The following is a 144,179-nucleotide window of genomic DNA, read 5'->3' on the forward strand; positions in this document are numbered from 1 at the left end:
GCCAGGTTTCAGAAGCTGTAACCCCCACCAAGGCTAAGGCTGAGGGAGCAACCTTGGACTATAAGCCACTAAGGAGACAAAAGCTTATCTCCCTGGCAGGAGTGCTACTTCTGCTCCTTTTACTTCATCCATAACTGGCCCCCAGTGCTTGGTCGGTTAGCCAATGACGTGTAAGATTCCCCAAGGCAGGAACAATCTAAGACAGGCACGATCATGTGGGAGGCCCCCAAGAAAGGACTTTTGGGGGTACAGCGAAAGAGGGTGATGGACTCTCGCCCCTCGGCTTTGACAAAGCCTGAGTCCTCATTCCGTCTGCGATAAGTCTTCTAAGCTCTTGGCTGCCTTACTTCCCTTGCTCCACCTAAGCCTGAAACAATGACAGAGGGTGGTGCAGCCCTGTACTGGAAAGGGCGGGTTCCCCAGGGATCAGGTCTAAGAAAGAATACGTAAAATCCTGAGACCTGCTTTGTTTAGAATACTCTCAATTAAATGATAAGGGTCCAAGCAAGAAGTGAGTTTGTTCCTCAAAGTTTTATAGTTCTTTAGCTATCTGACCCTGGTTCAAAATAGGCCCTCAGAGTTCTTTGTTATCTATTGTTTGATCCTTACTGCCTGACAATGACTAATGAGCTTTATCTGTATTCCTGTGCAAGTGAACCCAATAAAAGCCTACTGAGGAACAGGCTCCTGGTCCTTCTTCTTTGAGAGATCGCTACCTTTCCTCTCCAAGCAGATCATGCCCTGGTAGACTTATTCTCATCTGTGGCAGCCAGGGGCGAGGGGGGGGGCCCTGTGGACAGAGCCCTCCCACATCGTGGACTTTTTGTGGTGATCACTTTGTAACATATATGACATGAAATCACACTATGTTATATACCCGGAACTAATATAATATTGTACATCAACTATATTTTAATTAAGAAGAGGTTTACTCTCCAGAATGAAAATTAGACATGAGGCCAATGTGTTTTTTTTCTCTCTTTAAAAAGTGTCGTAAGATATCCAAGGTTGTTTATACTTAACTTCAGAGAAACGCATCACATGCTATAAAAATTTACAATCTGTATTTGAAACAAAATGACTGGGAACTGGGACTGGAACACTACCCAGGTCTTGTCCATGAACTTGTTCATTCCCTTGTATGAAAAGAAGAGAAAACCCACTACAGAGCGGCTCCGTTCCTTCTGGACAGGAAGGAATTGCTGTGGTCTGACTACGCCTGTTAAAAACAAAGCTCCCGGACTTCCGGCAAGATGGAGGAATAGGTGGATGCACCGTACTTCCTCGCACAACCAAGAAGAGAACAACAATAATTTACAACAATGATTTGCAGTCATAATATCAGAACTGTCAGAGGATTTATCTAAATGGAAGTCGGATAGCCAAGAAGTTGAAGTAGACCCGTACATCCAGACTGGTAGGGGACGACTAGCCGAGCGGGCGCGGGGCTGGCGCGGGTTGCAGGCTCGCGTAGGTCGGGGGAAATTTGGCGCAAAATCGGCGTGACAGCCATCCGGGCGCGGGAGCGCAGCGGTGCAGCGGTGATCCCTGAGTACGCAAGCAGCGGCTGGGGGAATCAGTGGGGCAGCAATTGTGGACCAGGGCAGAGCTCAAGGCCCAGAAGCCCAGGGAAGTGTCTGGCTCCAGGAGTACGGAACGGTCGCCATTGATCCCTCCTGCCCCCGCCCCCACATATAACGTCACAATCTAGCGACTGGGGCGCCCAACCCCGGTAAACACCTAAGGCTCCGCCCCCTACCATAACAAGAGTGACCAGACCGGAGAAAAAATAAATAAATAAATAAATAAATAAATAAATAAAATAATAGGAGAGACAAGGAAAGACAGAAGACATGTTTCCAGTAGCACAGATCAGTCCCCCAGGACTCATCCTTTTGAGTGACCAAGAAATAGCCAATCTATCAGATGCACAGTTCAAAACACTGGTGATCAGGAAGCTCACGGAACTGGTTGACTTTGGATGCAAATTACATGAAAAAATGCAGATTACCATAAAAGGAATGCAGGAAGATTCACAGAGGAGAGCCAATAGTGAAAGGAAGGAATCTGAGTCTCAAAACAACACAGTGGGCCAGAAGGAAGATAGAATCAACCAAGCAGGAAAGCATGATGAAATAAGAATTCAAAAAATCGAAGAAAAGCTTAAGACCATCGAGGACACCTTTAAACGTTCCAACATCCGAATTATAGGGGTACCAGAAGGGGAAGACCAACAAGTGGAAAAGTTATTTGAACAAATAATAAAGGAGAACTTCCCCAAACTGGCAAAGGGAACAGTCTTCCATGAAATCCAAGGAGCGCAGAGAGCCCCAAAGAAGTTGGACCCAAAAAGAAACACACCAAGGCACATCATAATTACTTTAGCCAAGGTAAAAACGAAGGAGAGAATCCTAGAAGCATCAAGAGATAAAGGGACAGTCACCTACAAAGAAGTTCCCATCAGGCTGTCAGCTGATTTTTCAAAAGAGACCTTACAGGCAAGAAGGGGTTGGAAAGAAATATTCCAAGTCATGAAAGGCAAGGACCTACATCCCAGATTGCTCTATCCAGCAAAGCTCTCATTTAGAATGGAAGAGAAGATAAAGTGCTTTTCAGATAAGGTCAAATTAAAGGAGTTCATCATCATCAAGCCCTTACTTTATGAAATGCTAAAGGGACTTATCTAAGAAAAGAAGATAAAGAAAAGACATGCATAGTAAAAGGACAGCAAACTCACAATTATTAACAACCACACCTAAAGCAAAACCAAAAGAAACTAAGCAAACAACTAGAATAGGAACAGAACCACAGAAATGGAGGGCACATGGGGGGCTAGCAGTAGGGGTGGGAGGAGGAGAGAGGGGGAAAAGGTATAGAGAATAAGTAGCATAGAATGTAGGTTGAAAATAGATAGGGGGAGGGCAAGAATAGTACGGGAAAAGTAGAAGCTAAAGAACTCATAAGTATGACACATGGACATGGACTAAAGGGGGGGAACGTGGGTGGGAGAGGGGGTACAGGGTGGCGGGGAGTGAAGGGGGAAATGGGACAACTGTAATAGCATAATCAATAAAATATATTAAAAAACAAAACAAAACAAAACAAAAAAACAAAGCTCCCATCATTAAAAAAAAAAAATTCTAAGCCCTGGCTAGCGTAGCTCAGTGGATTGAGCGTGGGCTGCGAACCAAAGCATCACAGGTTCGATTCCCAGTCAGGGCACATGCCTGGGTTGCAGGCCACATCCCCAGTGGGGGCCACGTGACAGGCAACCACACATTGATGTTTCTCTCTTTCTCCCTCCCTTCCCCTCTCTAAAAATAAATAAATAATTTAAAAAAAATTTCTATCCGTGTTTGTCACTGCTATGTCCCAGTGCCTGGCATGTGGTAGGCACACTATAAATATTTACTGACTGGATGACTGAATCCTATATGCCTCCTTACTTCTTGCCTCCTATAACAATTAACCACCAAGCATGGTTGGGTCTCTCTACTACGTATCTCCCAAATGTACCCCATTTTCTTCAACCCAAATAGCATTGCTCTACTTAAAGTCCTCAACATTATCACCTCAGCTAATGGCACAGCCTGGTAACAAGTTAACAGTGATTTCCTCTGGTGGTGGGACTGCCAGTTTCTATCTCCTTCGTTTTCCTTATCTATAGTTTTCTACAATGAGCAGTAGCACTTGCACAACAATAATTTTTATCACTTTTAATAGTTTATTTTTATTGTATTTTTTCCATTACCATTTATCTCCCTATACACTCTTCCACTTTCACCCACCCCCTTCTCCCTCGCAATCACCACACTGTTGTCCAGCGAAACAGAGACAGACTCATAAATAGAGAGCAGGCTGACAGCTCTGGGGCGGGGGTTGGGGGTGGGGATTGAGCAAAAAAGAGACAGAGAAAGAATGCATGGATAATAATTTTTTAAAAGATTTTATTTACTCGTTTTAGAGAGAGAGGGTAGGGGAGAAAGAGAGGGAGGGAAATGTCAGTGTGTGTGTGGTTGCCTCTCACACGTTCTCCACTGGGGACCTGGCCTGCAACCCAGGCATGTGCCCTGACTGGGAATTGAACCAGCGACCCTTTGGTTTCCAAGCCCATGCTCAATCCACTGAGCTACGCCAGCCAGAGCGGATAATAATAATTTTTTAAAGTTTGAAAAAACCATATATTTTGCCATGACTGGGATCAGCTGACATTATGCAACTGTGAGAAAGAAGACTAGGAATATGCAAAAATGAAAACAGTTACGGTGTTAGAGTAGTGGGATTATAGCTGACTTTTTTCTTTTACCAAAACTTATTTTCAATATTTTTATGATGAAAGTATATTTGTTATAGAAAATTCTCTATAGAAAGCTTTAAAAAATAAAATGAAAACCACTCTTCATCCCACTGTGCAGATATAAACCACTGATACAACTTTCCTGTATTTTCTCCTAGACTTCTTTTTTTTTTTTTTAATTTTTAGAGAGGAGAAGGGAGGGAGAAAGAGAGGGAGAGAAACCAATGTGTGCTTGCCTCTCACGTTCCCCCTTACTGGGGACCCGGCCCGCAACCCAGGCATGTGCCCTGACTGGGAATCAAACCTGCGACCCTTTGGTTCACAGGCCGGCACTCAATCCACTGAGCCACACCAGCATGGACCCTTTCCACATTTTCACTTGTACCAGTACCCACCCACCGCCCCTCCCCCTCTATCTCTGGCATTGGCTTTCAGCAAAGGGGATAATATAACTCTGGGTGGTAGTGGAAGCAAATCTGAATGTGAGTAAGATTAATGGAGGCAATGAGAGTTTGAAGTGTCTCTCACATAACTCTGACAAACACTCCTCTCTTGAGGATTTCTACTTGGTGGAGAATGCAAGAAGACTAACTAGTGTATGGAATTTAACATTAAGGTTCCACTTTCAGGAGTTAGAATAACTTAAATTGGTTTGAATTATGAGCTATTGTTTATTCAGAATCCCTAACACTTACGGGGTGTGTACTATGGGTCTGGCACTGTGCTAGGCACTTCACATGCTAAATTTCCTTTAACTCTCACTCCACGACACCCCAGTCAGGTAGCTGAGTTAACTGTTTGAGATCATATAGCCAGTAAGTTGTGGAAGCCACAGTACGACACTCACACCTGTATCTGAAACCACCACACTACACTTTTCTAAGACAGCTGCATCTGAAATGTGCGTTCTCATAGAAATGGTTTTTCCTCCACAAAGAGATTCTACTGGAATCTGGAGTTTACAGCTGTCATTTAAAAGGTTGGAGGAAGTGGAATGACTTGGAAATCTACCTCAAGAGAATGAACATGTGCTGCTCCAACTTTTCCATCGCAAATTGACAGTCCTGCCTTTAACTTGCTTACGGTTTTTTTCTTAAGATTTAGGAATATTTAAATTATGCTCTATTATTTGAGACTTAGACACCTTTGGAGAGAAAATTATTTTAAACCTCAGACTATATCTCTTTTTAAATGTGCTTCTTAATCAAGAGTCCAAGGAGCACTCACTACTATATACAAAACCTTGCATGCATTTATATTTTTTCCTAGAGAGAGATTTCACAGCTTTTACCATATTTTCAAAATTGTCTATACCCCCTAACCAAGTTAAGAGCCAAACTTTTTTTTTACGTTTCTTTAAAAATACTTTATTTATTTTTTAGAGAGGGAAGGGGGATAGAGAGACAGAGAGAGAGAGAGAGAGAGAGAGAGAGAAACATCAATGTGAGGTTGCTGGGGGTTATGGCCTGCAACCCAAGAATGTACCCTGGTTGGGAATCGAACCTGGGACACTTTGGTTCCCAGCCCGCGCTCAATCCACTGAGCTACGCCAGCCAGGGCTTTTTTTTACGTTCTTTAAAAAAGATTTTATTAGCCCTGGCTGGCGTAGCTCAGTGGATTGAGCGCGGTCTGGGAACCAAAGTGTCGCAGGTTTGATTCCCAGTCAGGGTACATGCCTGGGTTGAAGGCCATGACCCCAGCAACCACACACTGATGTTTCTCTCTCTTTCTCCCTCCCTTCCATCTCTAAAAAATAAATAAATAAAATCTTAAAAAACAACAACCAGTCTTTCTTAAAAAAAAAAAAAGATCTTATTTATTTATTTTTAGAGAAAGGGGAAGGAAGGGAAAAAGAGAGGAGAAAAACATCAATGTGTGGTTGCCTCTTGCGCACCCCCTACTAGGAACCTGACCTGCACCCCAGGCATGCGCCCTGACTGGGATTCAAACTGGTAACCCTTTGGTTTGCAGTCTGGCACTCAATCCACTGAGCCACACCAGCCAGGGCAAGAGCCATAATTCTAACCACTGCTCAGTAGACTGAAAGCTGTTTGATAGAGCAAAACAAAGGTAGAAGGTTGAAAATTCCTTAGTGATAAGGAATCAATTTGGTTTTGAATTTAAATATTGGGACTTAAGAATTTTTGCAATATTGGAAAATTTCTTAATCAGGGATCGGGGAAGAGGGGAGCAGGCCTACCTATCACTTGAGAAGTTTTTTCAAAATTCCTCCTCCCAGATTCTGATGAGTTTCTTGGCCACATCTACAAGGTACCCCCCCAAAGCCTTGAGAATCTAGAACCTTTGATTGGGAGAAAGAAACAAAGAAAACAAAGTCTGGTTTAAACTCTTGCCTTCATAGTCATAATACATGTACTATGCTGACATTATTTTAAAGATAGGCAGGATGTCAAAATTTAGAATAAAGACATTTAGGAAGTGAGTTGCCTAAAATAAACAGCCTCTAATACACTTCCTACTGACATACTTCCTTCTGATATAATAGTTACAGTTGGTAAGTGAAGCAAAATATATCTGGTACCCTAGCAATCTTCATTTCTCATTTATGAATTCATTTTCTTTCTAAGTATTTCACCATCTCTCTAGTTCGCAGCATTTATTTGCTCCCAGTTTTCCAATATAGCTTTCTCCTCCCCTTAAACTATTCCTCACTTCATAAAAAGAAAAAAAACAGAGCGAATAATTTTGTGATCACTGATATGACATACCTTCCACCTACTAACATGTAAATTAATTTTGCTTACTCTGTTATTTGGCCACTCTTGACATATACAGAATGAGGCAAAGGTAGGTTTACACTCGTGAGTATGCAAAACACAGCTTATTCTCGTGTTATCATTGATTAATTACTGGATTGTTTTCCATATGAACAACTGCAAACCTGTTTGTCCCACCCTGTATTGTAGATAGCTGAGTTAAGTTTTTGGTTGATAAAAAGTCTTCCTTGGACAATATAAGTGAGAGAGAAACACAGATACAAAAATACATTTTTATTTACAATAAATTACAACAAACAAATATTTAATAAGTTGAAGAGCTGAAACTTGGAGTTGACTGAAAATACTGGATGCCAAGTCCCCAAAATGTAGAAAATCCAAACCTACATAGGTAAAATTTAAGAGAAGTTATTTTGAAAGTCTTATATCTATTTAAACCAATTTGTAGAATTTATAATTTGCATGTAATTGAAAGTGTCACAGTTTATGCATGTTATTCATCAATAGGTGAGATATATAATATTAAAGGTAATATTTTTAAAATCCTTGACTATTAAGTTATTGTCAACCAAAAAGCCAAGGATAAGTTTGTAATATTCTATACCTGGTAGTAAAATATTGTAATTCTACATTTCTTCTAAATAACTTATGTTTACCAAAGGATTATTAATATTGTTGCTATTATTACTTTAATGACTATTTGCATCAGAATTACAGGTGTCCATATTAAAACTGCACATTCCAAGCCGAGGAATTTAAATTTTTAATAGGCAACCTCTACTCCCATGCTGATGGATACTAATTTAAGAACAGCTGAGGATAACATGGAAACGTTGGTCGTTTCCCAAGCTTCTCAGGTAAGAATCACTCGGGCCATGTGCAAAATAGACCCCCAGTCTTCCTCCCTGGAATTGGAGCCTGTGAAGCAGTATTTTTTAACAATTACCCCAGTCGTTTGTCTTCAAAGTCAGGGGGAAAAAATTAGATGATTATATTTAGGCAAGTAAGTGTGCTGTAATACCTAAGCCTCTGGAACTGCAAAAAAAGCTTAAACTAACAATAAGGGAAAAAAGGACTGTTTTTACACTGATGTGGAAAAAAGCCAACATTGGAAACACAAACCTGAAGTTACTCTCTCAAGCTCCACCTCACCCCCAGTGAAGTTTCCCACTATTTTGAAGATAAAGACAAAACTCCTTATTAGGTTCTACGGTGCCCAGATGCACGATTTGCCCCCTTCCTACTGCCTGGTCCGTCTCTCTGGTCTTAACTGAAAAGTGGTCCTTCTCTAGTCCAAGGCTAATCCCTCTATCCTTTGGCCCCCAAACCAGTTTTCTCATCTGTAAAATGGGAATAATAATACCTTTCTCAGATGGCGCAGGATTACATGAAGTCAGAGGCTGGCACAGTGAATGACAGCTATTATTTAGTCAAGTCAAGTGGTTTCGACTTCCTCACATTCAAGTCTTCAACCCACTGGGCATCTGGTTCCTGCACCCACCAATCCGAAGAAACCGTTTTCTCCAGGCTCAGCGACTGCCGCGTCCAAATGACAAATTTCAGTCCTTATCTGACAGCCTTTCTGCAAGTGTTGGCCCTTGCTGACCATTCTTTCCTTTAGAATTGCCCTTTGCCTGAACACGGCATAACCCGGCTTCCTCTTATTTCTCCGCCTAGTCCTTTAAAGGTAACTTTTGTGGTTCTTTCATGGCTTACCTTTTCAAATTTCTAAAAAAAGGTTTGAATTTTATCCAAGTAACACATGTGTATTTCTATGTCAGTGACAGCCACTCAACAAGGTCTTCCTGGAGCATTACATTAGCATCCTCACACATCTGTTCTTTCTTCCCAGTATTTGTCACTCTTATTCACCATCTACCTCCCCCACTAAAATTCTAAGCTCTTTGGGGGGAAGGGTTATGTTTTATTCACTGCTGTAATCAGAGCACCCAGAATAATGCCTGGTACCCACTAGACCAGGGGTGTCAAACTCATTTTCACCAGGGGCCACATCGTCCTTGCAGTTGCCTTCAAAGGGCTGAATACAATTTAAGGAGTAGTTACATTGATGCAGTCCTAAAATTATTTCAGCCCTTTGAAGGCAACCGTGAGGCCGATGTGGCCCCTGGTGAAAATAAGTTTGACCCCCCTGCACTAGACTCAATCAATATCTATTGACTAATTGACTGAACTATCCCCCACATTTTTAAAAAGATTTTATTTATTTTTAGAGAGAGGGAAAGGGGGGGGAGAGAGAGAAATAAAGAGAAATATCTATGTGTGGTTGCTCCTCATACACCCACTACTGGGGACCTGGCGCACAACCCAGGCATGTGCCTGGACCAGGAATCAAACTGGTGACCCTTTGCTTTGCAAAATATCCCCCACATTTAACGCATCACTTGGACAGTCTACCTCCTAAATTCTCTCACATCTCCACCTACTGTTCTTGCCTTACAACCGACTCACATCTTGCCTAAATGACTGCCACACCATCCCCAGTCCTATTCTCCCACAGTCCATACTCTAAACTGCTGTTCAAGTCACCCAAGTCCCTCAACAGAGCTCCATCACCTTTAGGATGAAGTTCAAATTTTTTTTACCAAAGGCTGCATAGCTCTCCATGATCTGGACCCTGGCTAATTCTAGTTTCTGTTCTCGCCAGCCCCTTCCATGTGCGCCATCCTGAACTATGCAGTCACAAAGGCTCTTTTCTCTGCCTGGAATAATGCCCATTCCCGACCCCCAGTGCCTTCCTACCCTGGCTAACTCATCCTAGTCATTTCTGAGAAGGTCCGCCTCCCATAGTTCCAGACTCGGCGCTACTTGCCCCGCTCTGCACCCTTTATAGGACATTGCATCTACCATTTCACTTATCGCACTCTTGTGGACTTGTCCAGCTCCAACACTGTATTCAAGCCCCCAGCACAGTGCTTGGTACACAGTAGTCAAGAAATGGTTATTAACCCTGGCTGGCATAGCTCAGTGGATTGAGCACGGGCTGGGAACCAAAGTGTCCCAGGTTCGATTCCCAGCCAGGGTACATTCCTGGGTTGCAGGCCAGAACCCCCAGCAACCGCACATTGATCTCTCTCTCTCTCTCTCTCCCTCCCTCTCTCTCTCTCTCTCTCTCTCTCCCCCTTCCCTCTCTAAAAATAAATAAATAAAATCTTTAAAAAAAAAAAAAAGAAAAAGAAATGGTTATTGAAAGCAAATTCATTCATCCTTCTGTCTCTCTTATCCAGGTCTTCACCTCAAACCACTTTCCCTTTTCCTGCTTCTACATCCTGCCAACTGTGTTTATAAGTACCTTTGGAGAAAAATCACAGAATAAAGTAGATTAGTACCATTTGAAATTAATGCTCCCTAACCTCATTGGTGCATTCAATACCCAGCAATCCTTTTCTGGATCCTTAGCTCCAGTTCCCATTTCCCTCAACGATCATGAAAAAAAAATACTTAAACAGTAACAGAAGGGTTTACAGTGAAAAGAACAAGAGTTTGAACTGTATCTTGCAAATCTTTTCTGTGAATATGCAAACGTGGATTTACATCTTCTTTGTCCCCCAAACAAACAAAATTAAAAGCTTCCTAAAATATATCACTTATTTTGTCAAGAATATCTTTGAGAGTACCATGCTAAATGAAGTAAGGCAGAAGAAGAACTACCGTATGATTTCGCTTATATGAAGAATCTGAAAGAAAAATGAAACTGCAAAACTCACTCATATGTCCAGAGAACAGGTCGGTGGTTGCCAGAGGGACAGGAGGTTAGGGGGCATAGGTGAAAGGGGTAAAGGGGGTCAACTGCATGAAGACAGATAGAACTACTTTTGGGGGGGATCATGTAGCATATATGGATGTTGAATTAGGTTGTACATCTGCAACTATAATAAAAAGACTATCTTTTCATATGAGCACATACAGATTTTCCTCATTGTATTTTAACAGCTGCATAATTTTTTTTTTACTGAATGGATTTTTTTACTGTAATTCAACACCTTTGCTCTACTGATGGGTATTTAGCTGGTTTCCAAGCTTCCATCGCACTTTTACTTTTCTCACACGAACTGAAGCTATAAAGCATGACCTCTTTCCACCTCCTCTCCCTTATCTACACCCTTATCTGTAACTACCTCCATCCCTTCCTCTATCTCAGGGGGAAGATCTCTTCTACAGGAAGGAATGCTAATCATGGCAATCCACATTCCCTCCCGCTCTCAGAGGTCTTACCCACAGTTGTCTTCTGTTGCTTTTTTCTAAACTCTCCTCCATTGCTTTCTACCTTAAGCCTAAGTAAGCAGATTATCTTCCATCTTAAGATTCTCTCTCTTTTTTTTTATTCCTCTCAGCCTAGCTTCTTGAAAGAATAGTTTATGATCTCTATCATCATTTCCTTCTCTTCCACCTGCTCCTCACCCTACCGCTGGCTGATTCCAATCTCACTACTCTTAACACTGCTTTTGCCAGCTACCACCACTGGGGACCTCCTCCTTACCCAAATCCAAAGCCTTTCTCTCAGGATTCATTTTACTTTACCTTTCTGTGGTATACATGTTGTCCTTTTTTTTGCCTTAAAACTCCTCCCTTGGAAGCCCTGGCTGGCGTAGCTCAGTGGATTGAGCGCAGACTGTGAACCAAAGTGTCACAGGTTTGATCCCCAGTCAGGGCACATGCCTGGGTTGCAGGCCACAGCCCCTAGCAACCGCACATTGATGTTTCTCTCTCTGTTTCTCCCTCCCTTCCCTCTCTAAAAATAAATAAATAAAATCTAAAAAAAAAAAAAAAACCTTCTTCCTTGGTTTGAAAAAATGGCGCTCTTCAGGCTTTCCTTCTATTTCTCACCCCTCTCTCCCAAAATATTGGTCTTCACTGCAATTCTGTGCTCCATACTCTTCTGAGCCTACACACACATTCTGGGTGATCTCATCTACTCCCAAGGTTGCACAGATCCTAAGCTGTATACCCATCAAACTTGAAACTTGCATGCTTTCTATCGAGCTTAGCTATTCCTTCTCCTTCCACCCTTGACCTGTCTATTCAGAGAATGCCACCACCATTTACCCTGTCACCCAAGTCAGAACTGTCAGTTCCACTTACTTTCCATTATCTAATCAGTCACCAAGACGCCCTTCTCTTTCCCTCTACTGCCAACGCCTCAGCCAGTTTTAAGTATCCCTTACCTGTCCTCTGGCCTCACTCCTCCCCAGGCCATCCATTGCCACACTGCAGCCAGAGTGATCTCTCCAAAATGAACATTTGCCCTGGCTGGTGTAGCTCAGTGGATTGAGCACGGGCTGCGAACCAAACCATCGCAGGTTCGATTCCCAGTCAGGGCACATGTCTGGGTTGCAGGCCATGGACCCCAGCAACTGCACACTGATGTCTCTCTCCTTCTCCCTCCCTTCCCTCTCTAAAAATAAATAAATAAAATCTTTAAAAAAATGAACATTTAATCCTGAACCTTGTAATCCCTCTATACTGCATGATCTCTCTACTCCACCCATTCAAAACTACTCGGTCCATGAACAACAGACCATGTAGTTCCATGCCCTTCAGCATTATTCCCTCTGCCCAGAATGCCCCCCTCCCATGCCCTCCCCTAAGACTGTCTGGCAAACTCCTTCCTACTCTTCACGATCTATCTCAAGGGTCTCCTCTGGGAGCCTCTGCATTCTTACTCCAGAAAGCAGAGTCAGTAACTCCTTCCTATCACCAACAGAACCTTGTAAATATATACTGCAATGATCACTTTTTGTTAAACTTAAGTTAGTCAAGTCCTGGCTGGTGTGGCTCAGTGGTTGAGTGCCAGCCTGTGAAACAAAGGGTCACCAGTTCAAATTCCCGATCTAGGGCACATGCCTGGGTTGCGGGTCAGGTCCCCAGTAGGGGGTGCATAAAAGGCAAACACACATTGATGTTTTTCTCCCTTTCTCCCCCTGTCTAAAAAATAAATAAAATAGTTTTAAAAATAAATAAACTTAAGTCATTCACGTATCTACCTCGATCTAACCATTCTCGATCTAAGTTCTCTGCAATCGGAAACTGTATCTTACTTCTGTGTCAGCATCTAGCAGGCTGCTTGCTAAAAACAGGTGGCTTGATAAATGTTGAATGAATGTGTGAGTACCCCGTACCCACTCACTCACCCAAACCGAAACCCTAAAAGCCATCTTCCACTCCTCATCCTCTTCCACCCCCAAATACCAATCAGTTATCAAGTCATGTTGATCAACATCCTAAAGATCTCTCAGATTCATCCCACTCCTCCCGTCTTAATGCCACAGCCCTACTTTGGGCTCCATTACCCCTTATAGTGGAACCTCAGTTCTTGAATTTAATTGGTTTCAGAAGGCTGTTCAAGAACCAGAGCGTTCGAGATGGGAGACGTTCGAGAACTGAGGTTTGACTGTACTTGAACTAGAAGTGTTCCCCTCCAAACCAGTCTCCACAGTACTGCTTGTTTTTTTTTTTTAGAAAAAAAAAGTTTTATTACAAAAATAATACATACTTGTAAAAAATTCAAACAATACAGAAATAAAAGCACAATATCACACCCAGTAAACACACAACCATATAGCCCCCCACCTCCAATCCCATTCCTCAGACATTATCACTGAATGGCTCAGCATGTGCCCTTTTAGACGTTTTCCTTTGGACACACAAGTACACACAGTATAAATACGTACACATACACGATTGTGTCTTTTATAAAAATGGCATCATTACTTCTCACGATTCTTTGATTTCCTTCTTGACTCAATGTACAGAAAATGTCTAAAACACAAACCTGATACATCACTCCCCCAGAGTTCCTCATTTCCTAAAATATACAATTCACACTCATTAGCATCAAAGTCAAAGTTCCTGATATGCTTCCTGCCCATCTTTCAGTCTCGTCTCTAGCCATTCCAGCACGAAAGGACTGGAACTAAACCACCTTAAATCCTTTTGGGAACAAGGCAGGTACAAACAAACAAACAAACAAACAAACATAGTAACACACTCGGCCATTTCTACACTTCTGCTTTTTCCCCTTCATGTTACGCCCTGCCTGGAGTTTCCCATCTGGCAAGCTCCTACTAATTCTTCAACAATCAGCTTCAGAATTACGTCCAGGAAGATTCCCTGACTCCTTCAGACATGATCACTCCTCTGTTTCCCCTATACTTTATATCTAGCTCTTTCATTGCACTCATCTCACAGAACTGTAATGCTTTATTAGTATGTTTTGAAGTGTACTCCCCCTCCCCCAGCTTGCTGGTGAGCTCTTTGGGTGAAAGGAGTGTGTCTTATTTAGCTTTGCAGCCCAAGGATCTGATAGAGTGCTTATGACGAAGCAGCTGTTCAACAACAAATCTGTTGAGAATCTGGTAATTCTCGGGACATGTATTGAGTAACTGGTATGCACAGAACCATATCCTAAGCATGAAAAGAAACAGAAGACACAGCCTTTGCCCTAAGGAACTTACCATTTTCTTATCATTTCCCCTGGGGGTGGGGGACAGAACACATTTACGTGGCAACATTATCAGTTCTGACACACAGGCTGTTTCAAAGATTTATAATCATTTGCCTCAAACCCATTTGGGAACGAGGCACTGCAAAATCAAATAAGTAATAAAAGAATGGGCAATGTGTCCAATGGGTTTACGTGTTCAGTGTGGCACAGAGCCCACCGGAATGAACCCAAGTCCCTGTCGCAGCGGGGGGGCTGTCACCTGTTCCGGCCTGCCAGCAAACTGAGATGATACCACGCTTGGAAAACTTCTGATACAACAAGAGGACATAAAGTTATTAGTCTGTTCATAATTTCTCCACCTTCCCCAGGGGAAACATGATACCAAGAGCAGGCAGTGAAGTTAAAGGTGGGCACTGGAGAAGGAGATTGCACTATTTTTATCAGAGGTGGGAGGAAAGGGATTGCTTGATTTGAATATACAGGGTGACACTGACTCAGGGAGATCGGGATAGGCGATTCATTCGTCATCATTTACTCACTATTTTTTAAAGGCTAAGGTGTTAGTGAATCTGGTGATTTCAGGATCAGACACTGCACAGATATTAATATAAAAAAATCGAATCACCTAGGCTGGAGAACAAGGAAGGCTGACCAAGGAGGCCCAAAGGAAGCCTCATTCATCAGAGTCCAAGTCACTGTCCCCAGCAATGGAGTGGAAATCCTCACTGTCCTCCTCGGCCTCTGACAGGTGGACCTGGCTTAGTACACTCGGCCCAGAGCGCTGCTCTTCCTCCTCTTCTTCCTCCTCTGATACCTCATACCCACCGATGCTGCTGAAGCTCGTGTCTTGGGTGTTCGACTTGGGATCAGGCTCCTCATAGCTCCCACAACTAAGAAGAGAAACATGTCATCTCTCATGCTCGGGCACCATCCTCTAGCTGACCAGTCCCATTCTTGGTGCCACCAAGGGATCAGCCCATCTCGCCTCCCCTGCACACTAAACTGGCTGGTTCTGAACTGTTCTACGGGTCCCTGAGAGAGAAACGATCCTGGTTCCAAAACGTCAACTTGCCAACTGGGTATGCACGGGAATCGGAAAGAAACTCCCCTGTATCTGAACAACACACTGCCAGCTTATGCGACCACCAGCACTCTGATAGCCTCCGAGTTTCGCCTGCCGCTTCCAGCTTCAGTCATCTACTTGCCCAATTAGTCTACAGTCCTAGAGAGTCTACCTCTTCCACACATCCTGTCTCTGTCCCCTCCTCTCCAGCCCTGCTCTGCACGCCTTGAGTTAGTCCTCTGCTGCGTCTGGCCTGCGCCCCTGAACTCAGTCCTCATGCCTCCAGTCCTGCCTGCTCTCCTCCAAGGAATTCTCCACACTTCTGCCAGAGTGTGCTTTATCTTTTGTTTGTTTGTTTATTCTGGATTTTACTTAAAAACATCACACCAAGCAATGCACATTCACTGGTTTAAAAAAGTAGAATATACAATCAGAAAAACAGAAAAATCACCAATAACTCCACTACCCAGAGATAATCGTTTGGTATATGACCTTCCAATTTTTTTCCTATGCACTTCACTTAGACGCTTAAACATTTTTTATTTACAAAATTAGAATACTCTACATAACTCTTTAGGAATCTGCTTTTTTCATGAATGATTTATAATGAACATCTTTATGCACATACACCAATAGCATCATTTTCATAGCTGCACGGTATTCCATTGAATGGCTGCGACATGATTTATTTAACAGTCTCACTAAGACATTTAAGCTGCCTCCAATTTTCCCACTATCGGAAACAGCGTTGTGACAAACATCCTTGTACAAACATCCTAATACAAGTATTATTATTCCCATAGAATTCCCTAGACATGACATTTGGGAGCCAGAGGAGATGCACATTTTCAAAATTTCTGATTTCTCATTTAGCTCAGTTTCCTTCTGTAACCAGGTCCCCTACCCCACTCCCACCCAAGTCCCAGAAAAATCCCATGATTGCCTATTACAGCACTTTTCATGTTACACAGTGACCAGTCGTCTGTTGACCTGTTTTAGGTTTCCTATCAGATTGAACTTCTTGGAGGAAGGGACTACATTGTAGTATCTTTTGTACCCATGATAAATATCTGCTGAATGAATAACAGACTATACCTGCTTCCTGGTTACCTCTGGCTGGATATGTATGCACCTTAAATCCAACATGTCCAAACACAGATTTACTTTTTTCCTCCTTTCCTCCTATTCCATGTAATACCTGTTCTTCATCTTTCCTATCTCAGTGGCATTCCTTTTCATTATATACTTGATCTCCTTACCCCCTAAATCCTATCGATCTACCTGCTAACTAGGTCTTGAACACGTCCCTTCCCCCCCGCTCTAGCAGATACTAGTTGAGATCCTTATTGTTGCCCTAGAGTTATTTAACACACAAATTTGAGGTTAACTTCCTTTTCCTTAGATACTGATTCCTATTACCCCAAAGTTAAATGTCTTAGCGCGTCATTTAAGGTCTTCTGCAACATAAAACGTTGCTATTTTTGGAGCCACAGCTCCCAATACTCTCCCTTCCCTCTGAAACATACATGTAACATTTCTGTGCGCCTGAACATATTGTTTCATCCCTAAGAATCTCCTCACCTGTTGCCACTTATTTATTTAGTAGACTCTTATTCATCTTGAAAAACCCAGTTCCAATGTTCCCTCGTCTGGGAAACTCCTCAATTACTGCCAAGCAGGGCGAGACACTCTCTCCTCGGTGATGACTTGGCACTTTGTACTTAACTTAGGCTACACCACTTATCACACTGTATTTGTAATCATTTTGTTTGTATCAGTCTCTTCCACTAGACTGTGAACTCCTCAAAGGCAGGATGTCTTGCTCCTCTGTGTATCCCCAAGGGCCTAGCACAGGGCCCGGCCCTTGTAGGCACTCAGGAAATGTTTGATGGATGAACGTAATCTGACGCTGGGCCCTCTGACATCATAGCTGGGCACCGATGCCGCAGCCCTGCAGCGTGCTGCTGTCGATTACCTGATGTTGCTATCCTCCAAACCATGAGAAGCCTCCCCACCGTCTCCCTCATAGGACATCATGCTTTCTTCATTCTCTATGCCCATCCTCGTGTTTTCCTGAAGCATGCGGGGCTGTTTGGGCCTTATCCCACCAGGTTCCACATCAGAGTCACTTCCACTTTCACTCAGCTGGATAGCTGTGAAGAGAGACAGATTCTGAGATAAGCTTGACAGAATTAGCATATTTGGCTTGGTCTACAAAACTAGTTACACTATGCACCTATACAAGCTCTTGCTTGGACTCCTCACCTCAGAGGAGTGCCTAGGGTAAACACTGGCAAGATCTATAGCTTAGAAACTGAACCCAAATAATCACTTCTCTTTCCACCTCAGTCCAACCCATCTGTTTTTCTCCTATCATCTCCTCCTATACTTTTCTCCTGTCATTGTCATTGACCCACAAAACATCACAAGGCGGGATCTTTTTCCTTCATTTTCCTTCCCTATTGCCACATACAACACTTCTGTTTTTATGAGGTATTCACATCCAAGGTGCTACTTAGGCAGTGCCTTTTCCCACTGTCATCTTTTGTATCTCTTGTATTGTTATTTCTTCACTTCCTCTAACGCTAATGAATTTGACCAGCCTATGAGTAAGTCCTCAGCACTCTGAGGTCTATTAGTAGGACTTCATTAAAAGAGCATGTGTGACCCTGGCTGGTGTGGCTCAGCTGATCGGAGCACCGCCCTGTAAACTGAAAGACAGATTCTCAGTCAGGGCACACGCCTGGGTTGCGGGTTTGGTCCCCGGTCGGGGCGTATGTACAACACAGCCGGTCAATGTTTCTCTCTCACATCAATGTCTGTCTGTCTCTCTCTCCTTACTTTCGTTTCTTTCTAAGGTCAATGAGCATGTCTTCAGATGAGGGTGAAAAAAGAAAGAATATGTGGCCAAGAGCTTCCTACCCAATCCTGAGGGTGCTATGGTGAGCTATACAGGAACAGAAGCAAAGAGCATGACTTGCCAGAGAAAGGATTATCTCCTTCTTCATCACTCCCAGCATCTTCCTCATCATCTTCTCCTTCAGACATAAGCAAATCTTCATACAGAACACTGGCTTGAGGCTGTTGTACAGTTCCTTCCTCTTCATCTGCAAGATCGCCATCTGCATCTTCACCTTCCTGGACAAGACCAGTTGGGGGTCAAGGTCCCATCAATCGCCCAAGTAAGAGACCAGAAGCCACCACCAGCCCCCCTTGCTGCCTCACAAGAAGTCAAGTAATTTTGGTGGACAGTCTTGTTTGGCTGGTTCCAAGGGTTAAAGTCAGACTGGGACTCACTATAGAGACCCTCTGATATCACCTTGGGGTTTGGCCTTCCCTGTACTGGTTAGGCTCCTAGCATATACAGGTATAACATAACCACAGGCTTTCTGTAATCATACTCACTGGGGCTGGAGTCTTAGGTTTCCCATCTTTCTCCTCATCATTCTCATACCCTTCAATATCTACATCAGAGTCTTCCTCGCCCAGCCTACCTCGGCCCTGGCGCATCTGAGTAAGGAACACAAATAGCACATCATTGAGAGACGTGCCTGTAGGAGGAGTTAACAAGGGCTCTCGCCCAGGACGGATGCTCCTCGCTGATATCCCAGTCAACCCCACAGCTAGTGGGGGCTGTTTACGCAGCTCAAACCATGTGCGTTTTCCCCCATTTATTCTTTGGAAATCACCGACAGGGTAAAAATTCCAAAGAACAGGAAGGTCCTTGGTCTACTCCTACTGTATCATCACAAGGAGACTCTTCCTTTCTAACCCAAGCTTTTCTTAGCTTGGATTAAGACCCTTTGGGATAGAAAAACCCTTTTGGGTTTTGTACTTTCCAGTGGAATCCTGATTGAGTAACTGACAGGATTTCTGACTTCAGACCAGAAGTATCTTCTGAGTCCTGGCTGGTATAGCTCTGGGGATTGAGCACCAGCCTGCAAATCAAAGGGTCACCAGTTCCTTTCCCAGTCAGGGCCCATGCCTGGGTCGCAGGCCAGGTCCCCAGTAGGGGGCGTGCGAGAGACAACCACACATTGATGTTTCTCTCCCCCTCTTTCTCTCTCCCTTCCCCCCTCTCTAAAAATCAATAAACAAAATATTTTTTTAAAAAGAAGTATCTTCTGATACTGCTAGAAAAGTCCAATGAAAGATTTTTAGTCTACTTTTATAAAGAACTTGAATTTAGATTATAGCATACATACAGTAGAGTAGCAGGGCAATTACTCTGAACTCTGTCTCTGAATACAGTTGGTCTTTCTGGTCACCTGTCAGGCTGCTCTGACGCCTCATATACTTTCACAGCTATGCCTTCCCCAAACTTCTGCTGCACGTGACTGTGCCCATGGGGCCAGACAGTAAACAGCAACTTTGGTGGACAGACTTATTTAACTGGTTCCAAGTCAGACTGGGACTCGCTATAGAGACCCTCGGATATTAGGTCTTGGCCTGGGATTTGGCCTGCCCTCTACTGGTGGGGCTCCTATATCATAAAGGTGTCATGTAACCATAAGCTTCCTATAAGCATACACACTGGGGCTGGAGTCTTAGGTTTCCCATCTTCCTCCTCCTCCTCCTCATCATACCCTTCAACATCTACATCAGTCCAGGTCCTTGCCCAGCCTACCGTGGCACTGGTGTATCGTGCAGTGTGCCACCATCCCACTTTGAAATTACATTCTGAACCTGCATTCCCAGGGCCCAGGAGTTCAGTTATCCTTGACAGATGTCAGGTATCACCCCACTCCCCGCTCCAAAGCACACTACCAATCTCACAAACAGAAAAAGCATATCCTACCTGTGTCTCCTGCTTTTCTGGAGTGGTGGTGGGAATATCCAGGACAGACATATTGCTCTCATCTTGAAATACAGAGGCATCTCGAGACATACTGAGGGATGTGGTGGTGTCATACAAATCAGGAGGCTGTGACACAAATCGTACAACTTAGCTTCTACTTAGGAAAAGGAGTAAGGACTACAGAGAATTCCCCTTTAGCGTACTCACTGCACAGAAAGATCATGCAGACCAATCCACTTAAAGAGAAAACATAGCTTGAAATAACTTTATGGAGAGGTTTTGGGAAATCTTACAGATGTTGTTCACTCTAGCAGAGAGGCATCTAACGTATATGATCATTAGATACCTGAAGCAGAAAAGCAGCAAAGTTATAGGACAATTCTATGTACTAACAGCTTTTCTGGTCAATACCCTAGTTTCTTCTAAGCCTCGCCTTATTGTTTTCAGGCCCAGGGCTTCGTACCAGTGCTCTTTTGATTAGCTTAGACTTGCCTTCTAATAGGAAATGGGATCAAGCAATTTGAATCCCAATGACAGTGCATCGGAGGATGCTATGAGGCAAAATGGTGCGGTGAAAAACCACGGGCTTTAGAGTAAACTGTCCTGGGTTTGACTCCTGGCTCCACCATTTGCTGACTGAGTAACTTTAAGAAATTACTTAATCTCCCCAAGTCTGGCTTTCCTCAACTGTAAAACACGGTTGATAATGTCTATCTCACAAGGTTGTTGGGACATTTAAGAGATATGTGTAAGTTCATAAGTAATACCCAATGCCTGCTATTCAAAAAATTGTAGACACATTCTTCCCTCTTCCTTCTGCTGAAGAGAATAAGGATTTAGCAAATGGACTTGTTCAGTGACAGCAAGGAAGGAGGGACCAATAAAGAACAAGCTGAAGAAATAGGAAAGAGTTCTCTGAGGGCAGAAATATTACGCAGCTGTTTAGAAAAAATCGTGTTTTCAAAGACTAGTTAGTGAAATAACGTGGCCCTAATATCATGTGAAGTGAAAACAAGATCCAAAAGCACCCTGACCAATTTCACTTCAAGTTTGTCTAGAAACACACGTGCGAGTGCATGCGTGTACAAACATACACATCGCAGATTTGAAAGAAACACTCCAAAATGTTCACAGTGGCTGATTCTGAGTCACGAACTTCATTTTAGGTAACTTATTTCTTCTTTATGAAACTGCAAAGTAAGCAGTTTTAAATAAGGTGTTAAACTGAATGTATGATGCAATATAAGCTAGGTGAAAAATGGTTTCATGAAAATTACTGACTGCCACCAATTAGAGCTGGAAGTAAAGTATGATTAGTGTTATGCTTCTATACAACTGGAATTGTATTAGGTGAAACTTATGTAACCCTCTTTGGTAACGTTTGGGTTTGAAACTAGTAATGAGTAAGAACAATCATTCACGCTCATCTTCCTCAGGTTAAGACGTAATGAATTGGGCTTACTATTTTAAAATATGTATATAAGGCCCTGGCTGGCGTAGCTCAGTGGATTGAGCGCGGGCTGCGAACCAAAGCATCGCAGGTTTGATTCCCAGTCAAGGCACATGCCTGGGTTGCAGGCCATGGCCCCCAGCAACAGCACATTGATGTTTCTCTCTCTCTCTCTCTCTCTCCCTCCTTTCCCTCTCTAAAAATAAATAAATAAAATCTTTAAAAAAATATGTATATAGGAGAGAAGGCAATGAGGAGAGAGTGAACTGGAGTAATGAAGAGGCACCATCTACATCCTGTTCTCCATAGGAGACCCTCTAACTGCACCAAACTACAGCTACTGCTGAGAAGGGAGAACAGTTGTCAGATTGTCTTCAGCCATTTGAGATAGCGTGGAAGAGGCAGAGAAGAATGGAAGAAGACTTTCAGGTCCAAGGCTCTGACTCACCAAAGAACGAGGCCTATGCTGTCACAGACTAGCACAAGCCACGTGCCACTTCATGACTAGAATCTCCTGGGGAATGATGGCTGAAACCCAGGCTTTAACCTACCAGAAGGCACCTGGTGGAAGCTGCAGACCTATTAGCAAATAAAGCCTTCCTGGCAACATCACTCCCCTAAGGCCCCTTGTCCCAATCTACCCACACACTCCGAAAACCTTTCCTTGTTCTGGGCCTGGAAGAAGTATCTTAGGGTTCTTTATACACAACCTCTCAATAACCTATGTTTTGGGATGAAAGAGAGAGTGAAAGATAGATAGGGCAAGTGCATGGATGAGAAACAACAATAATCCAACAGAAATCATATAGGCTGCATTATTGGTTCAGAGCGAAACCTGAGTAAAATGAAGAAAAGTTTTCTAGTGGGAATTGGGAGAATTTTGCATTAAAATATTTGTTAAATTTGAAAGGGCCTTTGAAAACTTTGTAGACAACTTTTGTACAGATAAGAAAACATTTACCAAAATGTCTGCGGTGTGCCAGGCAAATTAATTCATTTCATGTTTCTAACCATCGTGAAAAGTACATTTTAGAGAAGAGGAAAACTGAGTTAGAGAGGTGAACTTCCCAAGTTCACAAAGCTAGATAGGAGTAGAGCTAAGATCCAAACCCAGGCCTACTGTATGCCAAATTTCATGTACTTTCCACTTTACCATAATGCCTCCAATATGGACCAAGCACCAGCTATATTCTGCTAAGTCCTATTCTTCGACTATGCCATCCCTCTCAAAGTATAATATAGATGAAATACACTCATTATATTCAAGGCTCAGAACAGAAGCACTAAAAATGTCTTATCACTCCTGCTCTGTAGTCTTGGGGCACGTAAATTTAAAATTACATGTATTACCTGTTATCCTTTACAAAGAGAGGGAGTCAGTCCAGGAAAATGGGCACCATCTGAGCTACACTAGGTACCTCTGAGGGAATGAGTGACTGGGCATTCATTCATAAGGCACAGGAACAGTGTGGCCCGTGTCTATCACTGAGAAGTCTATACTCTAAGAACGTGCCAGAGCCCTAATTCATAGGCAAGGGAGCTCCAGAGACTCAAGAGGAAGGCCTGTGGCCATAGTAGCCAGGAATCTGGTATGCCTAAACACTGCTTAAACAACTAAGACCCCACCCCACTCACTCATCCCACACCTGCCTCTTCTAATGCAACAAGGCCACCAAGACCCATGGCCCTCACTCACCTTAGCCTTTGAGAAGACAAGAAAGCACACGAAAGGCATATGAAGAGGAAGGACAGAGAAGAAGGGTATCTCAGTAAATACATCTGTTAATATACTCCAAATTTCCCAAACCAATAAGAAAACTGTAAGAGGAGGTTTCTAGCCCTCAGACTCACCTGAGGCGTGTAAGGCCCTGGGGTCATCGGGTCCAAGCTTTCTAATTCTGCTTCCTCCAAAGCCGCTTCCTTCGCTGTACAAATATCCTTCTCAAGCTGAGTCAAATGCTCATCATACTGAGAAAGAAAATTAGTGCACTCATTCAACATGCGTTTCAGGCACTGGGAATACAAACGTCAACGAAGCAGATAAAAATTCCTGTCCCTCACGGAGCTTCTATTCTAGAGGCAGGGCACATGGTAATTAAAGCAAATAATTACACAGTTTGTTAAAAACATTCAGTTCTATTAGGAAAATAAAGCAGGGAAGGAAATAAGGGGAGTCGGGTGCAGGTGGTGGGGTAGGATGTTACATTTTTAAAATAGGATAGGCAAGGAAGGCCTCCTCACCCAAGGGAACAAAGGGATTCCATAAAGCTAGGTACCAAAGGGACCTCCTCTTTGCCACCTACCTCAGTCAGTGTCTGGTAACAGACGTTCACGATCTCCTGCGCAGTCTTAGTATACTGACTTTCAGGCCCTATTAAAGAAAAACAGAAAATGCTATGACCCTTGCAGACTTCAGTTTCACAGATTTATAATGTCACAGCATTGGTATTCCATTATCCTAGACCCCAAAAGTCATGCTTCAGGTTTAACTGGGATTCTTGCTTTACTTTGGAAGCAGAAAATTTCAAACGTATTAAAAAACAGAGGCACTAATATAATGAACGCCCATGTACCCACTACTCAGCTTCAGTGACTATCAACACTTAAACCTGAACTTTCACACGCTTCCCAAATTATTCCGAAGCCAACTCCAGTATCATTTCATTTCACCCACAAATTATTCAGTATGAATCTTTAAGGACTCTTTTAAAAAATAACTATGAATAATACTATAACACTGTCAAAACCCACAGAATGTACAACAGCAAGAGCAAACCCTAATGTAAACATGGGCTTGGTGTGGTAATGACGTGTCAATGTAGGTTCATCGAGGGGAACCCATGTCCCACTCCAGTGCAGGACTCCGGAGATGCGGGAGGCTGTGCATGTGTACGGGGCACACATACACTGGAAATGTCTATACCTTTAGCTCAATTTTACTCTAAACTCAAAAAAATAGAGTCTATTAAAAAACCAACTATATTAGATCTAAAATAATAATAACATTATTAGACAGCCAGTCAATACTCATATTTCCAATCATTTCATAAATGTTCTTTTCCATTTGGTTTCTTTGAATCAGAATCCAAGTTAGTCCCACACATTGCATTTGGTTTATGCGTCTCTTTAAGGCACTCTTACCTAGTAGATGATTCTTAATGATATATAGTTCCCCATATGGCACAGGTGGCAAACACAAGGCCCGCAGGCTGAATCCAGCCCTCCACCTTGTTTCTACCCGGTAGCAGCACCAAGCTCTCACTTAACTGTTAAGGAGTAGTTACATGTATACAATCCTAAAAGTACACTCAGCCCTTTGAAGGCAACTGTGAGGCTGTTGTGGCCCCTGCCATATGGCCTTTGTCACAAGTTGCAAACTGGTGGCTTGCAGGTCAATTCAGTTTTATTTGGCCCACAAAAATAGTATCAGCCCTGGCCAGTGTGGCTCAGCTGGTGGGAGCATCATTCCAAACACCGGAAGGTCACGGGTTTGATACCCAGTCAGGGCATATGCCTAGGCTGCAGGTTTGGTCCCCAGTCGGGACGTGTGTAAGAGGCAACTGACTGATGTTTCTCTCTCACATCAATGTTTCTCTCCCTTTCTTTCTCCCTCCCTTCCCCTCTCTCTAAAATCAACAGGCATGTCCTTAGATGAAAATTCTTTTAAAAATCAGTCCAGTTTGTCAAAATGGATTGAGCTACATACACCCATAATATATATATACCTTTTGTTATGTAAATTATGCCTCAATTAAGTTTTCTAAAATCTTAGTTGACAACATTTTAACAATGAAGAGATTTTATATAAAAATCCAAATGTCTAACTTCTCTTGAAAGATTAAAAGATCTGTGCACTGGCCAGACAGCTCACTTAGAGCGTTGTCACGATGCACCAAGGTAGTGGATTCAATCCTAGGTCAGGGAACATGTAAGAAGCAACCAGGGAACGCACAAATAAGTGGAATGACAAAGTGATGTTTCTTTCTCTCAAATCGACTTAAAAATTTTTTTTAAAAAAAGAATCAACTAATGAATGCATAAATAAGCGGAACAAATCGATGTTTCTATCTCTCAAACCAATAAAAACAAAATGAAAAGATCTGGCAACACAGGGCCCGCATTCCCACAAGGCACCAACTGGCTGAAGATAAGCAACAGCTGCTCCTTTTAGATAAGGCATGTTACCATCATCCCTAACCAGGTCTGCTGAACTTGTTTATGCCTGGACCCTGAAGGCATCTGAGTTTTTAATTCCTGTCTTAAGCGCTTTATCATACTCTTTATACTATTTATTCACCGGTTCATTCATAAAACGTATTTTGGTACCTTCTATGTGCCAGGCATTATACACAGAAATGAGTGAGATACAGACCACATCCTCAAGAAGCTTATAGTCTAGCAGTGAGATAGACTGTAAACAAATAGGAAAGACTACTTGTGGAAAAATACATAAAGGGTTCAGTAGAGACACAGGGGAGGAAGTGGCCAATTCTGGGAGGTAAAAGGGAAAGAGGAACCAGAAAAGGCTTCACAGAGGAGGTGATCCCCGAGTTAAACCTGTTTATCAAGATGTAAAGAATAAAAAAATATACCACATGCGCATGTAAAGCTTTCATGCCATACCTACTCTATTACAAGCTATTATATGAACAAATAAGTCTCTTTCAGTTACAACCTCTCACAAGTATACGCCACCTATTCTTTAAAAGATGTAAAATAAAGCTGAGTCCTCACACAAATTGACTGGGCCAAATACAAATAAACCAGACAGAAAACGAAGTCAACCGTGAGGATGCTTAGGACACATAAACACAGCCAGAGCTGGCCCACAATCAAGAATAGTTTGAGCGATAAGAAGGCAGCTCAAGTTTCTAGAGCTCTAATCTCCGAGGACCACGGGGAGGTTGGTTCTCAAAATACGAATGGAGAAAAACTGCAAAATTATCAGACAAGCTTTCGTGTTGATAGCAATGCAGGATGCTACAGAAAAAGGCTGTAAACAGGTTACAGGCCCCCTTCACCAAGCCAATACAACATCAGTTTCTTAGAGTATACTGGCTCTCCTATCTACAAGGATCTGCCTCAGGGCTAAAAACCCAGACTACAGATAAAGAATTCAGCAGTTATTCTAGTTTGGCTCTTTTTTTGAAGATTTTATTTATTTTCAGAGATAGGGGAAGGGAGGGAGAAAAAGGGGGGAGAGAAACATCCATTGGCTGTCTCTCGCACACCCCCAACCAGGAACCTGGCCCACAACCCAGGTGTGTGCCCTGACTGGGAATCCAACTGGAGACCTTTTGGCTCTCAGGCCAGAGCTCAATGCACACTAAGTAATACACTCCAGCCAGGGCTCTACTTTAGTTTTAAAACCTAAACTTAAACCAACCCTTCAGCATCTCAATGATCTCACTTATGACACAGGGAAAGTTTAGTTTTATACAAGTGCAAAGATTTCTCTCTTATTTTTTTTTTTGAAGGTGGGACCTCTTCCCTCCCCATTTTCTTTTTTTATTTTATTTATTGACTTTTTTTGAGAGAGAGAGAAGGGAATGGGGAGAGAGAAGACAGAAAGAGGAGAAAGAGGAGGAAGAGGGGGAAGAGGGGAAAGACGGGGAAGAAAGGGAGGGAGAGGAGGAAGGGGAGGGAGGGAGAAGAGAGAGAGAGAGAGAGAGAGACAGACAGACAGACAGAGAGAGACAGAGAGACAGAGACAGGCAGGCAGACAAAGACATCAATTTGTTTTTCTACTTATTTATGCATTCACTGGTTGCTTCTTGTCTGTGCCCTGACTGGAAATCAAACCCACAACACCTTGGCGTATTGGGACACTATTCTAACCAAGTGAGCTCCCTGGCCAGGGCTTCCCTCCCCACTTTCTTTGCAACATACAACTCTAAAGAAATACTCACTAATACCCCCAGAATATGAAAAAAATATACCTACTACACAGCTGTTGCACTTGTCTATGTGTTTTGATTACTAGCTCTGTTTGCTCTCAGTTTCTGACAGTCCATGCTCTCAAGAGTTACAAGAGTTTCAGCTATTTAACTTTATTACTTGAGTATATGCAAAGTAGCATTGAAATATGTTGGGTGAAAGATGGTAATGGAGTTGGCAAACCACTGCTAACATCACCAAAAAGGGACAAAAATACCCAGATGTTTTCTTATCTCTACCTACGCCAGGTATATTTGAACAGGATGGTAATGAGAGAGATCCATGAGCTTCCTACAAATGCAAACAAAATTTTGTGCGTAATATAAACTGTTCTGGGTACAAAGTCCGTTTCATCATCAGACTCTCAAAAGGATCCATAACTACCTCCACAAAGCTAAAACCCTTGCTCTATATTCTGAAGCAACCAGGAGCTTACTAAAAGTAAGATGATCAATTTTAGGTTTCACAGCTTAGAAATAAAAGAAGAGTTCAGTGTGGAGACATACAAAGATAACAGGGCTACTGTGGGGGTAATAAAAGTGCTGAGGCTATTTTCGGTGGGGGGAGGGTAGAAACTGACTTCCAATTTCCCAGTCCCTAAGTGGTTACTATGCAGAAAATCAGAATTATTTAGTAAAGCATAAATTTCAGAATGACATGAAAATGAGTATGCAATAGGCCATCTATGAATGACCACTGCGCCCCCTACAGGAGAATAAGCTACTCTTTTACAGAAAGAAATGCTTTTCTCAATATTTTGCCGTCTCTCTCCCTCTCTTCATTAAATCATGGCAAAGCTGCCCCAGCTGGGTGGCTCAGTTAGTTGGAGTGTTATCTCATGCACCAAAAAGGTTACAGGTTCAATCCCTGGTCAGGGCGTATATGGGAGGCAACTGATCAATGTTTGTTTTTGTTTCTCTCTCTCTCTCTCTCTCAAATCAGTAAACATGTCCTCAGGTGAAGATTAAAATAAAATAAAATAAATCCTGGCAAAGCAATCATAAATGTCTTGAAAAATATTTATTTATATTTTGCCTCTTTCCAAATAAGGACTGACAGTAACCTACAGTATTGCATGTAATTCATATCCAAATGTCCTTAAATAGTGGTAATTCCAATGACAGCTTTCAGGAAGTTGATATTCCCCTAAAATCAGGAAGATTCCTTTTTTTGTCATTTCTAAGTTAATTCACCCCTTTAGTGATGCAAGGACAAAGAAAAGTTACAAGCTTTGTGTTCCTAGTTTCTAGTTAGAGAGGGAAAGCAAGTATCACTGCTATCTTGAAAGGTTTCAGAGAAAGATGCCAGTCAAGCTGGTGAGCAGTCATGTACAACCAAGGAGAGAAGGAGGTTTGTGATCACTTCTAAGCTCACATTTCCTTTGAGAACCTTTCCACAAATACTAAAAATAACCTTCCTCCTAAGAAAATGAGTACTCTGCCAAGACAAGCAGAAGTTATTATCTTGACAGTGAACAGTGTGGGTGACATGCATGTATCCCAATGTGAATCATTAAAATTAAAAAATAAGCCCTGGCTGGCGTAGCTCAGTGGATTGAGCTCGGGCTGCGAACCAAAGCATCGCAGGTTCGATTCCCAGTCGGGGTACATGCCTGGGTTGCAGGCCATGACCCCCAGCAACCGCACATTGATGTTTCTCTCTCTCTTTCTCCCTCCCTTCCCTCTCTAAAAATAAATAAAATCTTAAAAAAAATTAAAGAAATAAAATAAAATCTGAGTAGCAAGACAGCTTTGAAAAATCAGTGCCAGATTTTAAAACAAACAAAAAAAAGACCCCCAAAAATGCACAGCTAATTTCTAAAGAAACTAGAATTACTAAATTCAACTATGCATAATCCATAGATCCCAAAGAGATAAGCTTGGGCTCTCCCAATTCTTAGACAGTTAGCTGAAACTAGGTCCAGGAAAGGTGAAAAGAGAAGTGAATACAACCAACCTTTCAGACTGTGGCTAGGCTCTTTACATTATATAGAATGTGGATCAAATGCAAATTAAGACATTTAGTTTCCAAGATGAGGTTTGATCTCTCAAGTCACAGTAACAGAACGCCACCCAGAATCTGGACTACAAACCCAAGAAGCCTGGAACTACGCAGAGGGGAACTGGGGTAATGAATCTCATTGGGCAAGGGTATGGTTTATATTCAGGACCTGTTGAAAAGCTCCCCCAAACCTAAAAATGCTTCCTCTTTAGTTCCAAATGCACCACCATTCCACTTAGCAATTTAAAAAACATATAGAGAGATACAGATATAATCTCCTCGGCTAAACACACTCATGTCATATCTCTAGAACAATTAGAAAACTAACAATATACTTTATAACACCTTTTTCTATAGAGTAAAATTTATAATAGGGCTTGACTTTTCATTTCCAAGCCCTTAATATAAGCCATGTATAGTGCCACATTCTGGTGATACAAAAATAAATTAAAAACAAAACAGAACAGAACAAGCAAATAAAGAAATGGGAGAGGTCCTTGTGTTTAATGTCCTTTCTGGTCTCATGGAAGATGCATATGCACACACTCATAATTTCAATAATGTACAAAGTACTAAGGGACTGTAGAGAAAGTTGCGACCGTGTCACAGAATGAAGCAGCGTTAAAGAACACTTCATCAAAATTGTTCTCATCAAGTCCACAGTGATATACTAACCGCCAAATCCAGTGAACATTTTTCAGACTCGATTCTAGGAGCCTTGTGTTGAATTTACAACTGCCACTCACTTCTTCCTTGAAACTCTGGTCCTGTGGCTTCCATGGACCACTCTCCACTCTTTCCTGGTACTGCACCTCTTTATCTTTGGTCATTAGTTCACTCAACAGATACTTACTGAGCATCTACTATGTGCCAAGTGTTATCCTAAGCACTAGGGAAATGAGACAAACACAGTTCCGGCTTTTATGGGGCTTACAGCAATCACTTACTAGATTTGGGCCATTTTTCTTTCTATACTCTTCACCCAACTTTACATGATACCAACTACAACAGCTTATAGAGAACAAACAAGGGGGAAATTAACACTGATTTATATTCCTCATGGTAAGGTTTTCTGTTGTTTTTCCTGGCACCACAGAGTTACCTTGAAAATACATTTAGAGAACTCCACAGCTAAAAGAAAGCAGTTTTTTTTCCTGTGCTTCTTTTTGCCTTTAATCAATAATCTTTTTTCCCCCAAAAGGTATTTTAAAAAATGTGAACTTTGTTGTATTTAGCCTTAATATTTTCTGGTGCATACTTGCTTACTGGCTTACTAAACTATCTTACTCACCACAAGTACAGACTTTCAGTGACATGCTCACCGCCTTATACCAGATTGCCCTATCATTATCTACTAGGTCAATACAGTATATAAGAGAAGAGGACTAGTTAAGTTACGGACATAAAATGACTATTCCTCAACAAAGTTAAGAAAACACTGAATTCTCAAACAACAAAGCAGTATTCTCAAGAAATGAAATGTCAAATGACAGTAACCACTGGGAAACCTACTTCTATTTCAGCCACAGTATTTTTTTAAAAAAACAAAGTGGAAATTCAATTTAGACACTTTTATAGCAACATTCATAATGACATTCATTTCATTCCTTTACCTTTTTTAAATCACAAAAGAACAGATTTTAAACAAGATAACCTACTTGTATGAATGAAAACATGTCCGTAACATACATATTTGTCAACAGAATATAAATATATTTCCCTTGTCAGAAAAGAAAAAGTATATATGTATAGAGAAACATCCAGAATGCTTCACACAAAACCTGACCTTGACTACTTTAGAGAATGGGATGGAAGAAGGAAAAGGACAGAGAGATTTTTCTTTTTTTCACTTTGTATAATTCTATATGGTTTGATGTTTTCAAATGAGCATGTAATTTTTTATGATGGGAAGTTCTGGTTTAAGTTATTATACACTTGAACTTCACAGAAATAATTTGACTGGCAAAGATTTTTAAACATCGATAATTCCCAGTGTTTGGAGAGATTGTAAGAAAAAAGGCCTTCTCTATCACTGTTATTTTTACTTTAAACAGGTATAACTTTTTTGGAAACCTTTCAGAACATTTATCAAAATTTCCTACAGAAATATTCCTACAGGCACACAATGGTATCAATAAAATATAAAACTAGTAAAAAGCTGCTTACAAACCAGCGTTATAGAAATACATTATAATGCCGACTTCTGGCCAAGATGGAGGCATAGGTGGATGCATCGTACCTCCACGCACAACCAAGATTAGAACAACAACAATTTAGAGGCAGAATAACATCCAGAACTGACAGAAAATTTATCTGAATGGAAGTCAGACAGCCAAGAAGTTGAAATAGACCCGTTCATCCAGACCAGCAGGAGGGGTGGAGACGAGCAGCCGGGTGTGGGTAGCAGCGTGGAGAGCAGAGAGAGTTGGGTGCATAAGGAATCCGGGGCACGCAAGAGCGCAGCGGGTGGACCCTGAGTACTCAAGCGGCAGCTGGCAGACCCAGTGAGGCAGTGATTGTGGAGCAGGGAAGAGGGCACAACCCAGGATCCCAGAGAAGGGACTGAGGTCCCACAGAGAACAGAGCTACCACCATTGTTCCCTCTTGACCCCGCCCCCACATACAATGTCACAATCTAGCGACTGGGGTGCCCAGCCCTGGTGAACACCTAAGGCTCCACCCCTCACTGTAATAGGAGCAACCAGACAAAAAAGAAAAAAAAGAGAGAGAGAGAGAGAGAGAGAGAGAGAGAGAGCGCTCAAACAGAAGAAGAAATCAATGCCCCAGAACTCATCCTTTTAGGCGACCAAGAGATAGCCAATCTATCAGATGCACAGTTCAAAACACTGGTGATCAGGAAGCTCACAGAATTGGTTGATTTTGGTTGCAAATTAGATGAACAAATGCAGGTTATGATAAAAGAAATGAAGAAAAATGCACAGGGAACCAATAGTGATGGGAAGGAAACTGGGACTCAAAACAATAGAGTGGACCAGAAGGAAGAAAGAAACAACCAAACAGGAAAGGATGGAGAAATAAGATTTCAAAAAAACGAGGAGAAGCTTAGGAACCTCCAGGACATCTTTAAACATTCCAACATCCAAATTATAGGGGTATCAGAGGGGGGAGAGGAAGAGCAACAGATTGAAAACATATTTGAACAAATAATAAAGGAGAACTTCCCCATTCTGGCAAAGGAAATAGACTTCCAGGAAATCCAGGAAGCTCAGAGAGTCCCAAAGAAGTTGGACCCAAGAAGAAACACACCAAGGCACATCATAATTACATTAGCCAAGGTAAAAATGAAGGAGAGAATCCTAGAAGCAGCAAGAGATAAAGGGACAGTCACCTACAAAGGAGTTCCCATCAGACTGTCAGCTGATTTCTCAAAAGACACCTTACAGGCACGAAGGGGCTGGAAAGAAGTATTCCAAGTCATGAAAGACAAGGACCTACATCCCAGATTGCTCTATCCAGCAGAGCTTTCATTTAGAATGGAAGGGCAGATAAAGTGCTTCTCAGATAAAGTCAAGTTAAAGGAGTTCGTCATCACCAAGCCCTTATTTTATGAAATGTTAAAGGGATTTATCTAAGAAAAGAAGATTAAAAAAAAACATGTATAGTAAAATGACAGCAAACTCACAATTATGAACAACCACACCTAAAGCAAAACCAAAAGAAACTAAGCAAACAACTAGAACGGGAACAGAACCATAGAAATGAAGATCACATGGAGGGTTAGCAACAGGGGAGTGGGAGGAGGAGAGGGGGAAAAGGTACAGAGAATAAGTAGCATAGATTGTAGGTTGAAAATAGATAGGAGGAGGGTAAGAATAGTATGAGAAATGTAGAAGCTAAACAACTTATAAGTATGACACATGGACATGAACTAAAGGGGGGGAATGTGGGTGGGAGAGGGTGTACAGGGTGGAGGGGAATGAAGGGGGGAAATGGTACAACTGTAATAGCATAGTCAATAAAATATATTAAAAAAAGAAATACATTATAATGCCCAACAGAGGAATGATTATATAAATTATGATAAATATATGGAATACATTAAACAAAATGATAGACATTTATATGCACTAACACAAGACAGAATCAGTAAAGTTGTCAATTCTCCCCAAAATGATCTATAGGACTAACTCAATTCCTTTCAAAATCCCAGCAAAACTTTTTTATAGATACAGACAAGATTCTTCTAAAATTTATGTGGAGAGGCAAATGAATAAGAAAACAATTTAGAAAAAGAATAAAGTAAGTCAACTGTAATTGAAAAATGATTAAAAATGAATAAAGTGAGGAGAAATCACTCTGCCTAAGAAGACTTACTCTATGGTCGTGTGTAAAGGGATAGATATAGAAGATCAATGGAACAAAATAAACCCAGAAATAGATCCACACACTCAACTGATTTTTGACAAAGTTACTAGAAGCAATTCAAAAGAGTAAGGATAGTCTTCTCAACAAATACTATAGACCAACTGGACATTCACAGGCAAAAAAAAAAAGAGAACCTGAACCTAAACCTCATACTGTATACAAAAATTATTTCAAAGTGGATCATGGATTTAAATGTAAAACACTACAACTCCAAACTTTTCAAAGACAATATGCAAAAATCTTTGTGACCCTGGGTTAAGCAGAGAATTCTTAGGTATATACCAGAAACACTATACAAAAAGAAAAAATCTGGTAAATTGGGCTTCATCAAAATTAAACATTTCTGCTCTTCCAAAGATACTGCCAAGAGACTGAAAAGATAAGACACAGACTGGGAGAAAATCTTTGTACATCATTTACCTAATAAGTAACATGTACCTAAAATATATAAAGAATCCTCAAAGCTCATTATTAGTAAGAAAACAACACAGTTAAAACTGGGGCCAAGAAATGAACAGACACTTCGCCAAAGAAAACACACAGATGACAAATAAACATACCAAAAAATGTTTTACATCAATAGACATTTGGGAAATGCAAAGTAAAACCACAGTGAGATAAAAGAACAGGTAAAACTTTTTTAAAGAGCAGTAATACTAAATAATACTGCAGAGATACTGGATCCTCCATACCTTGCTAATGGGAATGTAAAATGGCATAGGCACTCTGGAAAAGAGTATGGCAATTTCTCATAAAAATTAAACATACGTTTTCCATCATATTCTTGGGCATTTATCCCGGACAAACAAAAATTTATATTCACACAAAAACCTGTATATAAATGTTTACAGCAGCCTTGTTCATAATAGGAAAATACTGGAAATCTAAATGTCCTTCAATGAGCTGAACAAACTCTGGTACAATGAAAAACGCTACTCAACAATTTTTTAAGAAATGATTAGCCCTGGCTGGCGTCGCTCAGTGGATTGAGCGTGGGCTGGGAACCAAAGCATCCCAGGTTCAATTCCCAGCCAGGGCACATTCCTGGGTTGCAGGCCACAACCCCCAGCAACCGCACATTGATGTTTCTCTCTCTCTCTCTCTCTCTCTTTCTCCCTCCCTTCCCTCCCTAAAAATAAGTAAAATCTTTAACAAAATGATTAATACATACAATGATTTGGATGGATCTCAAGAGACGCTTATTAAAAAGAGTCAATCTCAAAAAATGTATTATTCTTTATCTAATGGGCTCAAATGTAAAAATTATTGAGAGATCAGATAAGAGGTTGCCAGGAGACAAAGACAGTGGTGGGTGCATGCGGGGCTGCTGCAGATGCAAAGAAGTTACATCAGGGAATTGTTTTGTCGTAAAAAAAAAAAACAAACAAACAGTTCTAAACCTTGGCTGTGGTGGTAGTTACACGATGGCATAAAACTATACACAAACATGCACAAATGCAGATTTCTTTAAAGGTACAAAGTGAGTAAGGTCTGTAATCCAGTTCATGGTAATATAGTAACATCAATTTCCTGGTTTTGATTTTGAACTACAGCTATGCAGGATGTCACCACTGGAGGTAACTAGGCAAAGGGTACATCAGACTCTTTGTATTATTTTTATAATTTCTTGAGTCTATTTTAAAATATAAGTTTGAAAAAGGATATATTCATGAGCAAAGAGCAAATTACAGAATAATTACAAAAATGGCACTTTTATAAAAATAAATTTAAAAACACTGTAATTATTAAACATGTTTTATATATAAGTACAGAAAAAATCACAGGATGAAACTATGGGAGATAGGAATGGAAGAGTAGGCAAAAGCTTTAATTTTTAATTTTATATACTTATTCCTTGACTTTTTTATAAGAAATATAAACTTTTTAATTTTTTTAAAAAAATAGGTCTAGCTTACAGGAATGTGAATGATAGGTTAGGAAGAGTTAAGTCTACAGGTTGAGACATTAGCCAGGTGATAATTTATTATAATAATCTAGGCAAAATATAATGAGGGCTTTAGTGACATATTGAAAATTGGGGATTTATTCAAGGGAAAGAATAAAGGATAAATGAGTTTTCTAGATGTAGCTACTGGGTGATGCCAGTGCCCCAGTGAACCCAGACTGGAAACAGTAAGGGAGTAAGTCAAGTAAAAGACAGAGAAAGTTGGAATAGAGAAGGAAATATGAACGTTGAGTTTGAGGCACGTCTGAAGTTCCATGGGAACACCCAAGAGGAAATGTTCAGCAAGTGCTTGGAAGTATTAGGTCTTTGCCCAGAACTGAGTTGAGAGTCATCAGGAAAGAGGTGGTGTGGTGGCTGAAGTTACAGGAATAGGCAGAACATCATTCAGCAAAGGAAACTGAAAAGGAATGGGCTAAGAGGTAGGAGAAAAGTAAGAGTTGAAAGTCACGGAAGAAGGGTCAAGGATGTCAAATACTGGGGTGAGGTCAAGGTAAGCACTAAAAAGCTCCCACTAAATCTGGCAATTATGTTATCCTGTTCACTTGGTATGTTGGGCATAGTAGAAGCCAGATTAAGGCTAAGTGAGGCGTGAATGGTAGGTAAAGAACAGGAGAGAGATGTTACACACTCCTAGAAAAAACTCTGATCCATGCTACAACATAGATGAACCTTGAAAACATTATGTTAAGTGAAATAAGACAGACATAAAAGGACAAATATGGCTCCAGCTGGCATAGCTCAGTGGACTGAGCTCGGACTGCGAACCAAAGTGTCGCAGGTTCGATTCCCAGTCAGGGTACATGCCTGGGTTGCAGGCCATGGCCCCCAGCAACCGCACATTAATGTTTCTCTCTCTCTCTCTCTTTCTCCCTCCCTTCCCTCTCTAAAAATAAATAAATAAAATCTTTTTTTTAAAAAAGGACAAATATTCCATGTATTTTATGATTCCACTTACGTGAAGTACCTAGAAGAGGCAAATTCACAGAAAATGAAATAAGAGGTTACCAAGGGCTGAGGGCATGGTAGAATGGGGCTATTGTTTAATGGGTATGGAGTTTCTGTTTGGGATAATGAAAAAGTTCTGGAAATAGACAGTGGGGATGATTACACAACACTGTGAATGCACTTAGTACCACCGAATTGTACACTTAAAATGGTTTAAAAGGCAAATATTTTTGTGAATACTTTACCACAATAAAAACAAACAAAAAAATCTGGCTGTGAAGAGAAAGAGAAAGGACAACAGCAAGAGGCTGAAGCAGGATTGAGAGAGAGTTTACTCTCTTCAATGATATGACAGACTTAACACATTGTATGCGGGAAACGTATTTATACGTTTTACGTTGACTGGTAGTAGAGCGCGCGATAAAAACTACCCGCAAACAATGTGTTAACCTTTATGTAGGAATATTTTTATCCTGGCCCCAATCTCATAAGTGTCATTGACGGAAAAAAAGAATCTTTATTATTTACCAATGGCTAAACTTACAGAGTAGTCTCATATGATATAGACTTGGAGAGAAGTACAGTCATCTGCTGCAATATGATAATTTGGTCAATGATGGACTGAATCTATGCTGGTGGTTCCATAAGATTATAATGGAGCTAAAAAATTCCTATCACCTAGTAACGTTGTAGCACATGCATTACTCATGTGTTTGTGGTGATGCTAACATAAACAGACCTGCTGCGCTGCTAGCGCTATAAAAATATAGCACACTGACAGTAGTAGGCTCTACCATCCAAGTCTAAGTACATTCCAGGATGTTCACACAATGATGAAATGGCCTAATGACGCATTTCTCAGAACATATCCCCTCTGTTAAGCAATGCGTGACTGTATACAAGTATGCAAACACTTTAAGCATATTAACCTATGATCAATAATGAAACACCTATTCATACTCTTCAAACTGATTGAAACCTTTACATTTAATAACCACACAGGGAAGAAAACAGCCCAGGTACAATAGTAGCAAAACTTTTAAATTACCTAGGAATAAGCTCAACAACAAAAGCATAGATTCTCAATAGCCACAAATTAATAAATTTGTGTAGGAATAAAGTAAACAAAAGATGCCTAGAAATTACATAAAGACAACTAGAAACCTTTATTGAGCCCTGGCTAGTGTGGCTCAATGGACTGAGTGCCAGCCTGCTAACCAGAAGGTCGCTGGTTCGATTCCTGCTCAGAGCACATGCCTGGGTTGCAGGCCAGGTCCCCACTTAGTGGTATGTGAGAGGCAACTGATTTGATGTTTCTCTCCCTCTCCCCCTCTTTCTAGAAGTAAGTAAATCTTTTAAAAAAGAAACCTTTATTGAGGGATATAAAGGAAAATGTGAATAAATTAAGAAACATAAGGTCCCGGATAGAGAAATGCAATATTATAAAGATATACACTCTCTCTAAATTAATTCATAAATTAAATAAGATTTCAACACTGTTTATTTACTTGGGAACAAGTTAGAATCTAACAAAAACTATTCTAGAGTTTATTTAGAATAACTGGGTGAAGATAGCCACGAAATTTATAAAGTCTGAGTGATGATCATGGTAATACTCTCTGGTGATAAGAGCACAAATTAAACAGATAAATTAAAAATAGAAAGCACTGAAATAGGCTAAAATATATATATATATATATATATATATATATATATATATATATAAGGATTTAGTATATAATAAAGGTAATATTTCAAGTAGTAGAAAAAGATAGGACTTCCAGCCAAGATGGACATAGGTAGACACACTGTACCTCCTCACACAACCAAGAAATTAAAACAGACACGTTCATCCAGACCGTTAGGAGGGGCGGAATCGGGCAGCCAGACACGGGTCGGGGCGCAAAGAGCAGAGAGGGTTGGGACCGGGTGCATAAGGCATCCAGGGCATGCAAGACCGCAGTGGGTGGAACCTGAGCACGCAGGGGGCAGCTGACAGACCCCGGCCGAGGGGTGGCAACTGGCAGACCCAGCAAGGTGGCGATTGTTAAGCAGGGCACTGTGTGCAACCCAGGATCCCAGCACTGGGAAATAGAGCCTCAGGGCACTGACTGGAAACACCTGTGGGGGTTGAGGCGCAGGGAGAGACTCCCAGCCTCACAGGAGAGGTCGCTGGAAAGTCCCACCAGGTGCACAAGCCCACCCACATGGGAAATGGCACCAGAGGGGCCCAGTTTGCTCAGGGGAAGCGGCAGAAGGGACTGAGGTCTGACGGAGAGCTGAGCGGGGGGCCATTGTTCCCCCTTGGACCCCACCCCCACATACAACGTCACAACCCAGCAACAGGGGTGCCCATCCAGGTGAACACCTAAGGCTCTGCCCCTCATATGTAACAGGCGCAACCAGACCAAAGAAAAATAAAAAGGTGGCTCAAATAAAATTGAAAGCCCCACAACCAATACTTTTAAGCGACTGAGAGACAGCCTATCAGATGCACAGTTCAAAGCACTGGTGATCAGGATGCTCACAGAATTGGTTGATTCCGGTCACTAATTAGATGAAAAAATGAAGGCTACAGTAAGTGAAATGAAGAAAAATGCACAGGGAACCAATAGCGATGGAATGAAGCTGGGTCTCATATCAACTGAGTGGACCAGAAGGAAGAAAAAAGCATACAATCAGAAAAGAATGAAGATATAAGAATTCAAAAAAATGAGGAGAGGCTTAGGAACCTCCAGGATATCTTTAAACAACCCAACATTCAAATTATAGGGGTACCAGAAGGGGAAGAGGAAGAGCAACAAGTGGAAAACTTATTTGAACAAATAATAAAGGAGAACTTCCCCCATTCTGGCAAAGGAAATAGACTTCCAGGAAGTCCAGGAAGCTCAGAGAATCCCAAAGAAGTTAGACCCAAGGGAGAACATACCAAGGCACATCATAATTACATTACCTAAGGTAAAAATAAAGGAGAATCCTAGAAGCAGCAAGAGAGAAGGGGACAGTCACCTACAAAGGAGTTCCCATCAGACTGTCAGCTGATTTCTCAAAAGAGACCTTACAGGCAAGAAAAGGCTAGAAAGAAGTATTCCAAGTCATGAAGGGCAAGGACCTACATCCAAGATTGCTCTGTCCAGCAAAGCTTTCATTTAGAATGGAAGGGCAGATAAAGTGCTTCTCAGATAAGGTCAAGTTAAAGGAGTTCATCATCGCCAAGCCCTTATTTTATGAACTGTTAAAGGGGCTTATCTAAGGAAAAGAAGATAAAAAAACATGTATAGTAAAATGACAGCAAACTCACAGTTATTAACAACCACACCTAAAACAAAAACAAAAACAAACTAAGCAAACAACTCGAACAGGGGACAGAACCACCGAAATGGAGATCACATGGAGGGTTAGCAACAGGGGAGTGGGAGGAGGAGAGAGGGGGAAAAGGTACAGAGAATAAGTAGCATAGATTGTAGGTAGAAAACAGACAGGGGGAGGGTAAGAATAGTATGGGAAATGTAGAAGCTAAAGAACTTATGAGACATGCACATGAACTAAAGTGGGGGAATGTGTGTGGGAGAGGGTGTGCAGGGTGGAGGGGAGTGAAGGCGGGGTAATGGGACAACTGTAATAGCATAATCTATAAAATATATTTAAAAAAATAAAATTAAAAAAGGAAAAAGAAAAAGATAGACTATTCCACAATTAGAACTTGGACATTTCAGCTAATCATTTGGAAGAAAAAAATAAGTTAGATATTTATTTACCTGTTATGTTATTTTCTATTGTTAAAAACTGATAAACATGCTAGTATTTAAAATATTATATGTACTGGAAGAACATATAGTTGGGTTACCTTAGGGGTAGGAAAGGTCTTTTAAACAATTATACCAAAAACAGAAACCATAAAGGAAAAGACTGAAAAATATTTAAAAAGGGTGTGGGGAAAAGTAGCCTTACAGTTGTGAGTATGCAAAACAGGCTCATTCTTGTATTTTTATTAATTATTGTATTATTTTCCATTAAAACTGTAAACCTACTTTTGCCCTATCTGTACATAAAAATGAAGCTTCTCTGTGTCAGAAAACACAATAAACAAAATTGAAAGACCCTCTGGGCCTGATGAAGGAACTACTATTGGACTAGTCTTCCCAGGGCAACTAGAAAACTAGAAAAAAAAAACACATGAAACAACTATTTTCAAACACTGACCAATGGGAATGGAAATAAAGTGAGCCCTACAACTGTCCAAGGTTTCCCACGAAACCCAAGCAAGGCACAGCAGTCTTGATAAGCTACAGATAAGCAAGGCACAGCAGACTCGATAAGCTCCGAGTCTGAGGATGCTAAGCAGCTGGAAACTGCAGGTCAGGACTGGAGAGGAGGGAGCTCCCTGGGAAAGTAACTTAAGATCTGCAGAGAGGCTCCCTTGAGCCTTCGGCTGAATACTAAGCTGCACATGTATAGGACAAAACTCCACAAAGGGACCTGTAAATACAACAGCTATCAGAGCTAACTAACGCAGGGTTGGGACTTAAACAAAAGTGGAAAAAACTGTTCTCCCCAATTTTTTTTTGGTAAATTTATTTTATATCTAATTTAGACTGAAGGGTCCCACTGAGCATCCCAGAACTTCGAGCTCTGTTTTTGACACATGATCTACCTATCCTAGATCCACACTGAAGGTGGCTTCTTACTATTGTTGGTTTTTGGGTTTGAAGAGCACGTGCGGAGGAACTTCCAAGGCAATTCTTTGGGAAAAAAGATCTCATCATGAATAGCTTGGCACCACCTAGTGGTACAGACTGTGCAGTTCATTTCAAATTTAATCAAACATTTAGGTAGTAATGCCTCCCTCTGCCTGCTTAAGACCTTATGGCTTTGTTAAGACTGGCAAACGTTTGGGTTGTGTTTTTCAGGAGGGATTTCTTTACCTGCATGACCCTCCTTTCATGGACATGGAATGTTGTATGCCTTTTGAGACCACTGCAAGTAGCTCCAATCCCAAGTTTTGAGTTTCCCTGATTAATCTTCTTTTCAAATGTTATCTGAATGTAAACAGAGGCTCTGAGATTGACTCAGCACCTATGTGGCAGCTGGCAGGCACAATGGCTTGAACTTTATTATAGTGTGCAGTCCCATTGCCACCACTTAGGTACAAGACTGAGTCCTCTGGTGTGTACCGCAGACTTGCAGGTGCCGTTTCATATGCGGTGTTCTTCTCTTCCACTTGTTGCCTAATGACTCTAGTTTTGGTGCTAGGCATTCTGGCTATATACAATATACCTCATGGACTACATATGTGATAATAAAAGATAAGTCAACGAAGGTATATAAAAGGCTATGGAAATACACTTACATGCAGTGTTATATATGAAGGACTTGAAAGGAAAGAGTCAAAGTAATATTAACTGGAGTATCCATTCTACTAATTTTGGTCAGTAAAAACATTTTAAATTAAAAAAATTTTAAATAGGAAATAGATTCAACATGAACTTTGTTACTATTAATTAAAAACAAGAGGCAGGTTCATATTTGGGCAAATCAAACAAGTTTGAAGCAAAAGTATTAGTTTGTGTATAATACCTAATAGTAGAAAACATCTCATATACACCTTCAACTCCACAATGGATGTCCTCTCAGTACAAAAGATGTCCCGTTTCATATCATATGACACCACCTAACACCTACAGACCTAATCAGAAGTTCCTTACACTGCCATCCACTGGTTAAGGAAGGGTGATGTCGGCCTTATAGGCTCTCCACGGCTGCTACCGAATCATTATGTACTTTCCCTTGGGGAAATAAAACCCCTACTTTGAGGCATGTTTCCTACTCTGCCAGAGGCTGCTAACCCGCTGTCTTGGAGCCAGATTTGGCATGCAGATAGCTGTTTTTATTTGGCCCCCAGAATGAAAATAATTTTAAACTATTTGCAAATATATGAAAATTGGGATGTCAAAATGTCACACCAAAAAATCCAAAATAAATCCATACACACACACACACACACAATCCTCACCTAAGGATATGTTTATTGATTTTTAGAGAGAGGGGAAGAGAGAGAGAAACCCCGACGGGAGAGAGAAACATCAATCAGTTGCCTCCTATTTGCACCATGACCAGGGACTGAACCAGCAACCTAGGTATGGGCCCTGCAACGTTCTGATGTACAGGATGACATTCCAACCAACTGAGTCACCTGGCCAGGAATATATATATATATATATATATATATATATATATACTTTAAAAAAAGTATAACTGAGATGAAATAAACAGCTCTGTGTTCAGTTTTTCTCACTTAACATTGCAAGCATTTTTGCCATTAGATTTTTTTAAGAAAAAGAGCTTTCAATCTTTACATCATAATCCATCACACAGATGGCACAATAACTAAACATTCCCTTTACATTAACCATTCAGGCTATTTTTCATTAACGTAAGTAACATTGTCATAAACATCCTTGCTGGCATCTCTGATTAGGATAGACTATTATCCTATTAACATATGCTAGGCACTCACATGCATCATTATTTAATCCTCACAACAGCACTCTGAGGAGGGTTCTATTAATTATTCCCATCTGTAAGATGGGAAAGCAAAGGTTAAGTTACTTATCCAAAACCACACTGCTATTAAGCGGCGGCGCCAATATCCAAATTCAAGCCTACTGGATTATAAAGTCTGTTCGCTTAACTATTTTTAAGTCTTTCTCAATGCTGCCAAAGGGCTTTCCAGAAATGTCTTACAATTTTGTACTGCCAACAGCAATAAGCCTCCCTAGCACTCAACGTGTCCATTAAATAAATGAGCTCATGTAATGGGTGAAAAAAATTGTACCTCTTTGTTTCAATGTGCATTTGATTACTAAGTACAACTGAATTTTTACTCATATTCATTAGCTATTAAATTTTGGTCTTCTGTGATTTGTCCATCTGCCCCTGTTCATTTTTCAATTAGCATCTTCTAGATTTTTCTTATTGCTTTACATATAAGCTCCTCATATCTTAAGCCAGCCATCACCAGGCCAAGCAGCCTTTCTTAACATTCCTGCTTGTATATCATCTGTCATAATCATTACTGGACATCAATGAGCCTACCGACACTTCTATTTTACCAGAATTCTGGCTGATTAGCTCTAGGTGTTTTCAGGAGATAATAATGCATAGGAAACTGACCCAACAAACTGACCCAACAAAGAGCATTTCCATCCTCTATTTCCGATGAGCAATAAGAAAAGCACAAAAAGTACATTCCTATAACCAAACCCAGATGAACAAAAATGGAAGGCTCATTTCCCACCACTTCCCTTAGTGAACTACATAGGTTCTATTCAAGTAGAGTTCCCCAAATTTGCCCTGTTCCTTCATTCCTCTGTGATACGGAACATTCTGTTCTCTCTGCTGAGAATACTCATTTCCTCATCTGTCTTTCTGGTTGTCTAGAAATCCCCTCCTCAATCTCCTCCCTCCAATTCTCTGTCCCCTCTCTCTGGCAAACTTACAGCCATACTACTTGGGCTGCTGATTATTGCTGAAGAAAAGCCCTAGAATCATGTGCACTTTCAATTGAGACCTCAGTATGCTGGTCGATTCTCTCACAGGCCCTTAGCTCCCTCTTCTATTTTGCTTAATGAGTTATATGGGATGTCATTTCGCTGCTTAATTCCCTCAATGTCCTCCCACTTAGGATAAAGTAAAAACCCTTAAGTTTGGCATATGGCATGCAGGCCCTCTATGATTTGACTCCTATGTATCTCTCCACATACAACCAGTCATTCACCAACATGTACACTTAACTGCAACCCCAACAACTCATTTCACAAGCCTATAATGTGACTTCAATCCTCTGTGCCTTTACATATTACTGTTCTCTCTGCCTAGCAAAATCCATTGATCCTTTAGAACTCAGCTTAAGAAAAACTCTTTTCTAGAAAGCTGCTTCTAATCCCACTCTGATTTAGACACCCTGTTTCTGTGTTTCTTTGGCACTCTGCATGCATCTAGCAATAATATTTAAGTTCTATATTTTTTCTTTTGTTTCCCTAACTGGACTATAACCAAATGGGGGCAGAAACCATATCTAATTTGATTTTGTATTTGCAGCATCAGTGCCAGCACATATTAGGTGCTCAATCAGTTATTCAATCAGTTCATATACTGAGCAAAAACTCCATGCTCTGAGGAAGCTCACCATGGTCTATAAGTCACACATTTCTCTAAGTTCCATCTAAGGGCCTATGACATGAGTGACTTTGCATATCTCATGGAAAGCAGTGATAACTCAAAATCCAAAGTAATATCCACTTGATTTTTATTCTCATTTCATTTTTCTGTACTTTCCAAAGTTAAAAAATAAATGTGTATTCCTTTTTCATCATTAAAAGTTACTAATAAACTTCATAGAACACATACACTAAAATATGTCCCTGCTTTTAAAAAGGCAGAGTGAGACATCTGACTGATTCTGCTGTCACTGCTCACAGCTTCCTTATACGCTTAAATTTTAATAATGCTAACTAATGTCAGATGGAAAGATTAATGGAAAGAGAAAAAAACAAGAAGATATACCCACCATTGTACTTAACGCTGTTGGCCAAGATAAGGTTGACGTCGTCTAGAAAGCTCTCTCGACTCTGATACTTGTGCTTGGAGATATTCTGGGATTAAAAGAATTAGGTACTCAGATACACATAAAAAGTTACTTGATTCCAAAAAGACATCTTAGATCAAATCACTCACCTTACGTATAGTCTCTAAATCCATTGGATTGACAATCACTTTGTAATAATCTGGAACAAACTTCTTATTAACTGGGTGATGAAATGGCCAAGACTAATAAAAAGAAAGCATGAGACATTAAATAAAAACCATTCTTCATACTGGAGATTCTCAAACTTCATTGGGTCATAGATATTCCTAAGACTCCGACAGAACTATAGACCCTTTTCCCACAAAGACACACAATCACACAAAACTATGCAATTTAAGGGGTTCATGTATCCCTTTAAGGGTTCCTATACCCTGATAGAGTAAGAACCCCTCCTCCATACTCATAATTAAAACGTCTTATTCCTTAGTCCCATCCAGAAGCTTTATAGCATTAAGCATACAGAACATATGCCTACAACACAAAAAGAAATTTAGTTCCGAATTCCTAGGTAGGATCCTTGCAACAAAAATGGTACAAAGGCCCTGGCTGGCGTAGCTCAGTGGATTGAGCATGGGCTGCAAACCAAAGTGTTGCAGGTTTGATTCCCAGTCAGGGCACATGCCTGGGTTGCAGGCCATGACCCCCAGCAACCACACATTGATGTTTCTCTCTCTCTTTCTCCCTCCCTTCCCTCTCTAAAAATAAATAAATAAGTTTTTTTAAAAAAATGGTACAAAGAATCAAATAGCAGCCCTGTTACAAAGTTGCAAAAGATAAAAAAACGAAACAAAAGACAACAAATGCTGGCTAATTATCAAACTGTCATTTTTCAAAAAGCAACTCTAAACTCAAAGCTTCCCAGTAGCTGGCATACTAAGTTCTCTCCTGGGCTATTCAGGAGCATTCAAAGATTGAATGTAAACAGTTAAGAAGAAACAACCTCTCTATATCCAGATTCCCAGTCTCTTTGATTTCAATGATAATGCACACATAGAGCAAAAAAAATCAGTTTTTAAATTTGTATGCCAGTTTGAATTGACAAACACCACCTTGCAGGATCCCTGACATACACAAACATGCACACCCTATTGCTCTTCCGTGTCCCCTGCACTATCTTCACAATATTTAGTACAGAAACCACTTACATCTGGAACTGCCATCATTTTCTGTGTGACAATATTGTCCAGGATGAAAGAAAATGCTACTTGGTCATCATCATCCAACAAAGGATTGATAGCTTTCTCCAAACGAGCCAATTTGTCTTCTTTCTGATGTGAAACAAAACAAAAGACAGGTAGCGATTTCCCTGAGGTGTAATCATCACCCAAAATTAAGGATGATTTTAAGGTTTAATTGTCTACTGCCCTTGCCTCAAAAAGTCTAACTATGAATTGTCGAGTATTCAGTTTCAGGCAGAAAGTCCAGGTAAATGACATTCTAGTAAAAGGACCAAAAATGATGTGCCAACAACTCCTTTAGGTATTTTCTGTTCTGTTCTTACAGATCACCAAAAATATACATTCCTGGGCATCAAAACCTTAGCTTCCATAACAAAAACACCTTAACCAAGCTAGGTTTTAATAGCATGCCGTTTTTGCTATAAAACTATTGCTGAAAACCCTGAAAACATTACTGCTGATTAGTTGACTTTTGTGTAAGGGAATCTAACCCAATAAATTCATTTCACAGTATATTAGGAAAAAGTTTATGTACCAGCTGGTCCACCTACTCACCAGCACTTAGTACTGTCAACTTTTTAAATTTTAAATTTTTAAATTTTAGCCTTTCTGGTAGGTATGTAGTGGTATCTAATCATGGTTTCAATTTGCACTTCCCCAGCGATCAATCAAGTAGAGAATTTCTTCATGTTTATTGGTTATTTGATTATCTTCTTTTATGAAGCGTCTACTTCAATACTAACATCATCATCATTATTGTCATTGCATTTCTGTGAGCTTGCTTATAAGTACCGTATTTGTATTTTTGGTAAGAAGATAGAACATAGATCAATAATCTTTCAAAAATTAAAATTCCTCCCCGCCAAATCAGTCTCTCGGCTCCAGTGACTTCCAGGAAAATCACTTTCCTTGGCTCTTTCTAAAGAAGTGTGTGGGCTTGAGATTTTAATCCTAGCTCTACTACTTATTAGTCACGATGCCCAGGACAAGTCCTTTTCTTCTAAGGGCCTCCGTTTTTCCATCTACAAAAGGACTGGACTACATAATTTCTCGGGTCCTTTCCAGAGTCTAACACGCTAAAAATCTGCTACTCCCACATTTCTGCACTCTTCCTTCTGTCACACCCCCTACTTCCTCAACCCTGCTACCCACCACCTTCTAAGTCACTGCCTTCCTGTCATTTTAAAGTCTTACCTCTTTGAGTTTTTCATCACAGAGATCCAGCATGGACTGAGAGATCTGGGTCAGTGAGTGCTTTGGCCCTAAATCATGGAGAAACAAGAAGAGATGGAACCGTTAAAAACAGGAGGCAAGAGCTGCCAACACTTCTCCAGATTTTTACCACATTTACTTAAGCACTGAGTATGTGCCAGGCACCAGCCTAGCCTCTGGGTTACACAGATATACCAGTCTTATCTCCATTTTGAGTGCCTAACAAATAGTAAATACACACAAATGAATAAATTCATTTTAACTCTTCCTTATTTGTGTATATCCACACATAGTAGTACTACAGTTGATACTGCTGCCTTTAATACCTTGAAAATGATACTATGGATGGGGGAATGACAATTTGTTTAAGGATGGCTGAGGAGATCAATACATGATTTAAAAAATCTTTCCATACTTAGTATACAGAATATGTGACTGCAATTTTTGTTTGCAAAACTCATAGTGTATAATGTCCTCTCAACAAATGGCTAATCAAAAGCCTTTCTCACAAAAGAATCTCCATCCCATCTCAGACTTTAATTTCCCTGAAATCCATTATAAGAGTTTCAGAAAATCCTTGAAACGATTTCCTATACACTCCCTGCGTATGACTGCCCTAATTTAAGCTCACCAGGATACTTAACACATTTTTATCTAGACAGTAATTCTAACTACTTTCTTAAAGAACTTCTTTGCTTATCTTTCTGTCTATTCTTCCATGGAAGTGCTCCCCAGAGTCTAACCCTCAGCTCTTTTTTCAATCCCTAATTAATTTAGCATTCAATTGTTTATTCATTCAACAAATATTTAATGACATGTTCAATAATGAGGAAATTAACACACAGTTCCTACCTTAGACAGTTCTTGATTTAGTCAAAGAGAATGACAAGAAAAAAAAATCACCGTAAGACAGATTTTAAGTGCTTAAAGTTTCCATGGATGACACAATAAAATGTCTGTTAATTAAGTACAGAGTAAACAATAAACAAGATCAGCCCCATGCTAGCAGTTGTTGAACTGGGTGAATAGGTCCACTGAGATTTATTACTGTCCTCTCCACTTCTGTATATGCCTAACAATTTCCATAAGAAAGTTTTTAAAAACCGAGTATAAGTGTGAATAGAGTGATATACTAATTGCTATAAAATATGGAGGGGCTGCATATCAAGTACATTGTAAACTGTTTTACAACAGCTAAATCTGTGCACTGAGGAGAAGTAGGGAAGGCTTGCTGTGACTGACATTTGAGCAGTGTCAGCAATGAAGAGAAGTCCATCAGGTAGGAAATAATGTAGAAAAATATTCCAGACAGAGGAAAAAGTGTGCAAAGACACAGAAGTAAGCAAAATTCTTAGAAAAATAGGACTTCCGGCAAGATGGAGGAATAGGTGGACGCACCGTACCTCCTCGTACAACCAAGATTAGAAAACCAATAATTTACAACAATAATTGACTATCAGAATAACACCCAGAGCTGGCAGAGGATTTATCTGAATGGAAGTCGGGCAGCCAAGAAGTTGAAGGAGACGCGTTCATCCGGACTGGTAGGAGAAGACGAGCCGGCGGGCGCGGGGCTGGCTCGGGTCGGCGGTGCGCGGAGGTCGGGGGAAGGTTTGGCGCGAAATCGGCGCAAAAGCCATCGGGCGCGCAAGAACGCAGCGGTGATCCCTGAGTACGCAAGCTGTGGCCGGCAGACCCAGAGGGGCAGCGATTGTGGACCAGGGCAGAACTCACGGCCCGGAAGCCCAGACAAGGGTCTGAGTCCAGGGGAATGGAACTACCGCCATTGTTTTCTCCCGCCCCTCTGCCGCTCCCGCCCCGCCCCCACATATAACGTCACAATCTAGCAACTGGGGTGCCCAGCCCCGGTGAGCACCTAAGGCTCCGCCCCCCACCATAACAAGAGCAACCAGACCAGAAAAAAAAAAAAAAAAGGAGAGACAGGGGAAAAAAAAAAACAAAACCATGTTTTCAACAGAGCAGATCAGTCCCCCAGGACTCATCCTTTTGAGCGACCAAGAATTAGCCAATCTATCAGATGCGCAGTTCAAAACACTGGTGATCAGAAAGCTCACGGAACTGGTGGATTTTGGACAAAATCTAGATGAAAGAATGCAGATTACCATAAAACAGATGCAGGAAGACACACGGAGGAGAGCCAATAGTGAAAGGAAGGAATATGAGTCTCAAAACAATACAGTGGACCAGAAGGAAGATAGAATCAACCAAGCAGGAAAGCATGATGAAATAAGAATTCAAAAAATTGAGGAAAAGATTAAGAGCATCCAAGACACCTTTAAACGTTCCAACATCCGAATTATAGGGGTACCAGAAGGGAAAAGGGAAAAGCAACAAATTGAGCACGTATTTGAACAAATAATAAAGGAGAACTTCCCCAATCTGGCAAAGGGAACAGTCTTCCAAGAAATCCAAGAAGCTCAGAGAGCCCCAAAGAAGTTGGACCCAAGAAGAAACACACCAAGGCACATCATAATTACATTAGCCAAGGTAAAAACGAAGGAGAGAATCCTAGAAGCAGCAAGAGGTAAGGGGACAGTCACCTACAAAGGAGTTCCCATCAGACTGTCAGCTGATTTCTCCAAAGAGACCTCACAGGCAAGAAGGGGCTGGAAAGAAATATTCCAAGTCATGAAAGACAAGGACCTACATCCCAGATTGCTCTATCCAGCAAAGCTCTCATTTAGAATGGAAGGGCAGATAAAGTGCTTCTCAGATAAGGTCAAGTTAAAGGAGTTCATCATCACCAAGCCCTTATTTTATGAAATGCTAAAGGGACTTATCTAAGAAAAGAAGATAAAGAAAAGACATGTATAGTAAAAGGACAGCAAACTCACAAATATCAACAACCACACCTAAAGCAAAACCAAAAGAAACTAAGTAAACAATTAGAACAGGAACAGAACCACAGAAATGGAGGGCACATGGAGGGTTAGCAGCAGGGGGGTGGGAGGAGGAGAGAGGGGGAAAAGGTATAGAGAGTAAGTAGCATAGAATGTAGGTTGAAAATAGGGGGAGGACAAGAATAGTACGGGAAATGTAGAAACTAAAGAACTCATAAGTATGACACATGGACATGAACTAAAGGGGGAAATGTGGGTGGGAGGGGGGTACAGGGGGGAGGGGAGAGAAGGGGGGAAATGGGACAACTGTAATAGCATAATCAATAAAATATATTTAAAAATAAATAAATAAATAAATAAATAAAAGATGAAAAAAAAAAGAAAAATAACGTGGCACATTTCACCACAGGTATCAGAAGTAGTTTGATACAACTGGAATGGAGGTACGTGTGGAGGAAAAACAGCAAACATGACTTGGAATGGCAGGAGGTTACATATTACAAAGGTCTCACAGGTGATAGAAAGTCACTGAAGATTTAAGCTGGAGGATGTTTTTTCAAATCTGTGTTTTAGAAAAAAAAATACCCTGTCAACAGGTGAAGAATTAAGGTAACAGCGCAGGAAAAGTTTAGAAGCTCTTACAAGAGGTCAAAAAAGAGATGACAAGGGCTTCAACTAAGATAGTAGCAATGAAACCTGAAAGGCAGGGATATGTTCCAGCAAAACTTAGAAGGTACAATTTATGGGACTTAGTGAACTATGAGTGTGAAATAGAGGGGATGGAACCAAAGATGACTTAACATTTCTAGGTTGTACAACTAGATGAACGGTAATATTATCAATCTAAATAAGGCAACCAGATAGCTTCCAGTAGGGCACCGAAAGATGGATATGTTTGGCAGGCAATTGGAAACATGAGTATGGAGTTCAGAAGAGAGGTATGGCATGGAGATAGTGATATCAGTGGATATATGGTAGCTTCTTTTTAAAAAATTTTTAAAAGATTTTATTTATTTATTTTTAGAGAGGGAAGGGAGAGAGAAAGAGAGAGAGAAACATCAATGTGTGGTTGCTGGGGGCCATGGCCTGCAACCCAGGCATGTGCCCTGACTGGGAATCGAACCTGCGATGCTTTGGCTTGCAGCCTGCACTCAATCCACTGAGCTACGCTGGTAGCTTCTTAAGTCATGAGAATGAAGAGGGTAGGAAGGAATTAGATAAAGTACTCCTGCAATAAGGGAGAAAAAGATTATCAAAGAAGGGCCCTAGCTGGTATGGCTCAGTGGATTGAGTGATGGCCTGCAAGCCAAAGGGTCATTGGTTTGATTCCCAGTCAGGGCACATGTCTGTGTTGTGGGCCAGGTCCCCACTAGGGGGTGTGTGAGAGGCAACCGCACATTGATGTTTCTCTCCCTCTCTATCTCCCTCCCTTCCTCTCTAAAAATAAAGTAAATAGAATCTTTTTTTAAAAAAAGAGTTTGATCAAAGAAGGAAAAAGTACTCAATACTGCTAAATAAAACGAAGTTCAAGAAGGAAATTTCCAAGCACATGCAGAGACATATAACAACAAAGACAAACACTATATCATCTCACTTATATTTGTGGAACCTAAAAAAAAAAAACAATTCCAACTCATGAAAAAAGAAATCAGATTTGTGGTTATCAGAGGTGGAGGGTGGGGGGAGGGAGAATTGGAGGAAGGTAGTCAAAAGGTACAAACTTCCATTTATAAGACAAATAAGCACTGGGAATGTAATGTAAAACATGGTAACTACAGTTAACACTGCTGTATGATATGCATGTAAGACTGTCAAAAAGTCATAACTTTTAAATTTCTAATTTTCTACTAACAGCTCTACCTAAAGGAACCACAGATATCTCCAACTCTGTATTTTCCAAATCAACTCTTTCCTTCTCATTTCCCTTCCAATCTGGTTTTCAAGTATTTATCCTTGCGACTTGAATGACAGTTGGGCCTAACCAATTTATTCTTTGCTTGTATATACCTGGCATTCTGCTAGGACATGGAAATACAAAGACGAGTAAGACAGTCTCTAGTAAGTCACAAAGTGGTCGGGCAATCAGACATATAAACGCTTACATATAGCAATCAGAGCTGTACCAGTTGATTTAATTTAATTGCACTAGAGGTGCACAGAATATGAAAAATGTTTATTTTGAGCAATCTGAATAAGTCTTCATGAAGAGATAATACGAATTAGTCTGGAAATATGAATGGAAATTAGCCACCAACAGGGAAGAAAGAGCACTCCAGATAGAGGGCAAAGACTGTGCAAATGTATGAAAAAATAGCACAGGATGTTTAGTGAGATGTACTATTGAGTGTAGCAGGAGTCTACAGTAGGAAAAGGAGCCAGTCATTGGAGATGACACTAGAATAAATGGGTCAGGCCTGCCTGTGAAAGGTCTTACAATCTAGGTACTACTATTGCCCCAAGTTTACAGATGAGAAAACTGAGGAGGCTATGAGTGGTTAAATAATTTGTCTAAAGTAACACAAGTAGTAAGAAGAAGAGCCATGACTCATAGTGTATCTGTACTCTTAATACCTACATTTATGGATGAATCTGTGCTCAAGGATACAATGGAAACCACAAAACTTTATCCTTTACATGCAGAAGCTATATTGTTCTCCTCCCCCTTTAAAAAACTCAGAAAGATTTCTTCCTCCTTGCTTTTCCAGTTTCTAAGCAAAGTGGACATATGACATCCCCTATAATAGGTTTGTAGACCAAATCAAAGATTCACACACAGCAAATATGGTCAAAAGCACATACTCTGCACAGGTTCCATACGCATTGAATGTTTCTCCTTTCTTTTCATCTAGGTCCACTTGTTCCTCCCAATTACTCCCCCATGCAACCATTTCATTCCAACTGATAGACTCCAAATTCTCCAGAGGATACATTAAAAAGTGTTAACAAAAAGAAGCAATACATACTTCCAGCCAAGATAAAGGCATAGGTGGATGCACCGTACCTCCACACACAACCAAGATTGGAACAACAACAATTTAGAGGCAGAATACCATCCAGAACTGACAGAAAATTGATCTGAATGGAAGTCAGACAGCCAAGAAGTTGAATTAGACCCGTTCATCCAGACCGGTAGGAGGGGCAGAGACGAGCAGCCAGGCGCGGGTTGCAGTGTGAAGAGCAGAGTTGGGTGCATAAGGCATCCGGGGCGCGCAAGATTGCAGCAGGTGGACCCTGAGTATTCAAGCAGCAGCTGGCAGACCCAGTGAGGCAGCAATTGTGGAGCAGGGCAGAGTGCAGAACCCAGGATCCCAGGGAAGGGACTGAGGTCCCACGGAGAACAGAGCTACCACCATTGTTCCCTCTTGACCCCACCCCCACATACAATGTCTCAATCTAGCGACTGGGGTGCCCAGCCCTGGTGAACACCTAAGGCTCCGCCCCTCACCGTAACAGGAGCAACCAGACCAAAAAAAAAAAAAAGAGAGAGAGAGAGAGAGACAGAGAGATGGCTCAAACAGAAGAACAAATCAATGCCCCAGAACTCATCCTTTTAAGCGGCCAGGAGATAGCCAACCTATCAGATGCACAGTTTAAAACACTGGTGATCAGGAAGCTCACAGAATTGGTTGATTTTGGTCGCAAATGCAGGTTACAATAAAAGAAATGAAGAAAAATGCACAGGGAACCAATAGTGATGGGAAGGAAACCGGGACTCAAAACAATAGAGTGGACCAGAAGGAAGAAACAACCAAACAGGAAAGGATGGAGAAATATTTCAAAAAAAAAAAAAAAAAAAACAAGGAGAAGCTTAGGAATCTCCAGGACATCTTTAAATGTTCCAACATCCAAATTATAGGGGTACCAGAAGGGGAAGAGGAAGAGCAACAGATTGAAAACATATTTGAACAAATAATAAAGGAGAACTTCCCCATTCTGGCAAAGGAAATAGACTTCCAGGAAGTCCAAGAAGCTCAGAGAGTCCCAAAGAAGTTGGACCCAAGGAGGAACACACCAAGGCACATCATAATTACATTAGCCAAGGTAAAAATGAAGGAGAGAATCCCAGAAGCAGCAAGAGATAAGGGGACAGTCACCTACAAAGGAGTTCCCATCAGACTGTCAGCTGATTTCTCAAAAGAGACTTTACAGGCAAGAAGGGGCTGGAAAGAAGTATTCCAAGTCATGAAAGACAAGGACCTACATCCCAGATTGCTCTATCCAGCAAAGCTTTCATTTAGAATGGAAGGGCAGATAAAGTGCTTCTCAGATAAGGTCAAGTTAAAGCAGTTCGTCACCACCAAGCCCTTATTTTATGAAATGTTAAAGGGACTTATCTAAGAAAAGAAGATAAAAAAAACATGTATAGTAAAAGGACAGCAAACTCACAATTATGAACAACCACACCTAAAGCAAAACAAAACCAAACTAAGCAAACAACTAGAACAGGAACAGATTCACAGAAATGGAGATCACATGGAGGGTTAGCAACAGGGGAGTGGGAGGAGGAGAGAGGGGGAAAAGGTACAGAGAATAAGTAGCATAGATTGTAGGTTGAAAATAGACAGGGGGAGGGTAAGAATAGCATGAGAAATGTAGAAGCTGAAGAACTTATAAGTAGGACACATGGACATGAACTAAAGGGGGGGATGTGGGTGGGAGAGGGTGTACAGGGTGGAGGCGAGTGAAGGGGGGAAATAGGACAACTGTAGTAGCATAATCAATAAAATATATTTAATAAAAAAAAAGCAATACACAGTTGACCCCTGAACAACATGAAGGTTAGGAGCACTGACTGCCCACACAGTTGAAGATCCATGTATAACTTAAGTTGCCCTCACGTATTTGGATTCCCACTGCCAGTTGACTCTCGAACAACACTGATTTGAACTGCAAGGGTTGACTGAAAAATCGCATATAAGTAAACTCATGCCACCAAGCCCGTGTTGTTCAAGGGTCAATTGTATATTAAATAACTAAAATGTATACTACCAGATTTCCATAACCCCAAAATTCACTTATACACTTTAAAACCTTTTGGTCAGTTCAATCCAGTCTGAATTTACTAGACCAGTAAGGGATAAACAAGCATCTGAAAGGTGACCTCCTCAGTCAAAGAACAGATGATTCTTACCATTGTAGGTTGCACTGTTTTTCACAATGAGTTCCAAATGCTCTCTGAACTCTTCCCGAGATGGGTAGAGGCGTTTACGCACATTTTCACGGAGTGTCTGTAAGTCCATTGGCCGAGTAATGATTTTGTAGTAGTCCTTTACGACCTTTCCGTTGACTGGAGTGTGGAAAGGGTATGTCTGTGCAAACAACAGCCAGGACCATCCATAAGCAAAGAATACTGACCAGAGCCAATTCCTGAAGATTCTCTCTCATCTGACCTGTGTACCTGGCCACCAACTCTCAAAGGACTCTTTCTCATGGAACAAGTCTATTTCCTCTAATAAACTATCTTTTTTAAAAAAAACCAAAACCACATCCCAAAGTATTAGGAGTTCCATGTACCTACAACTATACTCTACTGTGCTCTATCTGAAGCCACAGGCAGAACAAAGAGCCTTGCCATCGATACTGTACATATGAATGCAACGAACTCACATTTGGAAGATCTCTCATGTCATTGATGATAGACTCTAAGATGGATGACAATGTCACCATGGGGTCTGTCCGGCGCCGGTGGATGGATTTATGAGGTCTCTGAGGAGAAACAAGGAATCAGAATGCTTCTACAGATTAAAAAAATAAAACAATACTTTCTTCTAGCTAGACAAATACAGTTTAGAAGTCTTGTAATGAAGTCTACATAATTTTCGGAGCAAGGACAAAGGGAGAATCTAAGGCTGGGCCAGAACCATGGCTTAGAGGGCTAGGGGGAGCCATGAGAATCTCATTTGGTCAGAACGAAGCAATGCAAATACTCACATTCAAATAGTCACAGTGAACAGTGGTTCCAACTCGCCGTTTCTTCTTGGGAGGGAGTTGCTGTTTCGGGAACTTGAGAACCAGAGATTTTCTGCGAACCTCATCTGCACTGCAATCAATAACACTGTCATAGCATGCAGTCCCTTATTTTTAGTCCCCAGAAGAAAAGCAACTAGAGTGAAAAGGTCCAAAACACCTGACCGCGACCCTGAGGAGGAAAAAGCCAAACCAAAGGCCAGACACCCACAATCTAAGGCTCAGATCAGGCAAGGCCTCACGGGATCTCCAAATTATTAAAGAACTAGGCAAGTCACAGCTTCACCTCAGTCTCCTATTTAGAAGATAAGGAAACTAGTCTAAATGAATTTCAAGAATTCTTCTAGCTGCAACATCCTATCTTAGGCTAAAGAGCTAGGAAACTTAGAATGGAAACAGGGAAAAAATTGAAAACTGGTTTTGCAAATTAACAAATTAGTTTGACTTTCCTTCAATCATTAGAAGTCCATCCACCTTCTTCCCGTCCACTGTATGGGATGAAGAGGACTGGGAAATTAGAAAAAAATCCTTTTCGAATGACTATTACAGTAGTCATTCCCTTTTGAATGACAAAACATAACTATTACAACCTAGCTGGTGTAGCTCAGTGGATTGAGCCCAGGCTGCGAACCAAAGCATCGCAGGTTCGATCCCCAGTCAAGGCACATGCCTGGGTTGCAGGCCACAGCCCCCAGCAACCGCACATTGATGTTTCTCTCTCTCCCTCTTTCTCCCTCTCTTCCCCCTCTAAAAATAAATAAAATCTTAAAAAAAAACATGACTATTACAGTATTGATAAATTAAATCAACAAGGAAACAAGAAAGCCCAACACTTAAAAGAATCAGAAACAATGAATATAACTGAATATCAAATTTTAAAATACACACAAAAAGGAATTCAAATATATTTTTAATATAATATCCTGACTTCAGTGGAATATACGTGTTTTTCGGACTATAAGACGCACGTTCCCCCCAAATTTGGGGGGAAAGCAGGGGTGCGTCTTATAGGCCAAATACAGCTTGCCTGGCTCACTATGGGGGGGAGGCAGTGGAGCAGGGTCACAGGTTATTAAATATTTTACCACAATTTTTGCTTCAATTTTTTTTTCCTATTTTCCTCCTCTAAAACCTAGGTGCGTCTTATGGTCCTAAAAATACGATAGTCCAAGGACAATGAGCTACAGAAAACACCTGACTCTAATTTATAGGTTTGTTGTTGGTAGTGATATTGGTATAATTCTCAAACTATTTTGTATGTGTCATGAGATAAAGCAAATGAATAAAACACATTGGTGTTGGGAACCAGAGAAAATATGAAATAGAGGGAGCTGAGGAAGAATCTCTAGATTCTGTCTGAAATGGAGGTATCTCTGTGAAGCTGTGATTTACAATACATGTATATTCCCTAGTTCTGTCCACCAAGAGCCTAGAAGCAATGACCTCAAGAGCCTGGTTTCTAATCAGCATTCCCTAATAAATGGAACCAGGGCTCCATTAGAGAAATGGCTGATTCTAGGTCTGGGACAGGGAAATTTCAAGGAGAGCCTAGAACACCTTATGCTAGAAAGCAAATAAGTTCTCAAAGTTTTATAGGGTCATTTCAAAAGTAGACAGGATCTAGGTTGAAGGGGTTAAATTTGGGATAATATATGGGCATCAAAATCAACGATGGGGTTAAGTTTACAAAGGAAAAATTTCAGGATCCATAGTAGTATTCAAAAAGGAAGGGAAGGGGGGAGGGGTAGATAGATGGAGGTGGAAGAGGGTATATGGGGAACAAATGGTGAGGGGAAAAAATAAAAATAAAAAGGGAGGGGAAGCTTTTCTTCATAGAATGCCATTAAATGTAGAAATAATTCTACAATTAGAAATAAACCATTGTTTTGCAACCCCCAATGTAATAACTGAGTTAGGCAAGATTGACTGTCAGGGAACAGGACATTCACTCACATACTAATTACAAAAGGAAAAACATACCTCTATTACAGGAGAATCTGGGATCATCACTTTAACAAACAAGATGATTAAAATATTAAGAAAACCTGACATTATGAGCTTCCTGATGCGGTGTATTAAATACATCAATGCCATCCATGTAGTAATCTTGCCAAAGACATTTAATCTGAATATAATCAATGAGAAAACAGCCAGACAAGTCCAGAATATGGGACATTTTATGAGACACTGGCCTGGACTCTTCAAAAAAAAATTCAATGTCATAAAAAATAAAATAGGTGTGAAGGACAGTTCTAGATTAGAAGAAACTCGAAATGCTTAATGTTTGAACTGGGACTGGATCCTGAATTTGGGGACAGGCAGTAAAGGACATTGAGACAACTAAGGACATTTGCATAAGAATGGGATATGAGATACTACTGAATGGATGTTAATTTTCTTAGGTGTAATAAGAAGTATCAAATTGTTATATCCTTACACTAAAGAATTTATAAGTGAAATGTCATGATGCCTGCAACTTACTTCTAAACAGTTCAGCAAAAATAGTTTAAATATATAAAGATGAACAAATGTGACAAATGCTAACAGCTGGTAATTTAGAGGAACGGTATGCTGTATTATCCTCTTCAGTTTTTCTGTAGGCTTGCAGTTTTCAAACTAAAAATTACAGGAAAAATTTAAATTTAAAAACTTTTCCACTTCTCTATTAAATTCTCTGAGGGTAAGAGACAGGTATGTGTAAGCACAGTTTATGTCTCAATCTTTTTGGATCGTCCATAGTTATAACATTCTGAGATTACGGACCTTACAAATAATTATTTATGAGTGCCTAGAAGTAGAATAGAAAGAGCATCTACTATATATTGCCAGGCACTGTGCCTGATACAGACTCCCTTATTTTTATCTTCATAATTACCCCAGGAAGGGTGGTTTTATTTTATAAATAAGAAAACTGAGGGTAAATGGTAAAACTTAGTAAGTGCCTTACAACAAAATATTGTAATTTTCATTACTGGCAACAATGTGGAGGCAACTTCATCAAAGTTCCTATGCCCTCAGTTCCACATCAGAAAATATGTAACATCCACCCCCGCCACCCATCAATATCACCAACAGCCAACAGATCTCTTCCAGGGCACTTCCTGCCTGCTTGCTATCCCTTACCTCTCAATTAGCTGTTTCCCCAAGACAATCTTGGTCCCTTCAACCTTGATGAGTTCTTCATTATCGTTATGAATGACTGTCTTTTCCAACTCCTCCTCCTGCTCCTCTGTCATGGCAACGGGGTTAGAAGGCGGTGCATTTGTTTGATAGTAGAGGGGGCAGAATTTGTTTGTCCTCATGTGCCCAATGGCACCACAAGCCCCACACTTCAGCTGCAGGAGGAAAAGTATCAATGTCAGAAGAAATATATACCACATAAGTAGTTCAGCCTATGATCTTTCCAGAAAAGAACTTTCAACGAATTTTTTTTGCATAGAAAAATGAGGTTAGCCCTGCTTAGTGTGGCTCAGTGAATTGAGCATCAGCCTGCAAATCAAAAGGTCGCTCGCTGGTTCGATTCCCAGTCAGGGCACAAGCCTGGGTTGTGGCCCAGGTTCCCCAGCTGGGGGCATGGGAGAGGCAACCAATCTATGCATCTCTCACACATTGATGCTTCTCTCCCTCTCTCTCAAAAAGTAAATAAATAAAAATCTTTAAAAAAAGTTAAAAGTCTGCTAAAAAAGAAATACCATATTTGCCGTGGATAATGCATACCCACAATTTTGGCCCAAACTTTCAGGAAAAAAAAAACTTTTAATTTTTTAATTCAATGTTTGTTTATTTATATTTAGATAATATTTTTGTATTATAAAGGAATTTTAGCATTTATTTTTGAACATATTATAGTACAAGAAATATGTAACAAATAATTACAAAACACAATAACAAGGTATTTCAGGTACTACCCACGTATAATGTGCATCCTTATTTTTCCCTCAAAAATTGGGGCAAAAAAGTATGCATTATACATGACAGCATATGGTACATACAAGACAGGAGAGAAACAAAGGCAGGCCCAAAACTTTTGTTCAAAAGAACTGTTAAACCTTTCAACCAGAAGGCACTGGACAAAAGTGCATGTATGGAAAAGACACATTAAAAAATATAGAGAACAAACTTTTTAAAAAAAGACTTTATTTATTTTTAGACAGAGTGGAAGAATGGGAGAGAGAGAGAAACATCAGTGTGTGGTTGCCTCTCACGTGCCCCCAACCAGGGACCTGGCCCACAACCCAGGCATGTGCCCTGGCTGGGAATCAAACCAGCGACCCTTTGGTTTGCAGGCCAATGCTCAACCCACTGAGCCACACCAGCCAAAGTGAGAACAAACATTTCTTTAAAAATCAAGTAAGAGCCCTGGCTGGCGTAGCTCAGTGGATTGAGCGCGGGCTGGGAACCAAAGTGTCCCAGGTTCGATTCCCAGTCAGGGCACATGCCTGGGTTGCAGGCCAGAACCCCCAGCAACCACACATTGATGTTTCTCTCTCTCTCTCTCTCTCTCTCTCTCTCTCCCTCCCTTCTGTCTCTAAAAATAAATAAATAAAAATCTTAAAAAAAATCAAGTAAGAAGGAAAAGGGAGAAGATTTCTACTCCCAATTTAAGTTGTAAACTATGAAAATAGTAAATATAAAGAAAAGCTGTTGGAGGCCCAAGGCTGCATTCCACAGCACAGGCAGCCAGCATGGACATATTCCCAGCCCCAAGGAAAAGGCTAAATAATAAATACCAAGTCCCCATCCTAGTTTTGCAACTGACTCCATTTTCATCTGTAAAATGAGGTCAATGCTTTATCATGTTCATGATACAAGAAAGGATTTGTGCTACAAGAAAGGAACATTAAAGTATTTCAATGGCCTCATGTTAACAGCAGTTTAAGTTTGTTGAGAATTTTATAGTTTATAAAGTGCCTCCCATGTCTTATTTCACAACGACCCAGTAAGGCAGGTATCGTTTTATAGAAGAGAAACAGGTTTGGAGAGGTTAAGGGCACAGAGCTATTAAGTGGCAACCGGGCCTGAATCCAGGTCTTCTGTGTGCAAGTCCACAGCTCTTTCCATTGTACCACAGTTGTCTCATTTTATGGTGCACATTACAATCACACTTTGCATAGTAACATCGGGAATCCTACCTAAGTTACGCAAAGCAACATGTATTTTATATGTTTCTGTTGCTTCAATAAATACAATTTAAAAACAAGATGTGTGTATATGCACGTATGTACATAAACGTCCATGTAAAAAGTCCACCGAACCTATCTCAACTCCTAGAAAATATTTCCAATGGATGAAATATGAAATGACACCCAATGGGCACCAGATTAGGTGGTGTTGGTACCAGTCATTCTAGTACTGAAAAGGCTCAAGTAGCTACATCAATTCAGACTAGCTTTCGACGATACTGCCCTCATTCCCAGCAAGGAAGGATCCCAAAACCTAAAGGAAAAGGTATGCCTTCTTCCTTTACTTTGGTAGTTATAATCACACCGCACTATACTTACTTTTAGGTCAGGACGCTCCTTCAGTTTTTTTGGCTTTTTCTCAGGAGGACCCTTAAGTTTTTCCTTTTCCTGGTTCCGCTTAAGCCGCCTCAGCTGCTCTTGAATCCGCCGCCGTTCCTTTCGCATCTCTTCTCGATGCTGTTCATCAAAAAGCGCAAATTTTCGACTGCAGAATAGTGGGGGTGGGAAGGGGGAAATCACAGGACCATAAGCAAATCTAAGCCAAGAAAACCGTCCTAACAGCTAAACACCTCCACACCAAAGTAACTCATCCATACTGAAATAAAAGGGGCTGCCTGGCATTCTCATCTCCCCCACCCCTCAGCCTTCCTTCTGCAGAGGGGCACCTCTCTGAGAATGAGAGTAATCCCTAAGATTTTTGCCAGCCAACCAACTAACCAAAATGCAAAGGACCCAGGTAGAACTGAAAACATGTCTTTATTTGGTGGCAAGTTTGGAACTCTCCCTCTGATTCGGCTCTATTCAAACCCAAAGAGCTGAAAGGCAAGATGGTTCCCAATGAACAGACTCCCACGGACAACTATGCAGAATGCTGTCACTGAACCTAAAGCACCACCCTCACTCCTACTCCCTACCATTACCGTTCTTATCACAGTGGAGGGCGGTGAGTCAGACTCACATGAACTCTTCATCTTTTGTGGTCCGTATGCGCACATAGGCATCTATGACAGATGGCTTTCGGACTGTTTCACAGCGAACATACTCTTTCCCCTCTTCGTCTCGAAAAGTACGATAAATCTTGAGACAACGGCCAGTGGCAGAAGAGTTAAGGCTAGTCACAGAAGCTGTGTCATCATCTCTGTGATTGTTTCCTGCTGCTGCTGAGCCTGCTGCTGCAAGGCAGGAAAAGATTTCCACACATTCTTCCCCCTAGCACCCAAATGGCCATTTTCTTGGGGTTGAGTGAAAACCTTGAAGCTGAACATGCCACAATGCTATGCTTCTAACAGAAAGGATGAGTCCCCACCCCCACCCCCAAATACACTGCTTTGTACTTTCCTGACTTCATTTTACCACTGCCAATGTTCCCAGTTTTATAAGCATAAAGTTCGGGAAGGATCTCAAAGAATTGCATGTTTATTATAGGGGACAGAAGAGCAGTAGCTGCATTGACTCCTCTGAGCAACAGCGCAAGCAAAGTCCAAGCAGGAAGTGGATGATCAGCACATTAAAGAAAGACACCCAAGCACCCAGAGGGAAAAACAGGACCACAGAAACAAATTGAGTCTTAAGGCCAGCGTATGCTTCTCAAACTTTAATATGAATGAATAAGAATCACTTGGGATGTCGTTAAACTACAGATTCTAATTCAGTAGATTTGGGAAGCCTGAGCTCCTGCATTTATAACAAGCTCTCATGGGATGTAGACACTGCTGGTCCAGGACCGCACTGGTAAAAAAGCTTTATCACATCTTTACAAAGTAATCAGAATAATAAAATTACACAAAGTTTTTACAGAGAGAAGGAAACAAATGGAAGACTCTATGAGTGAGAATAGTCATTTAAACCATCTTCAGACTTTATCCTCTCAGCATCTACATCCATGTTTTCAATTGCACGTTTGACACACATACTGGGAAGGCTTATGGGAACTTCAAATTCCATACATTGCACCTTCCCTTCTTAATACTGTTTCTTTCTTTAAAACTTACTACTTTAATCAATGGTATCACCATCTTTCTAGCAAGCCCAGAATGAACTTTAAGGTCACCTTGGTTTTTTGTTTTTTTTTTCATTCCCAATATCCATATCCCAAACCAATCCAGAAATTCATCACCCCCCCCACCCCTTTACCCTTCTACAATTTTTGATTCGTTATTTTAAACCCTTTTTAGGGTCTAAGACTCCTTTGAAAATCTTCTGAAAGTCATGGATCTTCTCCTCAGTTATTAGTGTGGAGTGTATACTTTTTAAATCCTCCTCTTTTTTGCCTGTCTGTCTATGAAGCCACTAGTCTCACCCAGTAGCATCCGCTGTAGTTCCTTCCGCTCCTGCTCCTCCCGTTCGCGTGACAGCTGAGAGCTGGTTTTCTTATTCTGCAACATATTCTCAATGTTCTTTCCCATTTCTTCAAAGTCACTGTCTTCAGCTGAGCTGCTATCCGTGTCAGTTGATAAGACTTCAGTTGATGACAAAACCCTAAAAAGAGGAAAAAAAGGTTAAACTAAGACAAGGGGAAATATGAAAAAGCTCAACAAATACGGTTTTAGGCAAGAGTAGGAAATTGGAAAATCAACTTTAAGAAGGAATACTCAAAATCCGTAAGACATGGGACCCTAACAGAAAAGCTTTACAAAGTTTTCCTAGACATTTAGTTAACAAGGCAAGTTTGAAACATGTAGTACAGCGCTTCATATTCAGAATCCCTGGGAAAGCCTGAGAAACAAACCAACACATTGCTCATTATTAGCAGGGCATCACCATTCTCTCACCAGTAAGCCTTCAGAAAAAAACACACCTGTCCCTTAGCACCGTTGTGGTGGTTTCCAGGTCCAAGCAGACCACAACAGTTGCCATGGAACCGAAGTGCAAACCTAGCACCTCCTGCCATTCAAAACCTCTGCCAAGTTGCTTTGAAGGGAGTAGGTACTCTAGCAGTATTATGAACAGATACCAGCCTGAAATCTAGATACCCGACTACCTAAATCAAATTATTGGGTGACCTCCTGTTCATTATAAAATAGTGTCTGGGACCCTACCCCTCCTTCCGGCTTGGACTTTCTGCAGCACTAAAAGAACGTACTTGTTCTGTAGGTCAAAGATGCGCTGACATTCCTCTTTGTACCGTTCCTGATGCTCAGCCACAGAGAACCTTGATCCACGGGCAAATTTACTCATGGGCCCTTCCCCAGAGCGGGCCTGTTCTGTTGACATCGTGCGTACCACATCGATCACTTCCCAGCGGGACAACTTTTTAATCTACGAGAGAGAGACACGTACATACACACACATACACAAATCATCCAGGGATCTCAAAGAAGACACCGAAGGGCACAGAGAGGTAGACAAAAAAAAAAAAATTCACCCAAAGCAGGTTAAACAGAAAACTCTGGGAAAGCTAACTCCTTTTGAAAAAGTAAGTATTCAAGATCCAGTGTGCTATAATTTACACCATGAAATTCTTCAGATAGTTCCTTACATCTGCCTCCCAGCTGTTCCCTCTTTATACAAAGCCCCTAGGAGCCTTTAAGTTTTCCTCTTCCACACCCACCTCTTCCTCAGGCACACCAAATTTACGTAGAAGTTGCTTGGCATTTTTCAGAGAGAGGCGACGAAGGTCTGCATCTGTTCCTGTCACTGTCTTCTTGACTGGCTGAGGCTCCTTATCATCCTACCCCCAAAACAAAATAAAACAGGTAAGAATCCCAGGAAGTTTAGCTTGTTATAATAGATGTCTATCCTAAATTCATCCTGTCACCTCAACTGCTTTCCAGATTCTCTATCCCATTCATTTCCACTATTTAACCTCCGTTTCTTCCTCCCTTGATTTTCACCTTCTAGAAATTCAGACAGTCTCACCTTCTGCTGTGTTGGTTTGTTCGGAATCTTCACATAGGAAAATCCTTCACCGCACCCTGTGGGATCTGCCACCCCAGTCACCTCCAAGAGACACTTGCCCTTCATGGCAGCGATGAAGGCCCTTGTGGTATTCCAAGGAGCAGTGCGAACCTGAGGTATAAAAAAAGATCCTAAAGGTTATGGGAAACTTCGCTATATGTCTAGCCATACTTAGACGGCTGGAATAATTACAACAACGTACAACTGGATTCTTTCTTAAACTGTCCACAAAGTTCAATAGTTACATAAAGCTACCCAGTACTCAGCTTGCTGTTCTTCTTCCCTACGGTACTTAAATCATGTTATTAAATTAGAGATCAAATTCTCAGACAGCGTGAGGAGGAATATGTGGAATAGTGATGCCCTCTTCCCCCATATCCCTTGGTCTTAACAGAGTTTTCAGACAGTGTTGTCTGCAACCTCAGGATGTGCAAAGAGGTGAGGTAGATTGATGACTACGTCTGATTGTCCAATTGCTCAAATGGCTTTAGAATGGCCTGTATAGTCTCATAATTAGATGATAAGCGTGCTTTACAAAGCACTGACCCCAACCCCAGCAGCACTAAACCAAAGTCAATTCTACCTCTGCCACTGATGTGGTAACAAAGACCTGTCCTCTCTTGAGACCCTAAATAGTGTTTACCAACCCCATAAAATAATCAGGGAATTAAGACAAGGTCAGTCAAGAGTACACATAATTAGCCAGAAAGCGGCCAATTCTCTAGATTCAAGATTCAATCTTGAAGGCCATTCAAACAGACTCCCTAATTTCCAAAATTCTTAGACATCCAATCACTTCTCACTCCAACCTCAAAACAAGGGTACACCAGTGATTCTTTACTTACTCTGTCTGACCTCATTTACAATCATTCACTCATTGAGTGACTGACTGAATATCTACCACATGCCAGCACTCCTTTTTCATGGACCTCTTATTAGTGAGGAAAAGAGACAACCAACCAACCAAATTCAACACTGCATGATCAGGGCGCCATGACAGGAGAGAACAAAGTCCTATACGTACATAAAGACAAGAAGGATGATGACCCAATCTGAATGAAGGGTGAGAGTGAGGGCAAGAGTCAGGGAAAAGCTAAGAGAACATAACTTGTAGAGGAAGGTCAGATGGTAGAAGAGTGGAGAGAAAATATTCTAGGCAGACGGAATGGCAGTTACAAAATCCTGAAAGGCAACAGAAAGAAACTTAAGGAATTAATTGAGTGTTAGTATGTTTGCAGCTTAGAGTACAAGGTGGGCAACGACAGCAGATGAGAAGAGGTTAGGGTTATATACAAGACTGAAATCATGTAGATCCTTGTAAATGTTAAGGACTTCCTCCTCAAAGAAATAAGGACCCAAAGGGTGTCTTTGGGCCAAAACAGTGGTATGATCAAATTTTTCTTTTAAAAAAATCATTCAAATTCTTAACAAATGGTTCTAGAATAATTGGACATTCATTCATATAGAAAAAAGAACCTTAATCTATACCATGCACCCTATACAAAAATTAATTCAAAATGGATCTAAACATAAGATCTAAAACAATAAAACTATTTATACACACAACTTGCATGAATTTCAGCATAACTGCAGATTTAAAGAACACAGACAAGAAAGAATACATACTTTCAACAACTGGTGCTGGGGAAATAGAATATCCATATGCAAAATAATGAAATTGAACCTTCACCTTACAACATATAAAAAAATTAACTCAAAATGGATCAAAGACCTAAACATAAGACCTAAAAATACAAAACTCTTAAAAGAAAACATAGAGGGAAATCTTCATAACACTGGATTTGGCAATGACTTCTTGGATGTGGAGCCAAAAGCACAAGCAACAAAAGTGAAATGAGATAAACTGGGCTACATCCAAATGAAAAACATCTCTGCATCAATGGACACAAGAGAGTGAAAAGGCAACCTACAGAATGGAAGGAAATATTTGTGTAACAACTGAGAGGTTAATATTCAAAACATATAGAGAACTTCTACAACTCAACAACAGAAAACAAACGACCCAATCTGAAAATGGGCCAAGGACTTCAATAGACACTTCTTACAAGAAGACATACAAATGGCCAACAAGCACATGAAAAGATGCTCATTATCACTAATCATTAGGGAAATGCAAATCAAAACCACAATGAGATACCACTTCGTATCTATTAGGATGACTACTATCAAAAAACCAATAAATAGCCCTGGCTGGTGTAGTTCAGTGGAATGAGCTCAGGCCTGCGAACCAAAGCGTTGCCAGTTCGATTCACAGTCAGGGCACATGCCTGGGTTGCGGGCCAGGTCCCCAGTAGGGGACACGTGAGGGGCAACCACACATGGATGTTTCTTTCCCTCTCTTTTTCCTTCCCTTCCCCTCTAAATAAATAAATAAAATCTTTTAAAAAAACAGTAACAAGCGCTGGCAAAAGTATGAAATAACTGAAACTCTCAAATACTATTGATAGGAATGTACAATGATGCAGCTGCTTTGGAAAACACTATTGATGTTCCTCAAAAAAACTAAAAATAGAACTACAACATGATCCAGTAATCCCACTTTGGGGAATGTATGCTAAAGAACTGAAAGCAGGTCTTAAACAGGTATCTGCACACCCATGTTCGTAACAGCACTATTCACAACATCTAAGAGATGAAAATGCCCATCATCCATCAATGGACGAATAAACAAACAATGGAATATTACTGAGCCTTAAAAAAGGAAGGAAACTCTGACACATTGCAATATGGGCAAATCTTAAGAATGCTAACGTTACAGGAAATAAAACAGTCACACAAAAACAAATAGGATATGATTCCACTTTGGTGAAGCACCTAGAGTAGTAACATTCATTGAGACAGAAAGTAGAATGGTGGTTGCCGGGGGCTGGAGAAGGCAGGACTGGGGAGATATCATTTAATGGATACTAGAGTGCCAGCTTTACAAGGTGAAGAGTTTTAGAGACTGGATGTACAACAATGTGAATGTACTAACACCACTGAACCATACGCTTAAAAACTAAGATGGTAAATTTTATATTATGTATATTTTACCACAATTAAAACGAAGAAAGAGTGCATACTATATGATTCCATTTATCTAAAATTCTAGAAAACGAAAACTAACCTATAGTGACAGAAAGCAGATCAGCAGTTGTCAGGAGACAGGGAGGGTAGAGAAAAGAATTTCAAAGGGGCACTAAGAAACTTTTGAGAGTGACAGATACGCTTATTATCTTGTCAAGAGGATTTCACAGGTACAAACATGTATCAAAATATACCAAATAGTACCTTTTAAATATGTGCTGCTTATTCTATGTCAATCACATTGCAATAAAGATGTTTTTTAAAAAGATAAATGGGGTATACTAACAAAAATGACTGTACAGCATTACCTCATCATCAATCTTCATCTGGAAATCTTCCTCATTTTCTTCTTCTGGAGCAAAAAAGGACTTCTCGCCATAGCCAGCATCCTGGCAGAAGACAAGTCCATCCATAAATCAATAAATTAGAAAACACAAAGCACAAGTTTCACTGAATACCAAGTACAAAATATCAAAACACATTTTGCACACAGAATGAACTTTGTAAAAACTTTGCTGTATCTATCACCATTCTACATCCTTAGGTTATCAGAAGATACAGCAAGCTAAATAGAAATGCTCATTAACTCAGTGGTACAGAGTTGTACTATCTCACCCTAGCTAGATCTTCCATATTCTGGCCTTGTAAAGATATTGTCCTTCTTTCAACCACATGTGCAGCATCATCATCATCTCTGCCCACCTGGAAAGCTGTGGAAAACAACCAAGAAATACTTTCCCTGTTTACATACCTGTCTTGTAAAGAACAGAATGTAAAGTCACCACCCAATGGATGAGCAACCATTTTCAAAGCAAAATAATATCTCCTAAGTCCCTCATTAAGCCTTTCCACTGATATTTAGCTACACCGTAGTTTTCCCCAGAACCGATGTACTTCATACAGCTAGAATTTTCAAACAACTGGCAATAATCTAGTAACCATCTTTTCTAAACCAGTGAGAACAGGCTTTGTCCTGTCTCTCTGAAAAAAACTCACGGGCACAGGCAGTGCCCAAATGGAAGTGGCTCACCTTCAGTCGCTGCTCTGCAGCTATCATGCTATAATAAGCACAGCACTGCTCTGGAGATACCATAGCTCTGATCTCCTCTTCGGTTGGCAAACGGAAATCAGACTTCAGCACCCACCAATTTGAATCCATTCCTAGAAGAGACAGAGAGAGAGAATGAGACTGTTCTTAACTCCAAGGGCCCTTTTACTGACAGCAACAGGGATAGCAAGCCAAGACCGAACCAGGCAGTGTCCTAGGAGGTACCAAGCCTAGCCACAGCTAGCCTGACTAGCCAGGAAAACCCTGCTGCTAGGTTTCCTACATCTCACATAAGACATCCACCAACCACACTGAATTTCTTGGCAGGTAAAATCAAAAAGCAATCAGAGCTTCCCTAAGTGAACCATTTTCTACCCCCTCCTTTTGATTGTTATCAATTTCCATTTCTACTTTATTAGCTGTATGCTTATCCTTTAACTGTAAGCCATAATTCCTTTCTTGGAAAGAGGCAGAAAGGACAAATAACTAGTCACGACTGATGACCTGTGCGTTTGAAGTCAGCGCAGAGCTTTAGCCTCTTCCGGATGCTGCTTTCTGAATGAGAAGGAAAGGCTTTTTTTATATCTTCCATCCGGATCCGGCGTGGCCGATCTGCACTCTTCCAGAAGAGGCGGTAAATAAAAACCTGCCCAACAAGCCAAAAAAAATTTTTTTATGTGGCAAAGTAAAGGATAGAAATCACCAGGGCCCCTTCCCCTGCTAACCCCTTGTGTTTTGATCTTTCTTGATGTGCCCCCAAATACATACACCCTTTTACGTGTATCCTGATCCCCTCCTTCTTACCTGGAGAAAGTCTCGAATATGCGTATTGGCCCTTTTGGAGTTGGGCCCAGGAACTTCAAACAAGGGGCACTGCTGGCCAACCACAAAGATATCCACTAATTCTCGAATATAGTAACCTTGCCTTGTCCGGATAATAAGGAAATCAGTTTCTGGCATCTTATGAAGATAAATTGGGGCACGAAAAAGATTGTTCTCAAATGCCTAAAGAAAGTAAAAACACAAAAGTAGTATACAGAGACATCCTAGGAAATTTAGTCAACTAATGATACAGGTAAATCACGCTAACTTGCTGTCCAGCGCCATTATGCCATCTATCAAGCATTATTACAAACAAATTATAAGATAGAATATCAAATGGGACTAGACAGGTAATTTTTCCCCACTGGCTATTTTTAAGAGTCAGTAGTGAGGAAACTAAAGGATTTGGATTCAAATGACACTGACTGCTCTGCTGCTACTCACTATATGACATCAGATTAGTTAAATTCTCTGAGCTTAAATTTCCTTCTACACAAAACTGAGATACTTAAAATGCCTAACATCTCACAGGATTGCTATAAAAATTATATACGAAAATCACTTTAAAGACAAACAAGCACTATACTAGCTACCCTGGATGCCAGAACAGGTCCTGACGTAATACAGGAGAGAGCAAAGCATTGGTTAAATAAATTAATTAAAAAAAAACAACTAATGAAGTAGACAGTGTGCTAGAGAAGACATTAAACACACAAGACAAAAACATTCGAGCTTAAGTAGCAGCCAGATGGGGATCTCCTGTCACAAGAAGCCTGTGATTCCAAGGAGAGACTTAACAGAAAATCAGAAAAGTGGACAGAAAGATGAAAGATCTTCAAAAAATGGGTGTGAAAAGAAAATTCTAAATGTGAAAAGTGGAGAAAGCAAAAAGTTACAGAAGATTTAAAAAAGGATCTTTAAGGGACTACAAACGAAGGGGATAGATTGGTGGAAAACCTCAAAAGGAAGTCAAGGGCAAGAATACCAGGAACAATACAAAAATAATACGCAAAATATGGTGGGGAAGTGGACTGTAGATGTAAAGGATAAAGAAAAAAAAGGCTTTGCAGATGCTTTAGGAGAATGAGTGATAGTAATAATGAATCAAACTCAGTGTAAGAGTGGGGAAGTGGTTAAGAAAAATGGAGTGGAGGAAAAAAGGTAGGAAAGTACTAATGATTTCCTCACATCATTTGTGGACCTCTACACTTCCCCTTCACAAAATATGTGAAAGCCAGGTTACCAGAGGGCCTCTCTACGTCAACGAGCACAAAGAGGGGGTTAAAAAAACAACTCTTAGCCCTGGCTGGTGTAGCTTAGTGGATTGAGCGCAGGCTGCCAACCAAAGTGTCGCAGGTTCGATTCCCAACCAGGGCACATGCCTGGGTTGCAGGCTATAACCCCCAGCAACCGCACATGGATGTTTCTCTCTATCTCCCTCCCTTCCCTCTCTAAAAATAAATAAATAAAATCTTAAAAAAAAAAAACAAAACAACTCTTCACTGTTGCTGGGGACTATCAGGTCCAGGTGTGGTTCAATATTCAAAATGACAACTAATACAATCAAAACATACCAATTTTACACCTAGAAATCAAAATTAACTATAGTAAATTATCATCCAAAGTTGACTCCCCTATGCCACCCAGATACTTCTGGACTTCTTACCCAGTGTGTATTTTCAAAAAACTATTTTTAACTAAGCTTATGAATAACATAAATAACAGCTACTATTTTAAAAAGATCAAGAAAATTGGATTATATTGATCTTCCCTGTACTTCATGTATGCATAGTTTCTCAATCAACTAGAATTGGTCCTTTCTGAGCTAACTGGCTATTCAATGTCAATTCCCTTAAGAAAGCATTATTATAACAGGGAAGAATTCCTCACCTGCAGCAACTGGCCAGGATGGAGAGAGCCCAGGAAAGGAGATGTATGGCAGTAAACAGTTTCTCCATATTTACAATCTGGGGCTCCGGGATCTTTTCCAGGTTTCTATAAGGAACACAGCAGACCCAGTTACTACCACAGAATATAATCAATATGCCTGCACAAAATATTCCATGACCACAGTATTTTACTAATATTACAAACTACAAGAAAGATACCATTTCTTTCTCCCAAGAAATTTATAGTATAAAAAAGACAAAATACAAGGTCACAGATTATCACTGTTTGTCTAACTACAGCTATATTAATAGAGATTTTCTGAGAAGAGATTTTCTGAGCAGAGACTTACCCGCTTATAATAGTTTTTTATCTTGGTTGCCATGCCAACCTGCATCATTAATGGCCCATTTTCCTCACTGTATTCTGCTAGAATAAGATCTCCATCTTTGCCCGTGAGGTCCTGAGGTGTGCGCATGAAAAACATCTCTCCGCCACCTGAAGCTTGCCTCTCTTGTTCTCTCATCTGCCAGAACAAAGAGAATACCGTCTAGCTCCTGATAAAACAATAACTATACATATTAATGATGTTCATGCTGAGACAATGACACTGAAAACAATTTCATCTTGCCTTTTTTCAATTTCATTGCAAAATTCTTCAAACATATGAACATTTGTTATCCCACATCCTAGATACAAATGTGTACAATCTTTCCTATGTTTTCCCTATGACTACGTCTCTGTAGATGTTGCTGAACCATTTTTGAAAGCTGCAGTCATCATGATATTTCCATTACACACTTAAGTATTTTCACATGCATCTCTCCTAAGAATAGGGACACTCTCCTAAATACCCACAATGACATTCTATCATATGTGCAAAAATAAACAGTAATTCCCTAGCATCATCTAATGTCCAGTCCATTTCCCCCATTTATCCTTTAATGTGAACTTTCATAGCTGTTTATTTTCTAACCAGGATTCAGTCATACCTTAGCCTTCTTTTTTATGTGCTTTAGCAAAGGCTGGACTGAGTGAGGACCTGGCTGAGACAATGCGCCAAAGGAGTACTTCTTCAGAGGCGGGCGGTGGAACTGCCGGAGTTTGATGGGCCCCATGTGGGTGGGGAAGAAGGGCTGCCGCAATTCCACAGCAGGAATGGAGTGCTAAGACAGAAAAGGATTCCAATTAAATATAATACTAACTCCAGCCTAGGCAAGATTCACCCATACCCTCCATCAGAACAAAGCAGTGGTTGCCATCTATCACAGAAAAAAAATGTTTGTTTTTTTTTTAAGATTTTATTTATTTATTTTTAGAGAGGGAAGGGAGGGAGGGGAGAGAGAGACAGAAACATCAATGTGCGGTTGCTGGGGGTTATGGCCTGCAACCCAGGAATGTACCCTGGCTGGGAATTGAACCTGGGACACTTTGGTTCCCAGCCCGCACTCAATCCACTGAGCTACGCCAGCCAGGGCAAAAAAAAAAATGTTTTTACCTGGATAATATTTCCTCCAAAGGTGCCTCGAAGACCCTGTTGCTTGGGGTAGTAATATTCATCGTTGGAGAGATTCCATGGATCTTTTACTTCTGGCTGAGACATGTTCTAATGACAGGTCATCAAAGAAACCTTAGTCAGACTTCCCTGCCCTATTACCTTTCTTTGTTCTTCTAAACACTAAGACCCCTTTCCCTTCACAGACCTGCTGTGGTTCCTCCTTGATCACCCCCGTTTTCCCTAAGAGAATTCGACTCTTCTTCAGAGATGATTCCTTTTTACTCTCCTTAGAGGGGGAGTTAGAGGTGGCCTCTTCCTTTTCATCAGGAATTTCTGAGGATGAAACGAAACTCACTCTGGAGTTCACCTTAAGAGTCACCTTTCCTACTGATAACTTTGGCGTTCTGAACAAGACTTCTCATGCTACCCCAGACCAATTCTACTCCATGATTCACCCTTCCCAAACAAACTATACTCCTGACATCTCAAAGGTACCACTTTCCAACATTCCTACGCTGTGCATTTTCCCTAAACAATACACAAATACTGGAAACTGATCACAACTTTGCTCTCTCAAACTGCTACCTAGAAGCTTCTAGTCTTGACCTTCTCAACCCTTCTGATTTCTTCCAGCTCCCTGACATTAGCTACAAGATGTTGATCATGGAGGAGTAACACTTGCCCCTGCCAGTACCATACCCAAAATGAGGTTCTCATCATTGGGATCAAGTGTCAAGACAGGAGGCTCCAAGAGCCGGGGCATGGCCTGAGCATCCCAGATGATATTGTCCTCCCAGCGTCCATACACCAGATCCTCGTTGTCAATGGGAAAAATGGAGTACCAAGGCTTGTCATCATCCAGCGTGGCCGTAAAACCTAGTCAAAACAGAAAGAAGAAACACTTGACAACAGACAAAACATTTATGCTCATTCCAATCATGATTCTAGCAGAGGGAAAAGGAGCAAATGTTAGTAGAGTTAATCACGTGACTGAAAAGTTACTCACTCACTGAAAAGAAACCTAATGCATATAGCATATGTGTCCTTTTAATAAAATGTTGCAGACAAAATGTTCACTGCAGTATTTTTTTGTAATAGTCAAAATATGAATGGCCAAATGCTTAATAAGGGACTGGTTAAATTATGGCAATAAATGATATGGTAAACTATGCTAATGATGGTAGTAAATATATCAGAAATATAACTGATAAATTACAAACATATCCATGTAAGAATATTATACAACTAATAAAGCATTTAGATAAAATGGGAAGAAGAAAACAACCATTTCTTAGATTTAAAAATAAGACATTTTGTTTTTTTCTCCAAATTGTAAAAGTAATCCAGGTTAACTGAGAAAAATTTGGAAAACAGAGAAAAGTATAAAGAAGAAAACCGAGGGGAAGGGCCTAATTAAAGAACAAGTATAAATGACCCATGGGCATGGACAACAGGGTGGAGACTGACTGTGGGAGTGGGTGGTAGGCAGGGCAGGGGAGAGCAACGGGGGAAAATTGGGACAACTGCAATAGAATAAAAAAAAAAAGAAGAAAACTGAAGTTTGTGATTTACAAACCAGAAATAACCACTTTAAACCCTATAGTATATTTTCTTTTAGTCAGTTTTCTATGTTTATATAGTGTTTTTCTCACTTGCACAAACAGGATATTAAATATGCTACTTCATATCTTTATTTCCATTTAGAATAAGCTTCCCATGTCATTAAACACTTTTATGGAGAACTTTGAATGACACAGAATATTTATATTGAGAAAAATACACTATACAAACTGTACCTATAGAGAAGAGCTCATCTACACATATACACAGGAGACAGAAAAGTGAAAACAAAAATACGCCAAAAAGTAAAAGGTGATGATCATCTCTGGATAGGATTACCAGTGATTTTTGATACTGTATTGTATTTTCAAAGTTTTCTACATAGCATGCCTTTTTTGTATGCACATTTCAAGAGCGAAAACGCAAATTCTAGAATGATAATGACAAAGAAGATTTGAAAACAAAGACTACAAAGATAAAGCACTGTTATAGTTCAGAAAGATCTTTAACCTCAAAGTGGCTTTCACCTTTTTCTAATGAGAAATCAGAGTCCAATCCTGGCTTGTTAACAGTGTAAAAAAACTACTACGGACTAGAATCAGGGCTCACATCCCAAATATTTTGGTGTCTCTCAGCAGCAGAAAAGATCACAGCTAAGCCCACTTAGGGTTCCTGAGATGAAGGGCAGTGCTGGACACAGCCGGCACAGAAGCATACCTTGCTGAACATTATAAGCCATGGCATTCCTAGTCATGCTGGAAGGAAGCCAGCCTGCCAGGCTTGCACGCTGAGGTTTTGTCCCTTTGTGTTTGACGTCCTCCCCATCCCAGATGATATCGTCCTCCCAGTGCAACTGTGTCACCATCAGGAAGTTTTCATCAGCCAGAAGATCGATGCCACCATTTTCCCCAGGTTTCTTCAAGTCCTTGTAGAAGTAGGGAAGGAACAACAAATCCCTGAATGGTCGCTGGTCAAAGTTCCCACTCCAAATCCCACACCAGATACATCAAATGCGGTCCCTGACTCGAGAGAAAAACCTGATAATGGAGTTCCCACTCCTAGTCTAGCACAGCACTCATTTCAAAAACAGAATCCTTGCAATGGGACCTAGTCGCCAGGGTAATATGCCATACCAAGCAAAAGGCTTAGACACCTACATCTCCCACCAAAGAAATCCTACCCAGCATGTGCCTAATTGAAAACTAAAGTAAAACAGATAGGGTCCTGGGCACACTGATTCTTTTCTCTTACACACCAGGGCTGCTTACCTCCATCGTTCTACAATTTATCACAGGTTCAGGTTCCACCTTTTTCAGTTTGAAGCCATAGTCAAACCCACTGCCATCTTCAGGGACACCCAGCATATCATACCACAGTCGGGCAGGCCCATACCGCCACTCAGCCACTCTTGGTTTGGTATCTGTCACTTTATCTATATCTCCAGTTGACTGGGAAAACTTGGACTCCACAGGAGCCATCATTGTAATCTGCAACAGAGCAAAGAAGTAGAAGTGGAGAAGAACCTCCTGGTCCCAGATGTAGGCTACTAATAGGCAGGAGGAGAACCTAGAGGGGCTAGAAGGATAATCCCTGAACTGCACTGGAGTTAGAATACAAACAATGAAGGTACATCATGGCACGCTGCCTATCATTTAAACTTTCTTATTCACTAGTGTGTATATTACCATCTGCCTGCCCCCAATGCTTTCCTATTATTGCACAAAAGAGAAGGGAAGGCCACTGGGATTGAACTCATGGTTACTCACTGATAATCAACACAGGACTCTGCCTGCTATTTCCAATTTAGACATAAGCTAGGAAGGCCTCATCTGCCCCCCGTCCCGCCCAGGTCTTCCTCCCAGGTCTCTATTTTGCCTACTTCATCGTCAGAGAGACACTGCTCTGGAGGTGGTGGTGGAGCATAGTCGTAGTTCCACAAAGACTTGTGGTTGACTTCTGATTCTACTGAACACTCCACCTCCTGGAGCTGCTCTTCCTGTATCAGCTCACGGTGTTTCTTTTTCCTTTTTCTTCGAGCACTGCGCCAAACAGATGGAACATTCTTCCCTGGTCCAAAAAGACGTAGGAAGCGTAACACCTAGAACACAGAACACGTTACTGTGTCAGAAACTCAATGTCTGCTAGAAAAACAGCAGCATCTGGGTCTGAAAATTCCCTTGAGGGGTCTACTCAACTGGCAGGGAGGGATCAAAGGGTGCTGATTTCAGATTTATCAACATCTATCCAAAAGGTCAAAAAAATCTCTCAATAGTTTGTAGTAGTTCTTTTAAGACAACAAAGACAGTTTATAATGAGAACTATGAGAACTATATAAATTACATGACCTACAACGTATACAACTTAAAAAAAAAGACTTGACACAGCCCTGGCTGGTGTGGCTCAGTGGATTAAGTGCCAGCCCGAGAACCAAAGGGTCGCTGGTTCGATTCCAGTCTAGGGCACATGCCTGGGTTGCAGGCAAGACCTCCCAGTTGGGGGCATGCAAGAGGCAACCTATCAATGTATCTCTCTCCCTCTCTCTCTTGTAATACTTTATTTATTTATTCTTAGAGACAGGAAGGGAGGGAGAAAGATAGAGAGAGAGAAACACCAATGTGTGGTTGCTTCTCATGTGGCCCCCACTGGGGACCTGGCCCGCAACCCAGGCATGTGCCCTGACTGGGAATTGAACCTGCGATGCTTTGGTTCGCAGCCCATACTCAACCCACTGAGCTACACCAGCCAGGGCTTCTCTCTCTTTTTTATAATCAATACATCTCTCCCACATCGATGTTTCTCTCCCTCTCTTTCTCCCTTCCTTTTCTAAAAACAAAAATAAGTAAGCTCTTTTAAAAAGACCTGATACAAAGTAATTGAATAAGGAAAGCTTTAAATCTTAATTCAGCATTTTAACAACAGAACTCAGTATTTAGAACAGGTCAGTGGTTTTCAATAGAGGTATTCTCCATAGAACGTTACCTTCCCAGGCCGAAATTCTGGGAAAAGTTCTGTGACACTCGGCAACAGCTTGGTGGCATCATGCTGCATAATCCCAGCCAGTGGTAGGGTCAGCTTTCCATCCTCAGTTTCTGCCTGTGTTGCTTCCTGAGGTCCCATCTCAGATTCTGAGTCAGAGGAACTACTGAAGTCCACTTTGTCTGAGGCCAAAGAGGAAGGGGCAATGATGGAGGGCAAGATGATGCCTTCTCCATCTTCAGACACTGCAACAAGGAAGAAAAACCCCCTTGGCATGTAACTGTGAGCATATTCCTCAAATTCAGCCAACACCCAGTCCAGGCAATATGCATGGCTCAATGGCAGGGGATATAGTTCCAAGCACCCAGGTTACTATATTATGCAACCCAGAAAATTCATTCCAACTCAGTATCTCCCATCATCCCCAACTCACCTTGTACCTGGTACCCTAGGGTAGTGATGAGAGAAAACAAACACTATTACTACATTTACTACTTTCCGTAAATACCGAAAGGTTACAGGAATATGACAAATGGCAAAATTATATAACACTTTTACACTAGTCAGGCCTCACCATGTCTGGTTTTGGAACCCATAGGCTGGAGAATTTTAAGCTCACAAAATAATGAAATTATTTAGCATAAGATAAGATCTATGACATAAAGTTAACTGATACTATTTAGACTGCAGACTAAAAAGGAAATGACTTAAAGCTCTAACAGGAGGAATTTAGGTTAACACAAGCCTCAAAATACAGGAGGGTCAAACCTGTACTTTGGGATCAAAGGAAGATCACATCTCTTCCCAATGTACTGTTAGAGACATAGAAATAAATTAAGATGATCCCTGAAGACCCTGCCTTTGAAATCTCTGAATCTGGTAGTTGACTCGACATGACTTACACACATTCTACAAGTGCCTTCCCTATGTAACCATTTCTTTTCAAGACAATCCTCTAAACAGGTAGCTTCCAAATACCAGTATGCAGATGAGCTGCTTCAGAAATTACCTGGGGAATGCTCTGAAACTCCGGGTGTCTACTCACTATCTTCTGAATCACACTTTCCAGGGGTAAGAGTCAGAAATCTGTATTTTTTTAAAGACTTGAGGTAATTCTGATGAGTAGCCAGATTTAAGCACCACTGACCCAAACGTTTTCTTGAGTACAAGCTAAAATACTGCTGTGAAATGTTTCAAAAGCAAAACTTCCCTTTAATACAGAAATTTGAAAATCGTAAGAATCACTTCTGGAAATAGCCTTTTCCAACAGCTTAATTTTAATACCTCTTATGTATTGCATGCCAAAAGCCTAGACTTAAGAATGGAACTTCCTCCTCAGACAAAAGTAGACAGTCGCTGCTTACCACCAGTAATAGCATCCTGGTCCATATCCTTCTTTAATGGTCCTGGGGGTGGGGGTGGAGGAGGCATCAACTTGCAATCAATGTCTTCACAATCAGCATCATAGTCATCATCATCATAATCTACTAAAACCAAGAAGACGATCTCCTCAATATCCAGAATGTCAAACAGCCTTGAACTGCCTTGTCACTCAAGAATTTCAAGTACCACAGGAAGCACTAGGCAAATCCTTTAAGGACACACAAGAGATGCAGCTTCTACCTTCAGAAAGAGATGATGTCACGGTGCTGCCAAATGCTGCAACACCATGTATACCTCACACAGGAACTGAGGGAGCACACCAGAACTGCTTAAAACCTTTGCTCCTGCTCCCGATCAAATCCTAGTTTATTTTTTGTTTTCACCCTGCTCAATCTCATAGTTGCATTTAACATTCTGTCAGTTTCCTTCTAGATAGGACTTTCTCCCTTCTCACCTCCCAAGTCTTTGACACATTTTCTTCAGCCTATCCTGTGCAACTTGTTATATTTTTCAATAGCACCACCCGATACTTGTTCCTGAACACTTTGCTTTTATTCTTCTACACACTCTCCATTCCCTTTTCTCAAGAATCACCTTTCCCAGATTTAACCCAAAACTATGTCTCGCCCTGCCTTACCTGCTCTACAAGTGCAATGCATGTTCTGCTGTCTAAACGATCTTCCCACTCAGATATTCAACAACTGCATCTCTCATCACATCAAAATATCCCTCACCTCTTTTAAAATCCCTTTTGTTACTATCAGTACCACCTCCAACCTTATTTTCCCAGCTTATAACCTTAGTCTCTTGTCCCTTTCATCAATCTCTTACCCCCAACACACCTTTTCCAATCAATTATCAATAGTGCTTATAGCAACTTCCACTTATTGAGCTCCAATTATGTGCCAGGTATTTGTAGCTATTTTATCTATAATCCTCCCAATAATGCAGCAATGTAGAATTATTCTGACATAGAAGTTAAGCGACTTAGGATCATACTGTTTTAAGTGACAATCAGAATTCAAGCCTGGTTTAACAAGGACCATACTCTTTCCAACACTCTTCCTCACTCACCAAGTCCTACTGATCCTTTATCAGCAACTCCCAAGTTTGACATTGCCTATCATTTTCCACTACTGTCACTCTATTCTAGGCCTTGATAACTTTACATCAAGCTTGCAAGAACAGTCTCCAAGGTTACCCTTTTTATAATCAAAACCCCAAAGTATCAACTATCACTTTTCACTTTCATTTAAGAGAGCAAGTAACATTACCAGAGATCTACTGTGACACTGTATTATGTAGGCGCTTTCATACAATGTGATAATGAACTTAAGTTCTCAAAAAAGCCCTATTAAGGGGATAGGTATTATTACGTTTATTGCAGACAAGAAAATTGAGGGATTATTACAAATGAAAAGTCCAAACCTCAGAGAAGTGAGCAAAAGTCCAAACCTCACAGAAATGAGCAAGTTTCCCAGGGCCAAACTAAATAAGGAATTGGAATCTGAATCTATGACATGTTGACTCCAAAGTCCATTTTCTTTTTTTTTTTAATTGTATTCTTTCCATTCCCATTTATTCCCCTTATATCCTCTTCTGCCTCTACTCACCCCCCACCAAAGTCCATTTCCTTCTCATTATACCATCGTCTCTTACTTAACAATGTATGTTGGTTCCCAATCCTTTTATGGCATCACATCCTAAGTAATATATACATAAAGGTGCTTTCAAATTGCTCTAGCCTTAGTTCTTGCCATTTGGCAGTACGTTTTCCACCCCTTTCAAGAAAGTCTGCTGGTCAATTCCATCCCCCGCCCCACACACACACACACACACACACACACACACTACTTGCTGATTACTATTTTCAAACATTTAGACAAGCCATTTTTCCAAACCAAATTATCCTGCTGCTTCCTCTCCATTAAACCATGTCTTTCAAAAGTTTACTTAAATCCACCTTCGTGAAGCTTTTTCTAAGGACCTCCACCCACCTCAAATTACTCCAAAGAAACATCCTTGTAAATCAAGCTGTGTGAAAGGGTCAATACCAGGGAGGGAGGAAACTAAAGGCATATATAAAGACATCCTCAGAAGACAAGGAAACTTAGAAAAGAGCATCCCAGCCCTGGCTCGTTTGACTCAGTGGATTAAATGCCAGCCTGAGAACTGAGTGGTCACCAGTTCAATTCCTAATGGGTTGTAGGCCAGGTCCCCACTTAGGGACGTGTGAGAGACAACCAACTGATGTATCTGTCACACACTGATGTTTCTCTCCCTCTCTTCCCCTCTAATATTAAATAAATCAAATCTTTAAAACAGTATATAAATAAAAATAAAACCTTTAAAAAAAGAACATCCTGGAGTACTGAGACTCTCTACCTAATACAATATCATCCTTTCCAGGTCAGCTCATAAAATCCAACTGGGAAACCCCCACCCACCCTCTTCCTTACCATTCCTAGCTAAGACAATAAACCCAAACCTGAAAAATCCCAACATCCTCTGAAAATCAGAGCTGCTACCACCTGCCCCCTAGCCTAAGTCATGGTGCTGAAAAACAACAATTATGCTATTTGACTTAGCTATTCTGGCAGCCCCTAAAAAACTAAGTATAACACTCTATAAAGAAACATCGGTTTGTAGCTGGTTTGTCTTCTTACAATGAATAATTTTGCTTTGCATTCATTTATCCCACCTTCCCCAAATAGTAACAATATCCCTGAAGGTAAGGCCTGTGTCTTCTATTTTTCTGGGTTACTCTTTGTGTAAGTGATGTACTTAATTCTCTTTATACAAGCAGCACTCAAATCCATTAACTGGCCCTGGCTGGTGTAGCTCGGTGGATTGAGTGAGAGCCTGAGAACCAAAGGGTTGCTGGTTCGATTCCCAGATAAGGCACATGCCTGGGTTGCAGGCCAGGCCCCTGGTGAAGGGTGCATGGGGTGCAAGAGAGGCAACCACACACTGATGTTTCTCTCCCTCTCTTCCTCTTCCCTTCCCTTCTCTAAAAATAAATAAATACAATCTTTTTTAAAAAAAAAAAAACATTAATTGGCTCTGAAGAAAGTAAGTTAGAGAACTTACCAAGGTTTTATCTAAATTTCTTAGCAGCCTGAATACTAATTCAAAGAGGTGGACAATAAATAAACAATGAGCAATTTCACAGAAAAGTTTCAAGCAGCAAGAGGTAGTGTGGGGGTTTGGAAATAATAAACTATGACCATTACTTCTAGATTCTAGAACACAGAACGGAGCTCCTCAAGGTCAGAAAATGGATTTTTCTATCTTTGTACCATACTGTGCATCACAGTTTATAGCACACAACAAGTACTCAACCAATGTCTAATAAACTGAGTTGCTGAATTAGTCAAGGATTGCCACTATCTAACTGCAGAACTTTTGACAAAGTTCCATGTTTTTTAAAGATTGTATTTTATTTATTTTTTAGAGAGAGGGGAAGGCAGGGAGAAAGAGAGGGAGAGAAACATCAGTGTGTGGTTGCCTCTCATGCACCCCCAACTGGGGACATGGCCCACAACCCAGGCAGGTGCCCTGACTGGGAATCAACCAGTAACTGGTTTGCAGGCGGGAGCTCAATCCACTGAGCCACACCAGCCAGGGCCAAAGTTTCACATTTTATTAAAGTTCTCTAAATTTTAAGTTTTCCTACTCTATGATACAGTTAAGAATAAATAATCACTAAAACCCTTTCCAACTCCGACATTCTGATTCTATAACACTTCATATATGTTGTAAGCATTAAGTATATTGCATTACCATACAGGTGTTTTAGTGATTAACAGCAGCTGAGCCAATAAATATATGCTCTCACTTAAATGACATTCTAGACTTAATCCTTCTTGAACTACCAATTCCTTGAAAACAGAAAGTGAGTTTAAACAGCATCTAAAACAATGCAAGGAACACTGTAGCTAATAAAATAGCAAATGATGAGAAGAAAGCATCATCATCCTTATTTGGCATTCATCAAGAATTTGGGACTAACCAGCATAAGAAATAAAAAGCCTGAGTACAGTCACATACTCTGCCTCAGAACACAAAAGAAGACAGTGGCTCCTAGAGCTGAGCTCAAGAAAGGGAGAGAAGCACAGAGAGCAGGAACAATGGCAGAAAGCATGCTTAGAAACAAACTACACAGCAAGAAAATGCACTGGAATGCTCTGTTGATAACACCAAAGAATCACCTGAGTGGCAAAGGGGCTGCAAGTTCCCCACTGTCTGCTGGTATCTTCGACTTTCATCTTCTGCTACCTCACTGATATCTGAATAATCCACAGCATCTTCTGTACTCCTAATCCATCCTATAAACAAAAGGGGGCATTAGGGGTCAACACAGACCAAGCAACTGCCATTAAGTAATTCCCATCAAAAAGTACATGTACAGTTAGCAGCTCGCCCCCTCTCCCCCACCACCTTGTTCTCCATGACCCACTTCACCTTCATCATTTACCAGAGCACCATCACTGTCAGTCAATTCTTCATTTGCAGTGAGTTCTGTGATCAGGCTGCCGAGACCCAAAGCCCCCAAGCCTGCCAAGTGCTTCTTACACTCCTGAAAAATGGACAGCGCCACAGTGTAAGATAACAACTAAGCTCAAGCTTCCCACACCACGAGGCTTATTTCCCCGATTCACAGAGCTGTAAATACATAGGAAAAATGACTATGCCACATGCTAAAAGGATCATCCATCACATTCAAGGCTGTAAATCTTCCACTAAACTCCACGTTGATCAGACCTTTATTAACATATATGCAATTACATCACCATACTCTAAAGTAATGTGAGATCATTCAAAGAACCATCACCAAGACTAAAGAAATGGGACAGCAGTTCTATGAATAAAAGGTAAGGCAACTGAGGTCACATTGGATTAAAGTAGGCAAGAACATTTTTTGCTACCTTATGTGTGTGTTTGTGTGTGCTGCAGTGAAGGAGCAGTATTGCTCAATATTTCTCCAAGAGAAAATGAACCTAAATGAAAGGAGGTGAGTTTCAGCTGGGCACACAGGAAACAATTTCATGACTGTCAGAGAACACTGAGAAAACCACCTAAGAAGTGCTTTGGGATGAGAAAAGGTCTGCCCCAGGAGGTTTGAATATTAACTGTTCTAAAAACTGGGTGGGATCTGGACCACAGGATTTGTTGCAGGTTGTGGTCAATCCTCTACCTCTACAGCCAACTCAGGGCAGCGATGTCAGAAATGCAGACAGTTTTGAGAATCCCCAAGAACGTTTAAACCGCTATTTTTTCCCCCTATTGCCAGATCAGAAGGGTTATTTCCAAAGCCACCCACAAGCGCCCCTGACCTTATCGGGGCTTGCTTACCATTCTTTCTGCTCCCCACCCTCGCCCAGAGCAGAGCCCGCCACTCGACTTAACTGCAAGATCTTCTGAGATGCTATCTTATCTCATGCTAACAGCCCTTCTTTTCCCGGTTTTCTACTCTCATCACTCCCCTTACCCTTGGTCGCACCACTCCCAGCCCTATCCCAAAGCCCACGCCCTCACATCATCCAAGACGCTTTCCCCCTCCAGCTGCCCGGCTCCATTGATGTTGCCGAAAAGGAAACCGGTCAATGAAAACGGGCCACCCCCGGAGGAATCTTCATCGCTGTCCGTGTCTGACATTATGGCGGATACGGAACTCGCAACGAATCCGGGAAACAGGAAATCCTTGCCGGGACCCATACCGGATCTACCGAAAGTCGTCGCACAGAAGTGACGTCTGGCCTTCCTCGCCCTGGCCAGCGCCTATCGGAAACGGAATCAGGCGGGAAAAAAAAACGGAAGAACTGGTCTTCCGATGAGAGATACAAGTAATGTTACTACTTTACAGGCGTCTTTAGATTCATCCAAACTTGATCTGGAAGCTAAATAACAAAAAAGCAATTGGTTAAAGAAAGCACTTGTTCCTTCCCCCTTACGCTTAGAAGTGTTAGCATTGCACTTCCACCAATCGGAAGGAGCGGCTGGGTCACGTGGTCCATATCCCAGTAAACCTCAGGTCACCGCGCGACAGTAAACGACTGTAACGGTGAGAACCGGTCCCCGTCGTCGGTACTGCTACGTCACCGCTCAGTCGTGAAAAGAAACTGGCCGTAAATTGCACTGTGGTAAAGTTACTTTTCTAAACTGATTATCTTTAATTGACATTTCCGTACGCAAATAGGCTTTTCCCCCTCCGTGCTAAATGTTAAAGTAAAACATGAATAAAATGAGCAGTTGACTGTTCACCCTAGATTCACAATTGTTAACGTTTTGCCCACTTTTCTGAACCATTGGAAAAGGGATTACAAACATCGTGATTCTTGGCGCCTTAAGACATTTTTCTACATAAGCATTTCACCATTATCACAGCTTTAAAAATTAACATTAATCCAGCATCATTTTTTAAATACTTTTAATTTTTAGAGAGGGGAAGGGAAGGAGAGAGGGAAACATCCATGTGTGGTTGCCTCTCCTGCGCCCCCTGCTGGGGATCTGGCCTGCAACTCAGGCATGTGCCCTGACTGGGAATCAAAGCAGGGACCTTTTGGTTCACAGCCTGTGCTCAATCCACTGAGCTACACCAGCCAAGGCTAATCCAATATCATTTAACATACAATTTATGTTTAAATTTCCCCAATTGTCCTCTAATTGGAGCATTTTGCATCTCAATCCACAATCCACTCAATCAAGGTTTATGCATTGCATTGGTGGTCCCCCTTTAGTCTCTTACCCAGCCTTTTTCTTTGTGTTGCATGCCACTACATTTTTGGAAAATCCAGACAAGTTGTCTTCAAAATATTCCACATTCTCCCCCTGGCTGGTGTGGTACAGTGGCTTAAGGATTGTACTGCACACGGAAAACTTGCTGGTTTGATTCCCAGGGTTGTGGGCTAGGTCCCCAGTGGGGGCATGTGAAAGGCAACAGATCAATACTCTCACTCATCGATTTTTCTCTCCCTTTCTCCCTCCTTCCCCCTCTCTAAAAATAAATTAAATTTTAAAAATATTCCATATTCTGGATTCATCTGATTGTATCTTCAAATTCACTCAGGTTAAATATTTTCCCAGCTACCCAGAGACACCAGGTTGTCCCAATATTAGTGATGCTAAATTTGATCACCTTAAAAAAATGATCACCAGATCTCTCCATCCCAAAAGCACATTTACCCTTTTGTAGTCAGGGAATAATCTATGAAGAAATATTTTGAGATTGTGTGAATATCCTGTTTGCCACATAGTCCTTGCAATGAATGCTTTTTTTTCATTTTAAAAATATATTTTATTAATTATGCTATTACAGTTGTCCCATTTCCCGCCCCCCTTTATTCCCCTCCACCCTGCACACCCCCTCCCACCTGCATTCCCCCCGCTTTAATTCATGTCCATGGGTCGTACAGATAAGTTCTTTGGTTCTCTATTCCCTATACTATTCTTAACCTCCCCCTGTCTATTTTCTACCTACCATCTAGTAGGTAGAAAATACCTACTTATTCTCTGTACCTTTCCCCCCATTCTCTGCCCTCTCCTCCCCACTGATAACCTTCCATGTGATCTCCATTTCTGTGGTTCTGTTCCTGTTCTAGTTGTTGGCTTACTTTGCTTCTGTTTTTTAGGTTCAGCTGTTGATAGTTGTGATTTTGTTGTCATTTTACTGTTCATATTTTTTATCTCCTTTTTCTTAGATAAGTCCCTTTAACATTTCGTATAATCAGGGCTTGGTGATGATGAACTCCTTTAACTTGACCTTATCTGAGAAGCACTTTATCTGCCCTTCCACTCTAAATGAAAGCTTTGCTGGACAGAACAATCTTGGATGTAGGTCCTTGCCTTGCATGACTTGGAATACTTCTTTCCAGCCCCTTCTTGCCTGTAAGATCTCTTTTGAGAAATCAGCTGACAGCCTGATGGTAACTCCTTTGTAGGTGACTGTCCCCTTATCTCTTGATGCTTCTAGGATTCTCTCCTTCATTTTAATCTTTGGTAATGTAATTATGATGTGCCTGGGTGTGTTCCTTCTTGGGTCCAACTTCTTTGGGACTCTCTGAGCTTCCTGGACTTCCTGGAAGCCTACTTCCTTTGCCAGATTGGGGAAATTCTTCTTCATTATGTTTTCAAACAAGTTTTCAATTCCTTGCTCTTCCTCTTCTCCTTCTGGCACCCCTATGATTTGGATGCTGGAACGTTTAAAGATGTCCTGGGGGTTCCTAAACCTCTCCTCATTTTTTTGAATTCTTGTTTCTTCATTCTGTTCTGGTTCAATGTTTCTTTCTTCCTTCTGCTCCAAACCGTTGATTTGAGTCCTGGTTTCCTTCCCATCACTGTTGGTTCCCTGTATATTTTCCTTTATTTCGCTTAGCATATCCTTCATTTTTTCGTCGAATTTGCAACCATATTAAACCAATTCTGTGAGCATCCTGATTACCAGTGTCTTGAACTCTGCATCTGATAGGTTGGCTGTCTTTTCGTCGCTTAGTTATATATTTTCTGGAGCTTTGAACTGTTCTTTCACTTAGGCATTTTTTTTTTTTTTTTTTTTTTGGTCTCCGCTCGCCTCAGACGTAGTCAGGGGCGGAGCCTTAGGTATTCACCAGGGCGGGGCAACCCAGGTCTCTGCGCAAAGGCGCTGGGTGTGGGGGAGGGGTCCTATGGCGAACAATGGCGCATACTCGCCTCTCTGACAGTTTTCAGTCACTTTCCCATTACCCACAACCAAACTGGTCCCTTCTGGTGCTGATTCCCAGGTGGATGAGTCTGTACACACCCTAGGTCCCTGTGGGTCTCTCCAACAGACTCTCCTGTGAGGCTGGGAGTTTCTCCCGCTGCTGCCTCAACCCCCACAGGTATTCTCAATCACAGGCTTGAGACTTTATTTCCCCACGCTGGAACCCCAGGTTGCGTGGTTTGTCTCGCTCCCCCAGTTGTTCCTCCCAGTTTATCTGTACGCGTTTGTGGGACCGCCAGGTCCACCAGCCACCACCAACCCCTCCCCCCACCCCAGCACACCAACCACCATCTTGCCCCGAGTCCTTTCCGCCCAGCTGTCCATCTCCACCCCTCCTACCTGATACTGGTCTGGGTGAATGTTCTCTTCTTCAACTCCCTGGTTGTCGGACTTCCATACAGTTCGATTTTCTGTCAGTGCTGGTTGTTCTCCGGTTTCAAATTTGCCGTTGTCCTTCTTTTGATTGCGCGAGGAGCCACAGTGTGTCTGTCTATGCCTCCATCTTGGCCGGAAGTTGTTGTCGCCTCGCATCCAGTGGTTTTAACATCTATTCATGATCTTTGCCTGAATCAATTATATTGGGAAAGTGCAAAAGGGTGATTTTTCTAATTCTTAAATTCCTATTTTACTAACTGGACTTTATCAGTAAAGAAAAACTAATCCCTTTTCTGACCTCTTTTCTTGCATTTTTAAAATGTTTTATTTATTTTTAGAAACAGGAAGGGAGGGAGAAAGACCAATGAGTGATTGCCTCACATACGCCCCCTACTGGGGACCTGATCTGCAGTGCAGGCCTGAGCCCTGACTGGAAATCAAACCAGTGAGCCTTTGGCTCACAGGCCTGTCCTCAATCCACTGAACCACACCAGCCAGGTCGTTTCTTGCATTTTTAATGTGTTACAATCTAGCACCACTTTATCCTTTCTGATGCTCAAACTGTCCCAGATTTGTTCAATGGGAACCACTTCACTCTGGCTCCTGTGTCCTTTCGACATGACCCACAAGTCTTTGAGCACTTGTTTTTTTGGCACAAGATGTTCCGAGCTTACTTTGTACATTACCTGTCCAGGAGCTGATACTGAGGCAGGATAGTAAGAAGATAGAAAAATTCCTTGGCAGGTGGAACAGGGAAACTGAGACAGACAGCTGAATAATCTGGTTGAGAAATTTACAGCCAGATACAGAAGGTCACCTTCTTAGAGATAATATCTAGGCTTCAGTTGTTTCAGCTCCAGACCCAGAGGAGCAGCAAAACCAGGTGGATGGAGCCAGGACCAGCTGCAATCACTAATGACCCCCTGCCCTGTCACTGACCAATTGGTGGCAGCCACAACCCTGAAAGAGCACACCTAGAAAACTGAATGTTCTGCTGAAACCCTCCCCTGACACCTCCCCTAAGACCCCCTATAAATAACCATTTACATTAATTTCTGGTGTATCCTTCCTGTGTTTATTATGTTTTACTGAGGTGTAGACATATTAGTTTCAGGTCTACAACATAATTATTCAATATTTGTACTTCCTGTGTTTTGTTTTGCAAAATAAACAAGTGAGTCTATCAGGGTGTCCAACTTTCTGGCGTGTCTGGGCCACACTAGAAGAAGAGTTATCCTGGGTCACACATTAAATCACAAACCTAACTGATGAGCAAAAAAAAGCTTTTAAGTAAATTTACAATTTTGTGTTGGGCTGCACTCATAGCCATTCTGGGCTGCATGCAGCCCTTGGATCGTGGGTTGGACACCCCTGGATATTTTTTAAGATTTTTTAAGTTTATTTTTAGACAGGGAGAGAGGGATAGAAACATCAGTGGATTGCTTTTTGTATGTCCCAACTCCCCCAACCACAGACCATTAGGACACATACCAGCAACCCAGGCATGTGTCCTGACTGGAAATCGAACTGGCAACCCTTTGGTTTGCAGGCCAGCGCTCAGCCCGCTGAGCCACACCAGCCAGGGTGCATAAAACGTTTTAACAGTAGTTACATTTCTAGGCCAGATGATACAGGTCTGCCAAAACCTACAGGGTAGCTGATACTATGCAGTTTGGTAAAGAGAAGTTAGTAGAATACTATTGCTGTACTAATATTTAAGACAAAAAAGCAAGATGGGATGTTCTTTAATGTACGTTATAATGCCTCTTGGATGCCTGTGCTTGAGGAAAGCAAATATGAGGTAGATGGAGGCTTGTAGAATGTGGAAAGGGACTTCTGATACTATAAATATTAAAGATGCCATTCTTGACTCAAAATGTAGTTTTACGTAAATTTACCGTATGACCTAGCAATGCCATTCATATGTGGAATCAAAAACACCCAAAAGAATAAAAAACATGTCCACACAAAACCTTGCACACAAAGGTTCCCAGCAGCACAGCCAAAAAGAAACAATCTTATGTCCCTCAACTATGAGCAGATAAAATATGGAACATCTATATAGTGGAATATTATTCAACAATAAAAAGAACTGAAGTGGTCATATGTGCTACAAAACGGATGAACCTTGAAATTATACTAAATGAAGGAAGCAAGTTCCAACCAGCCACATATTGTTTGATTCTATTTATATGAAATGTTCAGAAAAAACAAGGTAGATGAATGGTTGCCTATGGCTCCAGATAGAAGCAGGGATTAACTGCATGAGGGAACTCTCTGGGGTGATGGGAAGGTTCTAAGAGTAGATGTGAGTGATGGTTGCTATGACTCCAATTTTACTAAAATCATTAAATTGTCATCTTGAACTGGGTGAATTTTATGGTATGTAAATTATACCTCAATAAAGCTATTTACAAAACAAAACATTGTTTTGCTCTTCCTTACTAGTGCATTCAGCAGTGCACCAAAACTATATACAATTACCAGCTAGGATTAATTTTTATAACAGATCTTTTCCTGAGATAACTGGGAGAGGCTCCCAGTACATTAATGCCTATTAACACAGTAGGAGCTTGATAATTGTGTACTGAATGTAGTGTAATAAATGAGGAAAACCCCCTACAGGGAACTAACTGATCTGTCATTAGTGAAAACCAGAAAATGAAGCTACTGTAAATCCTGAAGAGGAATAGGTGGGGCAGAGCAGGTGGGGGGTGGGGCAGGAACTAGTCAATGTTAGCAAGGCAGACAATTCCATACACTGATTGTCTGATTTGGAAAATAAGTAGTTACACATAGGTACAATGTGCAGTGCAATTTAATTATATTCTTTTTTAATTTTTTATTTATTTTTAGAGAGGGGGAGGGATAAAGATCAATGTGTAGTTGCCTCTCATGCACTCCCTACTGGGGAGAGGCATGTGTTTTGATCGGGAATGGCACGGGCAACCCCTTGGTTCACAGGCCAGTGCTCAATTCACTGAGCCATACCAGTTAGGGCTAATTCTAGTTATTCTATCCTTTTCAAGTTGAAAAGAATTTCAAAACAACTCAAAATGAGGGAGTGGGAGGGAGAAGGCATTGTTTGTATTTTTAGAAAGCAACAGACCCAGTAAAGTGGGAAAAGCTTATTGCATCCATTATGAATAATTTAAAAGTGACACTAGTATGTTCATCTTCATTCAAATTCCTTTTAAGTATAAAAATCAAGATGTCAGTGTATGCATATGATCATCAAATCACTCCAGTAGCAAAACCACTCTCTCACACTTGTGGATCACACCTCTGTTTATTAGAGGACACAAGTTTGCCCAAACAAAACCTATGCTTACATTTGGGAATTTTCCAGACAAAAAGAGCAGGAGGCACTATTAAATTAAAAGCCAATTTATTTTTTTTTAAAGATTTTATTTATTCATTTCTAGAGAAAGGTGGAAGGGGGAGAAAAACATGGATATTTGAGAGAAACATCAATAGATTGCCTCTCGCACACCCCCAACCAGGGACCTGGCCCACCACCCAGGCATGTACCCTGACTGGGAATCAAACTGGCAGCCCTTTGATTTACAGGCCAGCTCTCAACCCAGCCAGGGCTACAGGCCAATTGAAAACACTTCAGTAGCTAAACAGAAAGCTCCTAGAGAATAGGTGTTTCTAACCCTTCGACCATGAAGCCCTGTGTGCCACCCAGCAGCAATCAGAACACCCTGAGACTATAATATGCTTGAGCAATAAGGACTTTCATTTGACTGTCTCTGGGAAAACTCAGGGACTCTACACAAAGGCAAAGGACACCTCATGCACAAAGGCGAGTTGACCCCTGCAGTCACCGGACTTCTCCGTACAGCAACCTCACTTTCACCGTGCTTCACTGTACAGCAACCTCACTTTCCAAAGCACTCCTGGGCCTTCATTGAGAAGGGCCGCCCTCACTCTCTTCCAGTGGACACCCTGCTTATAAAGAATCCCCCCCCCCCACCACCACAGGAAGCCCTGGAGCACACAGTGGGAAATAAATACAGTACCCTGAAATTGAGATAGAAGGCACACACCAGACAAATACTATCCTCCCTAAATCCTTCACAGCTTTAGACAACTGGTGTAGAAATAAATGCCAATGAAGTAGTGTATGAAACGGAGGGAACAGTGATGAAGAGAAAACTGAACAGTGTACGTAGTCCCAGGTGAGGGAAAGGGGAAACCAGAAGACAAGTAGTAAGAATAGAGTTAACATAAACTTTTTATCTTCTATCAATACTTGATTTCTCCTTGACCTCCAGGTTCCAGATTCTCCAAGAGGAGGGTTGCCAGGTTAAGCCAATTAAAAACACAGGATGCTTGCATTACATTTGAATTTCAGATGAACAGCAGATAATGTTTTAGTGTATGTCCCAAATATTACGTGGTACATTGCTTGTACTAAAAAGTTATTTGTGGAAAAAAAAACCTTTGTCTTTAATTTTCATTAAATCTATTGGAGTAATATTGGTTAATAACATGGAAGTTTCAGGCGCACAACATCTGCATACTCCACTGTGTGCTCACTGCCCAGTCTAGTCTCCTTGTGTCATGTAAAATATTGCTGTTTTTTTTCTGGCAACCCTATTCAGGAGGTTCAGTTAGCCTGAGGCAAGTCTGCTCACATCTAGTCAAAGAGCCACAGCAAGACTGTCACAGAGCAAAGCACAGACACTTCACCCACCACAGGGGGAGGTACTGTGGTATGTCATCCTCTTACCTGCCAAAGGCTCAAAAATCCAATGCTGTTTTGGCAGGATGAGAAGGTATGGACGTAGGGGAGCTGTCAACTGCTGTCTGCCAGGTGGGGAAGTTTTTCTTCCATATCAAATACAGGTCAGGAATCTAACAACTATGGAGAAGCAGGCCTACTGGGATGAAGAATCTGACTCACACTGCCCCAGGGCAGGCTGAGCAACTCCAGCCCACAGCCTGGAGATCCAACAAACTCCAACTCTTTTGGAGCAACTAAAAGACCTCAAAAGGCACACACGGCTGAACGGCTGAACAAACGAATGAACGAACGAACGAACACACCCACACACACCCCAAGGTGTATGGAGGAGGAACAGGAAAAGACCACAGTAGCCTTTATAGTAACTCAAGAGGAATGACAGTAAAAGTCCGTGACTGCCATTTCTTTCAAAGGCATGGAGGAGGCCACATTATGCTTTTTTTTTTGCATAGCCTCCTGCACAGGAATTCCTACATCCTATCAACCCAGCATCTCAGAAACTGTATTTCCAAAGATGTTAATAGATATTGCATAGGACCAAGTGAAAGCTTCCGGAATGTTGCATGCTTATTAAAAATTATAAATTCCTACAGTAGGAGAACCTCTTGAGCTTTTATTTAAATAGCTGGTTCCTGGCTTATTTGCTCACAGAACCTTCTAAGGAATATCTATTCCCATGTCACAGAACTTTGGAAAATTCTACTTAACCAGTGTTGCCAAAACGTCTTAGCTCAGGAATGAGGACATGTCAACACTGGGAACACCAGGAATCTTGCATAAACTGGTTTTTAAAGATTAGTGGATTCAAGAAAAATTAGTGTATTAGAAAGTTTAAGGCAATGATTCAACAACTGGAAAGCCTTGTCCTCCTGTGAGGCACTTGCTCAATATTAACTAGTCAGAAAAGCTGAAATTCGATTTGAAAGGGAACAGGCAAAAGTCTACAAAAGAACAGTACAAGGCTGCTCTGCTTAGTTTCGGCCTGGCCAGGACAGGAAGGAACAGCGCTTTGTGGTGTCTCCTCTTACTGTTTTGATCACACACATACACACACTTCCTCCAAAGGTTCAAACCAAAACACAAAGCAGCCATATATGTACAGACTAGCCTGTCTGTCTTCATTCCTTCAAAAGCCCAGCAACCTAGAGCCCAGGGTTTCCAGAACAGTCAATTGGCTCTGTTGGCATTATTAAATCCTGTCAAAGGAATCCCCCCACTTATTCTCCATGGAGGCAGTCCCTAAGTGCCACCCCAAAAGCTATAAGAGGACACATTTCTTGGTGCTCTTCTTTGTGGCCGGGTGAAGCACAGCGCGGATAGCTTCCAAAAATACCTCCTGTACTCCATCCTGCAGCAGGGCAGAACATTCCAGATACTTCACAGCCCCCACCTGCTTGGCCAGGATAATGCCTTGCTGAAAAGTTGTGGGCACTAGGCTCTGTTCCTTCAGCTTCTTCACTGTCTCATCGTCAGTTCGCAAGTCACTCTTGGTGCCTACCAGCAGAACAGGTACATTGGGGCAATGATGGGTGACCTCTGGGTACCACTTATGCCTCACATTGTCATAAGAGGATGGGCTGCTGATGGAAAAACAGATGACGAAGATATTGGTCTGGGGGTAGGAGAGCGTTCTCAGTCGGTCGTATTCTTCTTGACCAGCCGTGTCCCATAGGTTCAGGCTGACAAGTTGGCCATCCACAGATGTCTGCGCGCTATAGTTGTCAAAGACAGTGGGGATATACTCCTCAGGAAAGGACTTTGTTGTGTAACTGATGAGGAGGCAGGTCTTACCCACGGCCCCATCTCCTACAACCACACATTTGATCGTCTGCATTCTTCCCTTGGAGTCCTACGTGTAAGAGAGAAATGAAGAGTGTTCCCAGATGCTTGGTTAATGAAGGGAGCCCAAGCTTCATAAACATTGCTCTCCGAGGAGAAAGACAAGAGGTGAACCCCCCCACCCACTGCCCATCCCCTTCACACCACAGAAGAACCAGCTGGGGAAGGTGGTACGGGGCCAGAGTTCTTACCATGGATGCTAAAAGACAGGCCTCAGTGGGTCCTAAAAGCCGCCTCTGAAGTTGTGTGCAATCCTATATGTATGCGCGTAAGTGAATTTTTCTGGAAAGAAGATCCAAAGCTGTTATTAGAGTCTTGAAAAGGGCTGTGAGCCCCCAAAAGATTAAATATCATTCATATACATCGGTGTTTATGCTACATTGTTGTCCTAAGGTCTGAAAAGATGGTATCCAAGCTGCTAAAATATACTAGGTGCTCAGTAAATGGTCGCTCATTTTTTTTTAAGTATAGAAAGATGGTTCCCAAAGTTGAAACAAAAGAAACAGGGCTCTCACTTTGGGTCTGTGGCTATAGACCCAGCAAAGGAACCTCTCTGTTCCTGAAAAATAGCAACACTTACTACTGAAGTGAAAGGCATCAGAGATGTAGAGAAGTGATTAAGAGTTCAAGCTCTGATGCCCTGGCTGGTGTGGTTCAGTGGATTCCACACCGGCCTATACACCAATAGGTCACCGGTTGACTCCCAGTCAGGGCCCGTGCTTGGGTTTCCGGCCAGGTCTCCAGTAGGGGGTATGCGAGAGGCACCCCATCACTCACCCTTGGATGTTTGTCTCCCTCCCTTCCCTTCTGTCTAAAAGTAAATAAATAAATTTTTAAAAAAGGATTCCAAGCTCTGAGGTCAAACCCTCTGGAGTCAAAAACCTGTCCTCTCTTTTCCTAAGCCTTGGGAATTTGGGCAAATTTCTAGCCTGAGGCTTAAAGGAAAGAATGCGGGTACAGTCATTATTAGTGTCTGCCACGTACGAAGTACTTACTAGGTTTCAAAAGCCACTAAGACTTCATACGTTATTACTCTTCTACTATTCTGCCACGGAAGGCAAAAGTTCCCCGATGTGATTACAGCGCTAGACAAGCCAGGGGTCTCATCCCTTCCCACCTTCTCTGAGTGAAACTACAGGTCACAAGAGCACCGTACTCTTTGTCCACTTCTTCATGCATGAAGTACTTGGCAATTAATGGCATGGCATGTGATCCCCAACCAGGGACTGGTTTTGATTTTTCCAGGGCCAGGGTGGGGCAGGGAGGCAGGAGGACAGGAGGCGAGGCTCAGGCAGTAATGGGAGCAGATCAGCAAATCGCCAGCCCACTGCTCACCTCCTGCTGTGCGCATACAGGTCTGCGGGGTGGGGGGCTGGGGAGGCTGGGGGTTGGGGACCCTGGCAGAGATGGTCTCTAAGAAACATGTTTGAGTTCCTATGTTCAAACACCCATATCAATACCCCGGCAATGCCCTACCTTGTCAGTGCCCCAGAGCACTCCAATTTCTTCAGCTTTTTAACTACTGCCCTCATGTCAGACCCAATCCTTATAGCATACAGCTCTTCAAGTGTCAGAATGTGGAGGAAAGGGGATACATTGTCATATGTATTTGATTATAGAAAAAAAAACTGGGAATTAGCTTCTCACCTTGGGAATTTGGGGGAATAGACACATCCCCTACCCTGTAATCTTATTAGTAAAGGTCTCTATTCGGCCCATATCATGGGCAAAACCAAAACAACACTCATTTGGGTCTCAGTAAAGTTGGCCTGAGGATGCTTCGCACAGGCCCACTAGAGGTAGCTATCTTCCCACACAGCCGGTTCTGAATAGGGAAGCCTTTCACCCAGAAGCCTTTGGTAGCACATATCCCACAGCCACAAGTCCAGAGGATAACTCAGGACTAGCAGGCAACCATCCCAGGGTACTCACTATCAGCTCTGTCTTTTTCTACCTAGCAACAGCCTTAAGGATCGAACACACAACGTCACTAGAATCAGGGCAAAGTCACTACCACATTCCTTTCCCAGTCTGGATGCATTTCTTTGTCCTCTGAATTCTATAGCAATCACTGCTCTTATTTCTCATCTTCCCAGCGTCCTCTAGGTATCATCTAGTGTCAAACACCTGTGCTCCAAGTGACTGCTTTCAGAACAGTATTGCATCTGAGGGGGTTGCTGTACCAGAGTGAAATTCTTGGGCACAAAGACCACTTTGCACTCCAAACTCAGCTCCTCTTCTCTATAAGTAGGAAAAGGCACCTACACTCACTTCTACTCATTTATTATCTCCAAATACTCCTAGTATATATGGTCTGCAGCTGGGCACTCCAGTCACACTGATGGCTGCGGGCCTAGATGATGAAGTGCAGCTAGAACACCTGGGGTCTGAAACAAAACTCCAAATATGCTCACCCGTAACACACTGTCTATGAAAGGCGGGGGGCGGGGGGCACGGGGATCAGCAAAAGTCCCAGGTACTTTGGAAGGCTGTTTTGTACAACTGACCCATTTATTCAGCCCACATGTTCATTACACTATTTTATCTACTTCTGTATGTTTAAAATTCTCCAAAGTTAAAAAGTTTTATAATTAATACTAAAAATATATTGAGCCCTGACCGGTGTGACTCAGTGGGTTGGGCATCGTTCCACAAAGTGAAGGGCCACCAGTTCATCTGGGTCAGGGCACGTGCCTGTGTTGTGGGTTTCATCCCTGGTTGGGTGCGTGCAAGAGGCTACGGATCAACGTTTCTCTCTCACAATGATGTTTTTCTCCCTCTCTCTAAAAATAAGTAAAATTAAAAAATAAAAATATGTCCAGAATAATTGAAGACAGGATCTTGAAGACCTATTTGCACACTCACATTCATTGCTTCATTAATAGAGCCAAGAAGTGGAAAAGTGGAAGCAGCCTAAATGTCACCCTAAATGTCTATTGGTAGATGAATGGATAAGAAAAATGTAGCACATAAATATATATATATGAAGATGGGCCCTCAGTGGATTGCGCCTGGCTTGCGAACCAAAAGGTTGCTACTTTTGATTCCCAGTCAGGGCACCTGCCTGTGTTGCGCATCAGGACACCAGTAGAGGGCGTGCGAGAGGCAACTGATGTGCATCTCTCTTGCAGTTTCTCTCCCTTCCTCTCTCTCTATAAAATAAATAAATAAAATATTTTTTTAAAAAATAAGATGGCCCTGGCTGGTGAAGCTCAGTGGACTGAGCACGGGTCTGCGAACCAAAGGGTCACTGGTTCGTTTCCCAGTCAGGGGACATGCCTGGGTTGCCGGCCAGGTCCCCAGTGTGGGGCATATGAGGGGCAACCAACCACACATTGGCATTTCTCTCCCTCTCTTACTCCTTCCCTTCCCTTCTCTCTAAAAAAATAATAAATAAATAAAATCTTTTTAAAAAAATAAGATGGATTTCATATGCTTCACCATGGACGAACCTTGAGGAACTTGATGCTAAATGAAATAAACCAGTTACAAAAAGAGCCAGATACTGCATGATTCCAATTATGTGAGATATCCAGAAGAGTGACATTTATTGAAACATAAAGTAGAATGAATGATGGTGGCCAGGGACTGCGGAAGGGAGAAATGGGGGGAGTTGTTTAATGGGTACAGGGTTTCAGTTCTTTTTAAATATTTTATTTATGTATGTATGTATTTATTTATTTATTTATTTTCAGAGAGAGAGGGGAAGGCCGGGAGAAAGAGAGAAACATTGTTGAGCACGAGACACATTTATCAGTTGCCTCCCGCACACCCCTCAACCCCGGAATGTGCCCCCGGAATGTGCCCCCACCGAGAATAGAACCGCAAACCCGAGACCCTTTGGTTGGCAGGCTGGGACTCAATCCACTGAGCCACACAAACCAGGGCTAGAGTTTCAGTTTTGCAAGATGAAAAAATTCTAGATTTGTTGCACAACAATGGGAATATAGTTAACACTACTGTATGGTACACGTTAAAATGGTTAAAATGTTAAAAGTAAAATAACACTCTGTTAAAGGCTTGGGAGCTCTGGGAAAAGGCTAGGAGTTAGAAGAGAAAGGCCAATATTCTGTTTGTCATCTATTTGAGAAAGGCTTGTTTACTTAAGTTCCGGCATCCAGCACAATGCTGTCCCCTCCCCATCACCACCACTATCCACACTGTCCCAAGTACTACTATGGGCAATGAATTGCTAGGAGGGACTCAAAAAAAAAGGGGGTACAAAGAAAAAGAATGCTAGAAGCTTAACGTCTTGTGGTGAAGGCAGGAGGCAAGTAATAGTGTACAGTAATGTATGGCTGGGGGGGGTTGCTATAGGGAAGTAAAGGGAAAGTAAAAATTGAGAGCATTCTAGAGGCATTGTGTGAAGCAGGGGTCCCCAATCCCCCGGCTGCAGACCGCCGCGGCCAGTTAGGAACCTGGCGGTAAGCAAAGCTCTCTGGAGTTGCGCCTCCTGCCTCCCCCGCCTGCGGCGGCCCGGGTGCAAACCTCACCTGAGCTCCGCCTGAGGTTCGCTCCTCCCCGCCATCCACAGCGGGGGAGTAAAGCTCACTCGAGCTCCGCCTCCGGACCCCCCCATTCCACAGTGAAGCCAGCGAAGCTCACTTGAGCCCCGCCCCCAGCCCCCCCATTCCGGAGGAGCGGCGAAGCTCACCTGGGCTCCGCCTCCTGCTCCCCCCTTCCCCCATCCACAGCTGGGGAGTGAAGGTCACTTGAGCTCCTCCTCCGGACCCCCCCCCCATTCCACAGTGCAGCCTGCGAAGCTCACCTGAGCTTCGCCCCCTATCCTCGCACCCCCTCCCTCCACCCCCCACCCGCAACATCTTCCACGAAACCGTTCCAAGCTGCCGAAAAGGTTGGGGACCACGGTGTACAGTACTTGTACCCATCTTTTCTTATTTTTAACTTCACAGTAGCCCTAGGTAGACATCAGAGCAGCTTAGAGAGCTTCAAGGTGTGTCTAGGATTAAAAACTGGGAGAGGCATGGAACTGCCAATACCAGCACCCTAGAAGGCTCTGTTCCTTGTTAGTCATTTACCATTAACCTTGGGGTCATAGCTTCTTCTAAACGTCCCTATCTCATGTGACAAAGTGTCCTTCACTGGTACAGTCTGCACAGCAGTTACTTTTCTCCTAAGTTGAACACAATGTAAAAGATCCAATAACAGTGAGAACAAGAACGCAGCTCAAAGTACTACTGTTTCTCCGTCATTCCCCAAGGCTCACCCTTTCAGCAAGTCTCAGTCTAATCCACTTAAATCACCCTCTCTGAAACCAAAGCAATTCAGCAGAAGACCCCTAGTTTTATTTAGTACTTTCTGCAACTCAGTTATCCACTAAATTGGGGGTGGGGGGGGTTCTCACACTGAAAACTAATTTCTTTGGTTCAGGTGCAGTCAAGGGAGATTTCAGATGGCTGGAGGCGAAGAAAGCAGGGTGAAGACTCCCGAACCGGGAGCCAGGGGGACTATCCTGCGCCTGGCAACTTCACCACAGAAGCAATCTCAGCGATCCATCAATAGCCACGACGAGCCCGCTGGGCACCTCGCGCTGGGCATACTCTCCTCCACCGAGGGTGATGGGTTCTTCTGGGACTCCAGCGGGACTCTTGAGCCGGGGCAGAGAGGTGCCCCACATCGGATTCACGGAGCCGGCTCGATCTCCCCCGCTACACATACAGCTCATGCCACCCTCAGATCCCTTCCACTCAAGGAGTGGCTCAGAGACTACGGTCCCAGGGATGGGAGACTCGACAAAAGAGGGGATGTGGGCACTGCCTGGGATAAGGGGTCACATACCCGGCGAAGTGCTCGTCGTGCCGCGCGGTTCAACTCAACTGCCGCCGGCAAAGCCTCCCGGCGTCTTTCACTGGGATCCGCTGCAGCGGCGGGCTCAAGTCCACATCCGGGCAGCGACCTGAGTCCCACCCCGTCGTCGGACGCAGTCTCCTCTCAGCGCCCGGAGACCTCCTGGGAAGTGCAGTCCTTGGACCAGCCTCTTTTTCTGGCGTCACGGCATCCTAAACCACGCCTCCCGGTAATCAAGCACTGCTTACATGCTGACCCCAGGACCAGGTCCCGGGTTCGAGTGTCCCCCGGCCTCACCTTTCCCTTGGCAAAGTGAGGCCACCCCTTCCTCCCCAGACTCCTGTTTTTCCTCAGGACCAGTATTAACATAAAGAGCCACTTAGGGAACTGAGAAAGTGTTAAGAAAGATGGAAGTGATCAAAGAAAATGAGGTAAACTGGCGAATTAGGGTTGTTCTCTGTCACCATATATTAGTTTGCATTGTCTCGAGTTTCATATAAATGGAATCATACACCATGCACTTTCGAGAACAGCTCAATTGAGATATAAATTCACGTACTAAACTATTCCCAACTTAAGTTGTACAATTCAATGGCTTTCGGATTTTTTTTAACTATGGTAAATATATATAACAAAGTTGGCCATTTTAACCTTTTTTAACTGTATAATTCAGTGGCATTAAATACATCCACAATATTGTGGCACCATCATGGTTGTCTATTTCTAAAACCATTGCATCACCCGAAACAGAAATTCTATATCCATTAAGCACTAACTCTGCATTCCCTCCTTCCCATTGCCCCTGGAAACCAATCTTTGAACAGCTTTGTGCCTCCATGAATTTGACTTTTGTAGCTGCCATTTATCTAGTGATGGACATTTCTCTCCTTTCTAATTTTTTACTATTACAAATAATGCTTCAAAGAATATTAGCATATAAGAATTTGGTTTTGGCCCTGGCTGGCGTAGCTCAGTGGATTGAGCGCGGGCTGCAAACCAAAGCATCGCAGGTTCGATTCCCAGTCAGGGCACATGCCTGGGTTGCAAGCCACGGCCCCCAGCAACCGCACATTGATGTTTCTCTCTCTCTCTCTCTCTCTCTCTCTCTTTCTCCTTTCCTTCCCTCTCTAAAAATAAATAAATAAAATCTTTTTAAAAAAGAACTTGGTTTTGTTCATTTTTCTCTTTCTATTTCCATGATTTTCACTTTGATCTTCGTTGTTTTTCTTCTGAAACTTCATTTTATCTGCTCTTCTTCATTTTGCTGAAGTGAAAGCCTGTCATTGAAAGCTTTCTGCTGATCTAATAGAGCTGCTTAGTGCTTGCAAATTATCCCCAAACTACTGCTTTAGCAGAATGCCACAAATTATTTGTTGTGCTTTCATTTTCATTCCATTCAAAATATTTCCTAATTACCCTTTTCATTTCTTCTTTCACCCATGAGTTATCTACAAGTGGATTATTCAGTTATCCAATATTTGGGGATTTTCCAGACATCCTTCTGTTATTGATATATCATTTCATTCCATGGTTTTCAGAGAATCTACATATTTTTGTAGGACTTGAATCCTTTTGAATTCATTGAGATTTGTTTTGTGGCCTGGAACATGGTCTGTCTTGGCAAATACCTCATGTGGACTTGAAAAGAATGTCTATTTTGCTATTTCTGGGTGGAATATTCTATAAATGTACATCTAGTCAATTTGATTGATAGTGGTGTTCACTTTGATATCCTTTGCCAATTTGATGCCTACTTGTTCCATTAGTTATTGAAAGGAAATCTCTGACAAACATTGTGGATTTGTGTATTTCTCCTTCTAGTTTTTCAGTTTTCATTCATGTATTCTGCAGCTGTTATATTAGGTGCACAAACATTTAGAATTGATATGTTCTCCTCATTAACTGACTTTTTATCATATTACCTTCTTTATTTACTAGTGTTATCTTTGCTCTGAAATCTACGTTGACTGATACTGATACAGCCCGCCCACCTTTAAACACTAGTGTTATCATGATACATCTTTTTTAAAATATAGTTTTAAGCTATTTGTGTCTTTGTGTAAAGAGCCTTTCTCATAGGCAGCATAAGGTTGGGTCTTGCTTTTTTACCCAATCTGCTCATCCCTACCCTGTAATTGGGATGTTTACACCATCTGTATTTAACACGATATGGTTAGGTTTCAGTCTGTCACCTTGCTATTTGTTTTCTATTTGTCCCATCTCTTGTTTGTTGTCTTTTCCTGCCTCCTTTTGGATTAATCAATATTATTTGTATCTCCTTTGTTGACTTACTAGCTATCCCTCCTTGTTTTGTTGTTTTAGTGATTGCTTCAAGGTTTGGTTTGTACAACCATAACTTCTCCCAGTCTACCTTCAAATGTTATGATACCACTTTAAGAAGAATATAAGAACCTTACATTGCCCAGGCTGGGCAGCTCAGTCGGTTAGAGCATCATCCCCATACCAGGGTTTCCAGTTGCCAGTCAGGGCACACACAGGAAACAACCAATGAGTGTATGAATGAGTGGAACAACAAACTGATGTCTCTCTCTCTCTCTCTTTATATATTTTTAAATTTTATTCATTTGCTTTTAGAGAGAGGGGAAGGGAGGGAGAATGAGAGGGACAGAAACATCAAAGTGTGGTTGCCAATTATATGCCCCCAACTGCGAACCTGGCCCAACACCCAGGCATGTGCCCAGACTGAGCCACACCAGCCAGGAATCAATCAATCTCTCTCTCTCTCTTTCTCTCAAAAAAATATCTATCAATAAAATTTTTTTTTGCAGAATCTTGTGTTAATATACTTCCATTTCTGTCTTTCTGGTCTTTGTTCTATTGTTAGGCATTTTACTTTTATCCTGCAGTACATTGTTATTATTTTTGTTTAAATAGTTCATTCTAATACACTGTTTTTCAGATAAGTTTTAGGTTCACAGCAAAGTTGAGCAGAAAATACAGAGAATTCCCACATAGTTCCTGTCCCCCCACACACACTCACAGCCTCCCCCTCTATCTCAAGACCCCGTATCAGCAGAATGGCATATTTGTTACAACTGATGAACCTAAATCGACACATTGTTATAATCCAAAGTCTACATTAGATAGAGTTTACTCTTAGTATGGTATGTGCTGAGTTCTAACAAATGAATTCACCATTAGAATAGCATACAGAATAGTTTCACTGCTTTAAAAATACTCAGTGGTCTGACTATTCACCCCCACTCCCCCCTGACTCCTGGCAACCACTGATCTTCTTACTGTCTCCACAGTTTTGCCCTTTCAGAATTTTATGTACTTGAAATCATACAACATGTATTGCTTTTCCAGATTTCCTTCTTTCATCTACTGATATGCATTTGAGGTTCATCCATGTCTTCTCACGGCTTGATATTTCATTTCTTTTTAAAAAGAGTTTCTTTTCAGAGCAGTTTTAGGTTCACAGCAAAATGGGATTGAAAATACAGAGAATTCCCACGTATTCCCGAACCCCCTCCCACGCATAACCGCCCCCACGATCAGCATTCACCAGAGTGGCACATTTGTTGGGGCCGATGAACCTACACTGACACATTGTCATCACCCAAGGTCCACAGTTGATATTAGGACTGACTCTTGGTGTACATTCTACAAATTTTGCCAAATATCCAATACCATGTATCCACTTTTATAATAGCATACAGAATAGTTTCACTGCCCTAAAACATCTCTGTGCTCTGCCTATTCATCCCTGTCTGCCCTCTGATCCCTGGCAACTACTGATCTTGGTATTATACCCACGGTTGTTTTTTTTTTTTTTTTTTACCTTTTCTAGAATGTCATGCAGTTGGAATCAAATAAAAAAATATGTAGCCTTTTCACATTTACTCCTTTCACTTAGTAATATGCATTTGAGGTGTCTCCATGTCTTTTCTGGCTTGCTATCTCATTTCTTTTTAGTACTAATATGCCAGTGTACCGATGCACTACAGCATATCCATTCACCTACTGAAGAACACGTTGGCTGCTTGCAAGTTGAGCCAGTTGTGTGAATAAAGCCCTATAAACATTCAAATGCAGGCTTTTGTGTGAACCTCAAGTTGTCAGCTCCTCTGGGTAAATACCAAGGAGCAGGATTGTTGAACCATATGGTCAACTATCTTTTGAAAACAAGCGTCAGTGAGATATCATTTACATAACAAGGTCACTCATTTTAAGTGAGCAATGAAATGATTTTTAGGCACTTGACAATGTTGTGCTGCTATCTTCACAATCCAATGTGAGGGCATTTGCATCACCTAAGAAAGGCCCCTCAGGCCCAGGTGCAGCCAGTCCCTGCACTTAAACCCCAGGCAACCACTAAGCTACTTATTGTCTCTATGAAGTTGTTTTTCCTGACCATTTCACAGCAATGGGGTCACACAATATACCTATTGTGCTTTTTGCATCTGGCTTTTTTTTTCCCACTTAGCATAATGTTTTTGAGTGTCCTCCCTGTAGTAGCATGTTCCAGTACTTCATCCCTTGTTATTGCAGAATTGTTTTTTTTTCTGTGTCAATCAAACTTACAGATGCATGACATCTAAAAGCTCATTTTCAGTTTATAGTTTGATGACTTTTTAAATTTTTTTAATAAAGATTTTATTTATTTATTTTTAGAGAGGGAAGGGAGGGAGAAAGAGAGAGAGAGAGAGAGAGAGAGAGAGAGAGAGAGAGAGAGAGAGAGAGAGAGAGAGAGAGAGAAACATCAATGTGCGGTTGCTGGGGGCCGTGGCCTGCAACCCAGGCATGTGCCCTGACTGGGAATCGAACCTGTAATGCTTTGGTTTGCAGCCCGCGCTCAATCCACTGAGCTACGCCAGCCAGGGCTATAGTTTGATGACTTTTGACAAACGGATGCACCTATGTAATTACTGCCACAGTGAAGGCATGTATTTCCATCAGCCCTACAGGCTCCCTTGTACTCCTTTGCAGTCAATCCCTACCATCCCACAGCCCCAGAGGATCACTGTTCTGCTTTCTCTCACTAAAGATTAATTATGCCTTTCTAGGATTTCATACAAATAGAATCATACAGCATGCACTCTTTTGTTTCCACGTCTTTTGCTCAGCATAACAATTCTGAGATTTCTTTATTTTTATTGTTTAACAAATTTTTACTTATTTATGTACTTACTTATTAGAGAGAGGGGAAGGAAGGGAGAACGAGAGGAAGACAGACATCGATATGAGAACATTGATCGGTTGCCTCTCACACGTGCTCCCAGCTGGGAACCGACCACACAATCCAGGCATGTGCCCTGACCAGGAATTGAACCTGTGACCCTTTGGTTTGCAGGCCAGCATTCAATCCAGTGAGCCACACCAGCCAGGGCTAAACATTTGTTTTTTGTATAACAATTGTAAGCTGATTTCTTGGAATTTCATATCAACTAGAAATAATGAAAGTTTTGTCTTTACCTTGCCAATATTTATACCTCTTATTTTGGTTCCTTGTTTCAGTGTATTGGTTAAGACTTCCAGCATAATTCTAGTAACAAACTATAGAAATGATCCCTAAGTCTTTCCAGCATAATTCTAAATGGTAGCTAAATTATCTATGAAGGCCTGCGATTGGGTTTCAGGGAATAACAGTGAGATTGGAGAGAAGCTAGAGACACGACAAAGGAAGAATCAATAGAATTTGGTAACAAACTGAATAAGGGAAATGAAAGAGAATTGCAGCTTAGAAATAACTAGGACATTAAGCTTAAGAATGGGGAGAATGTTCTGGCTGGTGTAGCTTAGTCCAATGAGCATTGACCTGTGAAGCAAATGGTCACTGGTTCAATTCCCAGTCAGGGCACATGCCTGGGTTGCAAGCTGGGTCTCTAGTGGGGGACACATGAGAGGCAACCACACATTGATGTTTCTCTCCCTCTCTTTCTCCCTCCCTTACCATCTCTCTAAAACTAAATAAATAAAATCTAAACAAACAAACAAACAAAAAAACACCCTGGCTGGCATAGCTCAGTGGATTGAGCGCGGGCTGCGAACCAAAGTGTCGCAGGTTCGATTCCCAGTCAGGGCACATGCCTGGGTTGCAGGCCACAGCCCCCAGCAACCGCACATTGATGTCTCTCTCTCTCTCTCTCTCTCTCTCTCTCCCCCACTCCCTTTCTTCCCTCTCTAAAAATAAATAAATAAAATCTTTTAAAAAATCTTTAAAAAAAACAGAGAATGAATGAAGTTGCCATCATCAGGTGATGATATGAAGGGAGTTATTTGGCGGGGGAGGATAATTTCAATGTTAGGTAGTTTAGTTTGAGTTTCTGATGGGGCTTTCATGCAGAAGTGTCCTGTAGGCAGTTGGAAATAGAGAACTGGAGTTTGAGTGTGAGGCCTGGGCTAGAGATGAAGATGTTAGAGCCATCAGCAAAGGTGGCAGTTGAAATAATAATGTGAATTAGTTACCTGAAAGGAAAAGAGAAGAGTTCAACATTGGGCCTCAAGGATGCAGGTAGGAGGAAGTGGAGGAGCCAAAAAGAAAAGAAAAGAAGTATTTAGAACAGACATCTACAATAGCTTTAAAAGTTAAAATACCCACAATAGCCAAGTGCTGGAAACAACCTAGGTGCCCATCAGTAAATGAATGGATCAAAAAAACTATGGTACATTTACACAGTGGAATTCTATGCAGCAGAAATGAAGAAGGCGCTCCTACCCTTTGCAACAGCGTGGATGGAGCTGGAAAGCATTATGCTAAGTGAAATAAGCCAGGTGGTAAAAGACAAATACCATATGATCTCACCTTTAACAGGAACCTAATCAACAAAACAAACAAACAAGCAAAATATAACCAAAGACACTGAAATTGAGAGCAGAGTGATGGTGACCAGAGGGGAGAGGGGAGGGAATTTTAGGGGAGAAGGGTGAAGGATTTGCAGGAGCCATTATAGAGGACACATGGACAATAACAGGGGTGGTGGGGAGTGTGGAGGCGGGAGGGAGGTGGGGAGGGCTTGGGGGTTGGGCTGGGGTGGGGGAAAAGGCAGAAAACTCTATTTCTCTATTTGAACAATTAAAAATGTGAAAAATAAAAATAAAAGAATGAAAAAAAAAGTTAAAATACCCAACACTATCAAGTCAGAAAAGATGAAGGGAAACAAGGAGTGGAAGAAGCAGATCTTCTGAAACTGTCACTAAAAATATCCCTAGGTTGACAACTGCCAAGTAAAATGCTTTTGAGATATTAAGAGAAAATGAAACACTGACTAGGTATTAGATGACATTGAGAAATTCTACATTTTACTGGATGTGATAATGGTATTGTGATTGGATTTTTTTGTGTTTATCTTTTAAAGATAGGAGCCAAAATATTTCCGCGAAATTATATGATACCTAGGATACCCTTTAAAATACTCCAGCAAAATCTCACTAGGGGAGAGGACTAGACAAAATAGCAACAAAATGGTATTGTTATTGAACTAGGTGACGGGTACCTGGAGCTTCTTTACACTATTGTCTCTCCTTTGCCTAAGGTTGAAAAATTTCCACCATAAAAGGTTTCCAAAGGCTGCCCACAAGAAACTCATTTTAAACATAAAGACACAAAGAGGATGAAGGTAACTAATCTCATGCAAATAGTAACCAAAACAAGGAGCCTTTGAAACTGCCTCCCAGGCATATGTATCAGTTTGGCTCAAATAAACTCATAAAAATTCTCAAACACAGAAGTAACCCCAATAGAGCTGAGTTGCTTATATTATCAGGAAAAAAAAGCGCTTTAAATAAAAAAAAAGTTACAAGAAACAAAAAAAAGGACATTATATATTGATAAAAAGAGTTGATCCAGCAAGAATGTATGATATATGTCAGCCTACAGCAGGGTCCTAAAATATACGAAGCAAAAATGAACAGCATTGAAGGGAGGAATAGACAGTTTTACAAGTTGGGGCCTGAAATAATCCTCTTTCAAGAATGTGTAGCACAATCAGGTCAGTGCAGAAAGGGAAGACTTGAACAAGAGATCAACCAGATGACTTGTGGCTAGGGGCTTCTGAATAAATAGCCTTGGCAATGGTGGGGGGGGGGTGGCAGGCGGGGGTGTAGCCAGGGGAACCAAGCTTGTGATTAGAGGATTCGAAATTTCAGCCCCATCCCTTGACCTCTGTGGAAGTGAGGGGCTGGATATTGACTTAATCACCAGTGGCTTCCTTGGATGGAGCTAGTTTCTTGCACTGAAAGGTTGCAGGTTCAACTCCGTCATGGCACATACCTAGCTTGGCATGCAGGGTGTCAAACTCATTTGCACTGGGGGACACATCAGCCTCACAGTTGCCTTCAAAGGGCCAAATGTAATGTTAGGACTGTATACATGTAACTCTCCTTAACTAGGGGCAAGGAACTCTGTGCTGCCTCAGGGTAGAAATAAGGTGCCGGCAAGATAAAACAAGGTGGAGGGTCAGATTCAGTCCGCAGGCCTTGTGTTTGCCACCTGTGGCGTATGGGATCGGTGTGTCTCTCTCACATCAATGTTTCTCTCTTTCCCTCTTCCTCTCCCCCCTTCCCTCCCTCCCTTTCTCCCTCTCTAAAATCAATGAATATATCCTCTGGTGAGGACTAAAAAATATATACATTTTTATGTTACCATATATATATATATGTAACAGAATGGTATCACATATAAATATATAAATAAATACATGATACCACTCTTTTCCTATAAAACTGACAATATCAGAAAGTCTGATAATGCATTGCTTTCCCAAGTGTGTGGAGAGAAAGACACTCTCATATTTTGTTGTTGGGTTGTAAATTAGTATAACTTTTGGAGAGCAACTTGCCAAAAACATTGTAAAGTCAATATACCTTTTTTATTGGTAAGTAACAGAAAACCCAACTCCAATAGACTTAAACAATAAAAGGATTTATTGGTTCTTACAACTGCACATTCCAGGGGATGAGCAGGCTTTGCAATTGGTCTGAGTCTGTGGATCAGCGATATCACCAAAGACCTAATTTCCTTTCATCTGTCAGTTAAGCCTTCCACAATGGAGCTTCCAGGTATATGTGACTCCCTTTTTGGTAGCAAAAGCACCGCAGCATTTGAACGCTTTACATGAGATACCACACTGTCCAAAGAAGAGACAAAGCTGACTTCTGTTCTCTCTCTCAGAAGAGCAAAGAACAAAAACAAACAAACTTCTCCCAAATACTTCAATACACTTCCTATAACATTTTATTTATTTGAATTGGGTCAGTGGCCCATTCCTAAACAATCTCCTTGACAGGACAATGGTATATGCGCTGATTGGCTAAGGCCTGGGTTGCCTAAACGACTGGGTCCCCAACTCCAGGGACCACAGACTGAGATCTGTCCAGACCTGTTAGGAACCTGGCCACACAGCAGGAGGCGAGCTTGAATGTAATGTGCTTGAATCATCCCTAAACTACCCCCCCCAACCCCACCACCACTTTGTGAAAAAATTGTCTTCCTTGAAACTGGTCCCTGGTGCCAAAAAGGTTGGGGACCACTGGCCTCAACCAATCACTGAGGCTTGGGGGAATGGACTGTGGACTTACCCTTATTGGGTTACACAGGGTGGTACCGCCTGCCAAAAAGCTGGTCAATCCCACCCCTTGGAACTTTATGACTGCTAAAAATGGGCAAGCCGTGTAACGGATGTTGGGCAGGGAATCACATCAGCCACAATATACTTTAATCCAGCGATCATACTTCTAGGAATTTATCCTACAAATATACTGGCATAGGTACACAAATAAGTATGTTTAAAGAGACTGTAATCACAGGATATTGGAAACAACTGAAATGCCTGGATCAGGTTCAATAAATTATGATGCAGTCAGAAGAAAGAGTAAGGCAGCTGTACATGTATTGATATGACACAATCTCAAAGATATATTAAGTGAAAAAAGCAAAGTGAATAGCCTGCTACCATTTGTGGAAAAAAAAAAAAGAGATGGGTATATAGATATATTTTCAAATGAAAGAGGGAAACTTCTGTTTTCATCAATAAACCAGACCAGAGAGACAGAGATATCCAAATACATGTGCCCTGGCTGGCGTAGCTCAGTGGATTGAGCGCCGGCTGGGAACCAAAGTGTCCCAGGTTTGATTCCCAGCCAGGGTACATTCCTGGGTTGCAGGCCATGGCCCCCAGCAACTGCACATTGATGTTTCTCTCTCTCTCTCTCCCCCTCCCTTCCCTCCCTAAAAATAAATAAATAAAATCTTAAGAAAAAAAATAAAATAAAAATTAAAAAAAACAAATACATGTGCACACACACACATACGTATACACCCATTTATAAGTGCATGTGCACGATTTATATAGACTACATCTAGAAGATACACAAGAAATTGACAATAGTGATGGTCTCTGAAAGGGGAACTAGGGAACAGGAGTAGGGGTAGTATGTAACTTTCATCATTCATCTTATTTGAAAAAGATTTTATTTATTTCTAGAGAGAAGGGTAGGAAGGGAGAAAGAGAAGGAGAGAAACATCCATGTGTGGTCACCTCTTGCGTGTCCCTTACTGGGGACCTGACCTGGTGCACAACCCAGGCATGTGCCCCGACTGGGAATCAAACCGGTGACCCTTTGGTTCACAGGCCAGCACTCAATCCACTGAGCCACACCAGCCAGGGTTTTGGGGTTTTTTTTAAGATTTTATTTATTTACTTTCATTGTTTATCTTTTTATATTGCTTGACTTTTTAAACATGTGTATATATTTTTAGTTAAAAATAAAAATATTTGTCTGGTGGCAAGGAGACACCCGTAAGAGATCTGCACATGTGACCAGAACAGCCATGCCTGCGGAGCGGGACCACCCATAGATAGACTCCTGGGCATATCCCCCACTTGCATTCAGAGGTGCCAGACATTTATCGAAAAGACCCAAAAGGGTGGGGCACACCACTTTCAAGGTATAACTGAGGCAGGCTCCAGACCACTGCTGAGACAGCTGAGCTCCACACAGCAGAGGGCTGCTCCACGCCACACGGATCTTTCTTAGCATCAGCCGCTGGAGGTTCTGCCCTGCTGGACTGAGGACTTCATCTGCCCTGCTGCCCACCTGGCTCCAGAGATCCTTCCTTGCAAGACGCTGACAAGTCCTTTGCCCACCGTGCTGTCTCCCGGACCTGCAGACCAAGACTCTGGGACTTGGGTTCATTATCCCCACTGATTGCTCTGTGTGTGTTATAATTCCCTTAGATTCTTAGAGTGTGAGTAGGATATTATTGTGTGTTGATGTTAAACTTTGAGTGACCCTGCATTCAGTAAAAGCTGAGTGGATAGCAGAGTTACTGTGTGTGACTCTTGTCTACTCCTTGGTGCCGGGCTGCTCAGCAGGCAGCTAGCCGGGCAGTTGTCCAGCTGACTTATAGGAAAGGCTATATCATGAACACATGCTCGTGACAGTCATAAAATGTCCTTCTTTATATATGATATATACATGATCTAAGACACAGGTGGCAAATACAAGGTCTGCGTGCCAAACCCAGCCCTCCACCTTGCTTTATCCAGCCCGGCACCTTGTTTCTACCCGGCGGCAGCACTGAGCTCTCACTTAACTGTTAAGGACTAGTTACATTTATAATATCTTAAAATTACATTCAGCCCTTTGAAGACAACCGCGAGGCTGATCTCGCCCTCGATGCTAATGAGTGTGGCACCCCTGGTGTAAGAGAATCAACTGAGATACTGTTAAAATTAAACAGAAGAGTTTAGGTGTTTTTTGCAAATTATATTTTATTGATTATACTGTTACAGTAGTCCAAATTTCTCCCATTGTTCCCCTCCACCCAGCACCCCCCACTCCCTCAGGCAATCCCCACACCACTGTTCATGTCTTTAGGTCATGCGTATAAGTTCTTTGGCTACTCCATTTCCTACACTGTACTTTACATTCCCCTGGCTATTCTGTAACTACCTATTTGTACTTCTTAATCTCTTCACCTAGAAGAGTTTAGGTTTTAAATCAATAACTTCTCTATAGAAAAATAATATCTGGCCCTGGCCAGGTAGCTCGGTTGATTAGAGTTTCATCCTGATATGCCAAGGTTGCAGGTTCGATCCCTGGTTCAGGGCACATACAAGAATCAACCAATGTGTGCACAAATAAGCAGAACAACAAATCAATGTTTTTCTCTCTCTCAAAAAACAACAACAACAAAAACCTCAATTATCCAAATGGAGGAAAAAAAGATCCCATTTACAGTAGTAAAAAAAAAAAATGTGGGAATAAACCTAACAAAAAACGTACAAAGAACTTACATGAGCCCTGGCTGGTGTAGCTCAGTGGACTGAGCACTGGCTTGCGAACTAAAGGGTCGCCCGTTTGATTCCCAGTCAGGGCACATGCCTGGGTTGCAGGCCAGGTCCTCAGTGGGGGACATTCGAGGCAACCACACATTGATGTTTCTCTTCTTCTCTTTCCCCCTCCCTTCCCCTCTGTCTGAAAATAAATAAATAAAATCTTAAAAGAAAAAAAGAACTTACATGAATAAAACTATAAAACATTGCCCTGGCCGTCGTGGCTCAGTGGATTGAGTGCTGGCCTATGAACTGAGAGGCCGCTGGTTCGATTCCCAGGGCACATGCCTGGGTTGCAGGTCAGGTCCCCAGCTGTGGGTGTGTGAGAGGCAACCACACATTGATGTTTCTCTTCCTCTCTTTCTCCCTCCCTTCCCCTCTCTCTAAAAATAAATAAATAAGATCTTTAAAAAATATTACTGAAGTCTACAACTATGAAAATATGACAAATGGATAGATGTACAATATTCCTGAAGGAGAAGTTTCATAATTAAAAAAATTTCAAGTAACTAAATTTCCATAACAATCCCATCGGGATTTGGGGGGATAGGGTGGAAACACTTAGCAAGTTGGTTCTGAATTCAAACTGGAAGAATATGCAAAAAGAGCCAAGAAACTTTTAAGAGGGGTTAACAAGGGAAGACTTACCTACCAGGTATCAAATTATTATATAAAGCTGTAATATGGTTCAAGAATAGACAAACAGATCAACGGAATTGAATAGAGAGGCAGTTACATATGGGAATTACATATATGACAAATATAACATTTCAATTCCCTTCTGAGACACTTGTAAAGGTACACTAAAATAATATATAAAATACATACAAACTCCAAAGGACAAGAAGTTCCAAGGGTTCTCTAGTAGTAGGAAAGCCATTTGAGAAATGGTAGCTGAAATAGTGTCTGGGAAGAAATTTCGGTCTAGTGCAGAGAAGGACACAGATGAGAAGGAGCCATTTTACCAGTAAAACTACGGAAAGTTCCAGGATCCAAGACATCAGGTACAGCAGAGAATGGACAAGACCCATGGAAGCTGAAAAGAGAGTTTAATTAAAAGTCTATACATAAATATTCGGTAAAATCCTCACCCTCTCCTACACTCAGAGGAAATGTAAAATAAAAATGAGCCCTGGCTGGTGTGGCTCAGTGAACTGAACACCGCCCTGTGAACCAAGGGGTCCCCAATTCATTTCCGAGTCAGGGCACATGCCAGAGTTGCAGGCCAGGTCACCAGTAGGGGGCGCGTGAGAGGCAACCACACACTGATGTTTCTCTCCCTCTCTCCTTTCCTTCTCCTCTCTCTAAAAATAAATAAAATCTTTAAAAATCTAAAAAAAAATTTTATTTATTTATTTTTAGAGAGGGTAGGGAGAAAGAAAAAGAAAGAGAGAGAGAGAAACATCAATGTGCGGTTGCTGGGAGCCATGGCTTGCAACCTAGGCATGTGCCCTAACTGGGAATCGAACCTGCGATGCCTGGTTCGCAGCCTGCACGCAAACCACTGAGCTACGCCAGCCAGGGCAATGAAAAATATTTTTAAAAAATGAGATACCAGGAAGGACTGAGGGTGGGAGGTGGGGGTGGGTACAGCAGGGCAAAGTGGTGGCGGGAAAATGGAGACAACTGTACTTGAACAACAATAAAAAAAAATCAGGTACCATTATTTGAACATCTGGTTGGTAAAAAAAAAAAAATTTAATTGATGCCAAAGTATTGATGAGGATCATGGGGAAACTGTTGGATAGTCATGTAAATTTCAAGAGCCTTTATGAAGGAAAATGGAGCAGCATCTATTAACATTTTAGATGCATAAGAATGTGTATGGCTCTGGCTGGTGTGGCTAAGCGGACTGAGCACTGGTCTGCGAACCAAGGGGTTGCCAGTTCGATCCCCAGTTAGGGCACATACCTGGGTTGTTGGCTGTGTCCCGAGTGGGGTGGCTCACGAGAAGCAACCACACATTGATGTTTCTCTCTCTCCCTCCCCTCCACTCTCTAAAAATAAATAAAAATCTTTAACAGAAATGTGTATGCCTTTCCAGCAAACTTCCATGAATCTATCCTAAAGAAATATGAGCACAAATATTCAAAGATACATGTACGATTTTCACTGCTGCATAATATGTAATAACAAAAAAATTGCAAACAACCTAAGTGTTCCTCAGTGGCGGGATAGTTAAATTATGGCATATCCATGTAATAAAGTACTATGTAGCAAAAGAAAGAATGTCAAAGATCTATACATATTAACATGGGAATATCTTCAAGGACTATAAGGTGATATGCCTAAAGACTATGCAAGTTACTGAAAGATATTACAGAATGATTCCAGACTGGCCAAAAAAGAAAAAAAAAAACACTTCTCCATATGTATGTAAGTTTCCACTCAGACTTTTACTATGTCTCCATGTGTTGTATGCCAATATATGTTTGCAAATGCATAGAAAATGTTTGAAGGATACACCCCAAACTACTAACAGTGACTTCCTCTGAAGAAGAAATTTAAAGCTTCATGGCCTGGCTGATGTGGCTCAGTGGATTGAGTGCTGACCTTCAAATCAAATGGCCGCCAGTTCGATTCCCAGTCAGGGCACATGCCTGGGTTGTAGGCCGGGTCCCCAGTAGGGGGTCCTTGACAGGCAACCACACATTGATGTTCCTTTCCCTCTCTAAAAATAAATAAACAAAATCTTTATTTAAAAAATGTAAGGCTTCACATATTTTGTTTTCCACTGTATTCACCTCAGCAAGTTTCTGTTTTGTAAAGATGAAGGAAGCTCTCATACCAGCAAGTTGAATATTTAAGTGTCTCATTGATGTAGACGATACTCAAATCTATGTTCCATGCTGACTTTTCTCATGAATTCCATTTCTGCATTTTAATTAACTGCCTGCTAGCATTTTCACTCATGTTTTGCCATCATCTCAAACTTGTATCTAAAATAAAATTCATTATCAGAATATCCAAATAGTATTAGTTCTAGTTCCTCATTTTCCTATTCCTATTAAAAGCATTAGCCTTCTTTTTTTGTGAGCATTTTTCATTGCTTTTATTTTTTTTAAGATTTTATTTATTTATTTTTAGAGAGGGAAGGGAGGGAGAGAGAGAAACATCAATGTGCGGTTGCTGGGGGTCATGGCCTGCAACCCAGGCACGTACCCTGACTGGGAATCGAACCTGCGATGCTTTGGTTCGCAGCCCGCGCTCAATCCACTGAGCTACGCCAGCCAGGTCATTGCTTTTATTTTTTAAATTTAATCTTTATTATATATTTTTCCATTACCAATTAGTCCCCTAACATTAGCCTTCTATCCATTACTTAAGCTTGAAGCCTTGGAGTCATCTTATACCATCCCCTGCCCTATCACAAAAAAAAAAAAAAAAATCAAGTCTAAGGTATTTTTCTTCCCATTAAATATCTTACATGTCTCTTTCCTATATGTTGTTTGCCACCCTAATTCAGACCTCTCACTCAACAAATATTTATTGAGTACGTATTAGGTGTGTGCTGGGCAGTTTTAGGTACTGGAAATTGTGTGGAAAGACTTGTGGAGGAGTCAAGATTTGAACCCGGGCAGCCTGATGTTCTAGTTTTGTCCTCCCAACTGTTAATGCTATATTGCTTCTTATGTAGGGAAATCTCAGTTGATATGGGCTATGGCGACGTCAAACAGGGTAATGTGATAGTAACTTGGATAGTAGGTGCTGGTTTAGAGAGCATGGTCAAAAAAGGCCTCTCTGAGATGTGATTTTTTTGTGAAAGAACTCAGTTCCTCACTGTGGATTTTGCTAATTGTACACGCATAGGACAGTTCTCCTGTATTTCTTGCAAATTTGCAACCAGATCCAGAGACTAGATCAAACTTGGCTTCCATCCCTTTAGTATGCTTACAGGATAGACATGATGTTTGATGTCTTTTTGTCATCTTAGAAGCTATAAATGCAGGGGTATCAAACTCATTTTCACCAGGGGCCACATCAGCCTCGTAGTTGCCTTCAAAGGGCTGAATGTAATTTGAATGTAATTTTAGGACTGTATAAATGTAGCTACTCCTTAACTGTTAAGGAGTTGAAATTATATTTGACCCTTTGAAGGCAACCACAAGGCTGATGTGGCCCCCGGTGAAAATGAGTTTGACACCCCTGTGTTAATGTTTACTATATATATCTGTGTATCGAGGGTTGCAGAATGGTGATATTCTAATTTTACTATTACTTTTCTTCATTGGAATAGGTTTGTGAAAAGACATGTCTCTCATCGCACTATTTTGTTACCCAATTCATCTAGGAAAAGCAGGATAAATGCTTGATTCTCTCCCTTTATTTTATTTTCATGTTTTAAAGATTTGACTTATTTACTATTAGAGAGAGAGGAAAGAGAGGGACAGAAACATCAGTGTGTGAGAGATATATCAATTGGTTCGCCTCACATGCCCCCAACTGGGGACCTGACCCGCAACGCAGGCATGTGCCCTGACTGGGAGTTGAACCAGCAACCTTGCAGCTCACAAGTCAGCACTCAATCCACTGAGCCACACCAGCCAGAGCTGATTTTCTCCTTTTATTGTTGAATTTTGAAGGTAATGAATTGGGTTTCTATCATGAGTGGTGATATTTGAGTTGAGACAAGAATGACAAGGAGCTAGATATTCAAAGACCTAGAGAAAGACTATCCCCAGGTAGGGGAATCAGACGGGACAGAGGCACTGAGGAAGGAGTGAGCTGCTTAAACTCAAAGAACACAAAAAAGTAGCATGGCCACATTACTTTTCACTCCTACCTGTAGAACTACCGCATTTTGCCATGTGTAATGCGCTCCCGTGTATAAGACACACTCACAATTTTGGCTCAAACTTTCAGGGAAAAAAAATCTTTCGTTTTAATTTTTTCATTCCATTTTTTTAAATTTATATTTAGAAACAAAACTGATGATTGTATCCCAGGGTACTATTTTGCATATGGATATTGTTATTGTTTTCTAGAGTTACACTGTTAACACATAAACATAAATAAAAGAAAAACATTCATATAGATACGGACTTAGTATTACCTACGTATAATGTGCATCCTTATTTTTCCCTCAAAAATTTGGGCAAAACACTGCGCATTATACACGGCAAAATACGGTATCCTGTTATAGACTGACCGTGTCCCCCTAAAATTCCTATGTTGAAATCCTATCCCCAGTGTGATGGGATTAGGAGATGAGGCCTTTGGGAGGTAATTAGGACTGGATGAGGTCATGAATGGGATGGGTGCCCTTCTGGGCTTCAGGACAGAGCTTGCTTTCTCTGCTCTCCATCGGGCAGAGGGCGCCCTGATCTTGGACTTTCAGCCGCTGGAACTCTAAGATTTACATTTCTGTGTTTATAAACCACCCAGGCTATGGTACTTGGTTATGGCAGCCTGAATGAAGACATAGTTCTTCAATCAGGGGCGTCAAACTCATTTTCACCGGGGGCCACATCAGCCTGGCGGTTTCCTTCCAAGGGCTGCATGTAATTTCAACTCCTCAACAGTTAAGGAGTAGTTACATTTATACAGTTCTAAAGCTATTTCGGCCCTTTGAAGGCAACCGTGAGGCTGATGTGGCCCCTGGTGAAAATGAGTTTGACACCCCTGTCTTAAATCCGTCACCCTCTCCTCCATTTTCTGTCAGAGCAACTTAGTCTGGGGAGTCATACTGCACCCAAGCAGCTCTTCCATCCTACTCAGTTAACTCCTTACTCACCAGAAGCTTGAAACTGTGTATGATTCCTTTTTGGTAAAAACAAAACAAAACAAAACAAAACAAAAACTAAACTTTTGGGGGAAGATTTTATTTATTTATTTATTTTTAGAGAGGGGAAGAGAGTGTGAGAAACATCAATGTGTGGTTGCTTCTCACGTGTCCTCTACTGGGGACCTGGCCTGCAACCCAGGCATGGGCCCTAACTGGGAATCAAACCGGCGATCCTTCGATTCACAGGCCAGCATTCAATCCACCGAGCCACACCAGCCAGGGCCCTGTGTATGCTTCTTTTTTGCTGGTAATGCATCTGTAATTTTACAACAGGTGTCATTGGAAAATAAGATTAATTTATTAGAGGGAAGTGTGGCTGTCACCAAAGAGCACAGGCTTTGTGGTCAGACCTGAATTCGACTCCAAGCTCTGGCACTTAAGAGCCATTTGACCTAGGGAAAATTATGTAACCTCCCTGAGCTTCAGATTCCTCATCTATTAAAAAGATGATAATAGCCCTGTCTGGTGTAGCTCAGTGGATTAAGAGCCAGCCTGGGAACCAAAGGGTTGCCTGTTTGATTCCCTGGCAGGGCACATGCCTGGGTTGCGGGCTGGGTCCCCAGTGGTGGGTATGCAAGAGGCAACCACACATTGATGTTTCTCTCCCTCTCTTTCCCCTTTCTTTCCCCTCTCAAAAATAAATAAATAACATTTTAAGAAATTATTTCAAAAACAATAATAATGCTTTTAAAAACACAGTCATGAGCCCTGGCCAGTGTGGTTCAGTTGGTTGGAGTGCTGTCCCATGAACTGAAAAGTTATGGGTTCAATTCCCAGCCAGGGCCCAGACCTGGGTTGCAGGTTTGGTCCCCAGTCTGGGTGTATGTGAGAGGCAACTGATCAATGTTTCTCACATCAGTGTTTCTCTCTTACTCTCTCCCTCCCTTCCCCACTGTCTAAAATCAATAAGCATGTCCTCGAGTGAGGATTAAAAAGTATACTGTTATGAAATTTCATGAGAACAAACATACATACATATATCTCAGGGAGAACAGAGAAAAAAATATATCTTTATTACGGTGCTTAAATTATAGTAAAAGCTCAACAAAGAGTAGTTTATATGTAATTTTTAAATGACGTTTACACCATGCCTCTAGCAGAAGCTCCAGTTCCAGTGATGAATTCCACCTGCTTAAAACCTCAGCCATTGCTAAGGGCCGTCCTGGAGCCATTTAAGAATACCCCAAACCTGAGGGCCCCACTGGGATCATAGAAGAGGAACTTGATACCATACCCCTGTGGCCTAGCAGAGTCCCCCTGACAAGCCTGACTGGAAACCAGCAAGGCCCTTGGTGGATCAATGAGATCTCACACTGATATAAACACTTTCCCAAACAACTTCTGTGTCTCTGATCACATCATCTCCAACCTCAGTGGGCTTTCCAGCTCTTTTGCCTTTCACTGCATCCAGACCAGTCATTATCTCCCAGGTACACCAGACTCAGTGCTACTGTGTCTGGGACCCCTGCCTCCACTGTCCTCTTTCTCTTTCCTCCTTCCCGCTCCCCAAGTCCCAGTGCACTGCTACAAGGAGCCCCAGGCAGACCAGTGTGAATTCACGCTGTCCAGTTTCAGCATGGCCCTTGTCACAGCTCAGCAACCCTTCTGTTTGTCTCATATATTCCTGGCACTCTCCCCACAGGGGCTGTTCCAGACCTTTCTCTTTCTCCTCAAACTACAAATTCCAATCTCCGTGCTTCTCCTTCCACAGACTTCGTATTAGATACTCTCATCAGAATAACTGTCCCTCTTGCAACACATCAGTAACAGCTTTCTCCCTTCCAGCCCTGTCCTCGGGCCATCCAGTTCCCTTCCTGGGAAAGCAATCAACAATCTCTTAGGTATCCTTTCAGAGAGGTTTTATGACTCTACAAGCGAAAATATGAAAATGTGGAAAAGAGGGAACTTGTGCTGGGTGTTCAAGATAAGTAGGCTTTGGATAGGTGGGAGGGAAAGGAGATGCTACCCCAAGCGGAGGAAACATCCTGGGCCAGAGCACAGAGGTGGAAATGAGTGAGATATATTTAGAAAACGGGGTATAGCAAATAGAGTAATCCCCGGAGAAATAATCCCAGCTGCTGCCTGAAGTGCTACCTCTCCTTTTCCAGTTCTGACTTCAGCCTGATCATTCCTCCCCTGCCTGTCCTGCTCCACATACCAGCAGACGGGAAATCTGACACTGCGTGGCCCCTCACCCTCCTATCTTGCCTAGACTTCTGTTACTATTTATTGAGCTTTGACCCCAACCATCTGTTTCAGTCCTGATAAAGAGGTCCCAGCTCCTTCCTGAGTCACTCTCCAAGCCAGAAACCCTCTATTTCTTTGGTCACATGGACAATTTGCTCACATCGCTGAAAACATGACAACAAATAAAAAAGACGCGTTGTACAGATGTTATTGATTTTACCAACATGCATGAGAGGTCAAGGGAACAAGTAAACTATTACAACGGAGATGTAATCAGCAAAAGCTAGACTGGGTGAAACTCTATTGAAAAACAATCCAATTTCCTCAACCAAAATTTACAAGGAAAAGAAGAAAGGAAAGGGAACCTTTAGTTTAAAAGTGACATAATACGTATCCACCAATCACGATGTGTGGGCTTTATCTGGAGACTGATTCAAACCAAAACAAAAAACAAAACAAAACCATAAACACTTCTTTGGACATTTATGAAACTACTGAAAGTTGAAATACTGGCTTAGTATTTGATGAAATTTAAGGGATTACTGCTTGTTAATTTTATGTGTGCTAATGGTATTACAATTGTGATTTTTTAAAAAAAGGATCCTTACCTTTTAAAGATACATCGTGAAATACTTAGGTATGGAATGATAACATGTCTGAGATTTGCTCCAAACAATATCGGAAGGAGGACACAGAGGGAACAAGAATGCCCAAGACTTGCTACTAGTTGAAGTGGAGTGGTATATGAGGATTCATTATATTATTATTGTCTACTTTCGTACATCTGAAATTCTCCATAAAAAAAAAAGTTTTAAGATGTTATTGAATTGCCAAGCATCTGCTGAAAGTGTGTGTGTTATTCTGAAAGAGTGGAACAGGAGGAGCTGGAATTTGAGAAGAGGAAGGTCTGGAACAGCCCCTGTGGGGAGAGTGCCAGGAATGTATGAGACAAACAGAAGGGTTGCTGAGCTGCGGCAAGGGCCATGCTGAAACTGGACAGCGTGAATTCACACTGGTCTGCCTGGGGCTCCTTGTAGCAGTGCACTGGGACTTGGGGAGCGGGAAGGAGGAAAGAGAAAGAGGACAGTGGAGACAGGGGTCCCAGACACAGTAGCACTGAGTCTGGTGTACCTGGGAGATAATGACTGGTCTGGATGCAGTGAAAGGCAAAAGAGCTGGAAAGCCCACTGAGGTTGGCGATGATGTGATCAGAGACACAGAAGTTGTTTGGGAAAGTGTTTATATCAGTGTGAGATCTCATTGATCCACCAAGGGCCTTGCTGGTTTCCAGTCAGGCTTGTCAGGGGGACTCTGCTAGGCCACAGGGGTATGGTGTCAAGTTCCTCTTCTACGATCCCAGTGGGGCCCTCAGGTTTGGGGTATTCTTAAATGGCTCCAGGACGGCCCTTAGCAATGACTGAGGTTTTAATCAGTAGCCTTGTGACCTCAAGCAAGCTATTTCCTTTTTCAAGCCTTGGTTTCCTCATTTATAAAAATCTGAGGAAATGGCCCTGGCTGGTGTGGCTCAGTGGATTGAGCACCTGCCTATGAATCAAAGGGTCCCTGGTTTGATTCCCAGTCAGGACACATGCCTGGGTTGCAGGCTAGGTCCCCAGAAGGGGGCATGTGAGAGGCAACCACACATTGATGTTTCTCTCCCTCTCTTCCCCTCTATAAAGAAATCTTAAAAAAAAAATGGGACAACTGTAATAGCACAATCAGTAAAATATATTTTTAAAAAAGAATAGCAAAATCTGACCGGCAAGGAAACACCATTTTCTTACTGAAACATTATAAAATCAGATACTGGAGATGTGTCCCTCCTAAGAAAAAAACATCCCAACTTTCCAAATAGTCTGAGGCGAAAGCTTTTGATGAAGAGAAAGAGGAGTAATAGCACTAGTAATAGCAAACACTTACATAGTACTTGCTATATGCCAGACGCTGTTCTAAATATGTGTTAGCTATTAGTACTATAACACTCAGCTCGGGACTTCAAAGGAAAGATACGTCCTGGAGAGAAAAATGTGCGAGCCATCGGCATGTGGGTGACAGTGCAAACCATGGGCATAGATGAGAGTGTCTGGAAGAGTTACATATAAGACAGAAAGCCTAGGGGCTGCGTCCTTAAGAACTTCATCACCGAATGGCCAGGTAGAAGAGGAGGAGCCTGCAAAGGAGACCAGAAGGAATGGCCAGAGATGTAGAAGGACCACCAAGAGGAGCGCGGTGGGTCATAGAAGCCAATGCGTTTCAAGGAAGACACCATCCTGGGTGTCAGATTTTTCTGGAGAGATCAAGCCAGGTGAGGACTAAAAGTGAGTATCCACTGGATTTGGTGACTTGGTGGCCCATGGTGACTTGATCACCATAGATCAAGGAGGTTGGAAGACAGACTGAGGTGTGTTGTGAAGGGATTAGGAAGAAGGAAATGGAAAAACTAGTTATTTTGAGTTTAGTTATAAAGGAGAGAAGAGAGTCAAGTAGTAGCTGGAGAGGGGTGTGAACTCAAGGGAAATGGTGTAAGATTGGAGAGACCTGAGCCTATTTAAATGCCTATGAAAATAACCAACAAGAGGGAGAGGTTGAATAAACAGTTAAGAGAAAGGATAAGTAACAGCGTTAAGGTTTCTGGGAAGACGTGAGGGGATAGGATACAGAGCACTGTAAGGAGAAATGAGAAGTATAAAAGGAGACAGGGAGAGGATCTGTATTAATGTGAACAAATATAAAGATTTCATAGTGGGAAGTGGGGGATTAAATTAGATAATATGTGCAAAGCGCTTAGCATGGTGCCTGGCAGGTTAGTTTGTATCAGAAATGGTAGCTATGGTTGTTGTTATCAATGTTATATGCCTGCTTGAAAATTTCTTATATTTTAGGCTTTAGTTATGTAAAATGAGCTAGTACACTGCTTTATCAACACTATAAATTTGAAATTGCATATATGAAGTTTATATGCAACAAGGGTTACTTGAACTTCCTGATTCCTCACCTCCATCCTCTCCTGGATTTCTGGGTAGCTGCTGGTCCTCTGATTTTGAAAAGAAGATAGAAAAAAGTTGTACATTAAGATCAGTGCACTTGATGCCCCAGGCTGGGACCACACCCACAACCTTGGCATGTGCCCTGACTGGAATTCGGACCAGTGACCTTTCAGTTTGCAGGATGACGCCAAACCAACTGAGCCATGTGGGCCGGAACTATAGTCAATTGATTTTCAACTAGAGCGCCAAGACAATTCAATGGGGACAGAGGAGTTGTTCAAAAAATGGTGCCGGGACAACTGGATATCGATATGCATAAATGTAAAGTTAGACCCTCTCCCTCGGACCACATACAAAAGGTAATTCAAGATGGGCCAAAGACCTAAATGTAAGAGCTAAAACTAAAACTCTTAGTTTTAGTTTTCAAGAATCTTTAGTTTCAAGAAATAAAACTCTTAGAAGAAAAGAATAGGAGCAAATCTTCACGACCTTGGATTAGGCAGTGGTTTCTTGGATATGACATTAAAGCATAAGAAACCAAAGGAAAAGTAGAGTCACTGGACTTCATACAACACCATCGAAGAAGTGGAATAACAACACACATGATGTGAGAAAATACTTATAAATCATGTATCTGACAAGAGACTTGTCTCCAAAATATATTTTTAAAAACTCTTACAACTCAATCAAAAGACAAATAACCCAATTAGCAAATGGGCAAAGGGTATGACGACATTTTTCCAAATTAAGAGACAAATTGCCAACAGGCAAATGTAAAGATACTCAACATCATTAGCCATCAGGGAAATGCAAGTTAAAATCACAATGAGATTCCACTGTGTACTGACCAGGATGGATATAATAAAACAAGACAAATGACCGTTATTGAGGATGTGGAGAAACTGGAACCCTCTTACACAGCTGGTGGGAATGTAAAACAGTGCGGTCTCTTTGGAGACAGGCAGTTGCTCAAAAGGTTCAAGTTACCATTTGACTCAGAAGTTACACTCCTAGGTATACACCCAAAAGAAATGAAAACATAGGTCCACATAAAAACTTCTACTGTACGTGGATGTTCAGAGAAGCATTACTCTCAATAGCCAAAAAGTGGGAAAAACCCAAATGTCCTTCATCCGATGAATAGATAAACAAACGTGGTGTATCACACAGTGGGGTATTACTTGTTCACAAGAAGGAGTGAAGTCCTGATACCTGTTAAACGTGGTTGAACTTTGAAAATATTATTCTGGGAGGCCGGTCAAAAAAGAACAAATAGTGTACGAGTCCATTCATATGAAATAGCCACGGTAGGTAAATCCATGGAGGCAGAAAGGAGATTAGTGATTTCCCAGGGCTATGAGTTCGAAGGGAAATTAGGAGCGACTGCTAACGGCTACAGGGTTTCTTTTGGAGTGATGAAAATGTTCTAAAATGGACTGTGGTCGCACAACTGAGTATGCTAAAAAAAAAAAAACTACTGAATTTTACACTTTAAATGGGTGTTGTATGGTGTATGAACTGTATCTCAATAAAGCTGTAAAAAATAAAAAGTACTTCTTCCGTGGAGCCTTCCCTTTCTACTTCCAGTCCACACTAATCTCTCCATTCTCTCAATTCCTACAGCTCTTAAGAACTGGACTGCACAATTTAGCACTCAGTTGAACTACCTGATAATGTTTATTATCATTTCCTGTAGCTTAGCCATGGCTTGTCGGCCAGACTGTAATTATCCTGAGAGGAATGAATAAGTCCGCTGTTCCTCAAATATCTCTGAACCACCTAACCCGTAACTGGGCACATAGTAAGTACTCAGTAAACACCTGGTGGCTGTGAAGACTGGATCGAATGTTCATGTGTTTGTTTCCGCACGTGTGTGCCCAACACACACAGAAGTTGGGGGGAATGAATACAGTTTTACGTGGTGAGGTGAGAGAACGACACTATGTGAAACTGTAGAATACAAGATTTATTTAAGGGAAAAAAAAAACAGCATGGTTTGGATACTTTTGTTCTCCCCTCCTTCAGCCTCCTGCTGCTCAATACCACACGGCCAACCAGACCCTGGTCTCTGAGACCCTAAGAGAGTCAGTGAGGTCCTGTCCCGACACTCGACTGTCTGGTGTCCCTATTCCCCCATCGCTTCCTCCTCGTCCTCCTCCTCTGTCCAGCTCAGATCATCTGAATCCTCAGATTCTTCCTCATCCATCTCTAACCCAACCCCTGCCTTAGCCTTCTCAGCTAGCGAGTCAGGGTGCTCCAGCTGGGCCCAGCATCCTGGGTCAGCCTTGACCAGGGAGATTTCAACCCGGGATGGCATCAAGGAGACAGAGCTCTGCTCCACGTTTATGACCTGAGGGAGAGGGAAAGGTAGAGGAACGGAGAGAAAAAAAAAAAGAGAAAATGAGGAAATCAAAGGGATCAAGGTCAGAGTGGGATGGCGATAAATGACAGGGAGAAAAATCCAAATGTAAGGTTGGGGGGGAAAGATGTACGAATAAGACAACATAGTAAGGGAGAGAGAGAAAGAAGGAAGGAAGGAAGGAAGCAGAGAGGGAAAAGGGGGAGGAGAGGGAGAAGGTGAGAGAATTTCAAAGCAAATGAAGAGAAAACCTCCACTTTTCCCCACAGCAGCTCCTGTCCTGAAGACACCCTCTCTTCATTGCACCCCACCTGCCCCCCTCCTGCGCCCCCTTATCTTCACTTACCCCCCAGAGCTTCATCTGGGCTTGGAATACACGGTTACCATCAAAGACAATGTGGACATGAAGCTGAGAGAAAAGAATGACAGGGCTAGTAACAATGCCAGAAGGTCAAAATGAGTCATTATGACAACAAACCAGGTCACGGGTATGATCCACACAGCCACAGGTCAGTCAGATAACCATGGCCTAACAGCCCTACCTTCCCGTCAGGGGACTATGGAGCCCACGTGTTAACCACACACAGCCACTCTGCCTGGAAGATTGTAACATCACCCAAGTCACTAGCCTCCTATCTGGCATCAGACATTCCTCACCTCAGTTTGACTGGCCTTCACCCAGTTGAATGCAGGAAGTGGAATCTGGCCATACACAGTCACCACTACTAAGGAATCTGTCTGGTGCCAGTCGTGACGGCAAGATGCTGGTAGCTAAAGAGGAGATGTGAAATGGTGGTAAAAAATTAACTCTTAATCCAAGAGGCATTCTCATGGTTTGTGTGGAAAAGAGACAGGGCCTCAGAAAGATTACCACCACCTTATATTGTAAAGGTTCTAGGCTATTGAGGGATAAGGAGCAGTATCTTATCTGGTCCATACAAAAGGGAGGAGATAGAGAGCGTGGCTATGAGGGTACAGGGAGGAAAAATCATTTCTGCAATTGGATTCTAATCAAGAGTTCAGGAAAGTTGGAGCTTACCTGCTTTCCCCAGTCATGCCTACCAACTCTGCATCCTGGCTGTGCCAGGAATGCCCCAAAATCCAGGGTCTGGATGCCGCAACAGCTCCAAGACTTCATCCTGAGGGAGATAATTCAGCTGAATCCTTTTCCAATCCCACAAGCCTTCACTCCTATCTTATACTATCTTATGAACAACAGTGGGAGAAGCCTTTCTCGCAGCCCACCCAGTCCTCTCCCTCACCCCTCATGGAATCGAGGTGCTCCTGGGTGGTAGGTACATGGAGTAGCATCACTCTCGGGGCCTTGGTAAACCTAAGATCAAAGAGAATAGAAAAACAATCAGGTCATTCTAAAGTGTACCCCACATGCCCTGGCTGGTATGTCTCAGTGGATTGAGTGTTGGCCTGCGAACCAAAGGGTCACCAGTTCGATTCCCAATCAGGGCACATGTCTGGGTTGTGAGCCAGGTCCCCAGTAAGGGGTGCATGAGAGGCAACCACACATTGATGTTTCTCTCCCTCTCTTTCTCCCTCCCTTCACCTCTCTAAAAATCAATAAAATCTTTTTTAAAAGTGTACCCCACACAACCTCATATCTCTTCTCAGTCATCCCTAGGGTGTATCTCAACACACACTTGAGCCCCCACGAACTCTCACTCACAGCATCACATCCTGGGTTCTGGCAGCTGGAACCAGTCCGGATCAGACTACTGTCAATTCCTAGGCAAGGGAAACAGAGTCAGGAACCTACCCATTCCCTCCACCCAATTGCCACTTTCACTAAATTCCAGTCTGTGAGGCCTGTCCTACTAAGAACCCAGTTACCTGCTCCGGATTCATGGTCTAATTCCTTCTGTTCCAATGCCATTTCCAGGGCTTGGGATATATTTAGTGGAAGCAGCTTTGGAGGCAACTCTGACCTAGGGATAAGGGGGGGGTGCTTTAGTTCTGACTCAGTAGCCATGATTGACAGCTCCAACACTCCCCAGTGCTAATGGAGTCAAAGAGGTCTGGTGAAAGTGGGTTTAGGGTTGGAGAGGTGGGGTAGCAGCCCCATTGCCAATTTTCCTCTCTGTGGCATCCCAAATCCCTGACCCTGGGAGAATCCCCAGGACTTCTCTTGCCCATCTACTCAGTTGCTTTCAATCTCATATTTCTCTGTAGAGTTGTACCATTTCCTCTTCTTCTAATTAACTGTGGACCTAATATGACTTTCTTCTGTTGTGCGCACTATTTCCACAAAATTAACTAACTCTTCTCTGCAGCCTCCTGGCTGCCAATATTACTGCATCCTTTTCTTGATATGAAACTATTTTAGTGCTGGCCGGGTAGCTCAGTTGGTTGGAGCATCATTCCAATAGGCTAAGGTTGCTGGTTCAATCCCCGGGTCAGGGCACATACCAGAATCAACCAATGAATGCATCAATGGGTGGAACGACAAATCCATGTTTCTCTCTCTCTACCCCTGTCCTGTCTCTCTCTCATCAATTTTTAAAAAAAACTATTTTAGCTCTGGCTGGTGTAGCTCAGTGGATTGAGGGCTGGCCTGCAAACCAAAGGGTCAGTGGTTTGATTCCCAGTCAAGGCACATGCCTAGGTTGTGGGCCAAGTTCCCAGTAGTGTGCGCATGCGAGGCAACAACAGCACAATGATGTTTCTCTCCTCTTTCTCCCTCCCTTCCCCTCTAAAAAGAAATAAATAAAATTAAAAAAAAAAAAAAACTATTATAAAGCTCTCTTTCAAAAAGAGAATCAAGTCCTTCCCATCAGTCCCCCTTCACCTTGCATTGTAACCAAGTATGTGTTCATGAGGGGCTATCTGCTCTGTTAAAATACCTATCCCATCACCCCAAACCACCCTACAGCAAAGGACACTATTATTTCCAGGCAGATTTCCCCCATGACACGAAATATACACCAAGCCCTGACACCTGGCCCTCCTCACATCTCCCTAGCTCCTAAACCCCAGTGACCCATTATCAGTCAGTCCTAGAAAGCTCCATGAATGTAGCAAAAACCCTGGGACCTCCTCTTTACTTGGGCCTCTCTCGGAGCAAAGCCTCTGCTGACTTGGGAATCGCAGTCAGTGTTTGCTCCTGAAGTGAACTGCTTGTGCCAGGGCCCTCAGGTTGAGGGGCTTCGGGGGGCTTCTCAGCACAGTGTGGTCCAACAGTACAGCCCTAGTACACAGGATAAGGAGAGGAGGATTAGAGATAGAATCCTTCTGTTAGGGGCAGAATCTTAAGGAAAATTTACCTTGATGTTTAAGAACTCAGAGAAATCTACAGTTCGCTTCCGGCAGCAGGACCAACCCTGATAACGAGACCCAGCTCAGCTTAGATTCCTGGGTGTATTTCCTTTGGGAATGGCTCTTGCTACCCGCCCCCACCCCTCACCTATACCTCACCTTAAGTGCATCGTGGAAGATTGGGATCCCAGGGTGATGGCAACAGGAATCTGTGGATACCGGTCGAAGGATCAAGAAAGGAAACGATACCAAATGTCACCTCTTACCTCTTCCCCAGGTTTACATGCTATGGGTTTTCCATATAATGTAAAAAAAACAACAATCAGTAAAGATCAAAGACCACTCAGACCAGTTCATCTAGGGCAGGTATGCTAAATATTTCCAGTCCTTTAACAGACTGCCCACAGATGACCACTCCCCAGCACCCACAGTGCCCCCTGGCAAGACCGGGATTACTCACCAGGAAAGTTGGTACTGGGGTCGAAGTGCTGCCCACAGCCTTTGTTATGGCACAGCAGAGACATGGAGGCGTTGATAAATTACCAAAAGGGTATTTCAAGGAGTCTGGCTGCCGAGTGGGGAACACCTCTTAGTCTGGAAGCTTTTAGCTGCCTGGAAGGGCCAGCTGTGTCTATCTTTAGTTCGGGAGGCGTACACCTCCTAACATGGGCAAGGGAACTTCAACTGGTCTTCCCAGCCAATAGGAAAAAGCTCAGGAGCATTTTAGCTCTGAGGCTCAAGAAAAGGATCAGGCAGAGTAGGGCTTGGAACTAGGGTGAGGTCAGCTAACCACTGAGACCGTTTTAGATTTACCATGCCAATTCCAACCCTCTGACATACCAGCAGCTGCTCAGAAACAAATAGCAATTGAGACCCCTCCCAGCTCAATGAGGGTACCCCAGTCCATTTTCTTTCTTTCAAACAGCTTCCCTCCCATCCTATTATTTCTGTGTGCCACCAATGGCACCGATCTTTGTCAACCACTTCAGTCACAGTATGCACCCAACCCCTGCCAAGTTTGCCTAGATGGATACTTTATAAAACCTACTGCTCATCTCCTGAGACAGAACTCCCCTCCCTCCCCCTTCAAAAATAGCACAGAAGATTAAAAGGCTTAAAATGTATTTTAATAAGTTGATGCTGCATTACTGCTCCATTTTCCAGAAAAACTCCAGAGGTATCAGGGACAAATCAAACATGGTACACCAATTAAAAAAATGCACAGCGTAACTACCTAGGATAGGCAAGGCTAAGAGCTACTGTCGAACATTCAGCATACAGCAACCCTGTTCCCAAGATTGTACTAGGCCTATCAAGAAAAGCTGTTATCGGCAACATCAGACACAAGACCGCCATTCCTGGGTCGTCCCTACCCAAGAAGGAGGAGGAGGCAAGTTAACACAAGATTTTTTTAAAAGATATACTAAAATGAAAATCTCTAAGAGAAAATGTCTTCCTTAGGACATGAAGGGATAATATATGGGATATAACAGAACCGTATGTATGTTATCTGTGACCTCTGCGGACATTTGCCTGAATTCCCACCTGGGAGTGAATACAGTGATGGGGCTAAATTCATTGGGGGATGTTGGTGGGTTTTGGGGGTATATGTGGCAGTGTCTCTGGGGTTGGGGAACTTAAGAATGAAAAAGCAAATACGACATGATAAACAAAGAATGGAATGATCAAGATTAATGGGGGCTCTAACTGGATCCACTCTGCCATTGTTCCCTCCCTCCCAGGCCCTCAATAATCAATCGCATGAGATTTCAGGAATGCACCACACAGATATGATTAAATGATATACCATACAGAATTCATTTGTTAAATATTGCCCCTCCCTTGCCCTCTGCCTCCAGCATACTCCCTAGAGTAGTACAGGCAGGGAAGACCTAACTATTGGGAGGAATCCCTAACACTTTTCCAGGGTAGAATTCCGGCTAGTCCAAAAAGGGTCCTTTCTCTTAAGGGTTTTGGGGAACTAGACAATGCAATTTTATTAGTAACGGCGACGTTTGTTTGGAGCAAATTCAGCTCCAGGAGCTGCTCGGTTGAATGCAGGAGGGGTTCCACCAATTGCCCCTATTCCTTCCATTGTAGCAGCTTGGCCGAAGCGTTCGGTAGTTGGTGGGGTCTTAAAGGGAAAAAGAGGAACATTACAATATAACCTATGTCCTAAGCTTCCCACCCATGTGCAGCCCCTCCCTTGGAGGCCATCTCCACCCAATTTTTCAAGGCTCCTGACGCTGGGGGTGCTTTAGCCTGTTTAAAACTCTGTGGATAGATGTCCCTGAAAGAAAGGTCGCCTGGATTACAGACCCACCCACCCACCCTACCTTTCACTTTCGAGCCCTATTCTTACTGGCTAAGCAATATCACACACTAAATTCCTAGGATGGGTAAACTCTACCTACATTTTTTGTCCTGAACTAGCTACACGGACAAGGGCAGGCGACCACTGTTCAAGCAACCTGAAACTCATCCTGTTTTAACATTTTTGACACGAGAACTAAAACTACCTCAGGATTGTATGAACCATAAAGACTTTTGCATTCACACCTATTTTATGTGATAACGCCTAGCCTTCACTGCCTTCTCGACAAAGAACCTGTTCATCCAGGGAAGCAATGGACAGTAACATGGACCTATCAGAGGCCTCTGCTTACTCCTAATAAAGTATAGTTTGAGATTGGGTTTGCTCAAGATTCAAAAATAAAGATCTCAAGGTTACATTTAATGGGTAACAGTGGCTCTGAACACTGTTATCTATAGCAAAATTATGGCAGGCCGGGAGACTGTGGAGGCAAAGTCCTTTCTTCTCTTATCACCATTTAGAGTTACTCTAAGGCCCCACATTTCATTACCAATCCCAAGGTTCCATCTGGCATCATAGTGGCAGGTCCTGGAGGAGCTGGGGTACCAGCAGGCACAGGAGCAGGGGGCATGGCGCCTCTGTTATTTATGCCCATAGCACCTAAAGCAGAGTAGTGTGATCAGTACAGGAGACAGATATTGTCAGTTTCTTTCTGTTCTAAAGGAAACAATTCAAGATCTTTGGGCTAAGACATGTTACTCCACCCACCCCCCCAAATGATGCTCCCAGAAATGTGAACTACTTAAATCTGGCCTATATGAGATAAGCTACATAGTTCAGCAGAGATGAGACAAAAATGGAAATCAGAGCCATTAACCTCCTGATTCCTTACCTCCCATAGCCATCTGGCCCATCCGTATCTCCTGCTCTCTCTAAAAAAACAAAGAAACACGCTTTGTGTCTAAGACAGCACTGGATTCTACCATAATCCACTAAGGACCACACACTAGGGGAAGTAGATAGTGATAACACATCCCAAGTGCACTGAGACCAAGCTGAGGAACACCAACAGCTCCTTGCAAGCTATGCAGTGAGTTCAAGACCAGCTAATGGGACACAAGTCAGAGCCTCCTCTTAGGTATAGGAGAGCCGAAAGGGGAAAGATGGCTCATTTCTTCTACAACTCCAACCTATACAACTGCAAGGACAGCAGGGGACTCATCAAGGCGGCTAAGGAACTGGATATACCTCGCCCTGCAGTCACTAAGCCTAAACTGCACATTCTGGGCCCCATCCTAAATTGTCTGTGGGGCAAAAAGAGCTCTCCTTCAAACCTTACCTTTCTTTCCTGTGAATTCTTTCTAAAAGGAATTGCACAGACTGGAAAAATTGATCATAACCTGGTATATTGTGTAGCCCTAGTGGCAGACAATTCATGGTGGTTTTGTCATATCATGACTGGCTTGGTACAATGTGGGCACAAAAAAGATATACCGCATCAGGGAAGGTTCCCTTGAATCCTTCCTGCTGTCTCCGCATCATTTCTTCCTGCTGTCTCCGCATCTCTTCTTCACGGCGCCTGCGCTCCTCTTCCTGCCTACACAGAAAATTGCCAAGATATTTAAGCAGAGGCATCCCAGAACTTGAGCAGATAATAGGGGACTCAGCCAAAGGGATCAAGAGCCCAGTGAAAATTATCATAGTTCTCCAGAAAACTCAGTGTTAAATGTGCCCAGCCCCAAAGCAGCCCAGATATGTCTCTTGGGGGAAAAAAGTTCTCCTTTCCCAAAGGAGCCTCATGAGACCAGCATTCAGCTGCTTTCCCTTTGGGGTAGCCCTGAATAATTCCCAGAACAACAGGCAGCTGAAATATCTCCCTTCCAAAGGGAGAACTTCAGAAATGGCCAGAAATGTTTGCCAATACACTTACAAACGCATGAGGTAGCGTGGTGGTAGGAAGCATTAATGAGACATTACCTTTTAGAGTTGTTGTAGTAAAGGGGGTGAGAAGGGTTACCTGAGCTCCAGTTGCTTTCGTTTTTGCACTTCTTGGTTGTGCAGCTCTTCCATCCTCCGAAGTTCTTCTTGACGCCTCATCAGATCTAGAAAAACAACATACTGATTGAGAGTACTCTTCATTCTCCTCATATGGGCCCAAAAATTTTCCATAATTAAAGATCTAGGAAGCAAAGGGGATATATAATCCCCGAGTGGCCATCCGAGGTATCCAGATTCCAAAAATAAAGCCAAACCTATTATTTCCTTTCTCCACAGAATCCAGTATTCTCTGCCACATCTCCAAGCTCATCTGCCTACCAAGATCAACAAAATATTTCAGAGAATAAAAGTAGAGGTTTAGGCCGTTCTCTACTGATTGATACAAAGAAACTCCGGAAATAAACTTATTTTGGTTCTTTTTCTAGTTTTAAGACGTATAGGCCTATACTCACCCTGCCTCATTAGCATGACCTGGTGCTCATGGCGAGCAGCCTCCATCTCCATCTCCAGTTTCTCGCGAGCTTCCTTGATGTTGCGGTCCACTTGGTCCTGCTGCTGTTTCTCCATTTCAATAAGTGCCTTCCAGCGCATGGCATACTCATACTCAAAGGAGCCAGGCTGTGCAAATCTAGGTGGCTGCTCCCGCTCCCTAAAGACAAGGTTCCTGGGTTACTAAAACTGTCCACTATTCTAACTATGCAAGGCATTCCCCCTGAGGGCCAAGATAATGGCTACCAGTGAACGCATATAGCAAAGGCCTGCCTCTTTTACACATCCTTTTACAAGCTTCCTTGAGAACAGACAAACACCCAAAAGGGAATCTGCCAGAACTACATACTTGTGAAATTGCTGGTTCTTTATAACCAGCTTCTCTGGAAGTCCCTCTTCATCATCTAACTGGTCCATGGGCTCCACAGTCACAGGCCGAGGAAATCTGGGAAAAAGCAAGATCAAATTATACCCTGCACTAGGCTCCCTCTCTACATCTGCCACTGACATGAAGAACTAGTTTTAGAGATCAGGACTACACAATTAACCCTTTGAAGGGGTTTTATACCTAGTCCCAAGTAACTAATTCTTTTTAATAGCATTATATGGAACCTGGGGTTGACAGGATCAAGTCAAGCTTCAGATCTCTGAATGTAGCCTTAAAAAAGATGTTCAAAGAAAGTAGATACAGTACTTAAGTGCAGCCTAAATATCTGGGTATCTACAGAACTCTAGACAACAACTTGGAGTAAATACTAAGATGTTGCATGCACAAAACTACTTTCAGAATTATAAAACTTCAAAGGGGAGATTTAATACTGATTACATGACGACCTGCTGAAGGACTGAGAAAGTTTATTTCTTAATCCTCACACTACTTGCATTAATTTAAAATTGCACTGAAAACCCTACTAGAAAGCTGAATTAGTATCAACAGTCTTTAAATGAACAAAGGAATAGGGTTCCCAAAGACTAACTTCCCAGACCACACAAAAAAGTAACTATCTAAGGTCTATTTCTGAAAACGACCCCTCACTCACGTAGTTAGCAGAAAGGAGCCTTCACTGCATCTGTCCAGAGCTTTCCGAGCAGCTGGCTTCCCTGAGAATTCAACAATGCCTTTTCCAGAGGGCCTTCCTCGATCATCCACAATGACTACAGCCCTTTCCACCTGGCCGAACACAGAAAAGGCTTCCTCCAGCAGTTCGTTGGACACATACTGAGGAAGGTTTCTAACTGTAAGGGATGCACTATGGCAGGCAAAGCGCACGCGCAGCTGCTTTCCACGGAGTGGCATGTTGTCCAGCTCCACTTTAGCAATCTCTGCCAGAGTTCTTGTTTCCTAGAAAGCAGAGGAAGTTAGAATAATTCAGTTTGAGAGAACTGCACAGTTATCGAGAGTCTAAAGTAACACAGCTCAGAATGCCTCAAAATAACAGGAGTATGGCTGTTAAGTGTAGTAAGAAACATGGATCAAACTGGGAGAACGGAACTATATGTTTCAGTTAACTCTTTGGTTAGTGTAAGTGTTCTGATGGCCTTGCAACAATCCAACTGGTAATCCTGAAAGTTAGCAACACTTACATGGCCATTGGTATCACAGGTTATTCTCCCAAGTGGTAACAGATCACGTGGACAATGACCAGCCTAAAACCTACCCTTACAATACAGTAGCTAAAGTATTTAAATTTCAGCTAGCTATATACAAGTTACCAGAATCACTTATATCCTCCAAGAGGCCTCTTTAGAACCACAGATCTTGATGGGACCCCCTTCACATCACTGAAGAGGAATCTGAGCCCCAGAGAACATGACTTGCCTATAGAGTCTTAAGTGAGTGGTAAATCTGGAAGGAATACTAGTTCTGACCACATCATGTTCCTCACTTATGGAGACAAATAATGCCTAGAAAGGTGCCCCCCATACACTCTACATGTTTCCTAAATCAGATTAGATTTTTTAAAAAAAGATCTACACTTAAAAATAATTAAGACATTTTATGTTATATGTTTTAGCATAATTACATTAAAAAAAAAAATAGATACAAAGAGAACTGTCGCCCTGGCTGGCGTAGCTCAGTGGATTGAACTCAGGCTTCAAACCAAAGCATCGCAGGTTCAATTCCCAGTCAGGGAACATGCCTGGGTTGCAGGCCATGGCCCCCAGCAACCACACATTGATGTTTCTCTCTCTCTCTTTCTCCCTCTCTTCCCTCTCTAAAAATAAGTAAATAAAATCTAAAAAAAAAAAAGAGAGAGAGAGAGAGAACTGTCCCCTCATGGTTTTAAAGAGTCTTAAATGAAACAATACATGTAGTAGAAGGGCTCTGGGAATAAATTATATAAACTTTGACCATTACTAAAATAAAAACCTTTTCCCATTTTTCCTGGGGAGAAAAACCTCTAACATACTAAAATATTTCTGAAGGGTGGTAAATAGGGGAAGAGTATATGTAAAACAAGATGAACTGTGAGTTGTTAATTCCTGATGTTGAGTAATACGTGCAGGTTCAATATACTCTTCTGTCTACTTCTGTATGTTAAAAATTTCCTAATTAAAAAAGTTCCGCCCTGGCTGGCGTAGCTCAGTGGATTGAGGGCGGGGTTCCGAACCAAAGCATCACAGGTTCGATTCCCAGCCAGGGCACATGCCTGGGTTGCAGGCCATGGCCCCCAGCAAGCACACATTGATGTTTCTCTCTCTCTCCCTCCCTTCCCTCTCTAAATAAATGAACAAATCTTTAAAAAAAGGTGGGTGCCTTAAACATGCATCTAATGTGCAATTTAAAAAAAAAAAAGTTCCAAAGGGCCTACTTTAGCCCTAGTATCTTAGGCAAATAAACCTATATTATAATAAAAACCTATGAGGTTTTAAGAGACAATCTGAGAATTATTTACTGTCTAATTTTCCATACCCATCATTCCCCAGCTTTGTTTTATAAACCTACAGTTGCTTACCAAGCGGATAAAGCCAAAGCCCTTATCCTTATGAATGAAGACTTCGCCTGCCTTCCCATATTTCTCAAATAGTTTCCTCATTTCCTCCTCAGTGATGTCAGGAGGAAGATTGCCCACAAAGAGCCGGCTACGCTGGGTGAAGGTCTTCTCTCCTGGTTTCCTAAAATTCTTCAGGTCAATAGTCAAGCCTTCATCTGAGAGAAGACACATAGTCAATCAAAGATTGAGGAAAGAGATTTACAGTCATTCTCAAAGAGCTACAACTACTGCTAGATTAGGAAACCTAACTGCTATAGGAAAACAAAACACCATTTCCCATTGCAATCTATCCACTAACCACTTATCCTTAAATTGTACCTTAAGACTCTGAAAGCAGTATCAAGACATCTGGGGGCAGGGATGGGGGATGTCTCAAAAGCTCTACTGTGGGCCAGGACCCAACCTGGACTAAGTCATAGACAGAAAGACAATACAGGAGCTATTGGCTAAAGAGAAAATTATGCAAGTCAAGGAATTCATGTGAGAAGGGACAGATTTTTAAATGTAAAACATAACTGCTCTATTCCCCTATCTCACCAATCTTTATAACCTTAATAGTTCCCATTCTTTCATGCTTGGGGATAACAGAGTGTAAAGAAATGAGTTAGCAAAGAGTACTCTTTGTAGAAATCTCTGGAAATAAAGAGGGTTGAAGTAGGTTCTAGTCTTAGAGGCATACCACAGGTGTTCAAAGTTTGCTGAACAACTGGGAACATACCTTTAAAGACTTTTCACCAATTAAAAAATGGGCTGGCACAGGCCCCAGGCTGAAAGTGTAATAATTACTCAGTACCAGACTACTTCCCCATTAAGTCTTAAAGACTTGTTCTATATGTTCCCTAACTACCAGTCATCTGATTATCTCAAAGAAACTAAGCTGAGGTAAAACACACAGACATCTGTTTAGCAGTAAAATGTGTAAACACAGCAAAACAACCTAAACTCAATTGCTATCCTATAACATGTCTGCTCCTTGGTTTCAGACAATCAGCCTTTTTCTATCTTAAGTAGTATTAAGAGGTAAACAGAGAAAAGAAAAACAAAGACCCATTTTTTAAATAATCCAAAAGACTAACCTAAAATCCAAGAACCCATTCCCAAGAGGGAACCTATGTCTACCTCATCACTTAGCATGCACTCACTCTGGCTGCTGGCTTGTTGCCCATTTGCAGGTATTGTTGGTGGCGGTGGCTGCTGCTGCTGCTGCTGCTGCTGTTGCTGCTGCTGCTGCTGGTGGTGCGGCTGGTGGTGATGCTGATGATGCTTCCTTGGAGCATGGTTTTGCTTCTCCAAGTTAAAGGTTTTATTGCTCTGCATTTTTAAACCCTAAAAATAAAATATGAACTGTCAAATACATTCAATGCTAAGAATGCAATCACTCACCTTCGCTACCCTGGCTTTTGCCAAACCCAAACAATTGGTTATTTTGAATAGTGTGGCAAAGGAGTACATTAAAAAATATAATATTAAAAACAACCAGGCATTAACAGTTACGTGGCACATAGAAACTAGACAAGTACCAGACCAGAAGAGCTTATACTAGGAATGACTTGCAGTATTTGCCCATTCAATAATTTTACACATAATAGGGAACTACCTTCCTAAAAACACCTACCCCCTAAAAATTGACCCTCTCATAATATTAAAGCACATTAAAAATATAACGATAGAAACAGATTCTAGTTATCACAAGGACAAAAATTAGTAAGCCTTGTTCTTCTCTGGCACCTTGCACAGTTCTAGCCTACACTAGATACTATGGAATGAACAGCAGGAAAAGTATGGGCTGTAGAGTTAGACATACTTAGGTCCGAAGCATGGTCCTAATACTAGTCATGTACTACTTAGTAGTAAATTACTTCTGCATCAGTTTCTTAAGCTATTATAAAGATACCTATTATAACAAATACCTACCTCTCGAAGTGGCTATGTCTACTAATAAATATGTGAAAACAGTAGTTCAAGTACTGGCATATAATACGCACTCAGTAAATATTGTTGCCAATCACAATAAAGATAAATGGCTACCAAAGCAATAAGAGCAACAAATTAAAAAATAGATATACAAACATAAAATATTAAATTCTGTCATTTAAAAATACAAATAACCCTAGCTGGCGTAGCTCAGTGGATTGAGCGCGGGCTGGGAACCAAAGTGTCCCAGGTTCGATTCCCAGCCAGGATACATTCCTAGGTTGCAGGCCACGGCCCCCAGCAACCGCACATTGATCTCTCTCTCTCTCTCTCTCTCTCTCCCTCCCTCCCCTCTCTAAAAATAAATAAATAAAATATTTAAAAAAATACAAATAAGATTAAAAAACAAAATGAAAAGTCTTGGTACAATTCAGACTGAATTCCAAAGTTCATGGTTTTGACTGCAAATTTTCTAACTGATCGGTTTAACAAACTGAGGACAGACTTTGGCATCCAAAGACAGTTCTTTTAGTAAATGAAATGAAAGGGCAAAGTCAATTCTAAATCCTTTCCCCTAAATACAAGACCCTGTAGTCAGAATTCAGCTAAAAGAAAGATACAGAAAATGGTTTTTTTTGTGAATACTGTGTTAACATTATATGATTTCTTTACAATAGTACAACTTATATTCCATGCAATTATGAAATATTCTATCCAAAAGTTGTTTTATAACAAAACAGGTAACAAGAGCTATCAAGATGTTCATATTCTTTAACTCAGATGTTCCTAGAAATTCACCCTAAGAATGTAACTTGAAAATCAAGGACACCTGGACAAAACCAAGGAGTGGGGGATCAGGGGTGGGAGGTGCGGATGGCTGGGGTGGGTGGGGGGGAGAATATTGGGGAGAAAATGAAGACAACTACTTGAACAACAGTTAAAAAACAAAACCAAACAAAAAAACAAAACCCCTGGCTGGTGTGGCTCAGTGGATTGAGCGCACGGGCCTGCAAACCAAAGGGTCATTGGTTTGATTCCCAGTCAGGGCACATGCTCAAAAGCCAACCACACATTGCTATTTCGCTCCCTCCCCCCCATCTCAAAAAAAAAGTGCATTTATAGACATTAGGGTAGAACTGTAATCTATTCTTGAAGGATATTTTTCAAAGTTATTTGCACAGTAAATTCTAAATATGTTTATTCTATTTCTGGTTCTTAAACCACATAATATCGCAAAGTCATAGACAATTTATTCCAGCATTTAAATTGTCAACACATAAATGGACTTAAATAAGCTGGGTTAAAAATAACACACACCACACACACACACACACACACACACACGAAATATCCACTGCAATGGCCTTTATGGTAACAAAACAATAAAAATGACTCATATACCCAAAATTTGGGGAAGAGTTTTTAATGAATTATGGTATGTCTATACAATGGAATGTTACATAGCATTGAAAATTATGAAGGCCATGCAAACATGAAAAATGCTGATGCTTTAAGAGGGAAAGGGTTTTTTTTAAAAATGCATGAATGTAGACAAGTAACAAAAGGTAGGCAAAAATGACAACTGTCCTGCTCGTAGGTTATTGATTTTTTTTTACTAACTTTTGTTACTAATTCATTCAACAAATAAATATTCACTGGATGCCTATTTGCTGGGCACTGTTCTAGGTGCTTTGGGTGCATCAATGAACAAAGCAAAGATTCCTACCTTCTGGGATTTTACCCTCTAGTGAGAGACAAAACAATACACATAATAATTAAATTACACAGTACTTAAGAAGAGGTGTTACCAAAAGATAAAGAAAAACAGGGTGGTGGGCAAAGTGGATAGGGAGTGAGAGGTAGAAGATAGTAATTTTAAATAAGAGCTGTGAGGTAAGCCCCACTAGAAAGCTGACATTTAAACCCAGACTTGGTCATTTATGTCACTTCACCAATTTTATGTTTCTCATTAATATGCACTTATGACAAAATGCTTCTTTGTTATGTAAAGACCCAGTACTAAAAAACAGTCACTGTTAACATTCTGGTATATACCCTTTCAGGGATATTTTATAAATAGGGTATTATAAAAACTATTTGTAAATTTATATGACTATTTCATAAGAGTTTTATAATTCCATTTCTACTTTATAACATATGACTGACAGTTTTCATGTCTCTAATCTCCTACATTGTTAATGGACATGGTATTCAGCTGCCAACCAAGCCACTGTTGTGTTGGACACCTGAGTTGCTTCTAATTTTTCACCACTATAAACAATGCTCATACCTAAACCTTAGGGCACACCACGGAGCAAATATTCCTCTCACAATTTCCATTTTTGCTTCTTTACCTTCCAAAACATACATTATCAGTTCAATGACTGTAATCATAATGCACCATTGTATATTCAGCTTTTATTTCTACAATGTCAACATAATTATAATTTTTAACAGCTACATAAAGCTCAGTGGATTTACTAAACTATTGAACGACTCTACTATGACACATTTAGGTTGTTTTCAACGTTTTCTTATTATAATGCTGCAGTAAATATCTTTTGTAGGTTTCTGCTTAATTATTTCCTTAGGATAAAAACAGAATAACTGAATCTGTGACTCTTGCCACATAGTGGCAACCGTTTTGTCAAACAGTTGTAACAACTTTAAATGCCATGAATAGCAGTTTCACAGAAAATGGAATACCTTTTTTAAAAACAGGAAATCACAATTTAAAAGTAAAATACACAAAAGAAATAAAAACATGCAAAATTCAAGGTCTACCACAGCAACAGTTGGAAACAGGCTAAAGTGGGCATTAGAATCAGATCTTTTCCTATTTGAGTTCCAGCTATTAAACACCTCTCCTTTCCCTATTTGCCAAAGTGACCTATAACAGAAACTTGAATTACCTTCACAGTCATTTCTTCAACTAGGTTTTCTTATCTCTGGCTAGAATCCAAGGACCCTCTTACCCTCCATTTACATCTTACCCACACCTGATTGTTTCATTTCAAAAAGGCCATTTTAGGGGTGGGTTGGGTGGAGGGGGGCAAAAGGGAAAAAACTGGGATAACAGTAATAGAGCAAACAATAAAGAAGAAAAGAAAGGCCATTTTACAACTTCTTAGTAGGAATGACCTTCCTCTTTGAAAACAAAGTACCAGATGTTCTAAACCATTTAAGATCACTTCAAGGGAGGTTAGTTTAGAATTTAGAAAATGTAGCCTGGTAGTTGAGATGATAATACATGATATTTATCAGCCATTATATGTCAGGCACTGTGCTAAATCTGCATTCTCATTTAGTACTCACAACTATTATACTTCTGAGTAAGAAAAATGATGCCCATCCAAGGTCACACAGTATGATGGGGCAGGGAAAGGAGAATCTCCTATTCATCACTGACACCACAAGCTTTGTAAACAAACTCACTTCAATTTCAGAGTCCAACTTACTAGACATGTCACCTGACTTCTGAGCCTCACATTCCTCACCTGTAAGATGGGGGTAACAATATCTAACTCGCAGGGCTGGTTATTTTAAGGACTAAATGAGATCACATACATAGCAAGCACATGTTGGCTGCCACTACCCTTATCTCTACACATTGTGGGTGCGTAAGCTAGACAAATGTCATTAATTACATTCTTTCTCCACTCTTCTGAATTATAGCAAAAATCACGTGTATAACCAAATTCCCTGACTTTGTGTTTTTATTTCCATAATGTTAATCTGTATAATCCCTCCTTCAGTTTGTCATTTCCCAAGCAGACACTCAATGGTGAACACTAAGTAATGAATGAAGTCACCTACT

At 41.6% G+C, this 144,179-nt stretch overlaps 4 protein-coding genes across 8 annotated transcripts in view; all 4 read right to left on the reverse strand.

Moving 5' to 3' along the window:
- Positions 1 to 13,989: 13,989 nt before the first annotated feature.
- TAF1 (TATA-box binding protein associated factor 1) lies at positions 13,990 to 85,972 on the reverse strand. The gene is given in 39 exon segments (XM_036016727.1): positions 13,990 to 17,645; positions 17,648 to 17,713; positions 18,542 to 18,698; positions 18,966 to 19,070; positions 20,359 to 20,484; positions 23,660 to 23,776; positions 24,112 to 24,179; positions 45,613 to 45,697; positions 45,780 to 45,872; positions 46,836 to 46,958; positions 48,063 to 48,130; positions 56,073 to 56,250; positions 56,549 to 56,647; positions 56,873 to 56,981; positions 60,032 to 60,243; positions 62,410 to 62,575; positions 63,050 to 63,263; positions 64,391 to 64,569; positions 65,174 to 65,349; positions 65,642 to 65,761; positions 65,950 to 66,099; positions 69,384 to 69,464; positions 70,106 to 70,236; positions 70,628 to 70,769; positions 70,928 to 71,128; positions 72,836 to 72,940; positions 73,185 to 73,358; positions 73,825 to 73,998; positions 74,331 to 74,438; positions 74,536 to 74,663; positions 75,030 to 75,206; positions 76,608 to 76,815; positions 77,159 to 77,377; positions 77,770 to 77,988; positions 78,870 to 79,111; positions 80,231 to 80,350; positions 84,461 to 84,577; positions 84,714 to 84,828; positions 85,788 to 85,972. Coding segments are annotated over 39 exon segments (5,493 nt in total). The 5' UTR covers positions 85,968 to 85,972; the 3' UTR covers positions 13,990 to 17,604.
- Positions 85,973 to 92,866: 6,894 nt separating this feature from the next.
- On the reverse strand, positions 92,867 to 102,068 carry LOC114505149 (rho-related GTP-binding protein RhoG-like). 3 transcript variants are annotated; one of them, XR_004901024.1, is made up of 4 exons: positions 101,756 to 102,068; positions 96,148 to 96,238; positions 93,248 to 95,966; positions 92,867 to 93,215 (listed from the first exon to the last, which is right to left on the reverse strand). XR_004901024.1 is itself a non-coding variant. In XM_036016725.1 (3 exons), exons 2-3 carry the CDS (start codon positions 96,148 to 96,150, stop codon positions 95,376 to 95,378), a joined length of 594 nt encoding a protein of 197 aa, XP_035872618.1. In that variant the 5' UTR covers positions 96,151 to 96,238; positions 101,756 to 102,068; the 3' UTR covers positions 92,867 to 95,375. The 3 variants fall into 3 exon arrangements, 2 of the variants coding, with proteins under 2 accessions (XP_035872618.1, XP_035872619.1); XM_036016725.1 differs by having other exon boundaries at positions 92,867 to 95,966; XM_036016726.1 differs by lacking the exon at positions 101,756 to 102,068 and having other exon boundaries at positions 92,867 to 95,966; positions 96,148 to 96,314.
- A 12,355-nt stretch (positions 102,069 to 114,423) lies between these two features.
- Positions 114,424 to 131,621, reverse strand: ITGB1BP2 (integrin subunit beta 1 binding protein 2). Of its 3 annotated transcripts, none has more exons than XM_036016616.1 (11): positions 131,112 to 131,621; positions 130,811 to 130,860; positions 130,660 to 130,716; positions 130,441 to 130,583; positions 129,230 to 129,324; positions 129,066 to 129,124; positions 128,647 to 128,717; positions 128,424 to 128,523; positions 128,042 to 128,155; positions 127,731 to 127,793; positions 114,424 to 115,102 (listed from the first exon to the last, which is right to left on the reverse strand). In XM_036016616.1, the coding sequence occupies exons 1-11, from the start codon at positions 131,173 to 131,175 to the stop codon at positions 115,067 to 115,069; spliced, it is 852 nt and encodes a 283-aa protein (XP_035872509.1). In that variant the 5' UTR covers positions 131,176 to 131,621; the 3' UTR covers positions 114,424 to 115,066. The 3 variants fall into 3 exon arrangements, with proteins under 3 accessions (XP_035872509.1, XP_028378564.1, XP_035872508.1); XM_028522763.2 differs by lacking the exon at positions 114,424 to 115,102 and adding an exon at positions 126,971 to 127,375; XM_036016615.1 differs by lacking the exons at positions 114,424 to 115,102; positions 130,660 to 130,716 and adding an exon at positions 126,971 to 127,375.
- A 135-nt stretch (positions 131,622 to 131,756) lies between these two features.
- The window catches only part of NONO (non-POU domain containing octamer binding), a 13,923-nt gene continuing 1,500 nt past the window's right edge, over positions 131,757 to 144,179 (reverse strand). The window contains exons 2-11 of the mRNA XM_028522320.2: positions 139,591 to 139,774; positions 138,410 to 138,603; positions 136,493 to 136,794; positions 135,802 to 135,897; positions 135,416 to 135,612; positions 134,983 to 135,067; positions 134,460 to 134,562; positions 133,858 to 133,897; positions 133,516 to 133,625; positions 131,757 to 132,785 (exon numbers count right to left, since the gene is read on the reverse strand). Coding sequence (XP_028378121.1) covers positions 132,651 to 132,785; positions 133,516 to 133,625; positions 133,858 to 133,897; positions 134,460 to 134,562; positions 134,983 to 135,067; positions 135,416 to 135,612; positions 135,802 to 135,897; positions 136,493 to 136,794; positions 138,410 to 138,603; positions 139,591 to 139,765 — 1,437 coding nt within the window. The 5' untranslated portion in view covers positions 139,766 to 139,774 and the 3' untranslated portion in view covers positions 131,757 to 132,650. The remainder of the gene's footprint in view (positions 132,786 to 133,515; positions 133,626 to 133,857; positions 133,898 to 134,459; positions 134,563 to 134,982; positions 135,068 to 135,415; positions 135,613 to 135,801; positions 135,898 to 136,492; positions 136,795 to 138,409; positions 138,604 to 139,590; positions 139,775 to 144,179) is intronic.

This window comes from Phyllostomus discolor, chromosome X, assembly GCF_004126475.2.
Source record: "Phyllostomus discolor isolate MPI-MPIP mPhyDis1 chromosome X, mPhyDis1.pri.v3, whole genome shotgun sequence".
In the NCBI taxonomy this organism is placed as follows: domain Eukaryota; kingdom Metazoa; phylum Chordata; class Mammalia; order Chiroptera; family Phyllostomidae; genus Phyllostomus; species Phyllostomus discolor.

Excerpts from the sequence above, each read along its gene's own strand:
- ITGB1BP2 (XM_028522763.2), bottom strand. The coding sequence starts at position 131,175 with ATGTCTCTGCTGTGCCATAACAAAGGCTGTGGGCAGCACTTCGACCCC. Across the intron at positions 128,524-128,646 it reads GCACCTCGATTCCATGAGGG|GATGAAGTCTTGGAGCTGTT; the intron begins GTGAGGGAGAGG and ends TATCTCCCTCAG. Across the intron at positions 128,156-128,423 it reads GGCATGACTGGGGAAAGCAG|CTACCAGCATCTTGCCGTCA; the intron begins GTAAGCTCCAAC and ends TCTCCTCTTTAG.